The sequence below is a fragment of the Cornus florida genome, unplaced genomic scaffold (assembly GCF_030987335.1).
Source record: "Cornus florida cultivar Cherokee Brave unplaced genomic scaffold, ASM3098733v1 CherokeeBrave_3.0.0_Hap2_Chr01, whole genome shotgun sequence".
Classification (NCBI taxonomy): domain Eukaryota; kingdom Viridiplantae; phylum Streptophyta; class Magnoliopsida; order Cornales; family Cornaceae; genus Cornus; species Cornus florida.
In genome coordinates, this window is record NW_026775571.1 from 120,704,234 (window position 1) to 120,810,307 (window position 106,074).

The 106,074-nt window shown below is 34.6% G+C and overlaps 9 protein-coding genes across 16 annotated transcripts; 3 read left to right on the plus strand and 6 right to left on the minus strand.

Moving 5' to 3' along the window:
• Positions 1-1,838: 1,838 nt before the first annotated feature.
• On the minus strand, positions 1,839-5,058 carry LOC132267938 (putative protein FAR1-RELATED SEQUENCE 10). Of its 2 annotated transcripts, none has more exons than XM_059768832.1 (3): positions 3,595-5,058; positions 3,056-3,499; positions 1,839-2,999 (listed from the first exon to the last, which is right to left on the minus strand). In XM_059768832.1, the coding sequence occupies exons 1-3, from the start codon at positions 4,612-4,614 to the stop codon at positions 2,367-2,369; spliced, it is 2,097 nt and encodes a 698-aa protein (XP_059624815.1). In that variant the 5' UTR covers positions 4,615-5,058; the 3' UTR covers positions 1,839-2,366. The 2 variants fall into 2 exon arrangements, with proteins under 2 accessions (XP_059624815.1, XP_059624816.1); XM_059768833.1 differs by having other exon boundaries at positions 1,839-2,978; positions 3,595-5,057.
• Positions 5,059-22,880: 17,822 nt separating this feature from the next.
• Positions 22,881-24,388, minus strand: LOC132267997 (leucine-rich repeat extensin-like protein 3). Its single transcript, XM_059768836.1, has 3 exons — positions 24,200-24,388; positions 23,841-23,922; positions 22,881-23,716 (listed from the first exon to the last, which is right to left on the minus strand). The coding sequence occupies exons 1-3, from the start codon at positions 24,209-24,211 to the stop codon at positions 23,112-23,114; spliced, it is 699 nt and encodes a 232-aa protein (XP_059624819.1). The 5' UTR covers positions 24,212-24,388; the 3' UTR covers positions 22,881-23,111.
• LOC132268013 (uncharacterized) lies at positions 22,881-30,683 on the minus strand. 2 transcript variants are annotated; one of them, XR_009469164.1, is made up of 4 exons: positions 30,513-30,683; positions 30,161-30,242; positions 29,338-30,036; positions 22,881-22,985 (listed from the first exon to the last, which is right to left on the minus strand). XR_009469164.1 is itself a non-coding variant. In XM_059768837.1 (3 exons), the coding sequence occupies exons 1-3, from the start codon at positions 30,522-30,524 to the stop codon at positions 29,450-29,452; spliced, it is 681 nt and encodes a 226-aa protein (XP_059624820.1). In that variant the 5' UTR covers positions 30,525-30,683; the 3' UTR covers positions 29,322-29,449. The 2 variants fall into 2 exon arrangements, 1 of the variants encoding a protein (XP_059624820.1); XM_059768837.1 differs by lacking the exon at positions 22,881-22,985 and having other exon boundaries at positions 29,322-30,036.
• Positions 30,684-35,616: 4,933 nt separating this feature from the next.
• On the minus strand, positions 35,617-37,044 carry LOC132268071 (leucine-rich repeat extensin-like protein 3). Of its 2 annotated transcripts, none has more exons than XM_059768841.1 (3): positions 36,875-37,044; positions 36,523-36,604; positions 35,617-36,398 (listed from the first exon to the last, which is right to left on the minus strand). In XM_059768841.1, the coding sequence occupies exons 1-3, from the start codon at positions 36,884-36,886 to the stop codon at positions 35,692-35,694; spliced, it is 801 nt and encodes a 266-aa protein (XP_059624824.1). In that variant the 5' UTR covers positions 36,887-37,044; the 3' UTR covers positions 35,617-35,691. The 2 variants fall into 2 exon arrangements, with proteins under 2 accessions (XP_059624824.1, XP_059624825.1); XM_059768842.1 differs by having other exon boundaries at positions 36,821-36,883.
• A 7,439-nt stretch (positions 37,045-44,483) lies between these two features.
• LOC132268034 (heavy metal-associated isoprenylated plant protein 7-like) lies at positions 44,484-48,798 on the plus strand. 3 transcript variants are annotated; one of them, XM_059768840.1, is made up of 5 exons: positions 44,484-44,663; positions 45,053-45,218; positions 45,597-45,793; positions 47,107-47,197; positions 48,303-48,798. In XM_059768840.1, exons 1-5 carry the CDS (start codon positions 44,655-44,657, stop codon positions 48,635-48,637), a joined length of 798 nt encoding a protein of 265 aa, XP_059624823.1. In that variant the 5' UTR covers positions 44,484-44,654; the 3' UTR covers positions 48,638-48,798. The 3 variants fall into 3 exon arrangements, with proteins under 3 accessions (XP_059624823.1, XP_059624822.1, XP_059624821.1); XM_059768839.1 differs by having other exon boundaries at positions 44,485-44,663; positions 45,047-45,218; XM_059768838.1 differs by lacking the exon at positions 44,484-44,663 and having other exon boundaries at positions 45,020-45,218.
• Positions 48,799-67,433: 18,635 nt separating this feature from the next.
• Positions 67,434-71,673, plus strand: LOC132268097 (oligopeptide transporter 3-like). The gene is made up of 6 exons (XM_059768843.1): positions 67,434-67,986; positions 68,226-68,323; positions 69,185-69,754; positions 69,978-70,233; positions 70,394-70,576; positions 70,705-71,673. Exons 1-6 carry the CDS (start codon positions 67,471-67,473, stop codon positions 71,320-71,322), a joined length of 2,241 nt encoding a protein of 746 aa, XP_059624826.1. The 5' UTR covers positions 67,434-67,470; the 3' UTR covers positions 71,323-71,673.
• Positions 71,674-79,520: 7,847 nt separating this feature from the next.
• LOC132268118 (acyl carrier protein 3, mitochondrial) lies at positions 79,521-81,812 on the plus strand. 3 transcript variants are annotated; one of them, XM_059768856.1, is made up of 4 exons: positions 79,521-79,684; positions 79,801-79,829; positions 81,095-81,303; positions 81,502-81,812. In XM_059768856.1, exons 3-4 carry the CDS (start codon positions 81,106-81,108, stop codon positions 81,691-81,693), a joined length of 390 nt encoding a protein of 129 aa, XP_059624839.1. In that variant the 5' UTR covers positions 79,521-79,684; positions 79,801-79,829; positions 81,095-81,105; the 3' UTR covers positions 81,694-81,812. The 3 variants fall into 3 exon arrangements, with proteins under 3 accessions (XP_059624839.1, XP_059624845.1, XP_059624855.1); XM_059768862.1 differs by lacking the exon at positions 79,801-79,829; XM_059768872.1 differs by lacking the exons at positions 79,521-79,684; positions 79,801-79,829 and adding an exon at positions 80,631-80,668.
• A 105-nt stretch (positions 81,813-81,917) lies between these two features.
• LOC132268112 (uncharacterized) lies at positions 81,918-83,797 on the minus strand. The gene is made up of 2 exons (XM_059768850.1): positions 83,468-83,797; positions 81,918-82,549 (listed from the first exon to the last, which is right to left on the minus strand). The coding sequence occupies exons 1-2, from the start codon at positions 83,727-83,729 to the stop codon at positions 82,203-82,205; spliced, it is 609 nt and encodes a 202-aa protein (XP_059624833.1). The 5' UTR covers positions 83,730-83,797; the 3' UTR covers positions 81,918-82,202.
• Positions 83,798-94,304: 10,507 nt separating this feature from the next.
• LOC132268132 (tRNA (guanine(9)-N1)-methyltransferase) lies at positions 94,305-97,974 on the minus strand. The gene is made up of 3 exons (XM_059768878.1): positions 97,410-97,974; positions 96,100-96,459; positions 94,305-94,692 (listed from the first exon to the last, which is right to left on the minus strand). Exons 1-3 carry the CDS (start codon positions 97,845-97,847, stop codon positions 94,480-94,482), a joined length of 1,011 nt encoding a protein of 336 aa, XP_059624861.1. The 5' UTR covers positions 97,848-97,974; the 3' UTR covers positions 94,305-94,479.
• Between the last annotated feature and the right edge of the window lie 8,100 nt (positions 97,975-106,074).

A 106,074-nucleotide genomic window follows, 5' to 3' on the forward strand; every position in this document is an offset into this window, starting at 1 on the left:
AACATATACAGTTTGATCATCATGCAAGGGTCCTACAACTAATATATCTGAAAACATAGTTCATGAAGCACAATAATTGAGGAATGATATTTCTGTGACAATAACATGAAAAGAGTTTGTTCTATTGTCATCTATAATATTGCACAGCACTATAAACAGCAATCATTCGGTGAGATCCACAAGTCTGTGGCTAGAAGTGTGTGTTTAGGATAATATATCATGAAAGGGGTCTCTCAATGAGAGTTCCCTCTTATGAATGCAGTTCGTAAAGAAACAGTCGTGTGTAATTCATACCTGCCACAGAAGACAGTTTATGAAGGGAGAAATCCAGAAGGGCCTGAGAGTGGGAATGATTGATTATAAGTCCTGCAACTTGAGAAAGCCATTCCATCTGTCTGTAATAAGTGGAGAAAAGATGGTGAATCCAAAGTCACCAATAAAATTTGTATAGAATATTTCCATATTCACTCATAAATAATCGTTTTATATGGAAAAGTAACAGATCGTAGTAGCATGCAAAAATAGTACAATGTTGCCACCCTTCAGTTGAACAATTGAGGCAAGCTAATATAACTGCAGATCATCCAACCCGAGGGCTCTGAACAATTACCATCTGGAGATATTAACCATGCCAAGCAACATCCTGTTTGCTAATTCCTGCATAGGGAATTACCTAAAAACATGCATAAAATGTATTGGACGTCGAAAGTTTTTGCAGCAAAATGAAGTAAAGAATAAGTACGACAAAAAACAGAGACATTACAGTCATGGTCATACATTAACTAATACTTTAAAAAGTAAATATACAACTTCACCGAACAAAAATTTTCATTACGTATCTGCACCTGCTTCTTCTGAAAACCCAAAACAAGATAAAAACAGGTATTATATTTGATTTTCAACCATCTAAGTGCATAACATGAGTTTATGTAGACCAGAGACTCGAGAACCATTTCGGAATCCTTTATTCCACATGGGCCAAAAACAAAAAACTTCAACCTAATAATACTTCTAAAATGTTGCAACTAGACTCTAAAAAGTAAAATGCAATTGCTGCTCTTGCTTCTCAATTGAGACATATCCTAGTCAATTTAAGTTCAAATCATTTACAAGGTGATAGATTAGGCAATGGTTAGACATTGTAACACGGCTGCAATTTAATCAACCTCTAGCTTCTGTAGATGTTCACTGACTTCAGGGACCTGAGGCAAAGCCATTTGAATAGCCTTTAAAACCCATTTTGATTTTGAATTCACTCATGGTGTTTTTGTGCACTTTTGAATTTTGATTACTGAAAAAAGTGAACAACCTTGATTGTCATCTCAACTCCACTAGAGGGAAAAGTAGATTGACCGTGACAACCTATTGCACAAGCTGAATTTTCTCAAAGGGAAAGAGTTCAATCTCATAGTAAGAGACAAAAATAATATATACATATGCATGAACTTATGAATATTGAAAATGCAAGACTCAATAAGTTTGCAAAATGAGCAGATATACCACTGAGAAAATCAGTACTGAAGTAGAAACTATCAAGGAGTATGGACAATATCCTGTCTCTAAAAGTGCAAAGGTCCTGATAATAGGGCCGCCAAAGGATAAAATGTTTTAACTCTGTCAAATTCAACTTAATAGTGGCTATATAGTTCTTTATGATTAAAACGCTGCATACAAAACACTACAAATTTATTATAGAGGGGAATATATATGTGTATATATATATATATTCTAATCCTTATGAAATTTTATGAAATTGAAATACCTAGCCAAAAAGGGAAAAAATATGGATGAAATCAAAATGCTTACACATTCATTCCCAGATATTATCCACAGGAACATGAACATCAACACCATGAGCTGAAATTGATTAATGCAGAAGGCATCGATGAAGTGTGAAAGACAACAAATTTCAGAACCCATGTTGCTCATCCTTATACCTTCTAAAATCAAACCGGTATTGGAAGAGGCTCTATACAGTTAATGGTAAAAATAAAATAGACAAAGGAAGAATAAAATAGGACACTTTTCAGTTTGCCACATAACACATAATAAACCATCTTAGATAAGTTAACCTTTTCCTCGACCATATTCTTTACAGCTTTCAGTAACCATTCATCCAAGAAACCACAAAGATTTATTGGCAATTTGGCGACTGATCAGAAATCAATTTCTTAATATTTACTTCTGATAGCCCAATATCTGAAACTAACATGTATTCTGCTGAACTTTCTACTTGGAGAATGCTCAAACATCCCATTCTTCCATCACTTTATAGATTGCATTGTATTTTGGTCATCCCTCCCACTGAACAAGAAATCTTGGCTAGTTGTATTTGTTACCATATGGAACATCCATTGCTCTATATATCAACTAGTTGGTGAACCTGTCAAATCCATGGCAACTAAATCACTGGTTGGCATATTTCTCACATCATTAATGAGCCTTGTAAGTTCTTTTCCAAGTTCTCTATGAACATAATCAGAACGCTCTTTTGTGATAGATGACTCTGAAAACAGGATTGCAGTAAGGGAACGGAATTCTTGAGACCATTCATCATCGTTGTTCTGATTACTGTGAGCATCGTCAGGAACTAGTGGGATCCCTTGTTGCCATCGACTCAGATAATATTTCTCAGGAAGTTGAAAGTAGTTCTTTACCAGAAGTACTCGAAGAGCATGTCTACATAAGATTCCTGAAGATTCAAATTCCTTGCAAGAACAGTGAATTTGTTCATCTTCTGGTATCCATATAACTAGACGTTCTTCGTCCATCTTCTTGAAGTGGCGTACGATATATGACCCATTAGCCATTTCAGAGTTAGCATATTGCATAGTTACCACCAATTCCTGCTGTAACGCATTGAAGGCAAAAGGGGTAAGAATATTTCGTGCATGCTCTTCTATGGGTAAGCATGTTCTTACATGCATATACTGCATCTCTTCACGTTCCTGAATTTTAGAATTTGAAGAAATCCCCACCTGAACAAGTTCCAAATAAATCTAACAATTATACATAAGCATATATTAGTAAGAAGTGGAACTAATAATTCATATACCTGCTCAAAGAAACTACGCAAACATGTTTGTGCACTGAAGATTCCTTTCAAGAATGCAACTGTGGACTTTGAATATGCAGTTGATGCCATTCTAGCAAGAAAGCAACCTCTTGTATAGGATAATGCCCAAGATGCCCGGACAGAAAAGAGTAAAGCAATGTGCTTATCTGAACTAAGTCCAAATCGAGAAACCATCTGATTCCATTGATATTCAAAATCCTCTGTACTCTCTAAATGACACAGTGCATCAAACTCAGATTTAAATTCCGTATATCTTGGTCCAAGTGGAAAACAAAACCAACAGGATACCTTGGGCAGAATATTCCATATAGAGGTAACATGTTTGGTATTTGGTAATTCACTTCTTATGGCATCTCTAAGCCCATGGTCAAGATCAGTTAGAATTGTTTGTGGACATCTTCCTTTCATAAAATGGACAAAAGTCTGTAGTAAATAGAAAAAGTAAAACAAGATCAGGATTAGGAAATAAAAAAGCACAACAAAAGTAAAATGATCATTCGAGGGTTTGGATGATAAACCTGTAAAGCCCAAGAAAAGGAACGGGGAGTGTCGTCTTGTAACAGAGCACAACAAAAGAAGATAACTTTTCCATGGTTGTCAATGCCAAGCCATGCTCCGAAAAGCAGACCATATGTGACCGAACGGTATGTTGTGTCAAAATAAACTACATCACCAAACATGGCGTATGCATGAACAGAGTCTCCGTATGACCAAGCAATGTTCTCAACCTTTTCATTCTCATCAACCGTAACATCATAAACAAAGTATGGATCCCCCTCCTTTGCAGCCCTGCAGGCTTCAAGAAGATCCATCGTATCATTTTCTCTTTTCTCGGTCAGCAAGGCATCATTTTCTTGAACAACTTTCTTTCGATTCTGAACAAAATTTCTAACATCCCTCTCCAAAAAGGGCAATTGTCCTCCCTGGATGCCCTTTTCCAATTCCAACATCTTAACAATACGATGTACCGGGAACCCAGCTTTGGAAAGCAAAAGAATTCGCTCTTGATCGGCCTCATGGATTTTCCGATAAGCAGGGAGGAGACGCACCTGATCATCTTCTAACAATTCATGGTTATGCACATTACTGAATTGCACAACAAACCACTGAGAAACCCCATCAACAACCTCCTTGGACAAGTACATTTTCGCATCACATCCACACCGAACTGATTTCCTATCTCTATGGTGCTCCCCAGTCTGCTTCTTTTTGGCTGGAGCAAAGCCAGCACGATAGCAAACAAAGTCCCGTTTATATATACCCAACTGTGGGCTCAATCTAGACCTCTCTTTCCTAATAGAAAACCCATTCTTTCTCGCAAAATTCCCATAATACTCAAATGCATCATCATCACTCTTAAACAACATTCCAACATAAGGGGCAACCATAGCCTCAGCCGATGCTGAATCGTTCTTAACCAATTGTGATGCCATGTTGGTCTCCTCGGAGTCTCCATCATATGTAATGAAACATTTCCAATCCCCACATGGGCATTGCTGCCTCCGCATCCATATATTTTTTGAAGGTATTGACACCATTATTCCAACTTGATTTAAGTATATCTTTGCATAAATATTATATATATATACATATATATATGTGTGTGTGTCCAATTAATTCTATTCAAATCCTTGACAAAAGCTGGCAGTGGACATCCATCTAAGGGAAGAAACATTAAAATAAGTTTTTCTGGTTCACGAGTGATACGAATAAATTAACTACCAATTCTCAATTTTTCTATCGATTGATTTCTTGAAATGGTGTGATTTTTTTCTTTCGGTTTCAAGTTGGGGAGCAATATCTACAAGCATATATATCTATATATATATACACACACACAACAGTGTATGTAATTGTATATGGAAATCAAGAGTCAATAGCTTAAAGATGGTGAGAAAAAATGAATTGAATACTGAAAATTTTGCGTACCAGTCAAGGAGACATGTGCTATAAACTCTTTCTTCCTCCCACGGCTCGGATGCCCTTAATACTCTCTCTCTTTCTATATCCCCCTCCCCCGATTGAAAGCTACACAGACCAGCCTCGATTCGGGTGGGCGGAGCTGTTTCTGTGTTGGGCCAAATGATGGATAGTAAAAGCAGAAGCTAAAAAATAGCTCAAACAGATATGGGCTAGGTTCAGCAAGCCCATCTCTAGTTGACCCAATCCATAGAATAGAAAGGTTTGTGATTGTGCGGATTGGGGTCAGGTTTGATTAAATTCCCTTGCTGGGATGTTAAATTTAATAATTACGGAGCGCCAATCATGAGTACTTTAACTCTTTTTTTATTTTTTTTTTTGTACTCTATATTGTCTTTTCAAAAAATATAAAATAAAACAACAAAATTACTTTTCAAAAGTACTCATGACTCACACTCCACAATTACCCCACTATTGAGAGGTAGTTTACGTGGTTACTTTAATCATTACAACTTAAAGCGTAAGACAAAAAAAAATTAAGAGGCCTTTTCACATATATGCTTCAACCAACTAAAAGTTTAAAAGAAAAGATAATACTGAGTAACAGAAAATGCAAGAAAGAAGATTTTGCATCTCTTCTGTAATTACCATGAATTCTCTTATTTGCCCTTTCTTTGGAAAAGCAATAAAAGAATAACAAAAACAGTAACGAACCAGAAAACTAATGGAGTATTGCTGGTATTTCTATAAAAGCATAAGAATTGTGCATAGCATCACCCATTGCAATTTGCACATTGAAGGGTTACATAACATGTCAAAAGTCAACTTTTGTGATACCCCTCGATTCTAGAGTCACGGGTGATCAAGTTTGAGTACAGATTCGAGAGATATCAGACAATCAATATGTAAATAAGCACATAATACAAACATGAAATAAGAATAAAATAATAAACTGAAAAGAATTCTAATTAAATAACATCCTCAAAGTATTAATGTTAAAATCCAATAATCCAAAACCTCCATTAATTTAACAACTCGGGAATCCATCTAGTGGACCCCTATCAAATATCTCAAACGATCAATCTAGTGGACCCCTATCAAATATCTCGGGAATGAGTGTCTGTATCTGCTCTATACAATCAATCTCTAACTCTGGAATTGACGAGCACCTGAAAAATAAGAGAGTGAATCAGGCCCACATGCAAGTCATATCCTACTACGACCCATACAGAAACCTGATACACAGATACATCCTAGATAGCTCAACAATAACTAGAATAGTCCATATATGTATAAGTACACACTATAGGACGCTCACTAGCCCAATAGGTCTGTCTCAGCTTGAGTAGAGATACCATGCAAATCACACGTAACATGGTCATGTGTACCTAGACCTACTAGGGAACAACAATTACTGTCTAGTTATCCATCCTAGGCAATATACGCACCCTAACTATGATCCTGAGACTCAAGCTCATATCATAGCACCATAACATAAATATATAAAATCCGTATACTCCTAATACACAATATCATCCATCTGGTATAGTGGCCTGATATATGTATAACAATCTATCCAAAAACCAAAGTAGGTAATTCAAGTATTTTATTGACATGACACAAATATGAGTAGGACTTAACCTTTATGGTTATCCATACTTCAATACAGAATAGGTAGGACTTAATGTTTGAACTAATCCATCCCTAGTATGCCACCGTTCCATACCGATGCATACAATCTCCAAATAGAATAGTTAATAAGCCAACACTATACATTCATCAACCTTTTCTCCAAAATATGCATTAATATAAATTAATACATATGTAACGATATTAGGCATTCAATATATAACCTAAAAATCATGTTCCAACTATATAAATTGCTAAAGTAAATCTAAGCATTTTATATCCTCCAAACTATCCAGAAATTGATCCAGTTAATAGTAAACAAATATCAATTTATTCCAAACCAAGTATAGTTAATTTTAGGTGATCTACTATACTTATAACTCTGTCTAAATATAATTAACAGTATTAAATCATAAATAAAATAACCTCCAAGTTCCAGTAAATAAGTTTATTAATCAAAACAGTGCACAACCTACATGTTTTTCCTCAAATTCACCTTATTCCATTCCTTAGTACAGTTATGAATTAATATTTCCTCATTGTTTTACAGGTTTACAGCAATCATATACATCATTTATGTAATGACCCGGTTATGTAACGATCCCAAAACTAATGCCAAGAATTTTAAAAAAAAAAATTCGGCATAACCTCCCCTAAAAATGGACCTACCGCAACCTGTTTAAATGCGTATTTAACCTGTCATGCAACTAATTTCCGAATTCACGGCAACAAAAGATAATGATACAACCTACTAATCTAGACAATGCTTCAAGCTAGGATTATCCTTCCATTCATCAACAAGTTACATATCATCAAGTTCGCATCCCATATGTCATCGAGTATCATAAGTGTATTACATGATCATGGTTCTTCAAAAGAAATTTACATCATTACACCTTTGGAATTTTACAAAAATGAGGGATGAACAAAGGAGTAGTTTATTACAAAATAACAAAGAAAATGCTCCTCTAGCAACTTTCAAAGTTGGGGTGGATTGTCGTCCATCGGTTCTTTTTTAAGACCTGAAAAAAATGTATAAATAGTAGGGTGAGCTATATGCTCAGTAGGTGACACTTAAGACACAAATCTTGTGTCCTTATGAATTCAAGCAAAGCATAGGCCAATGGGAGATAGGGATCATACAACGTAGGGGATCAAATACAACATACAATTCAATTCTAATTATAAACAATGCAATGCAATGCAATGAAATGCAATGCATGTCAATGACACTCCCCATTTTTTATTCTCAAAACCATCACTTTCAAACGTTAATACAGCTCGCCCTTTGGTAACCCCGCCGCGACATGAGAGGAGGATTGGCTAGTGTCCCTGACCCTTGGTAACCCCGCGGCGTCATTATAGGGCCCAGCTAGCTCAACCACACTAGGGCGACTCCCTAGTCCTCTCTAGGCTATATTAACCTCCGGCCCGTTGGTAACCCCGCAGCAACCGGGTTTCGCATAAAAATCATTTCATCAAAAACACTTTCCCGAAATTTTCCCTTTTTGAAGTAAATCAATTCTTTCCCTTTTCCTGCCCAATGTTAATGCATGAATACCTTAATGACATACACAAGTTCATCATTCCATACTTTATCCAATTTAAGCAACATGGCATAATTCGCAAGAATAATCAAGAAAGTCATAACATGCTTATACATAACAAGTTTATGCATAATGAACATATATAATCAAGTCTTAAACATGCTTCACATAGAACAATCAACAAATATAGTCACACAACTAACATATATGCATACATATCAACAATTCTCTAGATTTTAAACAACTAATCAAATTAAACAACAATTAGAGGCAATTAACTCACTAAGGTACAAGATTTCATGAATTAAGGGCCCCTACCTCAAGATTGCACCAAAACCCTAGAAAATGAGTCCTCAAATTCGAGCTCCAAGGAAGACTCAAAACTGAAAATTGATGGTATGGATGTATAGAGCTTGACACGAGCTTCGTTTTGCCTCAAACGGAACCTAATTCCAACAAGAAATGAGTGAGAAATCTAACCTCAAAGTTGAAACCAAAAATAAGAGAAAAATGAGCTTACGGGTTGAGAGAGAGATACACGAAGAGAGAGAAAGGGAATCAGGAAAATGAGACCAACTTTATGGTCTTGACCCTTTTCTAAAATGCCTTGTGGGCCCCACCATTAAATTATTTTTCTTTTACTTTTATATTACACTACACACACACAATAAATACACAGACATCACATTCTCCCCAACTTATAAGGATTTCGTCCCCGAAATCAAGACATACCTGAGGAAGAAAACAACGCTGGGTACTTGGACCGAACCTCCTATTCGAGCTCCCAAGTAGCTTCCTCGACTCCATGGTGTCTCCAAAGGATTTTCAAGTCTTGTTCCTCAACACCTTCTGTTGTGTGTCAAGAATCTGAACTGATCCTTCCTCGTAGGAAACATCCTCATCAATGTCCACATCTACCCAACTCAAAATGTGAGATGGATCCGGTTCGTACTTCCGTAACATCGATACATGGAAAACATTGTAGACCCTATCCAACTGTGGTGGCAAAGCAAGCCTGTAGGCAACCTCTCCTACTCAGTCCAAAATCTCAAACGGTCCAATAAATCGTGGCGACAACTTGCCACTTTTTCGGAATCTCATCAATCCCTTCCGTGGAGAAACCCGTAGAAAAACGTGGTCTCCCACCTCAAAGGATAACGGTCGTCTCCGCTTATCCGCATAGCTCTTCTGTCGGCTCTGAGCTGTAAGTAACCTCTGTCTTATCAACTTAATCTTCTCAGTAGTCTCGAGTACAATGTCGGGTCCTAAGGCGGCTGTCTCGCCTACCTCAATCCAACAAACAGGAGACCTACAAGGTCTACCATACAACGCCTCAAATGGAGCCATCTGGATGCTCGCCTGATAACTGTTGTTGTAGGCGAACTCAATAAGTGGAAGGTGATCCTCCCAACTACCACCCAAGTCAAGCACACATGCCCAAAGCATATCCTCCAAAATCTGGATAGTACGCTCCGACTGACCGTCCGTCTGTGGATGGAATGCCGTACTAAGATGCAACGCTGAACCAAACGCTATTTGAAGTCCTTCCCAGAACTTCGAAGTGAACTTAGCATCCCTAGCTGACACAATGGTTACAGGAACTCCATGCAACCTTACAATCTCCTTCACATAAAGAACACCAAGCTTCTCTGCATCATCTGTTGTCTTAATAGGTAAAAAGTGAGCCGTCTTGGTCAATCTGTCAATGATGACCCATACAGCCTCATTGCCCCTTCTTGACCTTGGAAAACCTGTCACAAAATCCATAGCAATATGCTCCTATTTCCATTGCGCTACAGGTAATGGTTGCAACAAACCAGCTGGCCTCTGATGCTCGGCCTTCACCTGCTGACAGGTAAGGCATCTAGCCACAAACTGTGCAACATCTTTCTTCATCCCGTTCCACCAATACTGACGTCTTAAATTGTGATACATCTTGGTACCACCTGGATGAACTGCAAAGCGGGAAGTGTGAAACTCCCGTAGGACATCCTCACGACAAACTGTGGGAACCACCAACAAACCCCTAAACCGTAAACCCCCATCTGCATGCAAGGCCCAATCTTTCACTGTCTCACCACTAGAGATCAAAGCGTGGATGGCATCTAAGTCCGGGTCCTGTCTCTGTGACTCAATCACTCGTACAACAAGAGTAGGCTAAGCCACAAGACTAAATAAGAATGCCGACTCACTACAAGCATCATCATCACAACACTGTAATCCCATCTCTGCCAGATCTTTAAGCATCTTCCACTTCCGAATAGCTAAACTGGCCAAAGTTCCATGAGATTTTCGGCTTAAGGCATCAGCTACAACATTTGCCTTGCCCGGATGATACTGCAAATCAAAGTTGTAATCTTCCAAGTACTCAACCCATCGTCTCTGTCTGTTGTTCAAGTCCTTTTGGGAAAAAAGGTACTTGAGACTTTTATGATCCGAGTATACCTCGAATTTCTCACCATACAAATAATGTCTCCAACACTTCAAGGCAAACACAACTGCCGCTAACTCCAGGTCATGAGTAGGGTAGTTAAGCTCGTGAGTCTTCAACTGTCGAGACCCATAAGCCACTACTCTACCATTCTGCATCAACACACATCCCAACCCGTCACGTGAAGCATCACAATAGATCACATAACCCAAGCCTCGCTCAGGTATTACCAACACTGGAGCTGTAGTCAATCTCGTCTTCAACTCCTAAAAAGATGAATCACTGGCCTTATTCCAGACAAACTTGACCCCTTTCCGGGTCAAACGGGTCATAGGAGCTGCCAAACGGGAGAAATCCTTCACAAATCTCCGATAGTAACCCGCTAAACCAAGGAAACTACGGATCTCAAACACATTCTTGGGTCGCTCCCAAGTCAAAACTGCTTCAACCTTTGATAGATTAACTGAAACTCCACCTTCTGAAACAACATGCCCCAAAAACTTCACCTCCTATAGCCAAAACTCACATTTCTCGTATTTGGCATACAATCGGTGCTCCCGTAAAATCTGTAAAACAATACTCAAATGGACCTCGTGATCTTCCCGAGTCCGTGAGTACACAAGAATGTCATCCACGAAAACTACCACAAACTGGTCCAAGTAATCGTGAAAGACGCGGTTCATCAAGTCCATGAATGCCGCTGGCGCATTAGTCAAGCCAAAAGGCATAACAAGGAACTCATAATGTCCATACCATGTACGGAATGCTGTCTTCAGGATATCCTCATCCCTAACCCGCAACTGATAATAGCCAGACCTCAAGTCAATCTTCGAGAAACAACTGGCTCCCCTCAACTGATCAAATAAATCATCTATCCTTGGCAAAGGATACTTGTTCTTGATGGTGGCATGATTCAACTTTCGATAATCAATGCACAACCTCAACGAACCATCTTTCTTCTTAGCAAACAAGACTGGTGCGCCCCACGGTGACACACTCGGTCGGATGAAACCTTTCATCCTCAAATCATCAAGCTGCCTCTTCAATTCTTCCAATTCAACTGGTGCCATACGATACGGTGCCATAGAAATCGGCACAGTACCATGTATCAAATCAATAGTGAACTCCACTTCTCGGTGTGGAGGCAACTCTGTCAAATCTTCTGGAAAAACATCCAAGAAGTCACAAACAATCGCCGGATAAACTTCTCCCACGACATCATCTTCTTCGGCTAGAAGACTAGTTAAGAAATAATCACCATGACTTCGTCCACGAACCCCATAAAACGATGAAATGTGGGAATCACTCCGATCTCCCACGAAAAAGAAACAGTCTCCCTCGGGAGTGCAAACTGTAACCCTTCCTCTGTAACAGTCGATCGTGGCATGAAATGAAGCCAACCAATCCATCCCGAGAATGACATCAAAGCTAGTCATCTCCAGGAGGATAAGGTCAAACACAAAGGTCCGCCCGGCTATCACAATGGAGCAATCCCGCACAACTCGGCTCAATGACACTGAAATCCCAACTGGCGTATCAACACATAACGCCCGATCCATGAAACTAACCTCTAACCCCGATGCAAGTGCAAATGATGATAAAATGAAAGAATGAGATGCACCAGAGTCAAACAAAACACGAGCCCAACAACCAAACACTGGAAATATACCTCGAAGAACTGACGGTCCAGAAGATGCATCGGTCTGTGCCAGTGCAAAAACACGTCCCTGTGGTACCTATGCCTGAGGACTGCCAACCTGAACACCTGACTGCTGCACTGACATAGTAGGAGTATCCCTTCTAACTGATCGTGAACCCTGTGAAGACATAGTAGGCTGTGGTGGTGGTGGTCTGAAACCTGACTGAACTGTAGCCGATTGTGACGGCCTCTGCTGTGACCCTCTGCCACTAATGGTGCCTGCTCTCTGACTCGGACAATCACGAATCAAGTGACCCTGCTGGCCACACTCATAACAAGCCTTCGGAGCTGACGAAACTGAAGACGATCTCATCGGACAACTGGACTTGTAATGTCCGGGCTGCTGACACTGATAACAAACAACTGCACTCCTGTCAGATCCAGCTGGCATAGGAGTGGTAGGAGCAGATCTTGTAAACTGTTGCCCCTGAAACTGAGATGGACTGCCCCTGTTCCTTTTCCAAGAAGATCCCTCTGAGGATGGCCCTGCACCCCTCTTTTGCTTCAATTGCTCTCTTCTTGCATACTTCTCTCTATTGTCAGCCTCCAGCATCAAAGCCCTTTCCACTGCTTCAGAGTAAACCTTAATAAATTGTGCCGTGATCAACGGCCTCATTCGATCATTAAGACCCGAGACAAACTTCTGAGTCTTGTTAGCTTCATCTCTCACCACTTCTGGAGCAAAACGAGAGAGTGAGGTGAACTTGTTCTCATACTCCGCCACTGACATGTTCCCTTGAATAAGATTATGAAACTGGTCTTATAACTCCCATCTTTTGGAAAGCGGAAAATACTTCTCATAAAACAGCTCCTTGAACCTGTCCCAGCTCATCTCTTCAATCTTGTACTGGTTGGTGACTGACTTCCACCAAACCTTGGCATCCATAGCAAACTTGTAAGTTGCTAGGATGATCTTCAAGTGATCCTCTGTCACATCCATTGAGGTCAACTGAGTTATGACTTGATCCATGTAGTTGTCGGCTACCATTGGGTCCACACCGCCCTCAAACATAACCGGCATCAGCTGAGAAAACCCCTTAATGATCTTGAGACGCTTCTGAGCTGGAGTCTCCTCAACTCGAACTGTAGGTTGTGGTACCAACTGCGGCTGAGCAACAATAGTTGCTCTCACAGCATTTTGCAACAATCGATTCAACTCTAGTGCCACAAAACCTTCACCCACTTCTACGGGTACGGGTGTTTCAACATTCTCTCTTCTTAGGGGAACAACTCTTGGTGGAATCAAGTCCCTAAGAAGCATGTTCTCATCAACTGGCTCCGCCGGATTGGAGCTAGAGCTCTCACCAACATCGTCCCTTGTTGGCCTAAGGCCAACTTCTCTAGGTTCCTCACGCCGTGACATCGTGCTATAAAACGAGAAAACGATTCAGAAACATGACACTAAGGTCAACTGTGGATGACTCAACAAGAATTAATACCGTACAACACTTAGCATGCAAGACTATGCAAGAAACATTTTAACATAAACAAGTAAGCACATAGGCAGTTAAGCATGCTCATTTAAATAAGATACCACGTAGCAAGTAGTCAAGTAAGCAACACAAACAACATTCCATGCGACTCTATGTAGGCCTCTACCCGTCGTCCTAAAGGTTTTCGAACCTTTGCTCTGATACCAAATTTGTAACGATCCCAAAACTAATGCCAAGAATTTTTTTTAAAAAAATTCGGAATAACCTCCCCTAAAAATGGACCTACCGCAACCTGTTTAAATGCGTATTTAACCTGTCATGCAACTAATTTCTGAATTCACGGCAACAAAAGATAATGATACAACCTACTAATCTAGACAATGCTTCAAGCTAGGATTATCCTTCCATTCATCAACAAGTTACATATCATCAAGTTCGCATCCCATATGTCATCGAGTATCATAAGTGTATTACATGATCATGGTTCTTCAAAAGAAATTTACATCATTACACCTTTAGAATTTTACAAAAATGAGGGATGAACAAAGGAGTAGTCTATTACAAAATAACAAGGAAAATGTTCCTCTAGCAACTTTCAAAGTTGGGGTGGATTGTCGTCCACCGGTTCTTTTCTAAGACCTGAAAAAAATGTATAAATAGTAGGGTGAGCTATATGCTCAGTAGGTGACACTTAAGACACAAATCTTATGTCCTTGTGAATTCAAGCAAAGTATAGGCCAATGGGAGATAGGGATCATACAACGTAGGGGATCAAATACAACATACAATTCAATTCCAATTATAAACAATGCAATGCAATGCAATGAAATGCAATGCATGTCAATGACACTCCCCATTTTTTATTCTCAAAACCATCACTTTCAAACGTTAATACAACCCGCCCTTTGGTAACCCCGCCGCGACACGAGAGGAGGATTGGCTAGTGTCCCTGACCCTTGGTAACCCCGCGGCGTCATTATGGGGCCTAGCTAGCTCAACCACACTAGGGCGACTCCCTAGTCCTCTCTAGGCTATATTAACCTCCGGCCCATTGGTAACCCCGCAGCGACCGGGTTTCGCATAAAAATCATTTCATCAAAAACACTTTCCCGAAATTTTCCCTTTTTGAAGTAAATCAATTCTTTCCCTTTTCCTGCCCAATGTTAATGCATGAATACCTCAATGACATACACAAGTTCATCATTCCATACTTTATCCAATTTAAGCAACATGGCATAATTCGCAAGAATAATCAAGAAAGTCATAACATGCTTATACATAACAAGTTCTAGCACAATGAACATATATAATCAAGTCCTAAACATGCTTCACATAGAACAATCAACAAATATAGTCACACAACTAATATATATGCATACATATCAACAATTCTCTAGATTTTAAACAACTAATCAAATTAAACAACAATTAGAGGCAATTAACTCACTAAGGTACAAGATTTCATGAATTAAGGGCCCCTACTTCAAGATTGCACCAAAACCCTAGAAAATGGGTCCTCGAATTCGAGCTCCAAGGAAGACTCAAAACTGGAAATTGATGGTATGGATGTATAGAGCTTGACACGAGCTTCGTTTTGCCTCAAACGGAACCTAATTCCAATGAGTGAGAAATCTAACCTCAAAGTTGAAACCAAAAATAAGAGAAAAATGAGCTTACGGGTTGAGAGAGAGATGCACGAAGAGAGAGAAAGGGAATCAGGAAAATGAGACCAACTTTATAGTCTTGACCCTCTTCTAAAGTGCCTTGTGGGCCCCACCATTAAATTATTTTTCTTTTACTTTTATATTACACTACACACACACAATAAATACACAGACATCACAGGTTATTTCATTCCTTTTCATTTTCCTCAGAATTTCACGGATGAATTTTTTTCGTTGAAATTTCTTGTCTGAGTTCAGTTTCTCGTCGCTTACTGTCGTCTCGAGTGCTCAAGAATGGTTTCTGAGTCTCTTTCCTTTGGATTGACAACTTCCTTTATGGACCGAATCATTTCCACATTTTCACTTTTGTGACACTATTCATTTTTTTTCTTCTTTTTCCCGTTTGTCACTTTGTTGGCACAACCTCAATTTTCGTGTTCAGTTTTGCTTCCATTTTTGCATGCATCCACAATATTTAAATTCCATACTATGTGTATTTTTACTTTTGTAGAAAAGCATGTTAAATGTTTACTTTTCTTGTAAAGAGTATGGATGCATGACTTTTAGTAATTATTCTAAACTTTTGGGGTTTTAGTGTAATTTCATAAAGTGATTATTTTTCATCTTATGGACCATTTTACAATTTAATTTAGAAGATATTTTAGAAAAGAACCTTTTTGCAATTTTCAGAAAAAGTGTGACAAGTGTCACACTTTCATTGGTCCACTTGTTGACATTTGTGTGAAAACATTTTGATGCCTTGGATGATAACATGTAGAGAGTGGAGATTCACCCACTTGTTAGCCTAGGATTTGTGCACTTGTTGGCTTAGATGATTGACAAGTGTAGGTTTGAGATTAAGCCTAGGATGGAGCCTTGGATGAGAAAATGCTTTCAATTTTTGTGAAGAAAAGAGAAAACATTAAAATGATGTTTCTTATGTTTTCGATACTGTAACAAAGAAACGTTTTCACTAATGTTAGTGCATAGGCACTATTCATTTTAAATAAAATTCATATTATTTGTGTTATATACTAAGTTGCATATTAAATGTTAATAAAAATATATATTTTTAATCTAGAATAAATTAAATATTGTATATTAAATATATTTTAATATATAATATATTAAATAATAATGTAAATGATTTTTTGTGACAAATAATTTTTGATATAGAATATAATGTTATTAAATTAAATTAATTCAGAAAAAAAAAATGTTATTAAATTATTAAGCTGTAGATATTTTATATTATTATATATCATATCTATATTATATTATATGTAAATATTAAATTATAATTAATTTATAATATTATAGCATAATATATATTTTATTACATATAAGATATATTATTTAATATTTTTTATTCATAATAAATTATCATATGCTAAATATATTATATATCACATAATAAATGTATACATCATACATATAAATGTATTTATATACATAATTGGTGGGAATGTTTTTGTCTTGATATATCTAATTTTGTACTTATGATATATTGTGTATTTTTTTATAATTTTAAATTAGATTTTTTAGATTTATGACTTTTTGATATTAATGGAAACAAGTGTCGTGCCTGAGTAGTTGGGTTGCTTCCTATATCCGAAAGTTCGTGTTCAAGTCATCTACCCTCCCCTCTAATCACTGATTCCTAAAATTCTTGCCATGAAAAAATAAAACAGAAATGAAAAAATAAAAAATTTAAAGAATATTATGTATATTTTACAACAAATATGTTGTATTACTAAACACAATTATTATTTTATGTTTTCAAAATTGTGACAACAACAAGTGTTAATAAACATCATTTCTGTTTTCTATTTTCACTCAAGAAAACAAAATCATGTTTCTATTTTCTTAAGACTGCAAAAATAGAAAACGAAAACGTTACTAAACGCACCCCAAGGTTTATGCGGACACTAACATTGCCCCTTTAACCCATTATCCATACCCATTGTTCATCATCACCTTTGGCATCAACCATGCAACATACTGTTGTATTTCTATTGTTCCAAAAAGAGTGTCTCTTTTAGAGAATCGTGACTCTTCAATTTGTGAGAGTTACGTTTTTCCAAAAGAAATACTCTTTTTGAAACAGAAGAAGTATATAAAGAAATTATAATTAAATTATTAGGTCTCTATTATCAGTCATTGGATATGATATGATAGAAGAGAATCACATAAACACTTACGATTAAAGTGTTTTAGTCTAATATTTTAATCAACATGCTATATCTTAAGTATCACAACTTTTTATGGGCCTGTTTACTAACAGGAATGATTTCTATTTTTTATTGTCAATTCCTAAAACGTGAAGTAAAAAGTAAAATTTTTTTTTATTAATATAATTTTACTTTTCATATTTTAGAAAGTACTTTCACATTTAATGAAAGAAAGAGAAAGTGATGAACTGTTATTTTCTCAATTTTCTACACCGTGCACAAAAATACTTTCAGTTACTGTAGCATTTTACTCACCCATAATCCTCCCCCTCTCTATCATCTCACCCCACCATTCTCACCCGACCATCATTAACCATCGTCATCTCCTTCTCTGTCATCATCATCTCATCCCACCCACCTGCGACGATGGAAGACACTACCCACCGGCGACGATGGAAGACACCATCCACCATCCACCACACTTTCTATCACTATCTCTCTTTAACTGGACGAATACTCTCTCTCATACACATTAAACCCCATCAAATAATATACCTAAATCAACCATCTCTCTCCTCTCTCATACACATCAAATCCCACCACAGCCACTGCCACAATCATCCATCTCCTCTCTAATACACATCAAACCCCATCAATGTAGAAACCCAAATCAACCATCTCTTTGATCTCTCATACACATCAAAACCCACCACAACCACTAAGCGGAGGTTCAGGAGCACACGAGGGATGTCTGTTACGGTGACTTCGGCGGCGATTGCGACGAGAGGCAAGCTTGAGGATGCGGAGGCGGCGGCCTTGTCCATGTAAGGAGGAGAGGGGGCCAGAGCTGTGTTGTGTTGGATCTGTTGTGTTGATTTTATGATCTGTATTCTTGGCCATTTTTTTCAAAAGAGAAGGAACGAAGTTTTGTTGCTGGTTGATTACAGTTGATTTCATAAATCAAACATTTGCAATATGCCCACTCTAATTCCTGTGTGAGTCTATCAATTTGGGTTGAAGTTTTTAAGAATTTGGTAAGATGATGTAACAGGTTTATCTGAGGATGTGAGCTTGGTGGATACAAACATGTGCTTAGAATTTAGAAACCAAAATTTAAATAATAATTATTAAACTTAATTTCTAATTTCTTGTCTTTAAAATATTGAAAGCATAAAAGATTATTAAACATGATTCTATTATGTATTTCAATTTTAGAAATGACAATTATAATTTTATTTTTAGAGAAAATAAAAATAAGAAAGTGAAAATGTTAATAAACAGGCCATATATATGAATCACTTTGATTTCACACTAACAGGCTTCTTCTCTTCACGCCCATTAAAAAAATTGATCGAAAATTTTCAAAACATCACATACATTCTAATTTCTTCACCCAGTATGTTATCCTTTTATTTCTCTTTCATTGTTTTCACATAAATTAATAAATTCTAATGAACAGATAGGTCCACGCACCATTTTAGTAGAACCAAAGTTAATGGATTTGAGCCCTTAAAAATATGGTTTGTTTTAGGCTCATGGTCACATACCACAATTTAAAACACCTGCACGGCTCAGCCCATCTCATTCTTATTCTCTTCCCAACCCACTGTATTTTCATTCAATTTTTGCATACCACAAATATATATATTTTTAATTTTTTAATTTTATATATATATATATATATATATATATCGAATATATATATTCTCTCCTTGACCAGTCTACGAACTTATTCGATATATATATATATATATATATATTCTCTCCTTGACCAATCTACGAACTTATTCGAGGGACCCACACACAACTTGTAAAAATATAGACATGTGGTCCACTTAAATAGTGACGATACCCTCAAAGTTGGGAAATTTGTCGTGCATGACCTAACTCTATGATCCATTAATTTAATTATAAGATTGATAAAATGAAGTAAAAAAAGAAAAGCATACGGCACTCAACAAGTGACACATTAGGAAAAAGTAAAGACTTTGTTTCATTGGTTCATATACGACCAACTGCTTATCATAAGTACTCATCATTGCAACTTGTTTTTTGTCAACAACCAAATATCTTTCACATACGAGTTTTTGGTTGTGCTGTATATGTTCCAATTGCACCACCCCAACGCACTAAAATGGGTCATCAACTTAGATTTGGAATTTATGTTGGTTTTTATTCTCCATCTATTATTAGATATCTTGAATCCCTGACAGGTGATGTCTTTAAAGCACGATTTGTTGACTGTCATTTTGATGAGACTGTTTTCTCACCATTAGGAGGAGAAAAGGCACAGCAGCAACGTGATCTTACTTGGAATGCCCTGGAATTGTCTCATTTTGATCCTCGCACAAATCAACGTGAACGAGAAGTTCAGAGGATCATTCACTTGCAAAATGTTGCAAATCAATTACCTGATGCATTTACTGATACAAAGAAAGTAATAAAATCACATATACCAGCTACAAATGTTCCAGCATGAATTGCTATCCCTGAGGGACCTTCTGTCAGTAATGCAACAAATGCATCTAAAACACGCCTGAAGCGTGGTAGACCAATCGGTGCAAAAGATATTGCTCCTCGTAAGACGAAATCACAAAGAAAAGTTGACAATCCTGAAGAGGCCACAAAAAGAGTAACAGATATTATTGATCAATATGAGATAATAGGCTTTAATAAGACAGAGGCTCTTGATGAGTCTTAGGTACCAAAAAATGATGAAATAATAAATATTGATGAGGCAAAAGTAATAGATGATGATATGGCCCTTGATGAGGCACATGCTCTTGATGAGATAAAGGTACCTGAAAATGATAAGATCTTACTAAATTATGAAACGATATGGAATAGAAATGAAATTGGTGTCGACAACATATTCTCATATGTTGTTACTCTTGATATTGATAATGAGGATCCGGAACCTAAAAACGTCGAAGAATGTCAACGAAGAAATGATTGGCCAAAATAGAAAGAAGCAATATAAGCAAAACTAAATTCATTAGCTAAACGTGAAGTATTTGGACCAGTAATCCAGACACCTGAGGGTGTTAATCCTGTTGGGTACCAATGGGTGTTTGTACGAAAGTATAATGAGAAAACTAAAATCGTGAGATACAAAACTCGACTGGTAGCTCAAGGTTTCTCACAAAGATCTGGTATTGATTATGAGGAAACATACTCCCCTGTGATTGATGCATCCACATTTAGATTCATAATATATTTGGAAGTCACAGAAAGACTGCATATGCATTTAATGGACGTGGTTACAGCATATTTGTATAGATCACTAGATAGTGATATTTATATGAAAATCCCAGAAGGATTTAAAATGCCTAAAACAAAACCACGTAATATGTACTCGATAAAATTACAACGATCCTTATATGGATTGAAGTAGTCTGGACGAATGTGGTACAATCGCCTTAACGATTACTTACTCAAAGAAAGATATGTAAACAATCGTATTTGTCCATGTATTTTTATTAACAAATTAGAATCTGGTTTTGTTATTGTTGCAATATATGTTGACGATCTGAATCTTGTGGGAACATTGGATGAGATCGAAAAGACGGCCACTTATTTAAAGAAAGAATTCAAAATGAAAGATCTTGGAAAAACAAAATTCTGCCTTGGGCTGCAGGTTGAACATTTTTCGAGCGGTATTCTCATCCACCAATCAACATATACAGAAAAGATTTTGAGACGTTTTCATATGGATAAAGCCTATCCATTGAGCTCTCCAATGGTTGTCCGATCACTTGACATCAAGAAAGATCATTTTCGTCCTCGAGAGGATGATGAAGAACTCCTTGGTCCTGAAGTGCCCTATCTCAGTGTGATTGTTACTCTTTTATATCTTGCAAATTACACAAGACCTGACATAATTTTTTCAGTCAATTTATTAGCACGGTACAGTTCTGCACCAACTTGCAGACATTAGAATGAAATCAAACACATATTGTGATATCTTCGTGGCACAACTGATATGGGATTGTTTTATTCAAAAGCATCAAGTTCTCAATTAGTTTGATATGCATATGTCGGCTATCTCTCTGACTCACATAAAGCTTATTCACAAACAAGATATGTGTTTACCTGTGGCAGCACTGCTATATCATAACGATTTATGAAACAAACAATTATTACTTCTTCAAATCATTTTGAGATACCATGAGGCAAATAGGGAGTGCATTTGGTTGAGATCAATGATCCAATATATTCGAACAACATGTGGTCTCTCATCAATAAAAGAAAGCCCAACAGTACTATATGAAGATAATGTGGCATGCATTGCACATATGAAAAAAGGGTATATTACAAGTGACAGGACCAAGCACATCTCACCAAAATTCTTTTATGCACATGAACTCCAGAAAAAGGGTGATATTGATATTCAGAAGATACGTTCATATGAAAATCTAGCAGATCTATTCACTAAAACGCTTCCAATTACAACATTCAAGAAGCTGGTGCATAACATTGGAATGCGTCAACTAAAGGATTTTCAGGGTTGAACTAATGAGGGGGAGCAATTGATTGAAGAGGTATTGGCATACTGTACTTTTTTTCCTTCGTCCAGGTTTTGTCCCACTGAATTTTCCTAGCAAGGTTTTAATGAGACAGTCTTTAATCTATGCAATACCATATACAAGAATACTGTACTCTTTTTCCTTCATTAGGGTTTTATCCCACTAGGTTTTCCTTAATAAGGTTTTAATGAGGTATATTCTTATTATAGTATTGTGGACCCCAAGGGGGAGTGTTACATATATATATGCTTTGTGGGGTCCACAATATTTAAGTCATCCATGATGACATACTTTGCGTAGGGAGGAAGCTCAATTTTTGCTTACAGTAAAAGCCTTATTATGGCTTGTTTGGGAAGCTACAATTTTGAGCCTATAAATAGGCCATGTGTAAATACTGCTTTCTGTAACACACTTGAATGAAAAACTTTCCATTTTCTCTCTGTGTGTGAAAGTTTTGCTTTTAATTTCTCACATAATATTACTCTATATATATATATATATATATATATATATATATATACACACACACATATATTTATTACAATTTTTAAATTTTTTATTTTATATATATTTTCCTCTTCATTGACCAGTCTACAAACTCCTTCCAGGGACTCACCCGTAACTTGTAAAAATATAGACGTGGCACTTAAATAGTGACGATACCCTCAAAGTTGGGAAATTTGTCGTGCACGACCTAACTCTATCATTCATTTATTTAATTATAATATTGATGAACAAGTAAAAAAAGAAAAGCATATGGCACTGAACAAAGGACACATTAGGATAAAGTAAAGACTTTGTTTTATTAATAAAGAATAATAAGGTACAGGCAATATATCTTAATATGTGACGTCAACAACCATTTGGGCACCAACACCACACCACCAACCTTTTTCTTGTTATTTTCTTTCCTCATCTAAAACTCCATATTATAAAAACCCCGAAAAACACCAAGAAAATGAGTGGATGTGTTAACAAAAGGGAATTAAAAACAGCAGGACAATGACCGCCCTTTTCACATGATTGTGCACGCTGATGGATTTTCTTCACAAAAGTAGTAGTCACACCGACATGGTCTTCCATAACCATCACAGTATCCTGCTGTCCTTCCATAGAAATCATAACATGGTGGAGGAGGAGGTGGTGGCCTTCCTCCGTACCCATCGTAACATGGGCCGCCAGGCCGCCCCTCATAACACGACCCACAACACACCCCTATTGGGTAGACTGTTATCGGTCCAGGCATAGGACACGGAGCCGGACACGGAACCGGTGGCTTAGGGGGAGGCTTTTCTGCAGGCGGTGGCGGCTTGGGCTTTTCTGCAGGCGGTGGCGGCTTGGGCTTTTCTGCAGGCGGTGGCGGTTTGGGCTTTTCTGCAGGCGGTGGCGGCTTGGGCTTTTCTGCAGGCGGTGGCGGTTTGGGCTTTTCTGCAGGCGGTGGCGGTTTGGGCTTTTCTGCAGGCGGTGGCGGTTTGGGCTTTTCGGGCTTTTTGATCTCAATGCACTTAATAGCTTTGCCACCCTTGCAACACAACTTGTCACGAATCTTCTCCGGGCTGCAGCATACTACAGTGATGGTCACCGTATTTTGCTTTTCATCATATACCTGGTTTCGTATTTCTGCATATCGTCCCCAAAATTTAACACATCACATCAAATAAAATAAACTATGTATCCAAAAATGAAAAAAAACACATGTAAATATTTGATTACATAGTTACTTAGTAGTAATTGAGAAACTCACGAGGAAATTTACAGAGTACTTTCTTGACCTTCTTGTAGCAGCTAGGGCACTGAAGATCAACCTTCAGCACCATTGTTGTTACCTATTACAATATTTAATGGTAAAAAAAATTAATATATTCACATAAATTAACAAGATAGTAGAGGAGAATTAATAATCAATTAATGATATATCACTGTTTGGAAAGAGAGAAAATTTGTTGTGCTTTAGAGAGGAAAAAAAAAGGAGAGAAGAAATCGAGTCAGGTTCTGAAATGAAAAATTAAAGAAATGGTAGATAAGATGATCAGAGAACATACAAATTAAGCAAAATCAGAAAACAACACAACCACAAATAGAGAGAGGAAAAGATAGGCAAACCTTTTCAGCCATTGGAGTGGGTTGTGAGTGGTGTGATCTGATCTGAACTCAGAGGTGTGAGTTGATGATCATGTATAATTGATAACCAAGTGACAGAGAGAGAGAGAGGGGAAGAGAGATCAAAAGTGTCTTAATTGAGTGGTATTGATGTTAATGAAATTGCTTTAAGAATACACAACGACCAATAAGGCGAGAACACGTGTGGAGTAAGTTGAAATTCATACGATCATCAATCAATGTTTGTCGTTAGAGGGTGGTGGTGACTGGTGTGCTGGTGGCCTATATGTAGCGACGCCTTTGATTGACCCATCTTACCTTCCATAACTTAAATTAATTTAAAATAAAAGGAAGATAAATTGTATCGTAAGGTACTTGGTTTGGTCATGTGCAATAATGGATTCATGCACCCCACATGGGCCCTACGCATGTACCAATGACGTCGATTCTTGAAATGTTGCTTAAAATTTGGCACCTTCCTCTCTCCATTGTCCACAGGTTGAAATGTGTGACTCTCTTTCTCCACACATTTTCATCATTCATCAAATCCGATCGAAGATCAAAAATGTACATTCTCAAAAGGTTGTGATAGAATTCCGTACTTAATAATTTTATGATGAAAATGATTTGATAATTTAGTGAGTTAGTATTTTTGATAAATTTTAAAATGTCAGGTTTTGGCTTTTTACATTTATTAATTTAATTGTTAATATTTTTTGTTTTTATAAAAAAAAAATTTTTGATTTCATGATAATGTTATTTTTTTACTTATAAAATAATTAATTGTATCTTATTTATATATATATAAAAGAATTTTAGAGTTACTATTCCTTAACTGAATTTGGCTAACAGTAGCTAAACGATTATTTATTTGTTTATTGTGAATTACAGAGTATATGAAGTTGACATTTTGTACAACAGAGTTTTAATTGTTTCAATCCATAAGAATTGGTTCACGTCTAAAAGGCTGTCACGCACGATGTGTGTAATTTTTTTGGGTGTAATTAATTGGATGTTTAGAATTCGAATACATTGTGTGAATATTAAATTCCATTTAGTTTTTGTTAAAAATATCAAATTGTTCATTTCACTGTACCTTTTTTTCTTATTTTTATAATTATTGTTTTGCTCTATACTTTGGAAGGAAAAGGTTTTAACATATTGTGAAAATGTCCAAACCAAAAAAAAATAAAAAATTAAAGGTTTGTAAGGTTATGTTCGGTGGCATATAATTGGAGTTTTGAAATTGGAATTGAAAAAAAAAAAAATAATTCAAAAAATTAAAGCTAATTTTTTTTTTTCAAATTTTATCAATTTTAATTATAAGACTTGAATTCCATGTTGCCCTAACTGAATTGACTAATTATGTATTTATTTATTGTAAATAACAGTGTATATGAAGTTGACATTTGTATAATGCATTTTTGTTTCAATCCATAAGACTTGGTTCAGGTCACTCTCTAAAGAAAGGCTGTCACGCACGATGTGTGTACTTTTTTTAATGTAATTAATCAAATGTTGGGATTGTATGTATTAGAATGCGAATTCATTGTGTGAATATTAAATTTCATTTAGATTTTATTTAGATTTGCTAGTAAGGTCCCAATACATCTTTCATCTTTATGTTGAATAACACAAACTAAAAAACACTTTTAGTACAATGTAGGGTAAGTGCACCTTTTGTTTTAAGTAAGTTGGCACCTTTCTTTTTCATAAATCACTCCTCTTTTTTTATAATTTTTTTGTTCTTTTTCTAAATGTAAACGACAAAATACTTAAAATACATGATTTTCTTATTTATGAGTTAAATAAGAAATTAAGTGGTTCAATAAAAGAGGGGCACAAATGTGGTTCTCGATTTAGTGGTATATTTATGTGTAAATGCACCAAATACAACAATGTCTTGCCACTTTACCAAAAATTATAAATGGTGATTAATGTGTGACCCTATAGGTAGATGGGGTATTGAAGAGACACACGTATACTGTAAACTGTAAATGGTACGAGTGCGCACACAGGAAAATGGTACTAACAAGTAGACAGTTTGTGGGCCTCCAATGGGCCAATGATATCCATCAGCTAAAACCATCATCTCAACTCCAATCCACAACACCCACTCGCTACGTCCAGGTTACGGGCCTTACAAGGTCAACCCGATTGGACATCCAACAATTTCTATTTTCCTTTCTATAAATAATAATAATAATAATAATTTTTTTCTTTTTTGCAAATGTTAAATGTTGTGAGTATATAAACCAACACACACACACACACACACACACTTGTTATCCATGATAAGAATGTGACGTGAGAAATGAAAGGATTTGGCACCAAAAGGGACGAGAACGTGGAGTAAAAGAGTCCAATTGCATGTTGGGTCTAAGAGGTAGCTACTACTTAGACTATAAAAAGTCATGAGAATGTTATGATGTGGAAGTCCGGCTATTATTTTGGGTTGGTTAAACCCAGTCCATATTGAACCCAAAACTCTCTCAATATCCTTCTTCTTCTTCTTCTTCTTCTTTATATATTTTATTTATCAGGTCATGTTTTGTAGTATGTCATAGTTGGGTTCAATTTTGAAGTTGGACAATATTCTCAAATCTAAATCCAAAGTACCTATTTCCATACATGTACAACATCATTGATTTTAGTTCAACATCAGTGCACCTTGCCTAAAACGCATGGTGTAATATTGGTTTTAATAAAACTCATCAAATCGAATACCCATCTACCTCAAATGCTACCTCAAAAACTCTGGATGTACAAGGGTTTCAAAGACCGGCCCATACAGTTAGTTTCTTTAATTTTAAATTTCAGTTTGATATTAGCTCCATTTATTTGGACATCAAATATTTTTGTTATTTTTCATTGTTTGGTTGCCACTTTAAATTAACATAAATATTTTACTAGTAAAGATTTTTACAATCATTTTTACGGGGGAAAAAAAAAAAAAAGACTTGCCCGACTAACTACTAGAAGTCCTATACAAAGGCCTATAGTATTAGTAAGGGTAAATTAAACTTTGGACAAATTTTACACAGATGGAGCGTTTGAGATTTATTTCTTTAATCTCCCTTGAAGTTTGTGTGTATGCTCAATAACATCTTCTCTTCATCAAAATTTGTAATAAAAAATTCATAAAATGACCAAGTTGCCCTTACACCCATTTTTTTATTTATTTATTAATTTACAAGATTTTTTTGAGGAGAGGGTAACTGTGGAGGAGAGAGAAAGTAATAAGAGAAATGAGATAAAATAATTGATTTTTTTTAAGATTTTATAATATGTTTTGTATTATAAAAATATATTCCATATAAGGGTATAATTAACTTTTTATAGCCGAGGTCAGTGTAATAAACCCCAAACTCTCTACCCATGTCAGAGTGTAATTTACCCCATTAGTAACTTATAAATACTAGGTTTGTACATAGGCGCAAAGCTTCGGTCAACATCTCTAGGGGCAAAGCGGACTTGAATAGTGCTTGTGTTGTGGGCACGGGCCGATTTAGGAGTGGGCTTGGGTGCGCTCAAGCCCACCAATTTTTTTATTTTATTTTTTATTATATCTAATTTTAGCCCAATCCAAAAAATAATAATAATTTATTACTTCTATTAACCCACTCAAAAAATTATTAACTCATCCCAAACAATTTCTGAATACGCCGTTAATTGTGGGGTTGATACACTTATTCTAAGAAAAAAAACTTTCAGTCAACTGTTACTACCTTTCCGTCACTTCGTAGGGACGAGTAGTTCTGGAATCGTGTGTGTGTGTGTATATATATATATATATATATATATATATCTCTTCTAGGTTTAGTTAAATTTTAATATACATAAGATGTTGGATATATATCAGATTATAAAAAATTGTTAGAATGGATTAACAAAAATAATAATATCCCGAACAACTGATCACATAAAAACAAATTTACCAATAATAATAATTTTTCAAAAAAACACAATTAAAAAAAATTACACATAATTTGAAATCCCATAATATCTTTTTATAAGGTAGGTAGTTGAAACATCAAAGTGTTCAATCATTTATTCAAAATCAAAATTTAATAAGTAACTCATGATTCTTATAAAAAAGGGTAACCTCTTTGTAACATCGATCACTCTTTTATATACTTTATGTAATGGAAGAAAGTCGCGCACAGTTGTATTATAACATGGTTAAAGGATCAAAGAACGTGTCCAGTAAAAATATAAGGACATAGCTAGTTTGGGCCCAAGGGGCACGTGCCCAATGGGCTCAGCCTAGCCCATTAATTTTAATTTTAATTTATATATATATACAAGTATATTATTTGTAATATATTACTTCATGCCTCTTCTGAAATTTAATTTAAAAAATAAAAATAAAAATCTCCTGAATTTTGACTTTTTATACATATAGATATATAATTTGTAAAATATTATTTTGTACTTCTAAAATTAAATCAATCTATAAGCTTTTTATTTTTAATTTTTATATATACTCATAATTATGAATTTAATTTTTTCATTTTAATCACATCCATCTCAACCTTTAATGATGTTTATACATTAATATAACGGATAAATGTTAATGGGTCCCATTACATTAAATATTTATGTATTTTATATGTCAATGTATGACAGTCTGTGAAGCACGGACACTCTTCCCGAGGGTTCCGTGTCAGTGTCAAACACGTGTCCGACACTTTTATAAAGTGCCCACAAATTATTATTTTTTAGACATGGATGGGAAATGCGAGGGATACGCGGAGGATACCTAAATATTTAATGTAATTTTAAATGTTTAAAAGTAAAATTTTGAAAAATTTAAAAAATAACTAAACAAACAATGAACTAATGAATGAAGAATATTAAACATGTTGGAAATGTGCTTGATATTAATTGTTTCATTTTATTGATAACTTTGCTAGGTTTTTAATTACTTAGACGATGAATTGAAATATTTGTTTTATTGCAATATTTTTTTGGTATTGTGAATTTTGAATATATATATATATATATATATATATATATAATTTTATTGACGTATTCCTGCCGTGTTTATGTCTAATTTTTTTGAAATTTATCGTGTTGGTGTCGCCGTATTTATATCGTACCCGTATCCCGCGTCCGTACTTCATTTATAATCCACTAACCTTATTCTTGTTATTTTCTTTCCTCTTGTAAAAACTCCATGATATAAAAACACCAAGAAATGGATGTGTTAACAAAAGGGAATTAAAAACAGCACGACAATGACCGCCCTTTTCACATGATTGTGCATGCTGATGGATTTTCTTCACAAAAGTTGTAGTCACACCGACATGGTCTTCCATAACCATCACAGTATCCTGCTGTCCTTCCAAAGAAATCATAACATGGTGGAGGAGGAGGTGGTGGCCTTCCTCCGTACCCATCGTAACATGGGCCCCCAGGCCGCCCCTCATAACACGACCCACAACACACCCCTATTGGGTAGGCTGTTATCGGTCCAGGTGTAGGACACGGAGTCGGAACCGGAGCCGGAGCAGGCGGTGGCGGTTTGGGCTTTTCTGCAGGCGGTGGCGGTTTGGGCTTTTCTGCAGGCGGTGGCGGTGGCGGTGGCAGTGTTTCATCATCAATTGGTCTGGGAGCTTCTCTGACGGGGGGCGCCTCAGGCTCTTCTGCAGGCGGTGGCCGTTTGGGCTTTTCTGCAGGCGGTGGCGGTTTGGGCTTTTCGGGCTCTTTGATCTCAATGCACTTAATAGCTTTGCCACCCTTGCAACACAACTTGTCACGAATCTTCTCCGGGCTGCAGCATACTACAGTGATGGTCACCGTATTTTGCTTTTCATCATATACCTGGTTTCGTATTTCTGCATATCGTCCCCAAAATTTAACACATCACATCAACTAAAATAAACTTTGTATCCAAAAATGAAAAAAAACACATGTAAATATTTGATTACATAGTTACTTAGTAGTAATTGAGAAACTCACGAGGAAATTTACAGAGTACTTTCTTGACCTTCTTGTAGCAGCTAGGGCACTGAAGATCAACCTTCAGCACCATTATTGTTACCTATTTCAATATTTAATGGTAAAAAAATTAATATATTCACATAAATTAACAAGATAGTAGAGGAGAATTAATAATCAATTAATGATATATCACTGTTTGGAAAGAGAGAAAATTTGTTGTGCTTTAGAGAGGAAAAAAAAAAGGAGAGAAGAAATCGAGTCAGGTTCTGAAATGAAAAATTAAAGAAATGGTAGATAAGATGATCAAAGAACATACAAATAATCAGAAAACAACACCACCACAAATAGAGAGAGGAAAAAATAGGCAAACCTTTTCAGCCATTGGAGTGAGTTGTGAGTGGTGTGATCTGATCTGAACTCAGAGGTGTGAGTTGATGATAATGTATAATTGATAACCAAGTGACAGAGAGAGAGAGAGAGAGAGAGAGAGAGAGAGAGAGAGGGGAAGAGAGATCAAAAGTGTCTTAATTGAGTGGTAGTGATGTTAATGAAATTGCTTTAAGAATACACAACGACCAATAAGGCGAGAACACGTGTGGAGTAAGTTGAAATTCATACGATCATCAATTAATGTTTGTCGTTAGAGGGTGGTGGTGACTGGTGTGCTGGTGGCCTATATGTAGCGACGCCTTTGATTGACCCATCTCACCTTCCATAACTTAAATTAAATTAAAATAAAAGGAAGATAAATTGTGTCGTAAGGTACTTGGTTTGGTCATGTGCAGTAATGGATTCATGCACCCCACATGGGCCCTACGCATGTACCAATGACGTCGATTCTTGAAATGTGTGACTCTCTTTCTCCTCACATTTTCATCATTCATCAAATCCGATCGAAGATCAAAAAGGTTGTGATAGAATTCCGTACTTTGACTCTTTATATTTATTAATTTAATTGTTAATATATATATTTTTTTCATGATAATGTTATTTTTTACTTATAAAATAATTAATTGTATCTTATTTATATATATATAAAAGAATTTTAGAGTTACTATTCCTTAACTGAATTTGGCTAACAGTCGCTAAACGATTATTTATATGTTTATGGTGAATTACAGTGTATATGAAGTTGACATTTTGTATAACAGAGTTTTAATTGTTTCAATCCATAAGAATTGGTTCGCGTCTCTCTAAAGAAAGGCTGTCACGCACGATGTGTGTAATTTTTTTTCGATGTAAATAATTGGATGTTTAGAATTCGAATACATTGTGTGAATATTAAATTCCATTTAGTTTTTGTTAAAAATATCAAATTGTTCATTTCACTGTACCTTTTTTTTATTTTTATTTTTATAATTATTGTTTTCCTCTATACTTTGGAAGGAAAAGGTTTTAACATATTGTGAAATTGTTCAAACCAAAAAAAAATAAAAAATTAAAGGTTTGTAAGGTTATGTTCGGTGGCATACAATTGGAGTTTTGAAATTAGAATTGAAAAAAAAAAAAAAACAATTCAAAAAATTAAAGCTAATTCTTTTTTTTCAAATTTTATCAATTTCAATTATAAGACTTGAATTCCACGTCGCCCTAACTGAATTGACTAATTATGTATTTATTTATTGTAAATAACAGTGCATATGAAGTTGACATTTGTATAATGCATTTTTGTTTCAATCCATAAGACTTGGTTCAGGTCACTCTCTAAAGAAAGGCTGTCACGCACAATGTGTGTACTTTTTTTAATGTAATTAATGGAATGTTGTAATTGTAAGTATTAGAATGCGAATTCATTGTGTGAATATTAAATTTCATTTAGATTTGCTAGTTAGGTCCCAATACATCTTTCATCTTTATGTTGAATAACACATACCAAAAAAACACTTTTAGTACAATGTAGGGTAAGTGCACCTTTTGTTTTAAGTAAGTTGGCACCTTTCTTTTTCATAAATCACTCCTCTTTTTTTTTAAAATTTTTTTTGTTCTTTTTCTAAATGTAAACGACAAAATACTTAAAATACATAATTTTCTTATTAATGAGTTAAATAAGAAATTAAGTGGTTAAATAAAAGAGGAGCACAAATGTGGTTCTCGATTTAGTGGTATATTTATGAGTAAATGCACCAAATTCAACAATGTCTTGCTACTTTACCAAAAATTATAAATGGTGATTAATGTGTGACCCTATAAGTAGATGGGGTTTTGAAGAGACACACGTATACTGTAAACTGCAAATGGTACGAGTGCGCACACAGGAAAATGGTACTAACAAGTAGACAGTTTGTGGGCCTCCAATGGGCCAATGATATCCATCAGATAAAACCATCATCTCAAGTCCAATCCACAACACCCACTCGCTACGTCCAGGTTACGGGCCTTACAAGGTCAACCCGATTGGACATCCAACAATTTCTATTTTCCTTTCTATATAAACCAACACACACACACACACACTTGTTATCCATGATAAGAATGTGATGTGAGAAATGAAAGGATTTGGCACCAAAAGGGACGAGAACGTGGAGTAAAAGAGTCCAATTGCATGTTGGGTCTAAGAGGTAGCTACTACCTAGACTATAAAAAGTCATGAGAATGTTATGATGTGGAAGTCCGGCTATTATTTTGGGTTGGTTAAACCCAGTCCATATTGAACCCAAAACTCTCTCAATATCCTTCTTCTTCTTCTTCTTCTTTATATATTTTATTTATCAGGTCATGTTTTGTAGTATGTCATAGTTGGGTTCAATTTTGAAGTTGGACAATATTCTCAAATCTAAATCCAAAGTACCTATTTCCATACATGTACAACATCATTGATTTTAGTTCAACATCAGTGCACCTTGCCTAAAACGCATGGTGTAATATTGGTTTTAATAAAACTCATCAAATCGAATACCCATCTACCTCAAATGCTACCTCAAAAACTCTGGATGTACAGGGGTTTCAAAGACCGGCCCATACAGTTAGTTTCTTTAATTTTAAATTTCAGTTTGATATTAGCTCCATTTATTTGGACATCAAATATTTTTGTTATTTTTCATTGTTTGGTTGCCACTTTAAATTAACATAAATATTTTACTAGTAAAGATTTTTACTATCATTTTTACGGGGGGAAAAAAAAAAAAAAAAAGACTTGCCTGACTAACTACTAGAAGTCGTATACAAAGGCCTATAGTATTAGTAAGGGTAGATTAAACTTTGGGCAAATTTCACACAGATGGAGTGTTTGAGATTTATTTCTTTAATCTCCCTTGAAGTTTGTGTGTATACTCAATAACATCTTCTCTTCATCAAAATTTGTAATAAAAAATTCATAAAATGACCAAGTTGCCCTTACACTCATTTTTTTATTTATTTATTAATTTACAAGATTTTTTTGAGGAGAGGGTAACTGTGGAGGAGAGAGAAAGTAATAAGAGAAATGAGATAAATAATTGATTTTTTTTAGATTTTATGGTATGTTTTGTATTATAAAAATATATTCCATATAAGGGTATAATTAAATTTTTATAGCCGTGGTCAGTGCAATAAACCCCAAACGCTCTACCCAGGTCAAAGTGTAATTTACCCCATTAGTAACTTATAAATACTAGGTTTGTACATAGGCAGCGCAAAGCTTCGGTCAACATCTCTAGGGGCAAAGCGGCTTTGGCAGAAATCAGAGAGATAAGTTCTTGATATCTCACTTTCGGACTGCGCTCCTGACTTGAATAGTGCTTGTGTTGTGGGCACGGGCCGATTTAGGAGTGGGCTTGGGTGCGCTCAAGCCCACCAATTTTTATTTTATTTTTTATTATATCTAATTTAAGCTCAATCCAAAAAATAATAATAATTTATTACTACTATTAACCCACTCAAAAAATTATTAACTCATCCCAAACAATTTCTGAATACGCCCTTAATTGTGGGGTTGATACACTTATTCTAAGAAAAAAAACTTTCAGTCAACTGTTACTACCTTTCCGTCACTTCATAGGGACGAGTAGTTCTGGAATCGTGTGTGTGTGTGTGTGTGTGTGTGTGTGTGTGTGTGTGTGTGTATCTCTTCTAGGTTTAATTAAATTTTAATTTACATAAGATGTTGGATATATATCAGATTATAAAAAATTGTTAGAATGGATTAACAAAAATAATAATATCCCGAACAACTAATCACATAAAAACAAATTTACCAAAAATAATAATTTTTCAAAAAAACACAATTAAAAAAAATTACACATAATTTGAAATCCCATAATATCTTTTTATAAGGTAGGTAGTTGAAACATCAAAGTGTTCAATCATTTATTCAAAATAAAAATTTAATAAGTAACTCATGATTCTTATAAAAAAGGGTAACCTCTTTGTAACATCGATCGCTCTTTTATATACTTTATGTAATGAAAGAAAGTCGAGCACAGTTGTATTAGAACATGATTAAAGGAGCAAAGAACGTGTCCAGTAAAAATATAAGGACATAGCTAGTTTGGGCCCATGGGGCACGTGCCCAATGGGCTCAGCCTAGCCCATTAATTTTAATTTTAATTTATATATATATACAAGTATATTATTTGTAATATATTACTTCATGCCTCTTCTGAAATTTAATTTAAAAAATAAAAATAAAAATCTCCTGAATTTGGACTTTTTATACATATAGATATATAATTTGTAAAATATTATTTTGTACTTCTAAAATTAAATCAATCTATAAGCTTTTTATTTTTTATTTTTATATATACTCATAATTATGAATTTAACTTTTTCATTTTAATCACTTCCATCTCAACCTTTAATGATGTTTACGCATTAATATAACGGACGAATGTTAATGGGTCCCATTACATTAAATATTTAGGTATTTTATATGTGCATGTATGACCGTCTGTGAAGCACCTACACTTCTCCCGAGGGTCCCGTGTCAGTGTCAAACACGTGTCCGATACTTATGTAAAGTGTCCATAAATTATTATTTTTTGGACACAAATGGGACACACAGGATACGAGGATACGTACTCGGCATTGCAAGGTATATATTTTGTAAATTTTTTTTTTTAAAGAAAAAAATGGTACCTAATGTAATTTTAAATGTTTAAAAGTAAAATTTTGAAAAACTTAAAAAATAACTAAACAAACAATAAACTAATAAATGAAGAATATTAAACATGTTAGAAATGTGTTTGATCTTAGTTGTTTAATTTTATTGATAACTTCACTAGGTTCTTAATTACTTAAATTATAAAATGAAATATTTCTTTTATTGCAATATTTTTTTTTGGGAGATTAGATTTATGGGATTGTGAATTTTGAATATATATATATATATATATATATATAATTTTATTTTATTGGCCCCGCCGTGTCCATGTCCAATTTTTTTGAAATTTGTTGTATCGCCGTATCCGTGTTATATCCATATCCCGTGTCATACTTCATAATGATAATCCACTAACCTTATTCTTGTTATTTTCTTTCCTCTTGTAAAAACTCCATAATATAAAAACACCAAGAAACTGAGTGGATGTGTTAACAAAAGGGAATTAAAAACAGCACGACAATGACCACTATTTTCACATGATTGTGCATGCTGATGGATTTTCTTCACAAAAGTAGTAGTCACACCGACATGGTCTTCCATAACCATCACAGTATCCTGCTGTCCTTCCATAGAAATCATAACATGGTGGAGGAGGAGGTGGTGGCCTTCCTCCGTACCCATCGTAACATGGGCCCCCAGGCCGCCCGTCATAACACGACCCACAACACACCCCTATTGGGTAGGCTGTTATCGGTCCAGGTGTAGGACACGGAGTCGGAACCGGAGCCGGAGCAGGCGGTGGCGGTTTGGGCTTTTCTGCAGGCGGTGGCGGTTTGGGCTTTTCTGCAGGCGGTGGCGGTTTGGGCTTTTCTGCAGGCGGCGGTTTGGGCTTTTCTGCAGGCGGTGGCGGCATGGGCTTTTCTGCAGGCGGTGGCGGTTTGGGCATTTCTGCAGGCGGCGGTTTGGGCTTTTCTGCAGGCGGTGGCGGCATGGGCTTTTCTGCAGGCGGTGGCGGTTTGGGCTTTTCTGCAGGCGGTGGTTTGGGCTTTACTGCGGTGGGTGGTGGTTTGGGCTTTTCTGCGGGGGGTGGTTTGGGCTTTTCGGGCTCTTTGATCTCAATGCTCTTAATAGCTTTGCCACCCTTGCAACACAACTTGTCACGAATCTTCTCCGGGCTGCAGCATACTACAGTGATGGTCACCGTATTTTGCTTTTCATCATATACCTGGTTTCGTATTTCTGCATATCGTCCCCAAAATTTAACACATCACATCAACTAAAATAAACTTTGTATCCAAAAATGAAAAAAAACACATGTAAATATTTGATTACATAGTTACTTAGTAGTAATTGAGAAACTCACGAGGAAATTTACAGAGTACTTTCTTGACCTTCTTGTAGCAGCTAGGGCACTGAAGATCAACCTTCAGCACCATTATTGTTACCTATTTCAATATTTAATGGTAAAAAAATTAATATATTCACATAAATTAACAAGATAGTAGAGGAGAATTAATAATCAATTAATGATATATCACTGTTTGGAAAGAGAGAAAATTTGTTGTGCTTTAGAGAGGAAAAAAAAAAGGAGAGAAGAAATCGAGTCAGGTTCTGAAATGAAAAATTAAAGAAATGGTAGATAAGATGATCAAAGAACATACAAATAATCAGAAAACAACACCACCACAAATAGAGAGAGGAAAAAATAGGCAAACCATTTCAGCCATTGGAGTGAGTTGTGAGTTGTGAGTGGTGTGATCTGATCTGAACTCAGAGGTGTGAGTTGACGATCATGTATAATTGATAACCAAGTGATAGAGAGAGAGAGAAAGAGGGGAAGAGAGACCAAAAGTGTCTTAATTGAGTGGTATTGATGTTAATGAAATTGCTTTAAGAATACACAACGACCAATAAGGCGAGAACACGTGCGGAGTTAATTGAAATTCATACGATCATCAATCAATGTTTGTCGTTAGGGGGTGGTGGTGACTGGTGTGCTGGTGGCCTATATTTTCTAGCTGGACTATATTTTCAAATCTAAATCCAAAGTACCTATTTCCATACATGTACAACATCATTGATTTTAGTTCAACATCAGTGCACCTTGCCTAAAACGCATGGTGTAATATTGGTTTTAATAAAACTCATCAAATCGAATACCCATCTACCTCAAATGCTACCTCAAAAACTCTGGATGTACAGTGGTTTCAAAGACCGGCCTATACAGTTAGTTTCTTTAATTTTAAATTTCAGTTTGATATTAGCTCCATTTATTTGGACATCAAATATTTTTGTTATTTTTCATTGTTTGGTTGCCACTTTAAATTAACATAAATATTTTACTAGTAAAGAATTTTACTATCATTTTTAGGGGGGGAAAAAAAAAAACAAAAGACTTGCCCGACTAACTACTAGAAGTCGTATACAAAGGCTTATAGTATTAGTAAGGGTAGATTAAACTTTGGGCAAATTTCACACAGATGGAGCGTTTGAGATTTATTTCTTTAATCTCCCTTGAAGTTTGTGTGTATGCTCAATAACATCTTCTCTTCATCAAAATTTGTAATAAAAAATTCATAAAATGACCAAGTTGCCCTTACACTCATTTTTTAATTTATTTATTAATTTACATGTTTTTTTGAGGAGAGGGTAACGGTGGAGGAGAGAGAAAGTAATAAGAGAAATGAGATAAAATAATTGATTTTTTTTAGATTTTATGATATGTTTTGTATTATAAAAATATATTCCATATAAGGGTATAATTAAATTTTTATAGCCGAGGTCAGTGTAATAAACCCCAAACGCTCTACCCATGTCAGAGTGTAATTTACCCCATTAGTAACTTATAAATACTAGGTTTGTACATAGGCAGCGCAAAGCTTCAGTCAACATCTCCAAGGGCAAAGTCGCTTTGGCAGGGATCAAAGAGATAAGTTCTTGATATCTCACTTTCGGACCGCGCTCCTGACTTAAATAGTGCTTGTGTTGTGGGCACGGGCCGATTTAGGAGTGGGCTTGGGTGTGCTCAAGCCCTCCAAAAAAAAAAAAATTTATTATATCTAATTTTAGCCCAATCCAAAAAATAATAATAATTTATTACTACTATTAACCCACTCAAAAAATTATTAACTCATCCCAAACAATTTCTGAATATGCCCTTAATTGTGGGGCTGATACACTTATTATAAGAAAAAAAACTTTCAGTCAACTGTTACTACCTTTCCGTCACTTCGTAGGGACGAGTAGTTCTGGAATCATATATATATTTATATATATCTCTCTTCTAGGTTTAATTAAATTTTAATATACATAAGATGTTGGATGTATATCAGATCACATAAAAACAAATTTACCAAAAATAATAATTTTTCAAAAAAACACAATTAAAAAAAATTACACATAATTTGAAATCCCATAATATCTTTTTATAAGGTAGGTAGTTGAAACATCAAAGTGTTCAATCATTTATTCAAAATCAAAATTTAATAAGTAACTCATGATTCTTATAAAAAAAGGTAACCTCTTTGTAACATCGATCACTCTTTTATATACTTTATGTAATGGGAGAAAGTCGAGCACAGTTGTATCAGAACATGATTAAATGAGCAAAGAAGGTGTCCAGTAAAAATATAAGGACATAGCTAGTTTGTGCCCAAGGGGCACGTCCCCAACGGGCCCAGCCTAGCCCATTAATTTTAATTTTAATTTTTATATATATACAAGTATATTATTTGTAATATATTACTTCATGCCTCTTCTGAAATTTAATTTAAAAAATAAAAATAAAAATCTCCTGAATTTGGACTTTTTATACATATAGATATATAATTTGTAAAATATTATTTTGTACTTCTAAAATTAAATCAATCTATAAGCTTTTTATTTTTTATTTTTATATATACTCATAATTATGAATCTAACTTTTTCATTTTAATCACATCCATCTCAACCTTTAATGATGTTTACACATTAATGTAACGGATAAATGTTAATGAGTCCCATTACATTAAATATTTAGGTATTTTATATGTGCATGAATGACCGTCTGTGAAGCATGGACACCCCTCCCGAGAGTCCCGTGTCAGTGTTGAACACGTGTCCAACACTTCTGTAAAGTGTTCATAAATTATTATTTTTTGGACACGGATGGGACACGCGGGGGATACAAAGAGGACACGTACTGGACACGACGGGGTATATTTTGTATTTTTTTTTTTTAAAGAAAAAAATGGTACCTAATGTAATTTTAAATGTTGAAAAGTAAAATTTTGAAAAACTTAAAAAATAACTACACAAACAATTAACTAATGAATGAAGAATGTTAACCATGTTGGAAATGTACTTGATCTTAGTTGTTTAATTTTATTGATAACTTTGCTAAGTTCTTAATTGCTTAGATGATGAATTGAAGTATTTCTTTTATTGTAATATTTTTTTTGGGAGATTAGCTTTATGGTATTGTGGATTTTGAATATATATATAAAATTTTATTGGCGTATCCCTGCCATGTCCATGTCCAATTTTTTTGAAATTTGTCGTGTCGCCGTATCCGTGTCGTACCCGTATCCCTTGTCAGTACTTCATAGATGATAATCCACTAAGAAGATGGGAAGGTAAGGTTATTCTATACCTATGGTCAGTGATAGGAGCGAAGTCTTAGTGGTCCCGTTACAATGGTACTTGTCCCACATCACATCTAGATAGAAAGTGAAAGGAGTATAAATAGATGGATATATAACATTACCCAACAACTTAAATTTTTCGGTAAATGTGCGCTTTGCCCACCAGTGAGTCAGACTTAGTTCTTGATCTGGTGCCTCGTCAAGTGTCCTGCCTGAAATGCTTCCTAGTAAGCCACCCGGGTAGGTGGAAGGTATGGTGACCCGACCGTAATGAGAGCCTTGTGAGTTCGAATGGAGGAGAATATTATAAGGGCTACTTGTCTCATATCGAATTCAGATGGAGAGTGAAAAGGATATAAATGTGTAGATTTGTAACATTACCCAACAACTTAAGCTTTTGAGTAAACTTGACTGTCTAAGTACTAGTACGATTTAATGGAGCAAAAATAAATAAATAAATAAAATACATACATACATATATTTAATAATGGTAAACATAACTATTGAAATTTGCTAAAAAATAAATAAATAAAAAAAATAAAATCTTATATATTTTCTTAGATTATCTCTTCTTTTTTTTTTTTTTTTTTTTTTTTCAATGGAAAGGTATTTTATTTACTGATATGTCCCCCCATATCCTTAACGTATTTAATTTACTTATCTGTCCCCCAAATCCCTAACAAAGAATTCATTCATTGTACTAAGAGCCATGGATCTAGAGATCTCCCTACGTCTTTCCTTAGAACAAAAAATTTACAAAAAGAAACAACGACATAAATATGTTTCAATTCACTTATTGATTCTTAAATAAAAATACAACAATCAATATCTATGGCTTCATAAATCTCATCTTTAACTGCGTACTGTGGACTATAAAACCAGTAAAAATTTGTGCTCCATCATATTGTGATGTAAACTCAACAACTCAACTTCTTTACAAAAAAAAGTAATAATAATAACAATAAATAAATAAAATAATTGTGGACTACATATGGTGGATGTATGTAATGACATTTGGGATTCTGGGAGCGTATACAGCGCCAACTTGTTTACGTGAAGACAGGAGGAGATCAATCAACTTTTTTTATCTTTCTTTTATAACCTTTTGTCCTTGCCACTTTCATTTCATTTCATTTCATTTCGTTTTTGTATTATGGATGACGATAACGCTAGCTTATCATCACACGTGTTACTCAGCATATGGCTGAAACATATGGGCCCCACACTTTGGCATTTGAAGATCCTGATAGGCCTTCCCAGACCGACCCATAAATTTGGTTTCCGTGCATCTCTGATCACTGGGGCTTGGAATCAAAACCATGGGCTCCATTAACAATAATTCATATGCATGCTATGCTATCCACCCAAAGGGAATTCTATGAAGAAAAAAACACATAAAAACAAAAATTTTCTTTCATCATCATTTTATTTTAATTTTTTTTTTTTTTTTGGGGATTATGGAACCGTATCGGATCCTCTCTTTTGCGTGTTCATTGATGTAGCCTTTTGTGCATTAAAAAAATACATGCCTTAAAAGATAAAATACCGACAACATATCATTATTTTATGTATTAGTTAATTTAAGTAATTGATGATCATTTAACAAATCCTAATAATATATTAGTTAATGATTATTTAAATATATGAATTAATGGTGAAAAATTAAAATTTTATCTATTGGGTTATAGTTAAAAAATAAATAATATGAAATATTTAGGAAAAATTTCAATCCGTGGATCTAATCTAATCCGATTCGTCATACAACGGATCCAATAACGGATTGGTGGGAGATTCAAAATTTTCCAATCAGTTGGAATCGAATTGTCACCCCTAGTTTGTTGTACCAATGACTGTGTTACATCAGTTACAACTAATAATTTCTCTTTTCTAAGAGTTTTAACTTTTTAAGAAAATAAATTTTAATATTTTATTATTATATTGATACTGAATTATCAAATATGTAGTGTTTATGTTTACAGGTGATTTGCTGAAACAAAAAACAGGAGTAACGTTCATTTGTTCCTTAAATTTTGTAAACGGGAAATAAGGAATCTAGTGTTGCACCCATAAAAAGTTTTCTTCTAAATTTTCTAGTTGCAGTAATAATAATCAAGCACTTGAAAAGATACCTTCCTAAATTTAAAATCTGGTGTTCTACATCTATCACCCCAACAAGGAAGGGAAGCATTATAAGATCTTTCATTCGGGTTAAAAGAGCCCAATGTCTTGCTAGAGACGTTAAAGACTAGCAAAAGCATTCGTAGAGTGTCAAAATCCTATTCCTCCTTCATTTCTATCTTTCATCTTATTTCTTGCGAAGTCTAGATACTTGTTTTTGGTTCATATGCATTTAAAGGAACTTTAGTGCAATTAAAACTCATAAAACAAGACTTTGATACTTCGAAAATATAATATAATAGCAGATGCCTCGATAGTCCAATGGTTAATGCCTCCGGTAGATTTTGGAAGTGCCAAACTTCGACTCTTTGCACCTACTAATCTAACTTCTAACTTTCTTGCCTTGTACAAAAAAAAAAAAAAAAAAAAAAATACAATAGAGCTAATTAGAATTTCAATTACTGTTAAAATACAATACAATAAAGCTATTACTGTTGGCTATATATACATATGCATATATTTAATGAACCAAGTGGTTGTCTTTAGGGTTTTGATTTGGGCCAATTTCCATGATTTGAATCAGAATGTAAAACAGAGAATCAAACACTGTAAGAGAGATGAAACTCGAGCCTAAGAGAGAAACGAACTCAACATGCATTTTTATCAAAGTACAATAAAAAACGTGTGTATTGAAGAGGATTCATGACTTTCATTATAATGGCATGTGATCCTCGTATTTGTAAAAGATATATATATTTTTAAAGAAATAAAAAATTAAACGTGCTCTATAAAAGTACCCAATTATTAAGAGTTTAAGTATCTGTAAAAACTGGATAAGTGTGAATTATTTGTCAGTAAAAAAAGGTACAAAAATCCGGTTGCATTGCTAATATTTTAACACCTTAATGTCAAAGTAATCACTGACAAAGTGATGCAATAATATTTACAGTTAAATTTTTATACTCCTGCACTCAGCTCCAAATTAATTTTTTAATAAAGGAAAAAACATAATTATCTATTCAGATGTAGTGTGTAAAAGTATTAATTTATTGTCACTATCGCCGCGTTTATGAATGTTACTGCTAAGGGCTATCTGTAGTACTGCTTCATCCAGAAATTTGTTTTACTGAATGCAACTTTAGACTATAAGTTTTACCTAAAAAAAAAAAAACTTTAGACAATAAGGATAAAGAAAAAGCAATTAAAATAATATTAAACTTAATTATAAATATTTAATATTTTGGTGAAATATACTCAACTAGTTTGATATTTTAAAAATATTAGCTAAATATGCCATCAAAAATAGTAACTCTGTGATTCTCCTCTAACTCTTAAATCGAAAGATTTGATAAGTTGGTGTGTTAATTTTTATAAAGCATGAAAAACAAACAATACCTCTAAAGTTGCATTTCTCAGTCTTTACATCTCAGCCATAAATTAATGAAGACTTTTCTTACTTTTTTAGTATTTGTCGTATATACTCTGATGGTGCTCATTTTCCTTTCAATCATGTCCAAAGATCAACTCCGTCTTCCACCAATCAGTAACATGATCATATATTTATATATATAGAATAGTATGGTATTAAAAGGAGGGAGGAAATTCGTGTTATTGAGTCATAATCGTATGTTAATTTGAGAATATTATATTAAATTGTTCAATTCTTTTAATAACTATCTCCAGAGCTCTAAATATTAACCCGACATGTTTATTAAATAGATTATACGTGAAACCCGTTTAATGATCTATTTAAAAATAAATAAATTATATAATTTAAATTATTAATAATATTTAATAAAAAAATAAATATTAAAAAAAATATAAGTTTTAATCAACCAAATTACTAAATAGTTTCTAATTTACAAAAGATTAAATTATAAGACACAAGTTTATATAATAATTTCAGAACTTAAATAGAAATTTATTTATACAATATATAGTTAAAACGTGTATAAACAGATTATACGGATTAAACCCTTCAACCCAAACACGATACGATTAACTGAACCGATTAATTATATTGATTCATTTATGATTCGAATCCGTTTAAGGTCAACCCAAATTCGTATAATTTGTATTGTGTAAAAATCTTGTTGGCAAATCGTGCAAACTTTTACCAACCCTATTTGAAGGAGGCAATTTATTCATATACAAACTATATAGCAAGAATCTTAGATGCATGTGGTGAATAGCGTATTCACCCTTTAAAGTGTAACCCAATCCTTTCCTTTATGCATATTTCTAGAATCTCATGTAAAGGTCATGTTATACCTCATGACTAGATGGTCTTATAGGTACATATACGCATCTAATGATATATTCACTTCATTTGAAGTTAGATGTGGTTTTGGAAACAATGTGAGTCACAATTTTTCAAGATGATATTTAATTTGAAACAAAAAATACACACACACGGACGGAGTATATACGAAAATTACATAATAGTAAAAAAATAATAAAGTAAATGACTGTTCTGTCCCGTTCTTTAATATTAAACAGTTGTAAGCTAAGGGCAAATGATGAGATGCTGAGTCAGCTAAAGGACGTTTGTCCCCTGCATTAAATAATTCCACATCAGATTGGCAGTACCAACATTTTACTTAAATGTCTTCCTTCCCTTAGAGAGAGAGAGGAAAAACAAAAGCAAGAGAGAAGTCTTCATTGCTTGTGTATTATATACCTTCACAGTACGTGAACCTCAGATACACAGAGAGAGAGAGAGAGGGTAGAGTGTATTTTGAGAACTTGCCAAGATATGGGCGAAGTAAGTGTCATTCTTTCGCCTAAACTCTTTTAATTTTCTACCTATTAGTCAACAATTAATACTCTTTTCTTTTGCATTTTTGACAAATTTAGCAATATTTTGTGGTCAATCTTAACTTATTTTCGCTGTGTAATCCTAAATTTTCCTTTCAAATTGTTCAAGTACGTAGATCGATGTACTTAAGTTTATAATTATGATCATGTGTTTGTGAATTGTGATCGATCCGTGGGATATATATTTATGGAGATCTTATAGCTCAAGTTTTGTATATTCTCTTAAACCAAATATATATTATATAAAATTAAAATTAAAATGAAAAGTTTCTCAGACATATATATTGGAAGTTTAATTAATTTAGCTGTACCTGTTGTATGAATGGAAAGGAGAAGAAAGAGGAAGAAAAGAAGGAGGAAAAGAAAAATGAGGAAGGTGGGACAGAAGAAAAGAAGGATGAAGCAAAGAAAGAGGAGGAGCCACAAGAGATCGTGCTCAAGGTTGATATGCATTGTGAAGCTTGTGCCAGAAAAGTTGCGAGAGCATTGAAAGGATTTCAAGGTCATTTTCTTTTACTTACTTCTTTAATTAATTAATCTCATATATAAGTAGCTAGCTAGCTCTTTTTTTCTTTTCTTTTTTTAAATTTTAATCCCCACATCCATATATCTCCCTAAATTAAACTTAGAATCACATGTCTAGAGATAAAAAGAGAATTGTTTATTAACCATGGTTAGGTTTAACTAATTAATTAATAGTGCAAAATTGATCTTTGAAATATATATAGATATATATATATATATAGCTTAACTTTTAGATGGACAAAATATCATGTTTAACACGTTTAAGAAATTAGAAAGTTAATGTGATTTTTGATTATAAATCTTTTTAAGTAGTAGAGTAAGTAGATTAATGTAAATATACTTTAATGGGCAGCAGGAGTGGAGGATGTAACGGCGGATTGTAAGGCGAGTAAGGTGGTAGTGAAAGGAAAGACAGCAGACCCTATAAAGGTGTGCGAGAGGATTCAAAAGAAAAGCGGTCGATCGGTGGAATTGATTTCACCTTTACCAAAGCCACCTGAGGAAATTAAGGAGGAAAAGAAAGAAGAACCCAAAGAAGAAAAGAAAGATGAGGTAGTTCATTTCTCCCATCCATTTCCTTTCACCTCTAGCTTTTTCCATCATATATTACATTTTCACTGCATGCGTAGAATAAATATATGCTGCATAGCATTTAATTAAAACAAAAAATAATAAAAAATTTGTGTTCACCCATTTGAATAATTTTCATTTTATTACATATAAAAACAGTCATATATATATATATATATATATATATATATATATATCTATTTTATTTACCTATGTCTATAGATTTAATAATAATAAAAATTTAACTAAATTGATTATGATACAAGTTAATATCAAAATGTTAACAGCCTCTCAGATGGTAAAAGTGCTTACATTCCTCCTCCAGAATTCCGAATTATGAGAACTTTATGCACTAGCCTTTATGACAGGAGGTGACTTGACTCACTCAATTGAACCCAAGTTTTGCAAACCCTAAAAAAAAAAAAAAACTTTTGAACCCAAGTTGAAATGGAGTGTGTCATTGCTATAAATATTGAAGATGAATCACCAAGCTTAATTTGGGGGGCCCGGGTAATAAAGTTGAATTTGGTTCGGCGTTGTGAGGGCTCCAGCTTCTCTGCCGGTGCAGTGCTACTTGTGACTGCTGCCCTTCCTGAAAGCAACAGAACAAGTTTACCAAATGAAGATTGGCACATTTTACGAGGATTTTATAGAGCTGAGTCATGAGTCATGACTCGTGAGCTTGCAGAGGCTTGACCCAGGTGGACCTGTGCACCACTACCTGCCACAGCCAACCATGTGCTTAAGACCTCACGGGTCTGCTCTTTAGATTTGAGTTTAATACATCTTTTGATAAACTCTTCTATCCAATTTGATAGTGACAACCTTGTCATTAATTAGAGTAATGGAATACGTTGTATTTTATCTTGAGAAAAGAGTTTATGAATCTAATACTTAAATCTGATTATTTTGATATTTTTTGTGCACTCATACGTAATAAGCATAATACGGTGCAAAACATAGATTTCATAAAAGAAGTTAAGGGGAAAAAGATCATAATTAATATCAATCATAAGTTGATCCAGTCACTAAACAAATTAATTAACTGTACTTCCTTTAAGATTTCATGACAGTATTTTTTTATTTTTTTATTTTTTAAATGGTTGCTGCATTTACCGCTAATGGGTTACGGAAAAGTACTATCGACTCACTTCATAGATAATTTCCTTGTTTGGGTACAACATTTGTGTTTGAGTTTTCTACTCTGACCATTTAAACTCTTATATTTGTAGTCTTTATTGTCAATAAATAGTTTTGTTAATTGTTTTGTACTCTATTTCTTGGCATGCATTCAGCCTCCTCCAGTTATAACAGTTACACTGAAAGTTGGAATGCACTGTGACGCATGTGCTCAAGTAATACAAAAGCGAATCAGAAAGATCCAAGGTATGCCCTTATTTTCATTTTCTTTATTTTAAAATATTTTTTGCCAAAGCTTAAGCAAATACACACGCGTACCAACAAGTCAACCTTTCCTTTAAAGAGAAGAGATCGTACCATTATTAGACATTGCTCATTGGTAAGTAAAATTACATATTCTTTTTCTTTATGTTACCTATATCTGTGCTTCAATATCTAACCTTCAAAGCCTTTTTGTTTTCTACTTCCCCTTTTCCATTTTATCGGCTAACTTTAACCCAGACTTGATACTTTAACTTTATACTGCCTCAACTGTCAAATAAAATCGAGGTCTTGTAAGAGTAACCTATTCTCAATCCTTGAGGAACAAAAAGGACTCGTGTGAATGCATAAAATTGGAACATAAGTATAATGTAGTAATGGGCTACGTACCTTAAAAAGATCACTTTACAAAGATTTTCATAGAGCGAAGTACAAGCTACTTGCACATGAGGACACTCACAGTATGCTTGTGCTCTTAATTAGTCGTTGGATTGAGAATGTATACATACATATATATATGCTTTTTGTTCTGGTACACACTCACCTACGTGACAACACCGTCATGATAGATTTTCCTTTGTGATATAGCCAACACCTTTTTGTTCAAGTCATGATCTGTGATTAGGGGTGTCTTTCAAGTCATGATCTCAGTTTTCACACAAACATGTCAACAATTAAAAACATACTTGGGAGCATATGAAAAATAAATAAAAAGTATATAAATATATACACATATGCTTAGGGACATGCATATGCTGAAAGATATAAATAGATAGTATAAAAAATAAAAAAATAAAAATAAAAAATAAAAAAACATATAGATATTCACTATAGTGATCTAGCTCCATTCTAGCTAATAGCAGTTGCTTCATTTATAATCAGAATTCTATTTGATATATAGATGGTTTCACATCAAGTACCTATCTTAATATTTTTTGTTATATAATTGCTACCAATTTTGGGGAGGAAAACCTTCAAGGCAAATGAAGTCTCAAAATATACAATATGCTATTTAGACATGAAAATAATTATGGATAATAATAATTAGACATGAAAATTCTTTAGCATATATAATTGCAATGGATTGCAGGTGTAGAATCGGTGACAACAGACCTAGCAAACGATCAAGTAATTGTAAAGGGTGTTATTGATGCTACTAAACTGGTCAATGATGTGTACAAGAAAACCCGGAGGCATGTTTCCATTGTGAAGGATGAGGAAAAGAAAGAAGAAGAAAAGAAAGAAGAGGAAAAGAAGGAAGAGAAAGAAGGAGAAAAGAAAGATGGCGAAGAAAGCAAGGGAGAAGATGGCGATAAGAGTGATATCAAGAGAAGCGAATATTGGCCTACAAAGTACCACATGGAGTATGCTTATCCCCCTCAAATTTTCAGTGATGAAAACCCTCATGCTTGCTCTGTCATGTAACTTAATTATCACTTTAAACCATTTCCGAAGTATATTAGACTTTTTATCTATGCAATTTTCCATGTACTTAAATATATGGTAGTAATAAGCTATCGATCCTCAATTGAGGATTAATGGCATGCCATGTCTTTTTAAATTATTCAATGTCATGCTTCTTGAAATGTGACGTATGTACAAAACACTTTCTCTTCTTTTTGTTTCACCCTAGGCTTTGGCTTTGACATTGAAAAACACATTAATTGGTTGTGTGTTTTGTAATGCGCTTGTATCTGCCGCACTGGTTCTCATTGTCACATCTGTTGGATATATGATGAAGACTATTGCTCAATTGTTACATTCAGAGCTAGTTATAGTGCGAATGCAACCTTTGTGTACGTGTACGAACTTCCTGAGCAATATATATGTATATATAGGTCAATTATGATGGATGGTGCGAAATCAAGTTCTGTGATTCCTTCAACTGGTCTAATCCAACAACTGTTGTGAATCCCCTTTTAATTATTGATGTATGGATCAACCATGATCCACCACGTGCCAGCTAGTGAAAAGTATGTCAAACTATATATCGATTTAGAGTTTGTGCAAAAAAAAGTGACCGGTGAAAAATTATAAAATATTATATAGATAATAATAGAAATTACACTTGATGTTATATATTTCATCACATATCCAAAGTCGATCCACTGAGAGGCCACTTGAGACTGACCCTGCGCAGTGCATGCACCGGGGATTATGAAGGTGATTCTTCGGTTGGTCCAACCCCAATGTAGTTGGCTTTTGTGTCATATAATGCGGAATGGTTGATCCGCCGGCCACAGATAGAGATGAATGGACATGATGGAACAAAGAACATGCTAAAGGTGGTGGTCCTCCAAGACTACTACTAGCTACTAGCTACTAGCTCGATCATTTGTTACTATAAAAAAAAGGTTTGAGATTCAAATCTCGCATATATGCCTGCAGCTGCTGTTCCACTCAAGGTGCATGATGATGAATTGCAACCATTGACAACGTGTGGCATGTAGGCTCAATCAAATTTTCCCCACAAATGCACTCACATTCACATACGACTCGATCATTGTCAGATTAAGAAACGGACACAACACTGTACGTATTAGGCCCCCTCATGAAAAAGCTAGTCTGGAGGAATAATTCTTGTATCTTTTTGCATTGTTTGCCATAACAGTACTAATGCGCTGGACCACAGGTGATATATATGTTTTTGCATTATACTACTCTTTAGGTGGGATAGGAGGACACTTTCAGATTCCAAGCTTATTTGCCGATCAAGAAAAGGACTCAATCCTCTGTTCGGATATTGAAAAAGCTAGCCCTCCTCTCCTTCATGATCCATGATTCTCAATCACAACATAACATTATTCCACTACCACAGATCAAGTCTGCCACGTCTTTAGTTTACACTTGGATGTACGTTTCTGTTTGTGGCTTCTCTTTACAAATTTTAACAATTTGAATCGTCATGACGTTAACAAAAAGCATTACTTGCTGAATTCATGATGGGGAAGTGAGATTTTATAGACCGCTTTCACACACATTTCAATCCAAAACTTGCTGATGTACGTTAAGATGGACAAAAAACATATTTTCTTTCTTTCTTGATTACTAAATCTATCAGTCATGGACCCAAGATTTAATATCATCCTTAATCCCCACTTGAATCTCAATTCAGTGTTAAACTAAGGTGATGCTTAGGTCCCTGTCATATATAATATCTATTATCTATGATTATGGCGATGACTTCATTTTAATTACTCAACTAAACTGGCTTTATCCAAGTGTGTTTTTCGTGGGCGTCTGTCTCTTGTGTATATATCACAAGTCACAATTAAACAAAATTATTAATTCTTCCCCCAAATCCTTGTCGTTTGTGTTCCACTCTGCGCTCATGCACTCATATTTACTAGTGGGACTTATCCTCAAACTGTGCCTAGCTCATTCCTATTATTCTTCTTATTGATATTGGGTCAACATTAATAGTATCAAAAATTTAAATAAAAAAAAAAAAGAAAAAAAAAGAAGCGCTCTGACCAAACCTTTTAAACTTGTCCTTGTAATCAAAATTATCAAACTATGCCATATGAATGAATTGAAGCCATCATAAGTAGGCCTTCCTGGTGAAAGTTTTATTTTGGTGCGGTTTTGGATAGAAACAAAGTATGATCACAAAACATTTCGGAAAAAAAAGATAAATGGATTGTGTTTGTGTGCCTGTGAATGTGTGCATTAGCGAGCTAGCATGATCAAGATGTGGTTATCATCATCAGTGAGTTGTTTAGAAACTATCAATCCCAACAATGCATATATACTTAGTGTATTAGTATAAACATTGGTAAAGGTTTTTGCTACAGTTATATCCAAGTGTACTTCCTGAGAACAGTGCCTTATATGCCTACTCCGTCTGGCTGCGTCAACGCTCGATCCTTCACAGTCCGCCTACTATTTTGCCGGTGCCTGACCCACCCACTAATTATAAAAGGATCGGCCAACAGCCCTCCGTCTGTCCAACAGTGGGGTCATTGACGCCCGTGAAGTCCAACTGTGGACCCCACTCCTCCGTAAAAGTATAAAGTAGCAAAATACTTTACTACTGTATATGACTAAGTCTGACCTCACAGCATGGTTTGTCATCCCATTTTAATACTTCGTATTTAAAAATTAAAAGAAACTGATATGCCATATTAGTGCCATTCTCTGAAAAACACAAGTTAAACACGTGCTGTTAATCCTACGTGACCACCCACTGTTTCCTATGTAACGGCAACTTGCGCTATTAACACCGGTCCTACCGAAGCTTTCAGTTAATCGCCAACGGCGTTGAGTTATCCGTGAGCTCTCTCCATCCGACGTGGAATGCAAAAAATGGGTCCTACGGAGGAAACCACATGTACTGCCAGACTGGCTTTCTCAAATGGAGGGAAAAGTGTGTCAGATGCCTTATAGCACGTGGGGTTCACACGGTCGGAAAAGTTTTTAGCCACAACCACCTCCGATCATTTTGATTGATCCACATTAATTTGGTATTTTTGAGTGCAGCGACTACCCACACCCATTACTTACCAAAAAACAAGACTGCACAGAATCATTCTTTATTCATCATTAATTTATTCAAATGCTCAAAACTCACTATCATAATATGTCTGTATGCCCAGTAAAGATAATTTTTTTTTTTTTTTTTTTCTTGTCATTCTTAAGAAATACTCACACACTCAATTGAAAATATATAAGATAAATTACACTTAGACTCCATGAGGTTAGGTCATTTTATAATTAGATTAACATTTTGGTTTTAAATTTCACTTATATTTGAATTAGTGGTTTAACATTTCATTTACACCCCAAATGTCAAATTTTGGTGGGTAATAGTATTTTTAGGTATTAAATAATTATATTACCCTTTGACCTCTTGTTGATTATTTTTATAACCAAATTACCCTAACATACACCTTCCTCTTGTTCCTCTTTATACCATCATCATCCCTGTAATACCCCTAATTTTAAAATGATAGTCTCGGTATTTATTTATTTGTTTTAATTTTATTTTTTAATTATTTAATTAATTATTTGACTAATTGCTTATGTATTTAATTGAATTAGGTATTACTTGATTATTTGATTATGTGTCTATGTATTATTTGTATTTATCTATGTGTTAATTGTTTAATTAGATTATGTGCTTAAATGGTATTTTGATTAGTTGTAAATTAAATATTTTCTTTTTTTTATTATTTTATTTTATTTTTCTTTTATGGTTATGGTTAGTAGTAATGGGCCAACCAATTGGGTCCCATGGACTACTTGGATAGGAGGTTGGATGTGTATGAATTATTACCCATGGATAATGTATGTGTATATATAGATATATATTATATACATATATAAAAAGGAAAGTAATTTATTAATTATTTTTATGGTAACTTGGGTAGTAATATTTAATCTGATGTATATGTTTTATATTTAAATAATAAAAATATACATAGATTTGATACGTGTTATGTTTTAAGTTACTTTATAATATTATGGTAACTTAAGTATTATTGGATAATCCATTAATAAATAATGGAATGTGTATAATTTATTTATTTAATAAACATATACATAAATTATATACGTAACATATTTTACTTACCTTTTTAATATATATATAAAAGAGAAAGTAATTTATTAATTACTTTTATGGTAATTTGGGTAGTAATATTTAATCTGATGTATATGTTTATTTAAATAATAAAAATATACATAGATTTGATACGTGTTATGTTTTAAGTTACTTTATAATATTATGGTAACTTAAATATTATTGGATAATCCATTAATAAATAATGGAATGTGTATAATTTATTTATTTAATAAACATATACAAAAATTATATACGTAATATATTTTGCTTACATTTTTAATATTTTTATTTCCATTTTTTTAGTTGACTTGGATTGGGAAAAGGGTTAGGGTTATTTTATTTAGCCTATAAATATATAGCTATAGGTTGTAAAAGGAGGTTAGAAATATTCACGTGATATATACTGGAGAGATAGTGTTAGAGAGGGAAGGAGGAAAATGAAGGAATGAGGAGAAAAACCCTGTAGAGAGAATATCAAGGAAGAAGAAGTTTAACTTTCGATCCGAAAGTTTAAGGCAAGTTCTTCTTCTATCTCTTTCCCTTTGATTCGTGTTTCTGTACATGCCTAGGAAATTCCAGAATTTATTAAACACATAAAATTAAATAATTATGCATGTTTAATTGGGTTAGAATATAGGTTTTATAAAATTGGTTCATATCTGTTCTTGTGTTATGAATTGATAAAATGCATGATTTTGATTTGATTTCTTATGTGAATTTTTACATGTTTAAATTATGTATTTTTCATATCTGTGGAATGATGGAACGTAGAAACATGCCTAGGATTCCTGAACATTAAATAGGGACTAGGTTTGGGTTTTAATAAATTTAAATAGACTCAATCATAATGATGCTTGCTATTTGAATGTTTTAAACAAACGAATGGATTTAATCTTTTAAAATATTTTAGCAATTGAGATTAAATGTGTAGGATGAATTGGATATAGAGAATCCTTATTTAACAGTATAATAAAATATCATCATATATAAGATTCAGTTTGTGTAGGACATATGATATAGGAAGTTTAAAGAAATAATAAGTCATTCCTATTATGTGATAACTTGATATCATATTTATCATAGTTATTTATGGAATGTTTGATGTATTTCCTTAATTGTTACATCAATTGTTGCATTGTGTGGTTTAATGCACCGGTATGGGACGGTGGCATTCTAGGGATGGATTAACTTATTAGTTAAGTCTTACCTATTTTATATAAGGGAATGGATTAACTAAAATGTTAAGTCCTACTTATATTTAAGTTAGGTTAGCTGAACAAGTTGAATGACTTATGGAGAATTAATTTATTATATATGGGAATGGATTAACTAAAATGTTAAGTCCTATTTATATTTAAGTCAGGTCAGCTGAACAAACTGAATGACTTATGGAGGATTAATTTATTATATATGGGAATGGCTTAACTAAAATGTTAAGTCATACTTATATTCAGGTCAGCTGAACAAGTTGAATGACTTATGGAGGATTAATTTATACTGGATAGGATGGTTATTAGATTTTATATATATCAGTATGGTGCCATGATATGAGCTTGAGTCTCAGGATCAATGGTTAGGGCGTGTATATCGCCAGGGATGTGTAGCTAGATATAGTATAGTTGTGTACCCTGGTAGGTCTAGATACTCATGCCCACTATATGTGCGTTTTGCATGTTGCCTACTATTCAGGTTGAGACAACCCTATAGTCTAGTGAGGTTCCTTTAGTGTGTATATATACATATACAGACTACTAGTTACTGTTGGATTGACTAGGATGTATACGTGTATCGGATCTCTGCTTGGACTGTAGTAGAGTAGAATTTGTTTGTGGGCCTGACCCACCATTATTTTTCAGGTGTTCGTCACGAGTAAAGGTTGTTCGTGCGGAGCGGGGATCAATCTACTTCATTCTTCCGATGCTACATAGGAGTTCCTTTATGATTCAGTTTCCTGTTTTAGATTACTGTCATTTGTTTACTTTGGATTTTCTAGGGGTCCACACAGTATGGATTCCCGAGTTGTATTTTGGAGGATCAGTTGTATCAGAAGAGTTTATTAATTAATGAAAATATATTATGAGGTTTATTATTATTATCATTTTAGTTTCTTGTCAGCATTTTATGTATTCTTCTTTATTCTTTTGTACTCTGTATTCGTTTATTATCAATTTGTTTTGATATCCTCGGGTATTCGGGCGTGGGCCTGGCCAACCCTTATTCAAAAATTCGGGGGTATCACAATCCCCAATTCAACCTTAAACAGAACCACCGGACCACCACCACCACCCAAAATAAACTTCTCAAAATTACACACAAATATATCTATATAGATATATAAAACAATCAAACAAATATATATACACATAAAATTACATATATATATACACACACACACACACACACACACACACACACACACACACACACATACAAATAGCCAAATAGGGGAGCCAAACAAGCGTCGGCCAGATTGATGATAGGGGTTTGGCCTTGAATATCCATTGTCAACAACCTCATGTGGCACTAGATCGGTAGCGGTAGAGCTTGCCGAAAACATGGAGGGCGCTGAAGAAGCCGATGAAGCAGAGGGCTCCAATGCCGGTGACGAACCAAGCTCCATCGAATAGTTCTGGCAGAGGAGCAGAGGAGCAGCAGAGCTGATCCGGCAGGGTAGAGAAGGCCGAGGTCGAAGATCTTGGGGTTACTGGCTTCGTCAAGGCATCCGCAACAACAGTACCGGCGAGGCGTCAATCACCGATGCGAGGCACAACGCGGCGCCGATTTGCGAATTCATTCTCGCTGTCGCAAAATCAACTCCAAAATCACACACACAATCCCAACTCATCACCAATCGCCGCCGCCATCACAACTACCATTGTCCTAAACGCCGCTGCCGCTTTCCTTGCCGATTACCACCACCGAGGAGATGAGGGGTATGTCAAGATTATAATGGTTCTCAAATTTTAAATTAAAGATTGGATTCCAGCGAGGGGTATGAGGTTGTTGACGAGGACCACCACTGTCATATATACATACAAAATGTTTTTTTTGTTTTTTTTTGTTTTCTGATGTGTGAAGTTGCAAAGACAGGTATGAAATAGGTTTGGGTATGAAAATAAGTTTGTGGTTTATGTGTTTTTTTTATGTGTGAAGTTGCAATGATGGGGCTGAAATGAAAATCGAAGACAGGGATTTAATGATTCAAGCACCGCGATCGGCGGTGGTTGTTGGCGGTGATGAAGATTTTAACATTTACAAACAGTGTGTATGTATATATACATATACACACAGAGAGGGGCCTTTTGTCATTTGAGATTATATATTTTTTGTCTTAAAAAAATTGAGGGTAAAAGGGTCAAATTGCATGTGTCAAGGCTAAAAAGTAAATTGGAGTGTAAGTGAAAATTAAAACCAAAATTTTTATCTAGCTGAAATATGATCCAACCTTAGGGGGGGTGTCTTGTGTAATTTACCCAAATATATATTATTAACACATTGAATATCTTTTTGTTATGGTCAAGTAAATGATTTTTTTTTCTGTAAAAAAATATATATATATCATTTATTTGACCACAAGTAAGATACAGTTTATATTATAATGGTATATTTGTGACTCTCTTTTTTTTTTTTTGAATTAAATAGCATGGTAAAAGTCACAAATATAAAACATTTATGTAGTGCAAGGAAGATTTTACATTGGATGATAAGAGTTATTAAAGATATAAATCATGCACATGTTAGAGGGAGATTAAATATAGTATAAAATTAGAAAAAATATACTTTAGTGTTATAGTTATATTTTTACGTAAAATCGGTAACGCAATTGTTTAAAAAGGAAGTCTTATTTGCAAGAAAAAATAAAAATAAAAAAAGAAGAAGAAGAAGAAGAAGAAGAAAGCTATTGCCTGAGATAAGAATGTAACTACATTTAAAATGAAACAAAGGGAGTATATTATAATGTTATAGTTGTTATTTTTTTATTTAATTAAATAGCACAGTAAAGGTCACAAATATAAAACATTTATATTTTACATGGGATGATAAGAGTTATTGAAGATATAAATCATGCATGTGTTAGAAGGAGATTAAATATGGTATAAAATTAGAAAAAAAAAAATAAAGTTTAGTGTTACAGTTATATTTTAACGTAAAATAGGCAATGTAATTGTTTAAAAAGAAAGTCTTACTTGCAAAAAAAAAAAAAAAAAAAAAAAAAAAAAAAAACAGTATTACGTGGAGACAAAATCATTCACACGATATTAAAATTTTGGGTAAAGTACAGTCACACCCCTTGAGGTTCGGCAAAATGACACTCAGATGAAATTTACATATTTTTTAGACAAAGACAACCCCTGAAGGTTCAAAAATGGACAAAGACACCCCCTTTATATGAGAAATTGATCAAATTACCCTTTGACCGTTTAGGAGACTTTTTTAACTTTGTAATTTAATAAATTGGACCAATCTACCCTCATGAACAATTTATGCATAAAAAAAAAAGTAACCAAAAAAAAAAATTGTTATTTACTTTATAAATGTCCCAATTTCTTAAAAATGTAGATAATTTTTAATTCAGTACATATATTTCAAATAAATTATATTTTGTTATTACTTTTTTTCTTTTTCTTTTTTAATTTTTAAATTAAGATGCTTAATTTTTTCATCTAAAAAAATTAAACCAATCTTTTTTCCTTAAAAATAAAAAATATAGTACCAATATAACTTTATGCATCTTAAATTATATATCAAATATTATGCATTTCCCAACATAAAAGGGAAAAAAAAAAAAAAAAAAAAAAAAAAAGGAAGGGGGGGGGGGGGGGGGGGGGAAGGGGGAAACAAAAAACAAAAAACAAAGGCATGCATAAAGTAATACTAGTACCTATTTTCTTTTATGTTAGGAAATGCATAATATTTGATATATAATTTAAGATGCATAAAGTTATACTGTTACCTTATTTTTATTTTTAAGGAAAAGAGATTGGTTTAATTTTTTTGGGTTAATTACAATGACACCCCCTGAGGTTTGTCATAATGACAGCCATATATAAGTTGGGATTTTTTTGAACAATAACTGTGACGGCCCAAGTTTTTCAACCCGGTACGTCAGTGATGAACTGAAAGATGACCCGATAACGGATCCGAAATGTCGAAGCAAAAGACAAACAACGGTCTCTAGAGATACAACATGACTCTAAGACGCCAATGTGACCCTCAACGAGTTCACAGAACCCAAAGGAAACAAATGCGGAAGCAACATTTCAAAAACGAACAAGAATGAACCTAGGGGCAAAAATATTATTTCTAGCCTAAAAGTGGGTGCCACCGAGCACACCATTGGAAAAACAATAAAAAATTAATGAACTTAGACTTAAAAATCACTTGATTCGGAGTCCGGATGAAGAAGATATGGCTAACGGAAGAAGAAGGGGCAAAACGGTCAAAAAAATGGACAACCAAGAACATCTAACCGGTTAGGAGACCTTCCTAACTGGTTAGGAGGCCAAAATTCACGACAAAAACACTGCCCATGCACATGTAACCGGTTACCAAACTCTTCGTAACCGTTTACATGTGAAGAGGGCAGTAAGGTGCAACCCAAAAACCTAGCAACAGGGGTTTTTCCGGAAAAGTTAAAATTTTGAGGCCCTAGTTGACATTTTCTGGAAAAAATCAAAGAATAAACCCCCCTCAAAATCGAGTTTTCTACATGAAATGTGAGAAAAATCGAAAAATACGCATTGTGAAATGCCCAAAATGCCCTCCCAAGAAAACTGGTCCAGAGGGTCCAAAAAGCTGCTAAATGAAAAAACAGAAGCTGAACTTCAGGATCGATTTCCGATGCAAGACGACATTTTATGGAAAAACACGAAGAAGAAACCCCCCCTAAAATCACATTTTCTAAGTGACCATGTGAAGAACGGAATTTATTTCCCAAAGAAAATTCCCAAAATACACTTAGGTCAGATTATGCAACAAAAGTGTAAAATGAGTCCGTAGGAGGCTCATTTCACCAAAGAAGAAGCTTTGCCCAGAAACGACCGTGCACACAAACGTAACTTACCTAGTAAGATGTGCTACAATGGTCCATGGCACAAAAATATGGCCGATACAAAATATGACCCCCCAACGGCTAAAATGCCAAAACCGAAGTTTGGAACGAAAACTTGGAATTTAAAATTATGAGATGGTTTCAAAATGCCGTTTGGCCCTTGGCCACACTTCATATATGGTGAATGAATGCTAATGGAAGAATCAAAATAGAATTCCCACACCCAATGCAAGCATGGTGAAGTAAAAACTCAATATTTTTCAATACATTCACAATATTTCATGAAGTCAAAAATTACATAGGATACAAATTACATGTCATTGGCCTCCGGCCTCATCTCGTATATGTCAAATACATCGTAAAGAGTGTACCCATGTACACATTACATATAAGGAATCAAATGTACGCATGTTGACATATAAGGCTACAATTGGCATTCCAAGCCAACCTTCACAAAAATGGAAGTCTCCAAGTCCACAAACCATCCAAGCAAAATGAAGACGTCAACTTTAATTCTTGTACCTGAAATATGCCCCAGTATCGTAGGGGTGAGTAACATAAAGCTACTCGTAGGAAATGAGCATGCATCGACCTACGTTTTACAAGTTTGCATGATTTAATTATTGTGGATCATTCCACCTAACGTCTATGTCAAAGGTGAGACTCAAGGAGCATCCTAACTACCTAAGATCATTTTTAGCATCAATCACCTCATTCATGCAATTTTAGCAACATATGGTCATGCTTACACAAAGCAACAACATAGGAGCATGCTTACACAAAGCAATAACATATAGATTCTCAAGGTTATCAACTTGAAGTCTAAAATGCAATATCAACTAAATATAACAACTAAGCATAATTAGAATATCCTATACCACACATCATGACATAGATTCTCTAGGTTATCAACTAGAAATCTAAAAGTGTGAAATCAACTAAATATAACAATTTAGTATGGATGTACTTAACAACATCAAAATCGTCAATAACCAAAACCACAAGTCAACAAGGTAACATGATTGTCAACTTGGAATTGAATGCGAAAACAAATAGTGGAAGACTTAGACATCACACTCAGAATTCTGCAGAGACCTCAATGGTTATTCCGGGCACTAATCCGCAGGGAAGACCACCCTAAGTGCGCACTATCTCAATGACTTAGAGGACTCACGTCCCCATACTAGAGCCAAACCCTAGCCATCTTGTAATACCCTTAGTTTTCAAAAGGATAGAATTGGAAATTTTATTTTATTTTTCATTGATTAATTGATTTAGTTATGTGACTTAGTTGTTTTGTTTTCTTAAGTGATTAATTGTGGTTGCTTAATTAATATTTGTGTGTATTTAATTTACATATTAATTGAGATTATTTTAATGATATATTACTTGATTAATTTTTAATACTGATTTAATTGTTTTATTTAATTAATGTACTGTATTTTCTTTATGGTAACTTAGGGTTTTATTTTACACGGATGTCGCTGACATATTAGGGAATGAATGTTAGGGTTTTGTTTTCCTGTTTGTAAACGAATTAAAATTAGTTTAAGATTTTGGTTCTATAAATATATTGTTATGTGGGTTTAGGGTTTTAGAAAATACACAAGGTTCTTCTCATGTACCTAAGAAACAGAGAGAAAATACAGAGTGCAATAGAGAGGAATTTTAAGAAAAATAGAGAGTAAACCTTGAGAGTTTAATAGAGAGGTCCAAGGAGAAAGGAACGGAGTTGCTTCTGGGTTTAACCAAGAGTAGCAGAGGCATGGAACGACAGTTTAAAAGGTGGTCGGAAAACCTCAGAGACGGTGGTTTACAGTTTCAAACTCTGAAATTGCAGGCAAGTTCTGTTATATTCTTTCCCGTTAATTCGTGTTCTATGCATGCTTAGGAAGACTCCAGGGATAAACTAATGCTTAAACAATCTATTATGCATGTTTAAACTTGTAATTAACTTCGTTGCATGGAACTGTTATACCAAAATTCTTTAGGTTTCTGTTAATTGGTTTCTCCTGTAACATGTTTATTTTCTTGTTTAATTGAGATCAACGATTCATATGGTTGCCTAGTAATTAATCTATGACTGAGTTTGAACTCTAGAACAGGTGCTTAGAACAGTATTTAATTGCATCAAATTAATCTGAATTAAATCTGTCGCAGCTTGCTTAAATTTAGTTAACAGAGGTGTTGTAATTGTTGCTTTAATACTTGTGTTCCTACACATGTTAGGATTGGATCTCAGTGGTTTGAACTTATTTAGGACTAAGATTGAACCTAGAATAAGAATTAGAACATACCACAGAGGCTCTGTAATCACCGGAGTTGGAGAAGACGAAGCTGGAACGGGCAACGGCTGCAAAGGAAAAGGAGTAGGCTCTAAAATTACCTTAGAGCCGGCTCAAAGATGATAGAGCCGGCTCTATTAAGGACTTGGAGCTGGATCAATGTTGAAGGAGCCGGATCTAAGTCAAAAGTGGAGCAGGCTCAATGTTTTTGTTGAGCCTGCTCTTTCTTGCATCGCACAGTAATGAGCTTTACGGGCTGTTTGGGCTGTGCAGTGTTTTCTAAAGCTGTTTAAATGCTATGGTAAGGTGTAATTAAATGTTAGGGACTTAATTAAATATTGAAAACCTTTAGTACAATAATGGATTAAGGAAACGAGTAATTAATAGCTCAAAGAAACGTCCATATATTGCACTCTTTGGCTAAGGAATTTAATTACCGGAACTTAGCAAATTGTTGGTATATGAGTTAATTAGATTTAATCATATTTTTCACCATGTAATGAACGTAGTAAATTATCTGTAAGTTCAACTATGAGTGGTTTGGAATGAATTTGGTACTTAAGGGCTGTTAAAATGTATCAGTTTATGCACTGTATGTAGAATTTAAATATTATGAAATATTTTAGCTATTTAAATTATTGGAGTATAATAATTATGTTCTGAAGTGAATACCTAACGTTGATATGTATGTATGAATTCATATTAGTGCATAGTTTGGAAGATGGCAGTTAATTATATAGTGTTGTTTTAGTAACTATGCTATGTTGGAGGATTTGCTAGTTTTAAATATTGGAGCTTTACAAGGTTGTTAAATATGATTTGAATATATATAATAAATCAAATGTCCATAGTATTGTAAGTATAGTGAATTAACTAAATTTATCTATGCTTGGCTTGGGTGAGATTGATACTTAAAATATTTACTCACTATATCAATTCGTGGACTATGGTGGAGTATGTGAATGCTTGAATTTATTGTAGCACTTTACATTATTGGAATTAGATTTTAGGCCCGTAATGAATGCCTAATATTTATATATATGCATTAAATTTATTTTGTGCATATTCTGGAGTGTGGTTGATGACTACTTAATATTGTATGGTCAACTGTGTTAACTGGAGGATTGTATGTACTAGTATGGGACGGTGACATACTATGTATGAATTATTTCAAATATTAAATTCTACTTAATTTGGAATGAGTTGGATTAACCAAAAAAAAGGTTAAGTCCTACTTATATGGACGTATATATATGAACCGGTATGGGACGGTGTCATATTGGGGATAGCTTAGCTCAAAATACTAAAACCTACCTAAATTGGATTAAGGTATGGATTAACCATAAAGGTTAAGTCCATCATCTACATGTGTCATATCAATTGTGAATTGAAAGACTTACTACGGTTTCAGGATGGAGTGTTTACATATATCAGACCACTACAAAGATGGCTGATATTTTGTATTGGGAGTACGGACTTTATATATATATATTATGTGGCATAGTATGAGCCTGAGTCTCAGGACCATAGTTAAGGCGCGTATATCGCCTATGATGGATAACTGGACATAGGTATTGTTCCTTAGTAGGTCTAGGTACTCATGCCCACCTAGGGTGCGTATTTGCATGTTGCCTTCTATTCAGGCTGAGACAGACCCATTGGACTAGCGAGCATCCTATATTGTGTACTATATATACATATATGGACTACTCTAGATATTGTTGAGTCTTTCTAGGATGTATCTGTGTATCGGATTACTGTTTGGATCGTAGTAGATCAGGACTTGCATGTGGGCCTGACCCACTCTATTATTTTTCAGGTGTTCGACAGTACTAGGCGTAGAGCTTGATCGTGTTGGTGCAGATATAGACACTCACTCTTCCGGTTACATAGGATTTCCTTTCTATTTTAATTTTTGAGTTTTAATTCTGTAAATTTATTCATGGATTTGGGATTAGGGGTCCACTAGGTGGATTCCCGAGTTGTACGGTTTTAAATTATATTAATTTATTATTTCAAGTTTGAGGATTCTTATTTTATATTTTTTTTCAGCATATTATTAATTTATTCTTAGTTCAGTTTTTTATTTCTGCTTGTTTACATATTAATTGCTTGGTATCCCTCGGATCTGTGCTCAGACTTGATCACCCGTGGCTCTAGAATCGAGAGGTATCACATATCTTAACTCAACAATGTTCCAAGATTCCAAAATAAGCCAAATAAGTTCATAACTTATACTTATTACTACTACATAGTAACAAGTTAGCAATATAATTCTCAATTGTGCATAATAAGCATTTCATATCCATAATGCTACGAAATCACATACCAACAATATATTCATATTAGAAACATACTCTCATGAATATAAATTTAACAACAATATCCTTAAATGCATGTAACACAATCGAGTGAATACTTCACAAGTCTAAATCCATGATCTTAAAATAGAAGCACCTTCTAAAACATGATTAAATCCATGAATAAACAAGATAGAATCTAATTACATCAAAATAATTAAACTCTCTAGATTTCAAATCATTTCCAATTGGCCTCAATTTAATATATGATGAAAGACATATCATGGTCATGACATATATTCACACAAAAGCTTAATTAGGCCCATGAAACCACAAAATAGATTTTAATTAATTATCTTAATTAAAGTCTCTAGATTTCCAAACTCAACCAAATGCTCTCAAATTAAAGTATGTTAACAAACATGCTAAAACTTAATTTAGAAGCATAATACAACTCAATTTCATGCAAGGTACGGCCATGAACTTTAATCTTTCACAAAAGATAAATATTAATTAAAACGAACAATTCTTATTTAATTAATCCAAATTTAATATATGTTAACCAATATATTAAAACAAGATTTTCTACCATGCCACAATTCAAATCAAAGTTATATATCATCATGAATTTTAAATCTTATACAAAGAATTAAAAATTACTAACTTTCTAGATTTGATATAAGGCACATATATAAGTTGTATAATCATGCTAAACACTTAATACAATACACACAAAAGCCTAAAACATTCCCTACCTCCATTTGAGATGAAATCTCAAATCCCCACCAAAATAAATCGGTTTCGAATCCGACGAAACTCCTAGGTTTTGTCGGGGACAACACCACGAACATGAATCCCAAGGAAGCCCCATAAAAAACACAACTTGACTTCAAAGCCGAACTCAAGAAATGGCCAAAACGAGATTCCAATCGGTTGGAATCGAAGGCCTCACCGAAGGGAACAATAAACATAAAGGCATCACCACTTTTTAATGAAGGGAAGAAGTCCAAAGGAGGAGAGAGAAGATGGCAGCCATGGGAGGAGCTTGGACCGGCCATGAGAGAGGAGAGAGAGAGAAAAATCTGATTTTTCTTTCTAAGACCTCCTATTTATAGAAAAACTCAAAAATTGCCTCGAACGGGCCCCGCCGGGTCCAGAAAATTGAAATTCGAGCAGACATGCTCAAACAGCAAAACTCCGTGAACAAAAAAGATTTCAAATGAGAAAATATGAATAAGGAAGAAATAGAGTTGAAAACTGAGTCCCGAGCAGAAAGTTATGCCCAAAACAAGTTTGGCGCAAACCGGGGCCAGAAACCCTGAAACTGGAAAACATCGTCCAGGAGGAAATTCTAAGAGTTCGCGACTCGACGAAATGTGAAAATGAATCCCATACGAGGATCCAGGCTCAAAAGAAGGCATTGAGCAATAACTTTCATTAATCACACAATGGCCCATCTAAAAAGTGAAAACTGTGAAACTGCCCCAGAATGAAAATATCTTCCAAAAGATATTTTCTTAGATACCCTTGAAATAAAATATCTTCAAAAGATATTTATGAAAAACACCCCAAGAAAAGAAAAAGTTTCCAAAGAACTTTGCATTTATGCCCCTATGGGCACCGGGAGCAACCAGAGTACTTTCTCACGAAAGTAAAGATACGTATCTCATAGAAATTATTGTGGATGAAATACGTGAAGTCAGAAACCAACTCCGTACACAAGAAGTATGGTTACGCAAACAAAGTGTTAAACGGGGAAAAGACAAAATAGGGAAAAGGACGAAAAGTGAATAGTGTCGAAAAACGAAAAATGTGGAAATGACTCGGTCCTCAAAGGAAGTTGTCAATCCAAAGAAAAGAGTCTCGGAAATCACTCCAGAGCACTCGAGACGACACTAATCGACAAAAAACCAAACTCAGAAGGGAAAAGATAACGAAAAAAAATTTATCCTAAAAATTCGGGTCATTACAATAACAACCCCTCAAGTTTAATAAAGTTAACAAAGGCACCCCAACTATCACCTACCACCTCTGCCACTTAAGGAATTTACATTGTTGCACTTTTGAATTATTAATTAACTCATTTAAATAATAAAATAACCCTTCTAACTTTGTATAATAAAAAAATAAAAACAAAACGCAAAAATTTCCCTTCTCCTCCATACCGTCCATTACCACCACCCCTATCATCTAAATCAATCTTTGTTGCAATGAATGTCACACCCACCACCATCATCACCGCTTCACTATTCAAAATCCAAATCTTCAACATACACTCACATATATATATACACACACACACACACACACACATACCATCAGTTTCAAAAACCATACCTTCAATATATATATATATATATATATATATATATATATATATATATATATATATAAGGTCCTAGACTTTGACGATGGCTGCGGCGGAGGCGGAGGTGGCATCAACACCACCACAACCTTCACCCTAAGCACGAGAATGATCCAAATTAAGAAGAATGTGGCCATCACAGGGATGGGCCTCTCGTCTCCCTCTTTGGCAATAACAACCCAATTTGATGCGTCCAAATTTCCACCCAATTCAGTGGCCAGATTCGAGGGTTCAACAACGCGGATTTTTGGTGGTGGCGGCAGCGGCGGCCAGATCTGGGGGTTCAATAACGCGGATTTTTGGTGGCGGCGGCGGCGGCTAGATCTGAGAGTTCAACAACAACGAATTTTTTGGTGGTGGCAGCGGCGGGATCCAAGGGTTCAACAACGATGAATTTTTTGGTGGTGGCAGCGGCAACAACGGTGGTGTGGGATTTAGGGGTGGAGAGGTTTAGGTATTTGGTGGTGGGTTTAATGGAGGGAGCATAGGTTGGGTTTGTTAGGGTTAGGGTTTGAGAGATTATGGTTAGAGAAGGTGAGAGGTTAGAGGTGGTGACGTATACTGATAATATACCAAGGGCAAAAACATCATTTAGGAGTTTTGATTATTTTTTAATTTAAATTAATAAAATATTGAAGGGCAATCTTGACTTTTCACACTTCTTAAGGGCTTGTTTAGATGCAATTTCTGACAGGGGGTGTCATTATTCAAAAAAATCCCAACTTGTATATTGTTGTTATTATAACAAACCTCACGGGGTGTCATTGTAATTAACCCAATTTTTTTAAATAAAAGAATTAAGTATCTTAATTTAAAAATTAAAAAGAAAAAGAAAAGAAACAATAACAAAATATAATTTATTTAAAATATATATATTGAATCAAAAAATCCTTTTAAACGTCTACATTTTAAAGAAGTTGGGACATTTATAAAGTAAATAAAAAAATAAAAGTAAGTGAACAATATAAAGTTTTTTTTTTTTTACTTTTTTTTATGCATAAATTATTCATGAGGGTAGATTGGTCCAATTTATTAAATTGTAAAGTTAAAAAAGTCTCCAAAACGGTCAAAAGGTAATTTGGTCAATTTTTCATATAAATGAGTGTGTTTGTCTATTTTTGAATCTTCATGGTGTCTTTATTTTAAAAATAAGTAAATTTTTTCTGAATGACTTTTTATCAAATCTCAAGAGGTGTGACTGTATTTTACCCTAAAATTTTAAATTTAAAAAAAGATATAATTTATAATAAAACAAGGACGGAGAATGAAAATTCGAACTCCATCGGTTTGGAACGATGACAACGATGAAAAGTTAATTTGTGATTGACATTTATGCACATTGAAAGATAACAACACTTAAGGGCAATAATTTTCAAGAAATTATGTACTTAATTGCTCGCAAGAGGGATATTTTCTGTAGGGTATTATTGTCATCTCCTAGACTTATCAGTCAACATCTGTCAATTCAATCAGATCATGCCTTTGGACTGGACAGGGAAACCGACTAGACCCAAGTCAAAATTGTAAAGAGGCACACTCATCTCAAAAAGAAAAGAAAATGAAAGCATCCGAATAGGGGTATTATCGTAACATCAACCCCTCGAAAATCTTATAAAACCCTCTGTGTGGACAGAGTGGCATAAGTAAACTGACTGGGGTGCTTCTTCTCACAGAGATCTCTGAAAACTCTGCAATGGCGTCGAAGAGCGAGTCTAACAACCACCACCGCACGGACTTCGAGAAGATGAACGGAGAATCTTTGCCGTCAGAAGACAGGTGTCCTGTGGAGGAGGTGGCGCTGGTTGTCCCGGAAACTGACGACACATCACTACCGGTTCTGACATTCCGAGCTTGGTTCCTGGGTTTAACCTCGTGTACGGTCCTCATAGCCCTAAACACCTTCTTCATCTACCGTACACAGCCCTTGACCATCTCTGCAATTCTCATGCAAATAGCCGTGCTGCCCATCGGAAAGTTCATGGCAAAGACGCTTCCGACGAAGAAGTACACGGTGTTGGGTCAAAGTTTCAGCTTGAATCCTGGGCCGTTCAATATGAAGGAGCATGTGATCATCACTGTCTTTGCTAATTGTGGGGTTTCTATCGGTGGGGGTGATGCGTACTCGATTGGAGCCATTACTGTCATGAAGGGTTATTATAAACAGAGTTTGAACTTCTTGTGTGCTCTCCTTATTGTCTTGACAACTCAGGTAATTAAATACTAAATCTTCCTTCAAAATCTATTTTCTTTGCGGCCTCAGTATATTATTAACAATTTAAAAGTAACATGTTCAATTTGTATTTTTATTTTTATTTTTTTTAAGAAAAAAATTATTATTCTTTGACAGATTAAAAACAAGAAATGGGAATTAATTGCTAATAGAATAGGGCTTTTTTTTTTTAATTTTTTTTTTACATTAACGGTTTTTTTTTCCCCTCCTGATATCAGCTAGTGGGGTATGGATGGGCTGGGATGTTGAGGAAGTACCTGGTTGATCCTGTTGAAATGTGGTGGCCTTCAAACCTTGCTCAGGTTTCTCTGTTTAGGTCTGCCTTTCTCCTTTCTGTTTATTTTATTTTATTTTATTTGTTTGCCTAACGTGTCTTCACTATTTAGTACTCTCATTGTTTATTCTTTAGTATTTATGTATTCTGCTGGTGCTTCAAAATTATGTTTATAATGATTTTTATCAATGAAAATGATTTAAATAAAAAATTTCACACCTCTCTTTGTTTCGAAATGAAATATTCTTTTTAAAAAATATTTTTTTTTTCAAGAAATATTGTTCTATTTTTACTTTGTCGGTGATTGGAAAGGTTTGCGTCTAGGTTGAGGTCTAATTCATCCGGCGAGACATATAAAATAATTTGTCGAAAATTGATGGATAAATTATTTTTGTTAAATGTGTTGTTTTATAATTTTCATATATTCTTGTAATTCCGTGTGGTTTTCCAAAAACTCAAGGTGTAAAATACATATATTCCACGTCATCTCTGATTGTTTTACTTCTGAAATCAAAAAACATAATTTAAAGAGTGCGTTGATTTTAATCTTTTTATAGGGAGAAAGTAGGTGAATCACAAACCTTGTCATGCTAGAGTTCACTAGATGAGAATTTGTTTGACGATCTTTCTTGCATGTAATATTCTCTTTCAAGACAGCGATACACAAGAGCAAGACACTGACCTTAAAAAATGAAGATAAAATAGTAGAGAATAAAAATACATACTTGATTTGGTAAATGGTTCAAAATGAGGATTTTTATGCTATTATATTCTGGATTGCTACTTACCAATATGCTTAATTTTATCAGTTGAATTTTGAGAATGGCAGTAACTAATATACTTACTAATATGCTTAATTTCATTAGTTGAATTTTGACCATGGCAATAACTTTGTTGCTGCAGAGCACTTCACGAAAAGGATCCAAAATCGAAAGGCATGAGCAGGATGCAATTTTTCCTTATCTTCATGACAGCAAGCTTCCTCTATTACACACTTCCAGGCTATTTGTTCCCAATTTTGACATTCTTCTCGTGGGTGTGTTGGGTTTGGCCTCACAGTATCACAGCTCAACAAATTGGGTCTGGTTACCATGGACTTGGTGTGGGTGCCTTCACCATCGATTGGGCTGGGATTTCGGCTTATCATGGCAGCCCATTAGTAACACCCTGGTTTTCCATTCTTAACGTCGGGGTTGGGTTTATCATGTTTGTATACATAATTGTCCCTGTGTGTTACTGGAAATTCAACACTTTTGATGCCCGCAAATTCCCAATATTTTCTAACCAGCTCTTCACTTCCACCGGCCACAAATATGATACCACTAAGATTTTGACTCCACTGTATGATCTTAATGTTGCTGCCTATGATAGTTACGGCAAACTTTATCTCAGCCCGCTGTTTGCTCTTTCAATTGGATCAGGATTTGCAAGATTTACAGCAACCCTCACTCACGTGGCACTTTTTCATGGCGGGTATGCTGCTTAATTGTGAACTTTGAGGTTATGAATGCTAGACACTGATGTTTGGTTAAAATAATTTACCTTTTATCAGTTTATGCATATGAGCTTCTTGCTTAGTCCATATTTTTAATTAATTTATTGATTAATAGTGCAATATGATACTTCTGAGCATAAATGTTTCCTGATCTACCTAAATTGACGATATTGTGATTGTATTTATTTTTTTTATGTCCAGTGATATCTGGAAGCAAAGTAAGTCTGCAGTGAAGAATGTGAAATTGGACATACATGCAAAACTGATGAAAAGTTACAAACAAGTGCCGCAATGGTGGTATCTTGTCCTACTAATAGGGAGCATTGTCCTATCCATCCTCGTGTCGTTTGTGTGGAAAGAAGATGTGCAGCTGCCGTGGTGGGGGATGATCCTTGCCTTTGCGTTGGCTTGGATTGTTACCCTCCCAATTGGAGTCATTCAAGCAACAACTAACCAGGTAATCAATTTTTTAGTTTCTAAACCCCAAATTTTTTCATCCAAAAAGAAGAAGTTTCTTAAATTTCTTGGCACTTCATTGATATAAAGGAAATGACCAAAGTTGAAGCAATTTGCAGAATGTATCCTAACATTTTGATGGTTTTGCTACTACCACACAGCAACCTGGAATTGACATCGTCGCGCAGTTCATAATTGGGTTTGTCCTTCCAGGAAAACCCATTGCAAACTTGCTTTTCAAGATTTATGGAAGAATCAGTTGTATTCATGCTCTCTCTTTCCTGTCTGATCTTAAGCTTGGGCATTACATGAAAATTCCACCACGGTGCATGTACACAGCTCAGGTCTCTTACTGTTATCAAACTTGTTCTTTCATCTCCTTTTTTTTTCTTTTTTTCTTGGAGCACTAGAGAAATTCCATCATGACATTTCAATCTGACCTTATTTTGGCTTTAATTTCTTGTATTTGCAGCTGGTGGGAACACTAGTTTCTGGTACAGCCAACCTTGCAGTTTCATGGTGGATGTTAGAGAACATTGAGAACTTATGTGACATCGAAGCCCTCCACCCAGAGAGCCCATGGACATGCCCTAAATTCCGAGTCACCTTTGATGCTTCTGTTATATGGGGGCTAATTGGACCAGAGAGGCTCTTTGGACCTGGAGGGTTGTACAGGAATTTGGTATGGTTATTCCTTGTGGGAGCTGTCTTGCCGGTACCTATTTGGATACTCAGCAAAATATTCCCAGAAAAGAAATGGATTCCCTTGATCAATATACCAGTTATAACTTATGGTTTTGCTGGAATGCCACCGGCAACTCCCACCAATATAGCTAGCTGGCTTATCACGGGGACCATCTTCAACTACTTTGTGTTCAGATACCGGAAAGGATGGTGGCAGAAATATAACTATGTTCTGTCCGCGGCATTGGATGCTGGCACTGCTTTCATGGGTGTTCTGCTCTTCTTTGCATTGCAGAATGAGGGCCATAACATAAAGTGGTGGGGTTCGGAGCCTGATCACTGTCCCCTGGCAACATGCCCTACAGCACCAGGCATTGTGGTTAAAGGTTGCCCAGTTTTTAAGTAGCCACCACCCATTCTTGGAATCTTCAGGTATCTGAAGATTCCAAGACAATTTAGAAATTTTAATAGAGGATGCCAAAGTTTGTTAGGACTTCGTTATAGAAAAGTCGCTATAAATTTGAATAACAAATTGCGCGCTTAGTACTATTACTACTGTATAGGGTAAATGCTTCTGAACTTTTTGCTAGTGCAGGAGGAGAGGAGGGTAGAATTTTGTTCTTCTTAAGCAATATATGATTGTGATTAGTAGATGCAGTCAGCTATTATGGTTTTGCTCCCAAGAAAACAAAGGAGACGTGCTGCATGTGTGACTTTTAAGTATAGAAGAGAAAAAGATGAATTTTCTTTAAGAAAATATTTAATTTCTAAGGATCTTAAAACCAATTTAAAAAGAAGAATGTAACATTAATTCTCTTGCAAAACTTGAATTCTTCTGGATAATTTAGCCAAAGCGAGAAGGACATTGCCAAATGGACTGAGGACTTGCACAAAAATCCTTGGCTGGATAACATGCACACTAGGATCCAGAGTTGAGTCCCGTTGTATGCATCTTACGTTGAAGTCGTTCAGAAGGTACTAAACCATCAACAACAATGAATTTCATAATCGACGTGTATTCTCTCATTCAGCAGAAATAAGACTTTGCCTTCAGAAGCCACCTCTAATCAGTTTAACCACATTCGGTCCTCCAGGCTTACAGTACTGCAGAGTTGACAAATGTGGTTGGAGGGAGCTTGCAAGAGATTTATATAGATCTATATCGGCTTTCTGCATACCAAAATAGAGCAAAACAGAACATAGTTAAATTAAATTCCCCAAACAAACATATATAACCAAATATTTACATATGTCATCAAAGTGCTAATTAAGTGGGAAAAACAAATTTCATAAGATCATATGAAATTGAGACTCACCTGTGTGGTCTTTAAAGCTATTTAGATCACATAATTACCAAATTTATGTGGGCAAGCTCACACGAGAATCTAATGCCTTGTTCCACCTAAAGTGTGGTACCTTTACTAGACTTGATGTATGACTATGGTCAAGATAAACACAAGCAATAATGAATCTTTCATCATCTTTATCCGTAATATTGATTTTATCTTTACAATTAGTCTTAATTAATGATCTTGGGTGAAAAGATTATTTTGCTATTGATATTGGCTTTACATACGGAGCGAATGTGAAAAGTACCTTGACTTTCTGTCACTTCCATTATTTGCACTGACTTTTATTACACTGAAACCTTTACTCTTAGCATAGTTGTTATAATAACTACTAACTTACTCTTGAGAACAAAAAATCATCCAACAACAGATTTTTCGACTTCATCCCCAAGTAAAATTCCTTTTAACTCTTGTTCGTTTGCTTTATCATTGAGGTCTCCAACACATGAGAACCTTCTTCCATTTGTAATTATATAAATACATGATAAGTACTTTGATTATACAAATAAAAAAGAATAAACTAAGTAAATAATATAGCATGTCTACCTAAAATCTTTATGCATATTATCTAGATTAAAATGTGAAAAAAATGTATACCTCTTTTTCTTTTCTTTTTTTAGTAATTATAATGTATGTCTCTTCACCAAACAATGAGTAAAACATAATCTAAACTTTTTTTTAATTGAATTCAAAGTATTAATCAATAATAGTTGTAATAAAAAGAATTAGCATCCATAGTTGTCAATCCCATTATTAAAAAACTTGCAACATAAGAAATGTATGAAAATATCAAATATCTTTTAAAAAATACTATAGTTTCACATTCTATCATACACTATTACTAATTCTTCAGTGCATCAAAATCCTCCAAATGAACAAAATACAATTGCCATAATTACTGGAGTTCAACATAGTAAAAGTCTTCCAGAACACAAAGAAGAACAATAAAAATAAAATAAATATTGCTCCAGTTATCAACTAGTGTCCAATTTCTGGGTTCTATAAAATCAATTTTACTGCTTATATATCTCTTTCAAAAAAAAAAAAAATAACCAGAATAAAGGAAAATACAGAAAGCAAATCCATCTTTCAATTTTATTGTTCGTATATTTTTTTAAAAAATAAAAAAATTCAGAAGAAAAAAGAAATATAGAGAGCAAACTCATCTTTCAATTTTACTGTTCAAATATCTCTTAAAAAAGTCTTAAAAGAAAGGAAATACAAGGAGAAAACTCATCTTGTTTAAATATGAAAAAAGAAAAAAAAAAAAAATTCTTAAACTAGAATTCATACCTCCTTTGACAAATTTTACAGTTGTTTTGTTCATATGATGGTTCTTTAACACGCACGAAACGAGAGAAATTAAAGCAGAGGAACAGGCAAGACACGATGAACACAAACAAGAACGAAGAGAGAAAACAGAGGAGACGATGAACATGCAAGAAATGAATAGGAAGTGTTATTTTGGTTGAAACCGAAAAGGTAGTAACTTTCTAAAAGAGATGTTGCTATATTTTAAGCAAGGCCCACACTATTGACACATAGGCGCCAGATAGACTCGCTACAAAGTAGGGTTTTTTATTTTATATATCTAAACATGACCACATACATTTGCAACCTTTAATCTCTGTTCATCTCACCAATTGATGCATCTTTCGGGATTAGCTGGCTAATTTTCTGGGTCTCGGTTGGAATGAGGATGATGGCTTTGGCTGTATGCTGAAGCTTGATCACTGATCACCAATGGGGTCTTGTTTGCTCGGAGTGTCGCCGGACGTAACTGAAGCTTGCCGAACTTGGATGGTTGCTTAATTGTAACTCGCCATTTGGACAGTTGAAGTTGAGAAATTAAAGCAGAGGAACAGGCAAGACACGATGAACACAAACAAGAACGAAGAGAGAAAACAGAGGAGACGATGTGTAATACCCCGATAATTTTAAAAGATTTATTAATTAGGATTAATTATTTTATTTTATTTTTCAATGATTTATTTTATTTTATTGAGTGCTAGATTAATTATCTTATTTTAATTAAGTTATATTTCGTGATTATGTATGATGATTGATTGTTTGTGTGGTTGATTATTGATTGAATTATTGGTATGTTGATTTTATTGGTATTATATGACTTAGTTGTAAATTCTTGTTTGTTTATGTGCTTCATGTAATTAGTTATTTTAATTTCTGTATTTAATTAATTATCTTATTTATTTAAATTAATTGGATTGGGCTTAAGGAAAGTTGGACCAAAAGATGTGGTCTTGGGCTTGTATGAAACCTTATTAGGTTAATTAATGAAGGTCCGTGGTTATTTAATTATTTAAATGATCACTTTTGTATCAATTATATATATATATATATATATATATATATATAATTATATATAAATATAATTAATTAATAATTGTTATGGAAAGATATATATATAGATATATATTTATTGATATTTATAAGTATATATGATTTAATTAACTAATGAGTTAATTATGGAAGGAATATATATTTATATATATATATATGTTTATAGATATAAATTATTTAAAGATTATTATTTTAATTCATAATACTAGTTGGAATAGGATTTGGAATTTAAGGTGTATAAAAATACACATAAGGCTTTAGGGTTAAAGGTTTTACACGTTAGAAAAATAAAACAGACAGAGAGAGAGGAAGAAGAAGGGCTGACAAGGAGGAGGTCGGATCTGAAAAGGAGGACGTCGGAATTGGAAGAGATAATTAAAGCTTAAAGCGTCGGTTTTGTTTCGAAACCTTCAGGCGAGTTTTCTCTATTTTTCCTCTTAGAACCTATAAGGATTTCATCTTAAGTATTAAGGCTCTAATTAAATTATTAATTTGGATTAATTAAAAGCATCAAGTTAATTTATTTTATTAAATTGTGTTTAGATATGATTATTTAAAAGTATGAATTATTATATATTTTTAATTTTGGATTATTGGATTTTATTTGTATATGTAGATGTTAGATATATATATTAAAATCAATGTATAGGTGGAACTGTGACCTAAGGGGATTAATTTTGGTTTTTATATTTTCTGGAATTTTTCTGTACTTTACAGAATATTTTTAGAATTTGTTTTGTAATTTTTTTTATATTCTGGAATTTATTTTAGAATTATTTTTATTAAATTTTAAATTAATTCTATGCACTCTGTGTGAATCGGCGCATAAATCAGGAGATGGGTGATTCGAGGTATGATCTAGTGTGGTAGAATGCATAGTAAAAGGTTACATCACTGATCTAGGCCATTAGAATAGTTTAAATATAAGTGGAATGATTCGGTGCATTACGGTGTACATAAAAGAGTGCGCATGTGAATCTGGACCATGGATTAAGTTTGGTCAACAGAAGATTTATCTGGTGTGGGTGCATACATGTGAGCTCAAGTGAGCTAATCTGGTGTGGGTGCGTTTGTGTGAGCTCAAGTGAGCTAATTAAGTGTGGGCGCGCTCACAGTAGTGTTTGAGCTTAGCCAATTATTTTGTCTGTTTGTGACATAAAATTAAAACGGTCATAACTTAGTCATCTTAAATCGAAATTGGGTCATTCTTGAGCTCAAATTCAAGGATTTTTCGTCCTCTTTCCAATGGTACCAATTTCATTATCAGATTCTTATCCTAATAAGAGATATTTACGTTTTAGTGAGAAAGTGTCGGAAAACTATTTAAACCAATATGGAGTATTTAAAGGAAACTATTTCTGACATATTTAGTTGCACTAATTTGTGTAAATATAATAAATTAATAATTTGTTATGGAAGGAAGTGTGTGTGTGTATATATATATATATATATATATATATATATATATTGATTTTAAATAATCAAGGATTATTAAAGAAGGTGTTAAACACATATATACATTAAATAACATATGTGTGGGTATATATATATATATATAAATCATTTAAGATGATTAATATTATCATTCTTATTTGGCATATCTTAATAGGCCGGTTGTTAAATTAATGATATGCGTATAATATGCATGTGATGGCTATGTATGATTTAGCGTATTGTTAATTTTAAAGTTAATTCATGGTTAAAGTGTGGGCATGGATGAATTGTCAAGTGATTAAATATATTACCTAAATATTTGTATGAATAGAATACATATATGGAAAGCATTGATGAATTGCTAATTAAATGTATGAATAAATATACCTGTGGAGGCATGGTTGAATTGCCAATGTATAAATATACATACACGGAGGCATGGTTGAATTGCCAATGTATAAATAAATATACTTATGGAGGCATGGTTGAATTGCCAATATATAAATAAAAATATTTACAATGGCATGGTTGATTTGCCAAAACATAATTACGTTGTTATGTGTTAGATGATTAAAATATCATCTATGGTTGTTGTATGTAAGGATTGGATTAGGGTTAGATATTCTTAAATGAGAATAGTTTAGTACTTACTGGTTAGTGTATTATTTTACATTAATAAAATAATATTGGGGAATACGTGGATGATTTGTCAAAACTTGGATTTTGGATATGTGATTTAAACAATTAAAATCATTATCGGGTTGGGATTAAATAGAGTATTTCTTTTATTATAATTTGTTGTTTAAATGATTAAACAATTGACTAGGATGGGATTAAGGTCAAAGGAGTTTTTATAAAATGAAATGGTAGATTGGTTTAGGTATGAATATTATTTTAATAATTATTTAATAGGTATGGAAATTTAATAAACCTATTAATGGATGTGATTAGTATAGTATATATAATTATATATAGACATGTATATCGTGCTTTATTAAAGTTAAAACTTTATTAGGTTTGGTTTTGATCAGAGATGATCTGCTTATTGGTTTTCAGAGGCCTGGTAGAGTGAACTTGCTCGTAGGGTTTAACCCACGATTTATTTTTCAGGTTATTAGAGGTTCCAGTCTCGAGGTTGAGGATCCGCAGCTGGGAGACTGTCATTCGTCTATTCATCTTGTGTACTTTTAAATAGTATTGAATTATTGGATAATGTTTTAAGGGGTCCTTGAGTTATGGGATTTCCGAATTGTAATTGTTGGAGAATCATTAAGTAATATTTATTTATTAGTTTTCTTCAGCGGTTTATTTATTCTTTATTATTCATCTTTGTATTCTGTGCTTGTTAAATACTTAAATTGTTTTGATATCCCTTGATTTTGTGCGCGGACTTGATCAATCCGTGTTCCAAAATTAGGGGGTATCACACGATGAACATGCAAGAAATGAATAGGAAGTGTTAAAATATAGCAACATCTCTTTTAGAAAGTTACTACCTTGTAACTTTCTAAAAGAGATGTTGCTATATTTTAAGCAAGGCCCACACTATTGACACATAGGCGCCAGATAGACTCGCTACAAAGTAGGGTTTTTTATTTTATATATCTAAACATGACCACATACATTTGCAACCTTTAATCTCTGTTCATCTCACCAATTGATGCATCTTTCGGGATTAGCTGGCTAATTTTCTGGGTCTCGGTTGGAATGAGGATGATGGCTTTGGCTGTATGCTGAAGCTTGATCACTGATCACCAATGGGGTCTTGTTTGCTCGGAGTGTCGCCGGACGTAACTGAAGCTTGCCAAACTTGGATGGTTGCTTAATTGTAACTCGCCATTTGGACAGTTGAAGTTGGGTCGATGTAGCTCGCTGGAACTAGTTTGAACGCGATTTGCAACTGCTTTGCCAGAAATGGATGAAACCTAAGTAGACTTCTACGAAACTCGTTGCTTGGGCACACTCAGGAGTGTCTCAATATATTTTGAGGGCCTAGTGGAAAAATATAAAAGCGGCCTTTTAATATCTAATATATATAGTCAATCCAATTAATCTTTCTTGTCATATATAATTGATCTTAGAGTTATACAAATTATACTTAATGAAAAATGAAAGAAAAATATGTTAGAAATAAGAAGAAGAAAAAAAACAAAGAAGATAAAAATTAAAATAAGAATATGGAAAATTTTCCAAATTTTGAAGAAAAAAATAAACGTGAATGAGGAGCTGAGAGAGTGAGAGAAGATAATGATAGAAATCTTTTGGCTCATATTAAATCTTTATTGGTTAGGGTCTAACAATCCATACAAATAAAATTTTTAGGAAAGTTATAATAAAAAAAAATTGGGGGCCTTTCTATTGGTCAGAATTTAATAATAAGAAGGAAATAACATTTATAGGAAAGTTATAATATAAACAAATAAATTTTTTTTGAAAGTTATAATATAAGAAAATACAAATTTTGGGGCCTTTTTATATTGACAAGAGTGATAATAGGAAAAAAATAAATTTTTAAGAAGGATATAATATGAAGAAATAAAAAATTCGAGGCCTTCCTATTAGCTGGGGTCTTAAGCAACCGCCAAAATCGCCAAAGGGTCAGCCACCCACCGTTCTGAATTGGTGGTGGCTGTGGTCAGTGGAGAAGGAGATGGGTAATGGAGGAGATGAAATGAATATTGATTGAAGGAAGTTTGGTCATTTCATTAAGCTGACATTTTGGTGCAAAATAAAATATTTTATTGAGGAGTAACTTAGACATTTCATATTGCCGTCAAAGAATGTTGGGGTGTGATTGTTCAATTTGACAAATATGGAGTTTCAAACGGTGCACAAATTGTATATGGCTGTCTTTATCATACTTTTGGGATTGTGAGTGCAATTTAACCTGGAAGTAAAAAGCATTGAGGCCCAACCCATGTAATAGTAAAAAGAGGCCCAGCCTTAATAATAATGAAAAACAACTTGATCTGGTTTATACAATAAGCACCAAGGACTGGATGGTAAAAAGAAAACATCAGAACCACGAACCACCGTGGAGAAATCGCCAAACTCTGATGAAAATAGAGAACCTCTACTTTAGAAAGGACCTCGACTTTGAAAGAAGGAGAGAATTCGGAGGAATTTACAGCTTGGAGAGCATCAAAGATGCCATTAAAGGTGCACTTGGCTATATAGTCGCTGGATAGAGTGGGAACGAGGGGGATATAGGTATATATGTGTGGTTGGCCCAACCAGTCATCAACTTTTACACTGTGCTCACATATTTATTTCCAAACAATAAGGTCTTTGAGAATGAGAAATGTACACTATAAATTCTGGGGGCCCTTAAATTTGGCTGGTATAATTTTTTTCAGTTGTGTATATTGTTAACTGGGCTTTACTTGGGCCAGCTTGTGAGATTCCAAATTGTGGACCAGCCCACTTAAGTTCGTGAAGAATGATATCCATTTCCACATGTCCACCAAGCCTCCTGCCTGCCTCATCGAGAACAGGCAAAGAAAATATTAAGAACGAGGTCGCCAATAGGCGATTGATCTCCCGAAGCTTTTTTTCTGTGAGACAATAAAGCAAACACATAGCATACATTAGTGGTGCTACTAAACAAACGTACACTTGACAGAGGTACTTGGCCTATTTCCTGGTTGCTTCCTTTTCTGTCCCTATTATATGATTGTTACCTACAATTAACATATACATACATTTTCCTTCTCTCCTTTTCTCTTTGTTTATGCTTCCAGAATTCTTCCCAGTTGCTCTTATTATCTCGGTAAGCTTACAATGGAACTAGAGGTCTCTGTATTCTTTGATGCTCTCTCTCCTGTTTTTCCTTTTTAACATGGGTTGCTGAAATTTTATAATATTATGAAATTGGTCGTTTGATATAATTTGTATATACATGGTATTTGGATTTTCGATGAAGAATGTCGAATTGCTGACAAAGCATTGGATGATGGTTTATCACTTTTGCGCCATATCTTTATTTTTCACACATGAAAGAAGCCTCAGTTCAGAATTTATTTCACTTGTATTTCTGTAAATATGCTTCCATTTTTTTTGTATATATGTATAATTGTCTATATAAATGGGAATCAGTAGTTTTTATTGTTATGGTTTTGGGTGGATATTGTGTTCAAATGTCCGTCTAAAAGTCTTGTGTGGATATTGTGTTCAAATGTCGTCCTTTTAGACGCACAAACTATTTTGCTAAGTAGGAAAGAATTTGGGAGCCAATTTGTCATTATAGTAACACAATCACCAACTGTTTGATAAATTAAAATGGGAATGACACTTTCTTGGACTTCCTTGTCCTCAGAAAGGTTTCCTTACATCCGATAATACAACACCCAATTTCTGAATGGGATATTTTCAAACGCATTACACCTATTTTTTTTTAATTTGTGCCTTTCTCAACAAACAAATTGTTGGTTTCACCTTGTAGTTGTACTAGTATTCATTATTTAAACTTGAAAGTCTCTGCTGCATATAGGTGAATGCAGAAGGAAAAAATATATATTTAAGGTTCAGCTAATTACATATAGAAAATTGTGCAGTGTGTTTGGTGCGCAATCAATTTTAAAGCCACTATCAATCAATTGTCTGTCCAAGGTACCAATTATTAATTGCGATGTATATTGTACTTGAAGGAAGAATGTTTCTCTGTGGCCCCTTTTTGTTTTTCCTTTCTTTTACTGGAATTTTTCCTTTCACATTGAGGAATGAATGCTATTTGGATTTAATCACTCATAAGCTACATTTGGGAGTAGAATACAATTTTAGTTAAGGATGAAACTTTCAAGACAGGAAGTTACCTGCGGTTTTAGAGTAAGTTGAAGCCAAGTTGAACCCCTATTGCATTAAGCATGTTTCCTTACATCATATGCAATATTCATAGTTTAAGATTTATCTACATATAAGTTTTGAGAAAGATCCTTTCTTTCTTTTCTTTTTTCCCTGAACTTTACCCCTTCCTTTGTTACTATGTTTTCATTTGCTGTGCACCCTGACTTAACTTTGAATTGTACTGGTTATCAGCTCAACTTAACATGCAAAGCCTAAGAAACTCTGTTTTGAGTTATGTGAGACTTAGGGTCTCTATGAAAGAATGGTTCCATGCTGAACATGTGAATGCACTGAGCAGGCTGAGCCGACAACTGTGCACATCTACTGCTACCAGCCCTGATCATATAATGGCTCGAGTGATTGGGCTGGTTAAAAAATATGACAAGATTGATGCCACTAAGGTACCAAGTCAATTAAATTATGCTGAATGTATTATCTTTTGTACCTTAAATTGACTTTTATAGCTTTGTTTAGTAGTAATTGGTGAGCAAATGGACTGTGCTGTTAAATATTCCATGGTGTTTATATCTAAATCACTTGTCAATCGAATCAATTAGTCTTGATCAACAACAATATTGATACTGATTTCTCCTGAACAGGTTACTGAAACAGCCGATTTCCAGAAGGACTTGTGCCTCGACAGCTTGGACAGGGTGGAGCTTGTCATGGCTTTTGAGGAAGAATTCTCCATTGAGATCCCTGATGAGAAAGCAGATAAGCTTAGTTGCTGTGCTGATGTTGCTAAATACATCATTGCTGGAGCTGAGCAGAAGATTGTGGAGAATATTTGATTGAGTTATTTTATCTTCTTGGATTCCGTTTGTAGTTTTGGCTTGAGGTCATATTCAAGGATCCTTTTGAATGCTTTCTTCTAGGATATTTATAATATTAAAGTTTTGTGCTTTAAATTTTCAATTGTCTCCAACTCCAACTTTCTTTAGAACAGCTTCTGTGTTAATCTTTTTACTGAATATGTCGAGATTTTCTTTGCTCAAAGGTGTTTGTTTCATAGATGTTAGTAAAGAGCTATATTTCACGGAAGAAAGTTACCGTGTGCACACAAAGTATATTCAAATGAGAAGTATTGTACTTTACATACACACACACGCATACATACATATATATATATATATATACCTTCTCTCTCTCTCTCTCTCTCTCTCTCTCTCTCTCTCACACACACACACACACACACACATGAATTTTACATGACTAATTGGCAAGTAGGATAACTCCACACAACTCAATGTTGTGACTGAAGCGCCATCCAAATGAGCTGTGGCCATGTAACTTTTTGTCACTAGGCATATACCATCTCTTCTTTACCGTCTCTTGTGTTGGAGGTGCATGCCTCTGAAGGTTTTTGTGTCAAATGTATCCTTTGAGCTGTGTAGGTACGGATGCCATTCCCCACTGATGACAATTTTATTGCTTTGTGTTTACCGGTGAAGGCTGGATCTGGACGGCATAGGGAGTCCTTTGGTAGTTGAAGAACTCTAACCAGACATATCTTTTCCAAGTTTGGAATTGCATGGAGGTGGGAAGGAAGATCGATGAGAAAGTCTCCATATTCATCTGTGGTGCCTCGTATCAAAATTGATTTTTTCGTCTTACGACATACGAGGCATGAAACAGCAACCGAAGCACCTGCATACGTTAATTACTGTGTCAATTGCAATTTATGTATTAGTCATTGCTTGAAACATGGGTTCAAGTCACCTTTCAAAAAAAAAAAAAAAAAAAACATGGGTTCAAGTCTCGCGATCACTTTGTTCAAATAATGCTAACAGTAGGTTTGCACCTACCTTAATGGGGATCACATAATACCAATAAGACGTGTAGTAAACTCTTTAGAATTATCTAAATCAAGCAAATATTGTGTGATTAATGGTGTATGGACTAAAGTACCGTTTATTTTTAAAAATTAAAAATTATATATTAGTTGATCAAGTATGATAATTAAACTTATTTGGGTTGTCCGTATTAAATAGAAAAAAACACTAAAATCTGCACATTAAAGCCTCTTAATTTATAACATTTTATTTATTGGACACTTGAAGTGATTAGGACCCAACACTAAATCCAGTTGAGAAACTTAATTGAGAGTATTGATTTATTTTGGTATATGAAATGTCCTTTTCTTCACCAGAAAAAGAAAAGAAAAAAGAAAAAACTCTCTACCTCATGAACTTTTGCTGGTCTGATCTGATGAATGTCATTGCTGAATTCATGCATGTTATTATTCACACAAACACATGTGGCCGGGTGTAACCATGCATAAAATACTTAATTGCAAATGATTACTCTCTCTCTATACATATATATCTGTGTAACGCTACTGTTGAGTATCAAAAGTATATATAGGACCATATTCGAGTCGTTTTACTAAATGCATATATACTGTCTCGAAATCTTTTAATTTCTAAAAAAATTATTAATTATTTCAGAACTTGATTGCACTACATATACATATACATATACATATACATATACATATATATATATATATAGCATGCATGATCATAAGAATATTGAAAGGGATTAATAGAAAGTAATCTTACAGACCTGACACGGGACGTGGATGGAGTGGAGTTTTTTGATCATCCAAACAGTCCTCACAAAGAAGCGTACCGCTAACCAGGACAGTGGAGAGCCTATCCTCTCCATATCCAGCCATTTGCACCAAGTCCTCTCTGCTTGACAGTTCCACCAACGGATTAATCTCACGTCCGGCCACCACCGGAGTTCCGAGGAAGAAAGAGAATATGAACATCAAGAACATGATGATCATCATAAACTTGTTGCAGCCGCAAAAATGGCTCATCATCTTTGTGTGTGTGTCTTTTTTTTTTTATTTCTAAACTTTGTTTTAAAGAAAGACAGAATGGAGAGACAATGAAAAGCTACCGTCTTTGGTTTTATAAGGAAGCGCATGGTTCATATGCCCTTTTCAGTGTTTCAAATTACAATTGTAGCCTTCAGCTTGACAACATGTTTCTCCTTCTTATTACTGTCTTTTTTTTCATTATAAGAAAATGAGATTTTGACTCTGCGTCTACTTAATGTTGACCCTAAATTGCCATTGAACCAAATTGTAAATAAAATTATTTAAAAAATCAATTATAATGCAAAGGAAACAAGTGTGTGTGTGACATTGAAGATACTTCTCAGGAATGAAAATGTCATAATTGACATGGTGAGTTAATACGAAATTTTATGATAATATGCTATTTAAGTTACTGATTCTATAATGTTAGATAAAGTGAAAGGGAAAATTAATTTTCTTGCAACGAATTTCAATTTGTTGTGAGAAAAAAAGTTTATGATGTTGTTGGTACAAGTATTGCTCTCCACTTATTTTTGTCAATATATAAGATATACTTTAGTAAACAATTGTAATTAACTTTTTAAAGGACATTATATATTCGATATTCTTAGTCCTAATTATATGTGGGAAAAACAAAATAAGTCTGTCTCAAATTCAATATGTGCCTGTTAAAACAAAAAAAGGTTAATAATGATGAAAGAAAGGGCATTTTGGTGAGGTGAAGAAAATGGAAATTGACGTATATATTTGTTCTTGGCTTAGGGGGTGAATATGGAAGAAGTTGGAAGTTAGAAGGGAAGGTTAACTGTATAGGTTGGTAGCCAACTCTTATGGTCTACGTATTCTTTTTTAATTTAATTGCAAAATCCAAACCTATAAAAGCATTAAGCATTGACACGTCTAATTTTGCGGACAGGAATAGGTTTACAGGCCCCTTTTTCAAGCCTTCCCCAACTATCTCCATCTGCACACATTTAACCATCTTCCTTATATATGTAGCTAATATCTTGTACAAAACTTCCCACCAATCTGTATCGGAATCCTTCCATCTTTACATATTTAGAACAATATTTATATATATATATATATATATTAGACCCTGGCTTAGAACTTTTAGTAGCTAGAGGAATTTTTTTTTTTTATTTGGGTAAATTTTTAGTAGCTAGAGTTCTCGTAAATAATTGTTGTAACTCTAAAGTTTATGAATTATCTTCTAATTCACTAGTTTGGTAGGAAAAAATTATTAAATAATTTTAGATTAAAGAGTTTAACTAATCATAATTCGACACGCAAATAAATATTTTAATTTTACAATAAATTATTAAACCTATCGATTTTAATAGATTAATTATGTAAGAAATAAAGGAGTACGTGAGACTCTCCACTTGTTTGTATTTTGTATAAATAACCAATCAAAATTATTTTGTTAAACAATTCATGTCACATGCTAATAATGAGACCGTGTAATAAGTTCTTGTTGGTACCACGTCAACAAGTTAATATTAGTGCTGCAAATGAATTGCTCGACTAATTAAGGGTTCGACTCGGACTCGTTCGTTTAGCAAATGAGCCAAGTTTAAACACAAATTTTAAACTCGTGCCGAACCCGATTAATGGTAAACTCGTGAACAAGCTCATTTATTAGTAATTTAAAAAAATTTGATCCAGCCCAACATATTTGATCCACTCTTACATGATCCTATTTGTAAAATACATTCTTATTAAGCCCAACACAAAATGACCCATATTTATTTCATTTTAAAGATCCAACAACAGACCCATTTAAGTTTGCTAACACAAACTAAACCCTAAAAATCTTAGATCATTTGTCTACAACGATGCGCATCCGTCACGTTCTTTTTGTCACTCTCTGCAACGATCGGCGACGACCACTCGACCAGCCTCTCCCTTCACCGGCCCTTCAAGTTTTCATATTCTTTAAAGACAACAATGGAGGAATAATGAAATTAATTGCAAAAAGGGAACGATGCACAATTGTTGATGATTTCAGACAACCTCAAGGTGTATATATATATATATATATATATATAACTATACATTTATAACTCAATACATGTGATTTGTTTGTGTTATATATATACAATACTCTGTTGTGTATTATTATATATGTGTGTATATGTGTTCATATATTCCTCTTCTTCCGGTCCACAAATTGCATATAAAATCAGAAGTGAAAATGAAATGGTGCAAACAAGCCCAAACCGAGCCGAGCTCGCCGATACTCTGACGAGCCCGAGCACCAGGCAGATTGTGGTGAACCGAGCCCGAGCATGTCAAAGTTGCTCGGCTCGGTTCATTTGCTGCTTCATTCTTCTTTTCTGTTCTTTTTTTCATTTTTTTTTCTTTTATTATTTTCATTAAGTTGCTCCAATCTAATTTATTTGGATTGAAAGAAATAGCAGGATTTTTGCTCAGGACTGTGCTGTTAAATATTCCATGGTGTTTATATCTAAATCAGTTGTCAATTAAATCAATTAGTGTGATCAACAATATTGATGCTGATTTCTCTTGAAACTTGAACAGGTTACTGAAACAGCCAATTTCCAGAAGGACTTGTGCCGTTGAGGAAGAATTCTCCATTGATAAGCTTAGATGATGTGGACCCCACTTCTCCATAAAGTAAAAAGTTAAAAGCAGATAAGAATTCTTTTTTTAATTAAGGTGTTCCAATCTATTTTATTTGGATTGAAAGGAACAGCAGGATTTTTACTAATTAGTATTCTAATCCAGTCTATGTTCAAAAGAAAATCTATGAAACAGTTCGATTCCTTGAAGAAAAGTCTCCAAAACCCCCTGCTTTTTTTTTAATTTTTTATAATCCTGAAAGAGTCTTCTGTTCTCTGTTTTGGTACCTCTTAATTTTGTATATTTCAGGTTCTTTCATCTTTCTAGGGTTTATGACCCCCCTTATTACTTGTAATTTGTTCCTTTTGTTAATATCAATCAATCTTACCAAATAAATCAATCAAAAAATAAAAAATCAATCACAGGAAATCATACATTATTCAGAATAGAAGAGACAAAACTCAAATTATATTAAATACAGAAGTAGGAACCCTACTAAACAGGGGAAGCCTTACATCTTTTTAGCTACAAAACCAGCAAACAGTTTGCACTGAACTTAATTGCACCCCTTTACACAAACCTCATCATAATAGCCTAGCTTAAACAAAACAATCAACAAAGGTACTAAACCATCAACAACAATGAATTTCATAATCAACATATATTGTCTCATTCAGCAGAAACAAGACTTTGCCTTCAGAAGCCACCTCTAATCAGTTTAACCACATTTTGTCCTCCTGGCTTACAGTACTGCAGAGTTGACAAATGTGGTTGGAGGGCGCTTGCAAGAGATTTATATAGATCTATATCGGCTTTCTGCATACGAAAACAGAGCAAAACAGAACATAGTTAAATTAAATTCTACAAACAAACATATATAACCAAGTATTTGTATATGTCATCAAAGTGCTAATTAAGTGGGAAAACAAATTTCATAAGATCATATGAAATTGAGACTCACCTTTGTGGTCTTTAAAGCTGTTTGAATCACATAATTACCAAATTTATGTCGAGCAAGCTCTTGAAGGTTGTTGCTCTGCATAATATCTTCAACCACATAATGCATCCCTTCTTTGGACAACTTTATGCATTTTTCAACTACGTGGCTGCCATTTTGTGTCATTGAAAGCCTTGTATAGTTTCCTCGGAGACGATTGCAAATATCAAGAGTAAAATCTTGGTTATGGAGTCCTAGGACATGTTGCACCACAAAGTTCCTGGAAAAATTAAGACCATCAACAACACAAATGAGTTTAGTTTACCTAAACAACACAATTATACAAGTGATACTTAATTTTATTGATTCTAGGATAGGGAATCACCATGAGATTTATACGTACCCTGAAGGATCATACGAAAGGTAAACCGAGTTATGGGAGATAACGCCTAGAAGGTGCTGTCTGTGATCACCTGTTATGCAGTTAATGCAATCATTCAGGGATATACATCCCTCTGGGTGTGTGGCCAATGCCACACAATTCCCTATTGCTTCTAGATATAATACCTGAGATCAAATGTTATAGTGAGTTGCATATAGATATAGTGGAAACAAATTCAGGTTAAGCTAAAGAAAGGATAATAAAATTACCTGATTTGCCTTATAATCCAATGCAGTGAAGCACTGCAAAATAACATGCTTGCCTGTTTTATTGATCATCAAATCATAAAATCCGATAGATAGAGCTTTTGTCATCTTGAAGGCCAAGGGTGACTTCTTCAACTGTTTGATGAGTTTCTGAATTGAATGTGAGCTGTTCATTAAACAAGTTATGCCATTAATTAGTCCAGTGGATCAATATAAGCATATATGCTTAAAAACAAGTGTAATTTAGGATGTGTATATATAAAGTACTCACCCATATTGATTACATGCTGCATCCTTAAGTGAAAAGGGTTGTAAAATAATTTTGTCCACAATCAATTGCAACTTATCATATCTGCCTGTGTATGCTTCAACTAATTTTTCAAAGACATGATGTCCTTGTTTGTCTATCATCAACTCCAACATAGAATCGAGTACCCTCTCAAGTATGAAATCAGCATAATAACTCTCACTTTTCAAAAGATCCTGCAACTCTCGGGACCGTTCTTTATCTTTAGCCAGCGTAATTATGTTGTATCCAGGCCAAAACAACTCAGGTATTGGTTCACACCACTCTCCAACACAACCATTGGTACCATAGTACCCGCCATTACCGAAATAACCAGTACCATAGTTTGTAGTAGCACCAAATTGATTATGAACATTACTACTACTGGCACACAAATTTTGACTCTCTGGATAAAAATACTGATTCCCATACACAGCAGAATTCCGGTTCCAAAGCAGAGCATCTTGTCCTGGAAAAAATAACCAAGAAACAAGATTTAACCTCATATCTACATATTAAATATATATTCAAATTCTTACACATATATATTGAGAGAGATATATATAAATATGTTAGCGATATTTAGCAAAGAAGTAAATTGAATCCTGGAATATAAATACGGACATATGGAAACATAATTGGGCGAAACAGTATTGGTATTAGGAATTACGTACCAGGTGCATAGGTAGGATTTTGATGATATGTCCAGATATTATCTTGAGCAGATGTTGGCAATGCAAAGAATCGTTGTTGTGTGTGATCACCTGAATTGGAAGACCAATTATCAGAGCTCCTTATGGAACGTGTATCAGAAGAGACATCGGTGTTAGAAGATGAGTCATTGACTAAGACATTGTTGCCCTCATGGTCAGAAATATTATTGACATGGTTACTCGCCCCAATTACTTCATCGTCTGTGTAGAGGTCAAGATTTAGAAAAGAATAACCGAGAAGATCTTCTTCAAAGGAAGGGGTTGTTGAATTGGTTGGAGATTCAGAAGTTGAATCCCCCATGCTCATCAATCCAAATTGCAAGAACAAGAATAGGCCTACAGGCTCAAGTAGCAAGAACAAGACGAAGAAGGCCAAGGAACGTTTTCTAACTATGAATGTAGTGTTATCATGTATTTATAGGGACAACATCTTGTAATTTTCCCATATGGAGAAGGGTGGTTTCCAAGTTAGAATAGGAACATCTACTTGCAATATTAGAACAAGAGTTCAAAGATTTATGGGTTTCTAGCTATGAATTAATTGTATTATGTAATTCAGTAGAAACACGATGATGAATTGGTAAACCAAGTAGAAAAATTGGACCTTATTATTTTAGAATTTTATATTATATGGAATTAATATTTAGATATATATATATATATATATATATATATAAGAGGTTTTTTTTAAACAAGACTTGTTTCCCAAGTTCCATCTACAAGGAAAGTTTTTCCTAGTGAGAATCCACATTCTGACTTCATAATAAAAAAATTAATTTGTCTGTGTGATTATATATCACGGAAGCCAAAAAAAAAAAAAAGGTAGGGTTAGCTATATTATCCTTACCCAATTGAACTACTTTATTTTATATTATTTTTTGACACGAAGTGTTTTATCTAAATTCTCCTTATCAATACCCATTCTCAATTTTTCATCATTTGTTATTTCCTCTTTACTCAGCCAAATAATAGGAGTGAAAAATGCATATTCGTTTATTAACAATCAAATCAAATATTACTTACTCATCAGATCTTTCTTCATTAATTATATTTCATTTCAAGATTGTAATTGAAATCAAAAGTAATACACATACCATAAATTCACCAACTCTTGAGTACACATTATCTGTATACATGTATCTCTATCCTTGCAATTAACACATTCTCTCTCTCAATATATATATATATATATATACACATGCGTATATCCCTGATTGTGGAAGGTCGGACAGAGATAAGAGGTGGTAGAGGAAGGAGGAGCATTAAGAATGGATAACAGAGAGTGTGCTGTGTTTTTGATGGTGTTACTCATAGGATCAGCCATACTCATATTTCCATACTATATGCAACCTGAACCTCCTGCTATATTGGCCCTGCTCTTCTCTCTCATCCCCATCTCCCTTTTCTTCTACTTCTTCTACCTTGCCATCTTTGTGTGGTGAAACCACAAGACTCACTATTGTTTTATGTATGTTGTTCAGTCTTTAACTAAATGTTATATCATTATTCAAACATTTTCATATGTTTAATATGTTTGTCTTCTTGTTCAGAATTATATATCTTTCCATAATTTTTTTTTTTTTTTTTTTTTTTTTTTTTTGTCTAACACATGCTTGAGTTGGTGCTAACAAATATTGCTGTTATGAAATACAATTCATAACTGACGTATATATGAATTGTGATACTCAATTAAATTAAAATGCTGAACTTGAGAGAGGGAGTGCAAGTCTCATTACTTCCAAATCTTTTCACCTGTTTGCTGGTGTGGAATGAATTTATTTACCAATTAAATTCATCTTCTTCTTTTTTTTTTTGAAAGGTAAAAATAAAGTATTTAAATTCACATTGACTTAAGTCGTGCATACATTTTTTCTGACAGTAAGAAGCAAATGAACATTTTTGTACATTAGAATTGTTCACTGGTCACTGATGTGGAAAGAATTGATTCCCAAATTACATACATATATATATATATAGAGAGAGAGAGAGAGAGAGAGAGAGAGAGAGAGAGTGTGTGTGTACTGTATATACAGTAAAAATTACAGTATAAAAGAAAATGATATTGACATTCCAAAAATATCTCTGACACTCCCAGTTCAAATCTATATAGAGAATTGTTGTGTGTAAATCTCATCGTTGGATAAAGAAACAAAAAAAATCTTTTTTTTTTTAACTAACAAATGGAAGGAATCTAACAGTTTATATTTAAGTCGGGCATAAATTTACCCAACGTAGAAGCAATGGCATAACTAAATATGGGTCGGTTTGGTGACTAAAGTTGCTTTGTATTTTGTTTTTTTTTTTTTTTATTATTCGAAACATAAGTAATGTTTCTATTTTTAGAGTGTGTTTAACACTATTTAAAAATTTGTTTGGTAATATAAATTTTTACAAAATTTTTAAAAGCAAAAATATGAAAACATATTTGATAAAAAATATTATAAGTTTGTAAATTTGAATGGTTAGTTAAAAATGTTATTTTAGAAAGAAATTTTTTTTTTTTTGAACAATACTTTGTTATAGTGTAGAAACAAACAAAATTATCATTTTAATGCTTCCAATTTTATAAGCAATTCGGTACTAATCAAAAGCATAGAAAATATTACCAACATGTTTCGCACATTTGTTTTGCTACAATACACTAGTAAAAGTAAAAAAATACAAAACATAACAGGCCTATATAACCTACTAATTAATCCAACAAATCTTATTATATGCATGCCCTCGCGGTAACCACTTAGAATAATGAAAGATTATAAAATTCTTTTGATATTTATATTCAAGAAGTGGAGTGTGGTACGTTTTTTTTTGGAGCCCTAATAAAATTATATTGACATTCCAAAAAAAATCTGTGACACTCGCAGTTCAAATATATAGAGAGAATTGTTCCTCTACTAGTGTGTAAATAATTTATTAATAAATTAAATATTCATTATTGGATAAAGAAACAAAAATTATATTTTTAACTAATAAATGAAAGGAATCAAAAACTGTTTATATTTACATTTAATTTTTTGCGCAGGAAGTAAAAAAATGAGATTATCACGAATACAACAATCAACATACAACACATTTAAAAATAAAAATAAAAAAAAAAGTAACCAAATTTACCCGAGGTAGAAGCAATGGCATAAGTAAATATATAACCTATTATATGCACGACCTCCAGCATTTAGCGGTAACCACCTAGAATAATGAAACGGATTATGAAATTCTTTTGATATTTATATTCAAGAAGTGGAGTGTGGTAGGCTTTGTTTTGGAGCCCTAATATTACATCCAAAAAAAAAAATTGATGTATGCCAAACAAAAAAAAAAACTATTTTAAACCTAGTTTTATCTGCTATTTTCTACTATTTCACACTATAAAAAATATAATAATAACAAAAATTTCCTTCCTTAGTAAATATAGTTAAAGGGTGACCAAACAGAAAATTAGGGTCTCATCTTTATTATCAACAGTGATCCACACGCAATCATATGATCAAATAAATAATACATGCATGTAAACTGGTAAGATTCAACAAATGCTAACTACATGAGCATTAATTTTACCAGCCAAAAAGAAAAGGAAAAAAAAAAAAAAAATGTGTACTGTGTATACAGTAAAAACTAAAAGAAGAATCTAATCCTTAGAGGCATGAGAGAGGTATATGAGAATGGCCACCATGGCGACAGGGAAGATGAGAAGTATATAGAGCGGAGGCGATTGGACCGAACCCATAGCAAAAGGAAGAAAGATGAGACAGGCAACCACGATCAGCATCATCACTACTGATCCAGCCCCCCACCTATACTCCTCCATCTTCAATTCTTCTTCTTTTTCAAACACCAATTTAACCTGATAAAAGCCAATGGTTAGACACACATATATCAATGTATATATACACGTATATGTAAGTTGTATCCATAATTGTTGGATATGTATGGCGTCGCTTCGCAGGAGATACACCGGTTGCCTGTGGATGCATCATGCCGGTTCAGTATTGTCAAAAATGGTAAGATGACGTTTTGCAGATTGTTGCTTTTTTTAACCGCCGAAGTCCAACATTTACTGCGGTTAACAACATCCCCATGAACACCCGTTGTCCAATAAAATTGCAACAAAGTGTCAAATTTAAATTAGACACCCTCTAATTTTTACTTTTGAATATGTGTTTTAAATCTTAATTTTTATTTTTAAATATTTATTTTAAATCTATTAGACAACATTAACAAATTGGATAAAGTTAAATTGAACCCAAATATTATTCATTTTTTACCCACAACAACATGATTAGAAACACACGCATTGACCCCTAATCAAAAATTTTGATGGGAATAAAATATTTTCACGGCTCTTCTCCATGTATAATTACTTATATATTAAAAATTAAGTTTAATAAACTATTATATTACTATTACATACTACTACCGGTCTAAGTTTAGTGGCAGTTTGTGAAGTTGAGCTTCAAGTAATGCAAGTTCTTTCATAACCAATAAAAATTGAATAACCATTGTCGGAATTCAAATTTGTCAAAATGAAAGGAGTTACGTGAGTGGGGGTGGTGGGTCCATTACATTATATTGTGATCCAAAATAAGTTAAGTGAGCGGGGTTTATGATCTCAAATTGAGTTATGTGAGTAGACCCGCAGCTGAAATTGAGTTCATTGAGTTCTCACACCGGACAAGTTCGAATTTTGACAACATCTATTACAGCAGACAATTGTTAAAAGTGTCCGATGTCGGATCCAAATAAAGTTAAAAGGGTACAAATGAGCGAATATGCAACACTACTTAAAGGTTTAAACTTTTGAGTTAAAAGGCAAGCATCTTACCCGTTACAATTAGTATTAAAGGCTTACCGAAAGGTGTCCCGAACTTCTGGGGCCTCACCCGGGTAAACAAGGTGACCCGAGCCGCAATGAGAATATTTCAAGTTCGGAAGCGAGTAAGCATAACATTTTTGTATCAAGAGAAAAATATATGGTTTTAGCATTGGAATCTCATGTACTGCTGAAGAACAACGTTGTGGGGATGGAGTGGTTTAAAAGAGCTAATCAGAGTTGCTCTGCATTGCAGTTTTTCAAGTACCTGCTGTTTGAGAGGCTTTTGATTTTCCATTTTGTATTTTCTTCTCTGTTCTTCCACATGAAGAGTTGGGTTTCTCACTAATGTCGCAGATGCTTCGGCACCTTATATATATATATAGTTCTGCGTGTACGAACTGAACTTGGATGATCTTCGCCATTCAATCCTACAATGACCCAACAGAACTAATCATACGAGGACTTGGCATTTGCAGTTTGCAAAGAGCATGTTATCCATTGACTTTAAATGGTTCTGTGACACTGATGTGGTGCACTTGAAGGCAGAGCTTGCAACACAGTTGCGAAAAAGTCAAAACACAAAAAAGAAAATGCCTGATTCGCCAATCATTCTCTAATAATTTGGCAAAATAAAATGACAAGAAAACATTCTATAACTGTAGTGTATCATTATCACGAAATTGATTTGAGACTATGAAAACAAAGAACGAGAGGAAAATTTTGTTTCATGTCCAAACTAAAGCTAAACCTTTTTGAGTCCATGGAATCCTCTAGCCATGGGAAGGGAATTCAACACACTTCCTTTTCCTCTCAAGTTGATCATCTTCCTCTTCATTTTCTTCCCCTTCGATATTCCCTTGATTTTCTTTAGTATCAGCTTCGAATCTTTTCCTTTGAGGAATTACCTGAAAGAATGAAGCCTTCCAGTCTCTTGTTTCCAAGAACTTGAGGAGTATCTCTATCACTTGATTCACAGTAAGGACCTGCAGTCACATGGAGAAATAAGGGGAGGGTTAGAAAATTTTGTCACTTGTGACGAGGATTTATGATACTTTTCAAGAACACAAACTCTTTATGGTTGGTAAAGCAATATTAGTCATTCCAAAAAACAAGACAAACCTGCAATAATTTTTTTTTTTTTTTTTTTTTTTGACCATTTTACTAGACAGAGAGGGAGGGGGGAAATAATAATTTGAGAGATTTTCCTCTTCTTTTTTGTAAGTTTAATAGCATTTATCTCTAAGTAGCATAAATATATCTCAATGCTGGGGCTATTAGAACCGGTCTTGTACACTCATAGGATATCTAGATGGTACTTTCTAAGTGGCATAGCTATCTTCTTGTCAGTACTAAACACTTTTTAATTTCAACAATGAACGGTATCTCTCAAGTCTCTACAAAGGAGTTCGTGTATAAGTACTCAAAAGACCAACCTTGCATCCATAATTTCTATCCCATAAATTCCCCTCCTCTAAGGCTCCAACCCCTCACAGAAAGCAGGATTCAATCTATCAAAAAATTATTAGTTAGGCTAGTTGTTACCTTCATAATGTTAGTTTCATGATCTGTTACTTTATAAAAAATGATTTGTTAATGTAGATTCAGTAATAAAAATTCCACTAACATAATTAAGAATATCAATTAAGCTATTTCTAAAATCACATTTGACAAAATTGCCCCCTATTTTCAGAACATGCACCAGTGTAGGTGAAAATACACTAAGAAATCATTAAAATGCAAACTACAAAACTGTAATTTGCTGTTTTGAGAAAGTATCACGATATTTATTATAAAATCTTTGCATTCCATCGTTAGGTAATGGTGTTTAACTGAAGGTCCAAATAGCTCTCCCAAGTGCTCCTGGGCCGACCAACTGGTGCAAAGTCCATTATCACCAATTACAGTCCAAACAGCATAACCACCACCATTCTTTTAGTGGTTCACAGCACTAAGGGTACAATTTGGCATGTAAACTTGTCATTCTAACCTCCTAAATTTAATTCTGGGTCATACTTAACCAATAAAACAGATAATAATATCCTACATTTCTAAATTTATGCATGACGCTTTGTCTTCCTTGATAAAATAAACTGATAGATTAAATTGTAAATGACTTGGAGGTTTATTTATGCTTCCAGATTTGCAGCTCCCATTCCACATTCGTAATTTAGCAAATGATCTTTCCATTCAATTATATGCAGTGTAAGCAACACAGATTGTAGAGCAACAACTGCTGCCAAAGCAATATAAATACCCAGCCAAAAAGAGAACCAACAATTGCACGTAGGTCTACTTATGCCTCAAAAGAAGTATATTTATATCCCAATAAGAAAAGATGTCCATAAAGAGAATTTCCAGGAGGCAAGGAAAAAGGCAAAGACCAACTATACCTGGGAGCTAGACAACTTAAGGTAGTTTCCTATAGGAAGTTTAGCCGTTTGAATCCCCTGCTCTTTTGCTTTCTTCATGGTTAACCCTTTCCAGCGGTTACGATCCACTAACCCACCAATGATGTATATTTTCTTTAGATCAAGTTCATCCAGGGTAGTTTCTGAGTCTGCTGTGAGATAGACCAGATTTTCCTTCTGATCTTGAAATGCTTCAATATATGGTTGAGTCTCCTTCTCAATTACCCACTTCTCAAATCCTGGGAGTCTTTGCAGTTGGCTTTCCATCTCTCCCTGGCACCCGGTCAACCAAAGATGGCCAGGGGAAGCACTTTTTCCATTTACTGCATAACAATACATAATCTGCATGCTTTCATCAATAACAGTGGGTGCACTGGCAATCAGCAAAAATGGTAATGCTAATTTTAAAATGATCACAAACAACTCTGGTAAAATAAAATAAAAAATAACCATACCAATAAGAAAATAAAAAAAAAGATCAAAGAGCATGTTCTCTAATGACCATGTACTTCTGTATCTTTGGCTCAGCCTCCTGAATCTTGGTGGGGCAGGGGCAAATTTGTGAAGCCCCTACCTCACAGCTGAAGATTTAAATAGTGTGTCAGGAGGAACGGCATATTTCCCATTACTCTGAATCATAGGGGAATTGTCCGGCTATATTGCGCAAGAATATTAGGGTTTATAGAAGGTTTTGCACCTCCCAAGATCTATAATTGCGTCAAAAGGTCCAATATATATTTGATTGGACTTTTTGAATAACAGTCAATAATAAGATCTTGTGAAAATTGAACATCTTCGCATAGAAGATGTAATTTTGATATGTAATAAGAACCAGTGTGCTCAGGCCCCAGGGTGCCAAGGAGGCGCTTGTTTAATAGCTTGAGCTTCTTTATTAGATGGTGCTAATGAGTAATGGCTATATCAGAGAGGACAAAGTTACCTTGTTCAAATTTCATGATTACCCAAACATGGTTATATTTCAGCCCTTTGAAAAAATAAAAATATAAAACATAACCATAACAATAAAATAAAAAATATATATATCAAAGTGCCTGTTCGCTATTGAATTCAAATGTTCGTTTATTCAATAATCCACAAAACAGCAGTGTATTCCTTATCATATTCATAAGAGAATTGTCCAGTTATGAATTGCGCAATAATATTAGGGTTTATGTAAGGTTTTGCACCTTCCAGGCTGACAGCATTTTCTTCAAAAATTAGTAATGAATTTTTATAATTAAAAAACAACAAAACATTATTAGGGCAAAGAAAGTGACAGAAGCTAATAAGACCTGTTGAACAAGGCTGTTGATCTCGGAAGGCGTCATGAGATCGGAGAACTCGAGGTCGACGACGATGTTCTGGCCCTCTTGTTTGGCTCTGCTGAGCCTTTCCATCTTCTTCCCTCTCTCCTCCGACCTTTTCTCCATTCTCTCCTTCCTGAGCCCCTTTCTCGACTCGATCAGCTTCGACCTCTCTTCCTCGGAAAGGCTCAACAGCTTTTCCTCCCATTCCTTTCTCTTCCTCTCTCCCTCTCTCTTCTTCTGATCTTTCATGGCGGCCTTCTTCTCTGCTTTCTTTGCTTCGAACTTCTGCTGCTTCAACAATTTCTTGTGCGCGGTCTTCGACAGCAGAGGTTGAGAGGAAGGTGGAGGAGGATCGACTTCACCGTCATTGGTGGGGTTGTCAGGGGTGTTTTCGTCATTTTTGGTAGACTCCATGGTTTGCATTTTTGCAGAGAAGAGTCGCCGGATGTGTGACCGCGCTTTGTTTGTTTTCCTTTTTTGGGGACGGGGTCTCGAAGCTGGATGGTTCTGTTTGTGATCCGACGAGAAAGCAACAAAATTAAACGGCGCCGTAACTGAATATTAGTTTGTCAAGAAATATGAGTGATGAGGCTCACCTAGACAATAAAATTATTGTGATCACATATTAAAATCGCTTCTCTTCTTAAAACGTGGATATTTGTAATCGTTTTTGCTTTAAATTCATGTTTCAAAGTATGTTTAATGGTTATTGAAAGCTAAAATTTGATGCAATATTTTTTGTAAGCAAAGACATTAAAATATGTTAGGTAAAAATGTATTGTGAGTTTAAAAAATATTTTTGCTATGATGTGAAATTCTAAAAATTAATTTGGCGCTTCAAAACTTTTTTTAGAAAATATTTACCAAATATGTTTTCGTTTCTTGCTTTGCTACATTCAAAGCAAAATCCAGCAAAATGTCCGCATTGGAGTAGCCGCATGGTTCCAGTGGGGGCAATTGGATAAAAATCCTCTCCGGCGATACAGGGAATTTGTCCCAGCCGGTGACTGATCTACGGTTCTAGTAGCGCCATGTCGCATAAGTGGGGATGGGTTAAATTTTTTTACTGCATACTACGAGTATAATACTTTATACAAAATACCAAATTTCAACAGACGACACTTTTTCTTCTTCCCTCCCAAAACCCTAAGGCTTCGTTTGGATACACAGGAAAGAAATAATGGAAATGATTATAAGAGAAAAAAAAAAAAAAAAAAAAAATGATAGATATAATAATATTCATGTTTGAATGGATGGGAGAGAAAAGAAAGGAATGAGTAATATTTTTGTTTAGATAGATATAAAAGAAAATAAATGAATGAATAATTTACCATTTTACCCTTCTCTCAACCAAGCTTGCCCCTTCTCTCAAGGTTGCTTTTATAATTTGCTCTATTTCTCTCCAAATCTTGTCAATTTTGGAGGGATTCCAAATGAGGGATTTGGAGGGATTGCTATCCCTCCAAATCTCTCCAAATCATTTATTTTCTCTCATATTCCTCCCATCCAAACACACTCATCACTGTCATTCCCTTTCTTTTCTCTCCAAATCCTTCTAAATCCTTCAATCCGAACGAAGCCTAAATTCTTAACATTATCTTATCAAAATCTTTGGTTTTGTGTCGATTGATTGATTCGGGATATATGTGTTTGAATCATTTGTTGTTAGTGTTATATCTTTGGTTTTGCTATTGATTGGTGAGAAAAAGATTTCCATGGTTCTCAAATTAGATAGCTAGATAACTATATGGTTTTGCAATTGATCGGTGGGAAGACAATCTCCACGATTCTAAAATTGGATAAATTCATCTGAGCATGACAAAACCTTTTATACATATATATATATACACACACGCACACATAAACACGTATTGATGTATATATATCAGTTTGTACCAATATCCCAACCATCTCTTTCTCTTGTTTGGGATACATGATAGGAAAATTTTTGAACATTGGTCTTGTATTACAACATTTTCTTAATGTACATCTCAACTTTTTTCTTATTAGTATCCCAACATTTTTCTAACGTACATCCCAAACAAGATAAAGAGATGATAATGTAATGTTGGTAAGGAGAAAGTTGGGATATAGGTTTGAAAAATGTTGTGATATACAATTTGTACCAATATATGTTTATTTTGGTCTTACATCACAAAATTTTCTTAATGTACATCCCAATTTTCTCCTTACGCTTCCCAACATTTTTCTAACGTATATCCCAAACAAGAGTGTGATGTTGGTAAGGAGAAAGTTGGGATGTTGATAAGGGGAAAGTTCGGATGTAGGGTAGAAAAATGTTGTGATATACAATTTATATCAAGATATGTTTATGTATGTATTTATACAATAAGTGGGATGTTGGTAAGGTGAAAGTGAGGATATAGATTAGGATATACAAGAAGTTATAAGTTAGGGAAATGTTTATGTAAAAAAAAAAAAAAAAAAAAAAAGAAGAAGAAGAAGAAGTAAGAAGTTGGTCTGGTTTTGATTTGGTCCCATATGTATGTGTGTGTATATAGAAAAGTTTTCCTTTTCAATTTTTAACCTTATGCATTTTTACTTTTCTAATTTACTCACCGGTTGGCTGTAGCGCCGGAGAGGATTTCGGTCTGGGGGCAACTACCCGCACTAGACTTTGCTTTAATTATAGTTTTGTATGAAAATTTATTAATTATTATATAATTGCCTCCACTGATATTTTGTAAAATTTTCAAAGAGGCCTAACAATTTACCCAAAATTCAAAAATAGGTACAACATTCCTGAGCCCACGACGCAAAATTCCCCAAATGTCACTTTGTAGTGGTGTTATAGTACTTTTAGGTGTGAAATGACAATGATACCCTTTTGACTTTGTGTTGAATTTAAAATGACTTAACTGTGTAACGACCTATTTTAAATTACTAAAATATCTTAAAATTTAACTCTCTCTTCTCACAGAGTATATATATAATATATATACATATTATATACTTTTGTCATGAGTCATATAGCAAGTTAAAGTATACTCAAAACATATTATTGGCATTTATATAACTATTGATCCAAAAGGGACACGAGAGAGAACAGGGTAGTAAAATCAGAGAGATCAGAGAAGGATTGATCAAAAGATTTGTATTAGATAATAGTTAGATTAAAGTGTCAGAATCAAATTCACAGCAAAAAAAATACATCTTTGTAATCTTTTGAACCTACTTTTCCAACACAGATCACTAAATTGCAAATTAGAACTCAACAAAGAAAGTTTTGATTGAATAAAAAATGAGAGCTGAACATAAAAAGTCTTGTTAGCTGTAAATATATATATATATATATATACACGTATGAGATTTGACTTAACTTAAAAGGGTGTCGTTGTAATTTATCTTAAAATATATACTTATGTATATATATAGAGAGAAAGAGAGACTGATGTCACGGGCTTAGAGTTTCAGTACCACTCTAGCTGCTCCCGTGCGGCACCAAGACGTTGCTTTCACTCTCGCAAGTACTTGGTTAGCCTAACTCCCGTGCACACCTTAGCCAACACACTCCCCTCGTGCGCTTACTAGTGTTGTAGTTGCCCTCGCCCTCTCCTCACTTGGCTTGCACACTCACACACACTAAGGCACTTAAGTTGGCAAGGAAAGAACACTTCTATTACTTCAAAGAATGCTTTGTACAAGGCTAGCACTCAAGCTCTCTACAAGGCTCTCAAGACTTACTCTAGGACTTGTTGGTTGCAAAATGAAGTCCTACTCCTATTTATAGGCATCCCCATCCCTAATGGATGGCTAGGATGCATTTTAACCAACGGTGGAGATTGATTCTCTAGAATCTTCTTCCACATTCTACACATCTCCATACATATCTACAACATTCTAGAACCCTCCATACTACTCCACACAATTCTGGAGAATTCTAAAATCTTCCACACACCTCTAGAATATACTACACATATCTAGAATCTTCCACACAACTCTAGACTACTCCGGAAGACTCTAGAAACTCCACTTGCCATGCAGTTGCCATACAGCGTCCTCCTCAGCGTCTGCGTGTCGCCTGCGTGGCACAACCTCCATAGGCGGGGCGTGACATTCTCCCCCACCCATTTCCGTGACGCCCTCGTCACGGTTTCTTCAGCTGACCCAGCCTCTCGCAGGTCATCAGCACTTGCGCATATGTCCTTGGCCCAAACGTACGAGCGCCCTTCGGGAGATGTGAAGTCCTCACGAGCTCCATCGTGTTGACTGCCACCTCTGGACTCTCCTTCCTGCCCACGAGCGACACCATACATGCGGCCTTGCCTTCCTCGCCTCCAAGTATCATCAACGCACCAAGGCATGGTAGTGGCGCGGCGTTGTTCCTGTCCATGAACTCCAGCCCCAGCACCATGTCGTGGTCGTCCATCTCCGCAACTTGGAAGTCAGCTTTGCCCTTCCATCCTTGCATGCATAGCTCCACCTCCTTGCACACTCTACTCACGCGTGCCTCCTCGGAGTTGGCGGCCTTGATCCAGCCCTCCGTCTTGCGCATCTCCAAGCCAAGTCGTTGCGCCTCCTCCGGGGTAATGAAATTGTGTGTAGCACCCGTGTCTACCAACGCTTGCACGGCTTTGCCACCAACCTGCGCATCCACATAGCGCACCCCAGCTACCTTCTTTGCATTGCCCTTCTTCTTGGTGTCATGCGCCATGCTACTCAGCATCTGCATAGCCCCCATGCACCTATCTTCATCGCTGCCCGCATCGTCCACCCTGCCCTTGCCCTTATCCTTCACAAGGGCGCTCATGGTCTTCTTGTTGGGGCAGTGTCGCAATATGTGCGGCCCTTCGCACAAGTAGCACTTCGGCTCCCACTTGCCCTTATCGCGGTGCTCCCCTTTGCCACTAGCCTTAGACCTTTCTCCATGGTCCTTGCCTTTATCATGGCGTGGGCGTCTCTCCTCATCGCTGTGCTCATCATCACTAGACTTGGGCGAGCCCCGTTTCTTGAAGCGCCAGTCTCCCCCACCTTTGCCGTGGTCCCTCCTGGGAGACGTGGCCCTCTTGTCATCGCACCTAAAGTCTTCGAGGCGCTCCGCTATAGCCATTGCGGATGCCAAGTCTCTAGGCTCCCTCCTCCTTAGCTCCGTGGCCACCCAAGACTGCAGCCCATCAATGAACAAGCACACACGTTGCCGCTCCGGCATCTCTGGGATCTCCAGCATCAAGTTGGAGTACTCCTTCACATACTCCCTTATGCTGTCCTTCTGCTTCAGGCGCCTTAGGTTGATCATGGCGAGGTCCTCAACGCACTCAGGGTAGAACTGCCTCTTGAGCTGCCTCTTGAACTCCTCCCATGTATCAACTGCTCTTGCGCCCCTACCGGTGAAGCGCTGTCTCCACCATAGAGCGGCAGTGTCCGTGAGGTACATAGTGCCTGTCTGCACCTTCTCCTCATCATCCTCGATCTCCATGCACTCGAAGTACCGCTCCATGTGCCAGAAGAAGTTGTCAATCTGGCGAGCATTCCTTGCCCCATCGTACTCCTTGGGCTCCGGCGCCTTCTTCTTCCTTGGCTTCACCACGACCTCGCGCGTCTGAGAGAATTCCTTCTTGCACTCGGCAATCTCCACGCGCAAGTCGTCTACTAGATCATGCAAGTCCCTTTCCTTCTCTTGCGCCTTGTTGGCGATGCCATCAATCAGCTCGTAGAGCTCCGCCATCCTTCTCTCGAGCCTATTAAACTTAGTCTCCGTGAAGACCAAGTGTGTGGCAAGCTTCTCCTCCAAGCTCTGCTCTAAGATGTGGACTTGGTGGTCTCCTCCGCTAGCCATGTCTACTCCAACAAAGCTCCCTTGACGAACCTGCTCTGATACCAACTGTCACGGGCTTAGAGTTTCAGTACCACTCTAGCTGCTCCCGTGCGGCACCAAGACGTTGCTTTCACTCTCGCAAGTACTTGGTTAGCCTAACTCCCGTGCACACCTTAGCCAACACACTCCCCTCGTGCGCTTACTAGTGTTGTAGTTGCCCTCGCCCTCTCCTCACTTGGCTTGCACACTCACACACACTAAGGCACTTAAGTTGGCAAGGAAAGAACACTTCTATTACTTCAAAGAATGCTTTGTACAAGGCTAGCACTCAAGCTCTCTACAAGGCTCTCAAGACTTACTCTAGGACTTGTTGGTTGCAAAATGAAGTCCTACTCCTATTTATAGGCATCCCCATCCCTAATGGATGGCTAGGATGCATTTTAACCAACGGTGGAGATTGATTCTCTAGAATCTTCTTCCACCTTCTACACATCTCCATACATATCTACAACATTCTAGAACCCTCCATGCTACTCCACACAATTCTGGAGAATTCTAGAACCTTCCACACACCTCTAGAATATACTACACATATCTAGAATCTTCCACACAACTCTAGACTACTCCGGAAGACTCTAGAAACTCCACTTGCCATGCAGTTGCCATACAGCGTCCTCCTCAGCGTCTGCGTGTCGCCTGCGTGGCACAACCTCCATAGGCGGGGCGTGACACTGAGCCCACTAAATTTTAAGATTGTAAATATTTTATTTGAGAAGCCAACTCCTCCTTTCTCCCTTTTACACATAGGGTTTTTTTTTTTTTTTCCCATAGAGTATTAATATTGGCCCCATAACACGAGCAACATTCAAGTCATGCTATTTGAATGCGAGATCTGAAAAATTTACCTCCCGAATTCTTTCCAACGTCATTAATGCCCCTGAAGGCTTACGCATAAGGATTTGTCGTAGTAGTATTAATTTTTTTGCCATGAATGAATACTACGATAATTGTGTATAATGAGAGAAACATATTTAATAGCATTGATAATGAAACTACTATTAATTCAACACTTTTGCACTTTTAGTATACCTCTCCAAGAATAGTTCCATCCAGATATCTACAGGTGCTCTTAAGGCGCCACTTCAACAACTTATTTTTGACTCGTTCAAAACACTTAAAGTTGCTACACTTTCTTAAAATATATAACTATTAAATTATAAGTTTACCCACATTAAAAAAAAACTTTTTTTTTTTCTTTCTTCTCTCTTATTTCTTGTCCTATATATAACATATATACATATCCAGATTGGTAGATACATATATATATATAAAGTCGGAGTATTTCTTGATCCGCCATTGACAACTCTCTCTCTCAAACCTCCTTTTTTTTTTTTCTTTATATGTCGTTTCAGAGAGTTATGTGTCGCATCGAATTAGGTTCACAAGAATCGGTTGAAAAGTGACGAACAAATGCTTCAAACCTTCAATCAACAAAACTGTTCAAACTCTTAAATATATATTATTAGAGAACAGATCATGTTGTAGACATGGAGCCGGATCACAAAACCCATGGTCGCTTTCTCCGAGCACATGGACGCTAGAAACACCATCCCCGAGACTCTGACGTATATATATATATATATATATATATATAAAAGAGAGAGAAGGAAGAGAGGAGAAAGAAATTTTTTTTTTTTTTTTTAATGTGGGTAAACTTTAATTTAATATAGTTGATATTTTAAGAAAGTATAGTAACTTTTAGTGTTTTGAACGAGTCAAAATAAGTTGTTGATGTGGCGTTTTAGGAGTCGTAGGATTAATACCTGTAGATGCCTGGAGAGAACTATTCTTGAAGAGGATCTGTTCCCTAAATAAAATTATTATGAATCGACGCCTTAATCAATTTTAATCTATTGTTTGGTTTAAAAAAATTTATTATATTATTATTAAAATTGTCTCCAATAGAAAAAAATTATGGCTCAGCCGCTGCAAACAGGGCTATAGCAATAAAAGATTATAATTCAAACAAAATTTTTTTTTGGTGCATTTTTAATGCACATTTTTAGAGCATATCTATAAATAATGGGAGGCGATATTTGCACTATACTTTTTAATCTTAATAAGGAATCTTGAATGAAATGGTAATTCTAACCCTAACTTTATAAATAAATAATTATTACTTTTTTAAATGACACAACTACCCTTTTATATTTCTTTTCCTTATCCCTAATCTTTAATATTTTAGGTCTCTTCTGACCCGACAAAAAAAAAAAAAAAAAAAATTTGAATAAATCTTTTTTTACATGACCAAACAATAAAACATTATGTTGAATAAATTGCTTCTTTTGACCAGACCGAAAAAATAAAAAGTAACCATTAAAACAATTATCTCCTTTAACATGAAAAAAAAAAACTCAAAAAAAAAAACAAAACATATTTATGGAATAAATTATCTCTTTTGTCAAGATCCCAAATAAAAATAATAATAAAATAAAAAAGAAAGTCCGAAAAGAAAAGGATAAAAAATATTTATAATAACTTATCTCTTTTGATAAGACCCAAAGAAAAAGGAAAAAAAAAAAGAGAGAGGTTATTTTTATGGAATAAATTATTTCTTTTGGCATGACCCATCAAAAATTATATATATATATAAAAATTTACCTCTTTTGACAGAACTGAAAAAAAAAAAAAAAAAAAGTTAACTTTGTTGAATAAGAGTCCTGCTATTTGGTCCGACAAATAAAAACCTACTATTTCACCGAGTCGCTACCCATGTGTCAAATATAATGGGATCATTTTAAAATATAAGGTAATTAACTATTTAGAAAGTTGTAATTCCTTTTATAGGTTTATCTAGTATCTTTGTTAGCGATT

Bases quoted from the DNA above. Each gene is read 5' to 3' on its own strand.
- LOC132267938 (XM_059768832.1), bottom strand. From the start codon at position 4,614: ATGGTGTCAATACCTTCAAAAAATATATGGATGCGGAGGCAGCAATGC. The intron at 3,500-3,594 runs GTTTATCATCCA...TATTTACTACAG, and splicing joins CCTTTTCTTGGGCTTTACAG to ACTTTTGTCCATTTTATGAA. The intron at 3,000-3,055 runs GTATATGAATTA...TATAATTGTTAG, and splicing joins TGCGTAGTTTCTTTGAGCAG to ATTTATTTGGAACTTGTTCA.
- LOC132267997 (XM_059768836.1), bottom strand. The intron at 23,717-23,840 runs GTGAGTTTCTCA...GACGATATGCAG, and splicing joins AGTACTCTGTAAATTTCCTC to AAATACGAAACCAGGTATAT.
- LOC132268013 (XM_059768837.1), bottom strand. The intron at 30,037-30,160 runs GTGAGTTTCTCA...GACGATATGCAG, and splicing joins AGTACTCTGTAAATTTCCTC to AAATACGAAACCAGGTATAT.
- LOC132268071 (XM_059768841.1), bottom strand. The intron at 36,399-36,522 runs GTGAGTTTCTCA...GACGATATGCAG, and splicing joins AGTACTCTGTAAATTTCCTC to AAATACGAAACCAGGTATAT.
- LOC132268034 (XM_059768838.1), top strand. From the start codon at position 45,035: ATGAATGGAAAGGAGAAGAAAGAGGAAGAAAAGAAGGAGGAAAAGAAA. The intron at 45,794-47,106 runs GTAGTTCATTTC...GCATGCATTCAG, and splicing joins AAGAAGAAAAGAAAGATGAG to CCTCCTCCAGTTATAACAGT. The intron at 47,198-48,302 runs GTATGCCCTTAT...AATGGATTGCAG, and splicing joins GCGAATCAGAAAGATCCAAG to GTGTAGAATCGGTGACAACA.
- LOC132268097 (XM_059768843.1), top strand. From the start codon at position 67,471: ATGGCGTCGAAGAGCGAGTCTAACAACCACCACCGCACGGACTTCGAG. The intron at 67,987-68,225 runs GTAATTAAATAC...TCCTGATATCAG, and splicing joins TTATTGTCTTGACAACTCAG to CTAGTGGGGTATGGATGGGC. The intron at 70,577-70,704 runs GTCTCTTACTGT...TTGTATTTGCAG, and splicing joins GGTGCATGTACACAGCTCAG to CTGGTGGGAACACTAGTTTC.
- LOC132268118 (XM_059768856.1), top strand. From the start codon at position 81,106: ATGCAAAGCCTAAGAAACTCTGTTTTGAGTTATGTGAGACTTAGGGTC. The intron at 81,304-81,501 runs GTACCAAGTCAA...TCTCCTGAACAG, and splicing joins ACAAGATTGATGCCACTAAG to GTTACTGAAACAGCCGATTT.
- LOC132268112 (XM_059768850.1), bottom strand. From the start codon at position 83,729: ATGATGAGCCATTTTTGCGGCTGCAACAAGTTTATGATGATCATCATG. The intron at 82,550-83,467 runs GTCTGTAAGATT...TAACGTATGCAG, and splicing joins CCATCCACGTCCCGTGTCAG to GTGCTTCGGTTGCTGTTTCA.
- LOC132268132 (XM_059768878.1), bottom strand. From the start codon at position 97,847: ATGCAAACCATGGAGTCTACCAAAAATGACGAAAACACCCCTGACAAC. The intron at 96,460-97,409 runs GTCTTATTAGCT...GAAAGCATGCAG, and splicing joins TCAACAGCCTTGTTCAACAG to ATTATGTATTGTTATGCAGT. The intron at 94,693-96,099 runs GTATAGTTGGTC...ATGTGACTGCAG, and splicing joins TTAAGTTGTCTAGCTCCCAG to GTCCTTACTGTGAATCAAGT.